General features: G+C 43.6%; 18 protein-coding genes and 3 long non-coding RNA genes across 21 annotated transcripts; 17 read left to right on the forward strand and 4 right to left on the reverse strand.

Annotated features, from left to right (window-relative positions):
• The first annotated feature begins 503 nt into the window (after positions 1 to 503).
• Positions 504 to 1,653, forward strand: LOC129581263 (uncharacterized). Its single transcript, XM_055472242.1, has 2 exons — positions 504 to 856; positions 1,188 to 1,653. Exons 1-2 carry the CDS (start codon positions 663 to 665, stop codon positions 1,477 to 1,479), a joined length of 486 nt encoding a protein of 161 aa, XP_055328217.1. The 5' UTR covers positions 504 to 662; the 3' UTR covers positions 1,480 to 1,653.
• A 3,733-nt stretch (positions 1,654 to 5,386) lies between these two features.
• Positions 5,387 to 7,187, forward strand: LOC129580892 (uncharacterized). The gene is made up of 3 exons (XM_055471649.1): positions 5,387 to 5,508; positions 5,592 to 5,813; positions 6,333 to 7,187. Exons 2-3 carry the CDS (start codon positions 5,620 to 5,622, stop codon positions 6,742 to 6,744), a joined length of 606 nt encoding a protein of 201 aa, XP_055327624.1. The 5' UTR covers positions 5,387 to 5,508; positions 5,592 to 5,619; the 3' UTR covers positions 6,745 to 7,187.
• A 2,802-nt stretch (positions 7,188 to 9,989) lies between these two features.
• Positions 9,990 to 13,002, reverse strand: LOC129581256 (uncharacterized). The gene is made up of 5 exons (XM_055472229.1): positions 12,873 to 13,002; positions 12,518 to 12,645; positions 12,293 to 12,442; positions 11,249 to 11,522; positions 9,990 to 10,517 (listed from the first exon to the last, which is right to left on the reverse strand). The coding sequence occupies exons 2-5, from the start codon at positions 12,629 to 12,631 to the stop codon at positions 10,132 to 10,134; spliced, it is 924 nt and encodes a 307-aa protein (XP_055328204.1). The 5' UTR covers positions 12,632 to 12,645; positions 12,873 to 13,002; the 3' UTR covers positions 9,990 to 10,131.
• Positions 13,003 to 13,381: 379 nt separating this feature from the next.
• LOC129581123 (uncharacterized) lies at positions 13,382 to 15,255 on the forward strand. Its single transcript, XM_055472022.1, has 5 exons — positions 13,382 to 13,423; positions 13,510 to 13,656; positions 13,797 to 13,961; positions 14,109 to 14,379; positions 14,590 to 15,255. The coding sequence occupies exons 2-5, from the start codon at positions 13,555 to 13,557 to the stop codon at positions 14,970 to 14,972; spliced, it is 921 nt and encodes a 306-aa protein (XP_055327997.1). The 5' UTR covers positions 13,382 to 13,423; positions 13,510 to 13,554; the 3' UTR covers positions 14,973 to 15,255.
• Positions 15,256 to 15,633: 378 nt separating this feature from the next.
• LOC129600744 (uncharacterized) lies at positions 15,634 to 18,643 on the forward strand. The gene is made up of 3 exons (XM_055499347.1): positions 15,634 to 15,755; positions 15,840 to 16,066; positions 17,946 to 18,643. The coding sequence occupies exons 2-3, from the start codon at positions 15,867 to 15,869 to the stop codon at positions 18,403 to 18,405; spliced, it is 660 nt and encodes a 219-aa protein (XP_055355322.1). The 5' UTR covers positions 15,634 to 15,755; positions 15,840 to 15,866; the 3' UTR covers positions 18,406 to 18,643.
• On the forward strand, positions 16,541 to 17,938 carry LOC129600817 (uncharacterized). The gene is made up of 3 exons (XR_008692145.1): positions 16,541 to 17,120; positions 17,193 to 17,263; positions 17,356 to 17,938. It is a non-coding gene; the product is annotated as an uncharacterized LOC129600817 (long non-coding RNA).
• A 1,840-nt stretch (positions 18,644 to 20,483) lies between the features above and the next one.
• LOC129580881 (uncharacterized) lies at positions 20,484 to 22,099 on the forward strand. The gene is made up of 3 exons (XR_008689389.1): positions 20,484 to 20,599; positions 20,673 to 20,896; positions 21,399 to 22,099. It is a non-coding gene; the product is annotated as an uncharacterized LOC129580881 (long non-coding RNA).
• A 1,773-nt stretch (positions 22,100 to 23,872) lies between these two features.
• Positions 23,873 to 25,557, forward strand: LOC129601327 (uncharacterized). Its single transcript, XM_055500155.1, has 3 exons — positions 23,873 to 24,053; positions 24,137 to 24,348; positions 24,945 to 25,557. Exons 2-3 carry the CDS (start codon positions 24,161 to 24,163, stop codon positions 25,423 to 25,425), a joined length of 669 nt encoding a protein of 222 aa, XP_055356130.1. The 5' UTR covers positions 23,873 to 24,053; positions 24,137 to 24,160; the 3' UTR covers positions 25,426 to 25,557.
• Positions 25,558 to 27,360: 1,803 nt separating this feature from the next.
• LOC129581099 (uncharacterized) lies at positions 27,361 to 28,572 on the forward strand. The gene is made up of 3 exons (XM_055471992.1): positions 27,361 to 27,456; positions 27,561 to 27,771; positions 28,045 to 28,572. Exons 2-3 carry the CDS (start codon positions 27,587 to 27,589, stop codon positions 28,502 to 28,504), a joined length of 645 nt encoding a protein of 214 aa, XP_055327967.1. The 5' UTR covers positions 27,361 to 27,456; positions 27,561 to 27,586; the 3' UTR covers positions 28,505 to 28,572.
• Positions 28,573 to 30,331: 1,759 nt separating this feature from the next.
• On the forward strand, positions 30,332 to 32,183 carry LOC129581154 (uncharacterized). Its single transcript, XM_055472066.1, has 3 exons — positions 30,332 to 30,371; positions 30,481 to 30,688; positions 31,488 to 32,183. The coding sequence occupies exons 2-3, from the start codon at positions 30,492 to 30,494 to the stop codon at positions 31,984 to 31,986; spliced, it is 696 nt and encodes a 231-aa protein (XP_055328041.1). The 5' UTR covers positions 30,332 to 30,371; positions 30,481 to 30,491; the 3' UTR covers positions 31,987 to 32,183.
• Positions 32,184 to 32,700: 517 nt separating this feature from the next.
• LOC129602686 (uncharacterized) lies at positions 32,701 to 35,437 on the forward strand. The gene is made up of 4 exons (XM_055501793.1): positions 32,701 to 33,064; positions 33,206 to 33,267; positions 33,366 to 33,577; positions 34,627 to 35,437. Exons 3-4 carry the CDS (start codon positions 33,390 to 33,392, stop codon positions 35,084 to 35,086), a joined length of 648 nt encoding a protein of 215 aa, XP_055357768.1. The 5' UTR covers positions 32,701 to 33,064; positions 33,206 to 33,267; positions 33,366 to 33,389; the 3' UTR covers positions 35,087 to 35,437.
• Positions 35,438 to 36,901: 1,464 nt separating this feature from the next.
• LOC129581109 (uncharacterized) lies at positions 36,902 to 38,721 on the forward strand. The gene is made up of 3 exons (XM_055472003.1): positions 36,902 to 37,024; positions 37,125 to 37,334; positions 37,889 to 38,721. The coding sequence occupies exons 2-3, from the start codon at positions 37,198 to 37,200 to the stop codon at positions 38,340 to 38,342; spliced, it is 591 nt and encodes a 196-aa protein (XP_055327978.1). The 5' UTR covers positions 36,902 to 37,024; positions 37,125 to 37,197; the 3' UTR covers positions 38,343 to 38,721.
• Positions 38,722 to 40,941: 2,220 nt separating this feature from the next.
• Positions 40,942 to 42,621, reverse strand: LOC129602677 (uncharacterized). The gene is made up of 2 exons (XM_055501781.1): positions 42,511 to 42,621; positions 40,942 to 42,127 (listed from the first exon to the last, which is right to left on the reverse strand). Exon 2 carries the CDS (start codon positions 42,116 to 42,118, stop codon positions 41,210 to 41,212), a length of 909 nt encoding a protein of 302 aa, XP_055357756.1. The 5' UTR covers positions 42,119 to 42,127; positions 42,511 to 42,621; the 3' UTR covers positions 40,942 to 41,209.
• Positions 42,622 to 48,255: 5,634 nt separating this feature from the next.
• Positions 48,256 to 57,316, forward strand: LOC129581053 (uncharacterized). Its single transcript, XM_055471913.1, has 2 exons — positions 48,256 to 48,576; positions 56,566 to 57,316. The coding sequence occupies exons 1-2, from the start codon at positions 48,392 to 48,394 to the stop codon at positions 57,005 to 57,007; spliced, it is 627 nt and encodes a 208-aa protein (XP_055327888.1). The 5' UTR covers positions 48,256 to 48,391; the 3' UTR covers positions 57,008 to 57,316.
• A 733-nt stretch (positions 57,317 to 58,049) lies between these two features.
• On the forward strand, positions 58,050 to 59,810 carry LOC129581132 (uncharacterized). Its single transcript, XM_055472033.1, has 3 exons — positions 58,050 to 58,175; positions 58,264 to 58,464; positions 58,963 to 59,810. The coding sequence occupies exons 2-3, from the start codon at positions 58,277 to 58,279 to the stop codon at positions 59,390 to 59,392; spliced, it is 618 nt and encodes a 205-aa protein (XP_055328008.1). The 5' UTR covers positions 58,050 to 58,175; positions 58,264 to 58,276; the 3' UTR covers positions 59,393 to 59,810.
• A 449-nt stretch (positions 59,811 to 60,259) lies between these two features.
• On the forward strand, positions 60,260 to 68,170 carry LOC129594241 (uncharacterized). Its single transcript, XM_055490900.1, has 5 exons — positions 60,260 to 60,772; positions 65,796 to 65,897; positions 66,188 to 66,325; positions 67,071 to 67,180; positions 67,732 to 68,170. The coding sequence occupies exons 1-5, from the start codon at positions 60,517 to 60,519 to the stop codon at positions 67,990 to 67,992; spliced, it is 867 nt and encodes a 288-aa protein (XP_055346875.1). The 5' UTR covers positions 60,260 to 60,516; the 3' UTR covers positions 67,993 to 68,170.
• Positions 68,171 to 76,549: 8,379 nt separating this feature from the next.
• On the reverse strand, positions 76,550 to 80,435 carry LOC129581148 (uncharacterized). Its single transcript, XR_008689451.1, has 3 exons — positions 80,229 to 80,435; positions 77,253 to 77,457; positions 76,550 to 77,069 (listed from the first exon to the last, which is right to left on the reverse strand). It is a non-coding gene; the product is annotated as an uncharacterized LOC129581148 (long non-coding RNA).
• An 11,219-nt stretch (positions 80,436 to 91,654) lies between these two features.
• On the forward strand, positions 91,655 to 96,125 carry LOC129581418 (uncharacterized). The gene is made up of 4 exons (XM_055472478.1): positions 91,655 to 91,788; positions 92,646 to 93,069; positions 93,622 to 93,944; positions 95,749 to 96,125. The coding sequence occupies exons 1-4, from the start codon at positions 91,680 to 91,682 to the stop codon at positions 96,123 to 96,125; spliced, it is 1,233 nt and encodes a 410-aa protein (XP_055328453.1). The 5' UTR covers positions 91,655 to 91,679.
• Positions 96,126 to 100,388: 4,263 nt separating this feature from the next.
• Positions 100,389 to 104,091, forward strand: LOC129581427 (olfactory receptor 10Q1-like). The gene is made up of 4 exons (XM_055472489.1): positions 100,389 to 100,550; positions 101,097 to 101,684; positions 102,393 to 102,488; positions 103,957 to 104,091. The coding sequence occupies exons 1-4, from the start codon at positions 100,389 to 100,391 to the stop codon at positions 104,089 to 104,091; spliced, it is 981 nt and encodes a 326-aa protein (XP_055328464.1).
• A 726-nt stretch (positions 104,092 to 104,817) lies between these two features.
• On the reverse strand, positions 104,818 to 109,349 carry LOC129581018 (uncharacterized). Its single transcript, XM_055471839.1, has 3 exons — positions 109,025 to 109,349; positions 107,124 to 107,553; positions 104,818 to 105,281 (listed from the first exon to the last, which is right to left on the reverse strand). The coding sequence occupies exons 1-3, from the start codon at positions 109,140 to 109,142 to the stop codon at positions 104,888 to 104,890; spliced, it is 942 nt and encodes a 313-aa protein (XP_055327814.1). The 5' UTR covers positions 109,143 to 109,349; the 3' UTR covers positions 104,818 to 104,887.
• A 6,888-nt stretch (positions 109,350 to 116,237) lies between these two features.
• On the forward strand, positions 116,238 to 116,697 carry LOC129581646 (acidic leucine-rich nuclear phosphoprotein 32 family member B-like). Its single transcript, XM_055472850.1, has 2 exons — positions 116,238 to 116,268; positions 116,332 to 116,697. The coding sequence occupies exons 1-2, from the start codon at positions 116,256 to 116,258 to the stop codon at positions 116,649 to 116,651; spliced, it is 333 nt and encodes a 110-aa protein (XP_055328825.1). The 5' UTR covers positions 116,238 to 116,255; the 3' UTR covers positions 116,652 to 116,697.
• Positions 116,698 to 138,227: the final 21,530 nt, after the last annotated feature.

Genomic DNA, 138,227 nt, shown 5'->3' on the forward strand with positions numbered 1-138,227 from the left:
AAAAGTTTAAAGAAATTCTAATGCATCGATATGTCTGATATAAAATCAAGCTTTCAGTTAGTCAATAACTCAATGATGTCGAAGTCCCCTTTCTGTCATTACTAAAAACCTGAGTTCAGTTACCAACCGAAATCGTAATATTATTGGAAGATAATCCAAACTGACACTATTACAAAGGCGAAGTCAAGTCATCATAACTTTCATTTTTCCTCAAAACCGGTGAAAACTCTGATAAAAAGCAGAATTATTTTAGAGGGAGGAATATTCTCACTAAGCATCATGCCTTTAAAAAGTGATTTTTCTACTGTACATTGCCTCAATCACGACTGCCGAGACCGTAATAACCTGTCGTATCGATTTGTTAGAGTATAAAATAATGCTTATGGTTAGGATGTGTACGTACACAATTATATCATGCGGTGTGCTGTAACTATGTAGGTAATAGCATGCTTTAGTTAGTCAAGGCGGCGAGCTGAGAGTGGTAGTTGTGTAATATTAAAATCCTGGGTCGGAACTACTCCAGAACCCTCGTTGATTTATATGTTGAAGTGATGCACGATTAATCAGTGTGCGTTTGCGGTATTAGTTTCCAACATCTCCAGATTTGAATTCTGATCAAACGAACCCTGTTTTTTACTGGTATTTCGAGGCCGTGTAGAGTTATGGAGCAAATTGTCCCTGGTGGGAAGGTTTTCTTCCCGTTTGCGTTAGGAATGCTGCTGGTAAATGGACTGTGCACAGCCACCGCACCTGCATCCAGGGTGTCGTTGGTTCCTCCGTTGGGTGGCCCGTTAGATCCGTCCGCGTCCGCGGCTGAACAGATTCAAATGTTGGCTGACTGCGTTGTAACCATCAGGTACTAGAACACTGATAAACGACCAGCTTCTCTGCTTGTAAAGTAGAAATGTTTTGGCTTAACTCTATGCAAAAAGGATTCAATAATAATTCTTGCCAAATACGAGTACTGCAAAAATTTAAAAAAGCATTCTGGCACTTGCAAATTAATTTCAAGTTTCAACGCCGCATGGAGAAATGGTGCGTGCAGTAATTGTTTCCAGATAATCCGGAAGTAAGTTATTCTTTATTAATACAACATACTATTTAGGGGCGTCCCCATGTCAGGCAAATTATTGATCTAAAATGCATATTTTGCACATCCTACTGCAATTGTTGTGGGTATTGATTAGCGACAACTACCGCCGGCTGACTGATGCGAACCATCGGGATACTACGGCTTCGGTACGCAGCACCGCTCCTATCCTGAACGCTTCATCCACGCCGTCTGCCGCCTGTCCCGCTATCCACCCCCCACCGACGAAACCTCGACCCGCTCAACACCAGTCGAATCCAGTCCGGCGCAACGAACTCACGTGGCACCACGTCCTGCAAAGCCTCGAACGGTCATTTGAACGTCAGCCGGTTTGCACTACCATCTTTGTCCTTTTCGCCATCTACACATTGTATCTGGCCAGGATGTGAGCATCATCTTAATCGTCAACGACGTCTGTGGGCGCGTTATGCTAAACAGAGCCGCTTTTTATTGGACCTTGTCTGTGTTATGTGTGTCGTTGAGTCTTTTTAGCCTCTCTTGGGATATTCGCTGGATTGGTGTACTAACGCTTGCAGACTTTTATCTGGCTTTCTTGCCGCTTAACCGGCTTAATATCTATTCGTGAGATTACAGCCCTGTACGGCTTCTCTTGATGTAAAAAAATAACTGTAATCGGTATGGGAAGAATAAGTTCTCTGCTACTTCTGTGGTCCGATATGCGTGGACACACTCGATTTTTGAGTATCTGGTTCGTGTATTCGTACCGGCATACATTGTTCATAAGGGCAGTTAGGCCAATATAGAGTAAATCGCTTCATTCGCTTAAGCCTGACCTTAAAATGGGCGTTGGGTACCTGAGAACTCCATTACAGCCAGGCGAAGAAAAAACAGTTACTACGAAATTAAATTTAAGAAGATTGGATAACAACGTCTTTTCAAAATCTCAGTTCAGGTCGCCATATCTCAGCAACCGAATGCTGAGCTCTCCAGCCAACGTAAAGCAATCAATTCAACTTTGCATTGGCACTGCACGGTAGATAAAGTGTTGAGGAGTGCGTGCAACCGGAAGTGAAATTGACACCCTGTACCTGTGTACCCGGCCGCTTGCCTTCAAAATAGGGCCGAAGTATTGATTGGCTTATTTGGTGGTTGCTGTGACTGGATGTTACAGTAGCTAGAGAGTGCGAAGCACACATCTATCATATAAATGTAAGGCGTATCCACAACAACGACTTGAGTTATCGAAAGACACGAGATTCAATGCCTATGATGGTATGAATTACATGCTGCTGCGGAACAATTGTAAATTCCGTTGATTGCTGTATAATTTCTGTAATTGTACAGTTGACGACGCTGAGTCTCTGCAGTAACTCGATATACTGTCTCCTGATTAGTACCATCACGTTACCAGCTGCATTAGTTACCAGCGGCTGAATATTTTGGCCGTATTGAGTATGGACTTACAGATACTTGTCGTACACCGAAAGAAGGTTCTTCCGCTGGCGTTGGGAGTACTGCTGGCCATGGTATACCCAAAATTTGCCAAGTCATCACGCAAAGAACAGCCAGCTTCATTGTGCAGCGTGCTGGACACGTCCGCTTCCGCCGCTGAGCAGATTCATCTTTTGGCTGACTGTCTTCGTACCATCAGGTAATGGCGTTGATTCGGTATTTATGGTAAAACATCGCTCTCATATTCATCTATCGCACACAGCGACAGATGGTTACAGTGTATGCTGCAAGCTTAAATTATTTATTTATTATTTTTTTTGTAATCTTAAGGTCCACCGCAGCTGTTTGTTTTAAAAAAATATCATTTTGACCAGAATTCTCCAAATGTTTCGTTGCTGTTGGCACAAAATGATATTTAGGTTGTTTCCACATTCGATTCGTAGAAATATTGCTCACTCCAAGGAATTAGGCATGCCGCATGTAGGTAGAAAGTGTTATTACAAAATAGCATGTTTCTGAACTTAGTAAAAATTGCGGTGGCGAAAGTAAATAGCAACGTTTTCTCCCGCCTCTGCGCATGGATGAGCATGAAAACCGAAAAAACGGGAAGGTAATAAACACGGAGTAAATGGCGCGCAGGTAAAGCGCGCAAACGGTAGTGCACACAGCGAATGGTAGCGCAGAAGTTTGTGAACGGAGTGGTCACCATAATTTTTTTGTGGATTATCGTAACTACATATTTTGGGTTCCAGCGCGAACGCCCGGCATACGGAGGACATCGGCCAGCGCGACACAGCATCTCCGCCTTCCTCGCAGACCACCTCCGTCAGTCCCACGTCGACCCGCGGTAAGCGCGAAATCCCCTGGCTGTGGCGCCACTATCCCGACATCATCCGAGCGGCCTATCGCCACCCGAACTATCTCACCGCGATATGCATCATCATCAACCTGCTGATAAGAAAGGCTATTCTCCTGCCGCTGCACTTCTGCCTCGACGCTGAGAGCCAGCGCAGTACACGCGGGAGCTGCCTGTTTCTTCTAGGTTCTATAATAGGTCATGTGTGTGGTCAATGGGTCAACGATCGCATTTTTGAGGCGCTGGGAGCCTAAACTGCTGGCAAATTCGTTGACCTTTATTTAGCTTTCCGACACTTGGCTTTCCTGTGACGTTGTTAACTTGTGGGTCGACGACAAATCAAACTGCTTTTTCGGTGATTTTTTAATGTCTCTTGATGGTTTTTTTAGTGCTTCTTAGGTAATTTGGTTTCTATATTTAGCAGACCAATGTTTAGACGCTGCCGATTATTGATCGTTCTATAAGCTCGCGGGCCCTTTTCGTTCGTCAGCAATATAAATACTATCACCACTTGGACAAATCGCTCGTACGTTCCAAATGACCAACACAGAACAGAGAAAAGGCCGGTATAGTCCGGATTTATCACCGAGCGTCTGGCGGAGCATCCGGACATCTTTCTATGCAATAAACTGATTAAGCTAGCAATTTTTAATGTTTTAAGCAGTTCATGCAATATTCTGTTATAGAAAGTTAGAAATTGTACTGGTAGTGTACGAGGAGGGAACAAGCATCTTCGGTAGCGCGCTCGATTAGTCAAGATACTTTGAACACTCGTGTGGCTGGAAATCTGGCTTAATAGTCAACCGCGGAAGGCTGGCAATCCACGTTTAACTTGCAACTGTCAATCAGGGCACCCATCCACGGTTGACGGCGAGGTGCACGCAGATGGGCAACATTCCACGGTTGGCTGTTAAGTTAATCATGCTGTTGGCACACTTGACGCAAAGTGTTCAAAGAGTCTTGACTTTCGAATGCGCTACCGAAGATGCTTGGTCCCTCCTCGTACTGGTATTTATCATACACCGTTTAAAATTCATTTAAGTAAATTGGTGACGTAGCGCTAACAGTTAGCGTTGGCCGCTGCCGCTAGAGCGTAATTCCTGAATGGGCAGCTGCAGTTGTTCCGGCAAAATGAAATTTGATATTTGTATGGTTTTGCGTCATTTGCTTCCTAGTAACTTCCAGTGCTAATAAGCCGCTCGATACATCGTCTGATAAGCACTAAACGTAACATTTTTACAGCCATATGTTACACAGAGCAGGTTCATTTGTGACAACTTCAGCGTTCAAAACGAACACTTATGTAGAACTGCATCACTTGTTAGAATTCAAGATACTTAAATCGGATGAACTGACGTTGTCTGTTACCGGGTAGGATAGAGGAACACGGAAATTTGGCCAACGGTGTAAGCATTTTCCGGCGTGCAGTGGAATGCACATTCTTAGTACTTGTACTTGTTTTAACATGTGGTTGTAAAAATCGTTTCTTGTGCGGGCCAGTTCGAAGAAAATCGTGTGGTGGAAAGACTGGAAGGCGATGTGGCATTCCAAAAATTTTTCGAGTGCCGTAAATTAAAACTCATGGCTGCATTGAAGGCGGATCGGGAAAAGTACGATCTTTTATCGAGTGCAGCCAAAACACGCGCACAAACCAGCCAAAAATAACCGAACTTTCATCGGCACACTTCGAATGCCGACTAGTAAAAACGCCGAATACTAAAGCGTACGCATAAATTTACCAACTAAACTACATCGGAGGTTGGAGTATGGCTCATAGAAGAGGCCAACCAGACAAGTACATACACCGCGTTTGTTTCGTTTTTCGCATGGCTCGTTCGTTATAAACTTAGACCTGTTTGATTTAGTGATTTAAGGACTGCGAGAGCAACAAGTACTGAAAGGTGTACTCGATCGTGGCGTAACACCGGAAGTAGGCGTGCCGCTTCTCCGCCTCCTTAATAACTTGTGTTATGTGACTTATGTTAGCCGCAGATGCCATCGTGCTTATAATATTTCGGCAGCGGTTAAGCATATTTAATCCGACTATCTCGGGTGTTTGAATATTTTGACATTCACTTACGTCGCTGGAAGAATTGCAGCATATGCGATAATCATCCCCGAAGTTGCTGCGCGATTTCTTGTTGCTACGGTTCGTATTACAGATACTTTTGCGTTACTCGTTGACTAGTTTCATCATTTTACGCTTTTCGTTACTTACCGATTTCCAAATAGGTCGGTTGTGTCACGTGTGGAATACATTATGGAGGAGCTACTGGGCGTTCATGGGAAGACGGTCCTTCAGCTGACGTTGGGAATCCTACTAGTCATCGGAGTCGCTGCAACGGCCCCGACACCAACTGACGAACAACTGGCGCTGTTATGCACCCCATGGAATCGCTCCGCACCCACTTCCGAGCAGATTCAGGCGTTGGCGGACTGCGTTATGGGCATCGGGTGAGCGGTATGATAATTAGTTTTTGCAAATCGTGTCAGAAAACAGCTCACTCAGTCGATCTTTTGTCTCATACAAACCGGAATACACTACAGCCTTCATAAGTTGCTAATTGCTTTAGGAATCATTTATTAGCCATAAGCCAACCATACGAAGGAAATAAAAGGAAGGTCACGCCACTTATAACCATTACTTTTATAAGGTTAAATTACTAGTAGGTATCTATATAAAAAACCAGTTATACTTTGTTGAATTCCTTTATTTGGGAGTTATATGGAGGAGTTATTGGAATATTCTCCTTCGTTTATTTTTTACACGTTATGTATTATTGTTTCACATAATTATGTATTCTGTCATTTTAAAGTATTTTACTGCAGTAATATGCATTAGATATTTGGCTCCGTATTTCTTCAATTGTTCCGTATTGTCAGTTTAAATATTTAATTTATACTTTATTTATTTTTTCATAATTTGTGTATAAAGTATAACTCGCGGAATTTTGTACTACCTTGACTTTGCAGTATGAACTTCCGCCCACTCGCTGATGCAGCCCAGTCCACCATCTCGATGCCCACCGGGAACGGTAGCAAAATCACCACACTCCAGCCTCCCACGAACACTACCACCGTCTGCCCCCCACCGCGCGGAACTCGCCGACCGACACCGCAGCCCGATGCAGGGCACGTACCGTTGTTTCAGCGCCTCATTAAAGGCCTCGTCAATGCGACCAACTATCATCCCTTTTTCACCTTCGCCATTATCTTCACCATCCTTGGCCTGTTTATGCTGTGTATTGCGCCTTTGTCGATGTGTTTCATCAAGATCCTGGTCAAGCGCAGTGTACGTGACCGCATCCTGATGGTTGGTGGCCTGATAGTAGGTATTCTGGTTGGCGCTTTTGCCCTCGACAGCCTGCTGCAGTCACTGTACTGACCATCCAGTTGCCCCGATTTAACTACAACCTTTTCAACCACAGCAATTTCTACGCTTTTAAGGATAGAAATACCGTGGATTAATTAAGTTTTGTGTGGCAATATTTATTATCGCTAGAAATATTCACGCCATATATGATGATTTAAACCATCGGCTTAATTGACTGCCTTAGCCTTTATTTTCGATAAAATTATTCAGTTTTTAAGAAATGTTAATTAATCATGCTGCTTTGAATATGCTTTGGTAAAGTGCGGCAAAATGCTGTCATTTTTCTGGGTGGTATGCACATGTTCATTATAGCACCTAAAACTTCTCGCCAAAGTTGGAACTTGCAACCGTGCTGTGCTGAGAATGTGAGCTGATGCATGGCGCATAATGATTTATTTTCGTGCATGGGAAAATCTTGTAATGGCGAACTTGTGCAACACCGTACAGCATAGTTACTCAGAATTACGAAAATAGCGCTGATCAGTTCTGTGCGGTTCGTAATTTCGAGACGTTTGCGTCTAATCATTAACTAATGCGCACCGTGAAACTAAGTTATGCATTCCCAATGAAACTGAGTTAGAAAAGAATGCAGTATAACCCTGATTTGCATAGATAAGCCAGGCACAATCAAAGGCGGTAAAATGCGTTCAAGTGGTGATGTCAACAAGAATAGCAGCAGCAAACCTCTCCAAAACTAACCGAATGGCACTATCATGACGTTGACGGCTTTTCCGCTTTTCAAAAATTTTCCGTTTTATTTGAGCGTATTGTTAACTTGTTGCGTTTGTGAGTGTCGCACTCGTAAATATGTACTCACATACAGAATCAGAAGTCGCTGCTTCAAATAGTAGAATAAGGCCTTCTCACTGTTCTTGAAATTCCCTGCCGACGGAAGTATTTTCGGAGCAGTAATTGAACGCGTTAACTTTCACTAAACAAAATGATAAATTATTACACACTCAAGTGGTAACCACACCGTGGCTTGTCTAGAACAAGCTCTAATTATTTGATGGTGTCGAACATCTTACCAGTCAACTAACACAAAATAAAATAACCGACCTTTTTTTATTTTATTTTTTTTAAATCGCCAGCACTTTTGATAAGTATTACATACGAGTACATACTGAGTACTAAAACAAAATTTTAAATAATCTCACTAACAAAGAAGACGGCGTTCTCCAGTTGCATCCCTTAACCGTGCCTCAGTTCGCGTTCCTTCCACGCTGCGCCAGCAGAACTAAACGTGTCAAAAATTAAGAGAACAACAAGTGTTAACTTTAAAAATAAGCGTATTTCCGGCGCTTCTCGTCCCGCGCCTTCCTGGCTGCTCCTCCGGAATTGGTGCTGCTGTTGATGACGTAAAACAACGCGAACGCATGTTACGTGTTGAAACAGTGGGGCGTGGCGCGCCGTAGTATGAAGACTGGCGTAACACGGGAATTTGTACAATTCGCTGTATTTTATCGTGCTCATCATCTGGAACGGCCGATATGTCCGGCCGCAAAATTTGTACTTGTACTCAGGGCAGGTGGAAATCGATTGCTACACGTGCCGTCACCCACACCGCTTACCACGGAAGCAGTACATGCGCAGGGAAGGTACTTTAATCAACAATTACATAGCATACTCGATATGCAGGAAGAGAATTGCCAACACGACTAAATACAGGTTATGGATAAGGTGTTCGAATATATGCCCTTGCAATATCGATCTACAAATAGTTCCATGAAAGACATGAAAGTGGGCCCATTACGATAGCATCTTTCTAGGGTATTATAATTTCGCCTGTGAACTTCCACTATATAATATTTCCGAAGCATAGTTGCATTAGATTTCTCACTTGTCTGTAATACCAACCTTAGGTTCGCATCCAGTGCTTTTCAGAATGAAGACGTTGTTGTACTTCTACTGGGCAATTTTGCCAGCAGTATTTGCGGTGGGTTTACTGCAGGATGGCAGCCAAAAGATCGACACAGCGACCGAGGAAGAACAGCAATGTATGCTTGACCACTTTCATGACGTTTCGAGCGAAGAGGACAAGAAAATCACCTTGCATAAATATCTCCCATTTTTAAGGTATTTTCAAGTTGTATATGCAGCGTACTGCTTATGTAACTCTGAACGACAAAGTATTAAACGTTTTGTTTATGTCAAAGTGCAATACTGCAGGAACGGGGTATGCATGAACATGGACGGTTTTTACAAGACCGCATACAGAATAAATTTGTTTGTAGAATAATATTAAGCGATACTCAAACTGTCTTAAAACGATAGATTCATTGTCGGTCCATGTGTGTTGCCATTGCAATATCTTCTTATAACATAACTTACTCCGTCATTTTTGGCGGTTTAGTTAATGCTACACGTTAATAGGGACACGTCTGAGGCAGAAGCGAAGAGTTCCAATGAACTGAAAAAGTGTGTTAATGATGTGTACATTGTGGAGCAAAGCAAGACACAGGGATCTTCTCGCTCCACACCGGATGCTGCTGCCTCTAAGTATAGCCAAATCTGGAAAGGAAAACGTGGGTTCTGGGACAGAGTGTGGATGGACCTGCGGAAACTGTGCAACAGCGAACCTGTTCTTGGACTGCCAAATGCTCTAGCGGCAGTTGTTTTTATTTTCGGGTCAACGATGGTAGTGTTTGCACTTCTTATGGTTTACTATGATCCTCAGCCAAAGCATATTCTTCTCATGATAATTGTCATGAGTTTCATCGGCGCCATCCCGATGTATCGCATAATGGTACCCATACTGCATACTGCATGCTAAACGGACTGTTATAGACGAGCTTAAAGTTTCTCAAATTTAGATGTAAGGTTTCATTTTACTTGCGTGGGAGAAATGAAGTTGTAAAAAACAATTAGCTTATGCTGCGCACTTGGAGCATTTACCTGGGATGTCTTGCCTGTGTGAATGTACAGTCGACATCTTCTCATTATTATCATTTGCCGAAACGATTTAGATAAACTAATCACAAGCACAAGACGACAATCATTTTCTTATCCTCAGACTGGATAACTGGAAGAGTTGAATAAACCGTGCATTTTTATCCCTGCGGCATGTACATGCTGTACTTCCAGTTGTAGTATTCGTGTGCTATTCATTGTACAAATCTTTGCCCTGTACATTGTAGTGATTGTACTATTCTTGGTATACTGTAGTATGTATTTACAAAGCATGTACATTTTAATCGTGTAAAGGCGGCTGTTTTTAAAAATGAAGTAAATTTTGAAAAACGTCTGGACCGATCAAAAGTCGCTCAGTATATTCCGAAGCAACTGTCTAGCCATTCACAAAGCGTGGCAAACGTTGTGCAACGCCCTCTCAGCGCGGGTGAACTATCTTGAAACCAGAATCATTTAAACGGCGAATCTTGATTGACGTTTCTCCAATTTTCACCACAACACTGCTCTGTAGCCCATCTCGTACAGCTTCACCATTTCTTTCTCCTCTTTACACCGGCCGCACTGCTCCTCGATACCAACGGAGACACGGTCTGTGGCATTCATGCAGTCATTCATCTTGTTCATCACTCTGCCCAGGACAAACTTGGGCCAAGCCCGCAGCCGGTCCCAGGCCTCGCGATGCGGCCCCGTCCAGGAACCGATTTTTGCTCCCGGCTCGTCGATCCACGTCAATCGAAACGGCACGCTGGCTTCTCTACGCGTTACACAGGCGACCTTTTGCAGGCAGTCCACCTTATCGATAACCAACATGAGCGGCGGCATGCAGCACGGATGGACGATTATGCTGACTTTCCCGTCGTTACAGTACGGTCGACCTGTCAAGAAAGACGGGGAAAATTATAATTTTGGCCGTCGATTTTCAGCAAAACTCCCTTAGACGTAATCGCTTTGCCTAGAGGTACGTTTCCTGACTGGAAAAATCGTTTTTAAGTTCTGCGGTATAACAGTAATTTCCGTCTTTTACTTGGACAACTGGCTTGTGCGCCAGTTGAGTTCCGCTTCAACCTTTTCAAGCGCAAGAAAAAAAGTGCAAATAAAGCAGTCGTTCCGCTGATACACGACTGAGTAAATAAAAACACCGGTTAGGGGGCAACAGCTGGAAGACGTTCCACGTCGCCAAAACTGTTATAGAAAAGCAAAGCGCTTAGTGGGACAGTTTTTGAGGTATCTACTTTCCTAGCTGTGCAACGCACGCTTTTTCGAACGTCCAGTGAAATAAATTATCGACCGGAGCATTGCGAAGGTCCTCTATATTCAAGACAAATGCTTTCGTTGATTTCTGTCCTTTACGGAAGGTCGTTACGGAAATGTTTCTGGCGGGTATCTTGCTTTGCTTAAATGTTAACTATGATTGCTAAGAAATTGTTAAGTGCTACTGGTAGAACGTTAAAACTTTTCTGTCACTCGAAAGGGAAAAAGCTGCTACGGCTCCGGTCTATTAAATGACGCCAACGTGCATTTTTTCTAGTACTTCAAGGGATACCTGTTGCAAAAAATATAGTTTTTAAAACTTGAACTCTTTTTTCTGAACGAGAAAAAGAAGTACCTGTCATGGGGGGAGCGGGAAGCCGGCTATAGGCGGGGTCGGTAATCATCCCGTAAATCTGTTCAGACTCATCGACGCTCTCCATCAGGTCCAACATGGTCGTTTCATCGTACAGTGGCTTGCAATTATCCCACACACGTCCCAATGAGAACAGATTGTAATGGCACATACCCAGCTTGTACATGCTCCCGCAGCAAAAACAATCGTTGTCCGGTGCGCACATCGGTCCCGACGACATTGTGGAAGTGAAACATGTCGGTGAGAGCCCGCCGCACTGAATAACATTAAGAATACATGTAAGTAAGCCGGGCTTTTACTGAATTTAATCCGCATTATGGTTCCATCAATACCCATTCGTAATTTGAGGGAAACGGCCAGTTCGTGTACCTGTACCTTCCACGGGATTCCTTCGTTTTCGAGCTCTTAGAGCTTAGAGCTTTTATTTCTGTGTTAGCTCTTTATTTGAAAACCGAGACACACATGTGTCAATTTTTATTTGTATTTTTTTATAGAATGTGAAGTGAAACATAGTACCAAAGGCGGGTACATACACGAGAACGCTCGATTTTAAATCAAAGTTTAATCAAATTTCTAAATTCATTTTAAAAATTTTAAAATGCCAGAATGAAGGTTCCGTGGCAAAGCGATCATTATTCTGTATATTTATGTGTGCGTTTAGCAAAACTGGAAAACTAGCGCTTCGCAGCGATACTGACGTGGCAAACAAAGATTGAAAATTGTAAATTTTCAAAAATACCTAAAGCTATCATAAACTACTTGTTCTGCGAACGAAATCAAAGTAAAAATCATATGGCAACATTAGGCAATAAAAAAAGAAAAAATGTTTGGTAGTAAGGGAAGGCGCAAGGACCCAAGCATGTAAACGCACGGGGTACCAGTGTCGAAGCACACCCGTTATGTTCGTGCAATTATGTTTAACTAACCAGATTCCTTTTGAAAGGTCATCCCGACAAAAACCGCAGCATGTTGGAAATTCTGTAGCATACCTTTCATCCAAGCCAGAGACACATAAGTTGGACTCACCGTGTAATGAATTTGGGACCGAACCAGTTCGCCGGATTGTGAGGGTTCCCGGCCGACTTCGGTCATAGTTGGCCAAGTACACATATCGAACATTACTTTCCCGGTGACTTTCATAAGCATTGCGTCCGGTTGGGTGGGGGAACCGACGCACTGTACAAAAGCAAAAGCGGATGTCATTAGAGGCAAGCAGGCTGCATAGGTTGCGGTCTATGGATTACTACTGACTTCAAAGGCGTAGTGGAGGCGCTCATCAGGGCCAGTAGCAGCTGCAGAGTTATGTAACAGCAAGGAGTGTAAAGCGATAACGGAGGCTACAATACCAGTGGGAGAGCCTGACATTCTCCGATTACAGCCTTTATTAACAAAGATTGTCAGGAATAAAATTATCGTACGATGATGTTGTGGGCATGAAAGCGGCTTCGTATTTAGTTTAAATACTGTGTGAGGTTCAAGCTGGTTTGTCAGGTTGCCGACTAAAAACCGAGTGAGGAACAAACACCAGCATCGCCGACCGTCAGTCTACTGATTATTCAAAGAAACAGTAAAAGAGAGTCATTATTATGAAATGGAATTTTGGTACCTGTTTGAAGTGGCTGACTGCAGCTTTGCCCGTATTCGGCTCATAAGTTCCAGCTTTCGGACCTGGTTTTGCAAAGCGTGGCATTTGATACGTGTGCATATTTCAAGTGGCATCTTGTTATCAACCAGTTTTCATGGAAAGAAACTAGAACTTTAAGTCCATAGTTCAAGTAAACAAACTTTCGAATGGATTCGTTAAGCAGGAAAAAGAGGTGGAAAGCACAGAGATCCCACTGATGGAGATTGTAGGTGTACAGTTTCGACAGCCGCTGGCTCGCTTATTGTGAGCCTGGTACCTTGCAAAGTGGTAAATAATATGGCACTTGAAATGTGCACACGTTTCACATTAAACCCTTTCGCAAAACCAGGCCCAAAAGCTGGAAAATCTTGAGCGAATTCGGGCAAATATGCAGCCGTCCACTCGAAACGGGTACCCACTTGAAACGATACTGCGAGTTCCACGTTGAGCCTGTTTTTTCTTGTCTGGCCGAATAACAGCTAGACGGGCTGCGATGCTTTGCTGACGTGGTATTCAGGCTGACAACCATACTGGTAAATGTCTCGTACATATTTAAGCGAAATAGAAAGTAGAGCTGTGTTAACATTCACCACGTCTTAATGCAATAATTCCATTGCAGAGAGAACCTTTTTTGCGTTATTTAACAATTACCACTACCGCTACAATGTCCACATCTGCAACTATTTCATTAGCCATCGTTATCGCTTTAAATGGCATCGTATTACATAACCGGGCAGCTGATGGGCAGTTCAACTATGTCTTCGAAGTAAGTGGTTACCAAAGGGATAAAGTTTATTTTTGTACCTGGCTGAAAGGTGTACGTAGCTTGGGAATGTATATGCGAGGACACTGTACTGTAACTCATGAAATACGTATCTTATTTTATTTCTATCCTCTTTTCTACAGTGCGTGGACACTTCCACCACAGCTGACGAGATGTTTAAGAAGGTCACCCGCCAACTTGCCGAGATGTCTTTCGACAAATGCAGTCTGTGGAAGACCCCTGAAATCGGCGCCGCTCTCTCTCAGTCTGGCGGTGCAACCGAACGCAAGTACCACGTTTATTACACGGTAAATTCATTCTATGTACCGCGATTAGGACTTTCATATATACCCTACTTCGTTTTGGTCAGGGCAACCTTTAAAAATTTCACGTTGTTCTAACTTGTTAGTAAGAGAGGCATCAAACGGTTTTCGTTTCTATTTTTTTTTACTTAGTGCCGCGAAGGCGCGAATTGCTATTTGCCTTTTGACGGTCCGCGCTGTTCACCGGAGAATCAGTGCCTATGCTGTAGGATGTGGTACAGCCTAACTAGGTGCCAGTACGAAATAATGTCGCTGAACCGCTTTTGGAATGCTTGCACACCTTTTTACGACGAAGAGAGCAAGACGTTGCTGGAGACGATTGAGAGCGTAGATGATAGCAACCGGGATTCTCTTTACGGTTTGATTCGCGATCCAGATTCTATCGCCCGTTCCGTCGCGACAGGTACCGTGATCGCAATGTTTATTAATTTTATAAAATCAATTAGAGCACATTACTCGATATTAGTGGGAGTATTTTAAATTTTAGCAAGAGTGCATTGCGATAATATTAGTGAGAGTACGCTACTACATATGTGAGTACCAGTACAGATATTCCAAAATAATTATATGATGTTACTGCTTCCGGACTTCACTGTGGGCACCTTTTTGACAGATCGACCATACTGTAACGACGGTAAACTGAGTATGGTCATCCATCCCTGCTGCGAACCGCCACTCATGCTCGTTGTCGATAAGGTAGACTGCTTGCAAAAGGTGCTCTGCGGAACCCGTCTAGAATCTGGCATCCCTTTCAAGTTTTTCGATAGCGATAGCAGAGGGGCCACTATCGGTTCCTGGACGGGGCCGCTTAACGACGCCTGGGACCGGCTGCCCGCATGGCCGAAGATTGTCTTCAGCAGAGTGATGCACAAGCTGGTTGCCTGTATGAATGCAACAGACCGTGTCTCCGTTGCTGACACTGATCAGTGCAATCTATGCAAAGCACCGAAGGAAGTAGTGAGACTGTACGAGATGGGCAACACAGTGGTGTTGTAGAAGCGCGGACGATGTTTCAACTGGGTTTACAGTCAAACTGATCCTATCTACGACGATTCGGCATCCCTCGTAAGACGCTGCCTTTCTTTCTAATCATCAAACCACTTTTAACCGCAGTACAGTTTTGCCCGCTTTTTCGGTGACCCGGATAAAATATGCCGCGCCGCAGAAAAGTTAATAAACAAAATAAAATTTTTATGCGCGGTAATTGGGAGTGTTGTATGTAATATCTACCTGATTCAAGGTGCAGAGATCACGCTATACATTGTACCGTAAAGGATGGCCAGGCACAAAATGCATAAATAAGCCGTTGCATAAATGAAATCATGTATAAAATAACCACAACATTTCTTTACATAGCGCATAAATACTATACATAGTTGCATGATTGCCTAAATCAGTTAACTGTGAAGTCAAACGACGTGACAAATTAGGGAAATATTATTGTGACAGCTGGCAGCACTTCGGCTGCTAAAAATCCTGGCAAGAAAAAAAACATCGGGAAGATTAGCGTAATGCTGCTACTGCGGCATGCATATGTGTACGGTACCGGCTGTCAAGATTAATAGCCGTCGTATTGATCGGTTGATGTGCGGTACAAAGTAAAAAGTGATGAGCGTACTACATCATAAAGGTGCTTAATACACAGCAGCAGCGACCAGAGTTTTATTGAAGGCGAAGAGCTTCGCTGCATGTGATGATATCATTCATAAGCTGCGTGAGAACTACTCTAGATCTCTCGCTGACTATCCGTGGGGTTGCTGCCTGATTCCTTTCTGTACGGTTGGTAAAATGTTTCAGCAATATCATTCTGATTTACCGCGGTGCTGATTTTGTAATTATACAATACGTTGCGTTACTTAACAGGAATTTCTTCGTTCAGTGGAATATATTATGGATTCGCTGTTTTTCGCTCGAGGAAAGGTTCTTTTCCCGTTGACATTGGGAATCCTGTTGGTCATCGGATTCGCCACAACAGCCTCCATACCATCTAAGCAAGACCTAGCACTGCTGTCATTAGTGTGTCGCTTGGATACATCTATGCCGGTCGCTGAGCAAAAGGAGGCACTTGAGGACTGCGTCACCACCACAAGGTCATTTCATTATACTCCACTGGAAATTTTTCCTTATCTTGTGGTTCACAGCCAGCTTTTCTGAACGGCATTTGCTCCTTTTCTGATAAAAATTCATTTAAAGAGCTACGTAAAATCCTGGTACCTTCGTCAGCGTTCCAAAAAAAGCCTGATAGTCTCCCGCATGTCAATTTTTTTCATAATTTCCCTCACACTGGAATTACGTACATGTTCATGAAGCAATCAGCTAGGTTATAGTTTTGCTACAGTAAAACATTCGCACAGGCAGAATCGATTTCTTCGAGATGCTAGTTTGCGAACAATCTACATACAAGCGCTTGCCGTCTTCCTTCTGCTAAGGAATCGAAGGCTGCAACGTGCTACATAGTCTTGCGTTAGGTTAATCGTAGTTCAGTCGCCTAAGTTTCAAACTCTGAGTCTATGTGGACCGCTTATACAAAATTTTTTTAAAAAAATGTTAAAAAAGGTTACCGACTGCCGAAATAGAGAAAGAGCTGCTGCATCAGGTATTCAGTATTCAGATACAACGTGAGAGTGCAGGTTTTGTTCTTGAAAGATTTATTGTTATGCCTTGGAAAGACGATGTATTGTTTAACAGTTATAGGCTGGCTAAGCAGGATAATGATAACGCTCTACTTTAAAGCTAAACTATAGTATTGCGCTTTATTGGTAAACCCTCCCGGAAATAAAATCTTCCGTTAAAACGAAGAAGTTCCGCTAGTCAGTCCCAAGAACATCGTTATGCACAGCTCGTTAGGGTCGCACTAGGGGAATAATTCGTACAGCGCCTGCTCGTACAAGTTCGGGCCACTGCACTCACACACACTAAGTGACGTGTAGCGCAGCGCTGAGCTCACACGCAGTCTAACACGTAAAGACACGTCGAAGTTCCAACGTCTGCACCAGTACAGCTGATGTTCCGAGTAGGAGCGATAAAACTTACTACAGTAATCTCTCTGCAAACACTGCACAAGTGAAGGACCTTGTGGGATTCAACGCTTGGGATTCAACGTAGGAGCTCCTTTTATTCGTGATGATTTCATTATTATGAAAGGTAAATTTCAAGCTTTACGTACACTGTAGTAAGAACTGTGCGATAGCGTCTTCTAAATGTCTGCATGGACAGGTAACTGGGACTACAAGAACTCAACATGAAGGAGCTCCTTGTAGCTGATTTCTTCAAACAGCGCCTCAAAGGTAAGTTTACTGCATTTATCGCTGTAATTTTGACTTCTTTGTTTTAGAGTCAACCACACTGTGGATTGTTCAAGTGTCGATGCTGGTTTTAGGTGCTATTCCGTCAGCGGAGCTCCGCACAGGCTTTTTCGATCTGCATTACGGATTAAAAAATGAAAAAAACAGTGCACATAAACCACCAACACGAACTGGACAATTAAGTTAAAAAAGAAAACTGGGTCGCAACAAAAACTCCAACAAAATTTAATTGTTTTTATTAATAAACAATTTTGCAAGAAATGTTTGGCATTTGGTGCTTTTAAAATGCCGTGCCATTTGGCTATTAATTTCCCCATTGGATAGTATTGAGCCAATTAGCGTCTTTGTTATGATCACGCCTAGTGGTTTTGCGCAAATACGGTTGGGTGAAACCTGGCCACTCACAGAGCGGATAGATGCTCGACGGGCCAATGCGAGAGCGGACATACTAACGTGCTCCGTTGATATGTGGAGTCATATCAACGCAACACGCTACGATCTCACTTTTTCCGGGAGGGAAACGAATCAGAATACCAATCAACACTAGTGTTTTCGTGTTTTCATAACTCTGAGCTGTACACATCGTGTGGCTTCTTTCATGGCTTGTCGCTAACATTCCTTTACTCTTCAAGCATGCCTCAATATTTTAATTTTGCCTTCTCAGCACCAACTTCCGGCGTTTGGTTGACGGGATCCTAGCCGGAAAACTGATTCTATCCAACAGTACCATGGCGAACGCGAGCGCTTCATCGGTGCCGCTGTCCCCGCCCACCACCACCACAGTTCCCACACCGGAAACGCCGACACCCGGGGTGATTCAAGGTGACAACGATGTAACGCCGCCATCTGCAGCGGCTCCCCGCCCACAGAAAATCTCCTGGCTACGGTACATCGTCCAGAACCTGAGTCAGGTGGCCGAACGTCATCCGTTTTTCGCCATCATTACCGGCTTGGCAACCATGGCGGCGAGTTTGTCCTGTTTTATGTTTCTGGTCACGCCCCGCTTTCTCGATGCCCTCGAGAAGCGTACGCTGCGCGGCCGGGTCATGTTGATTTTGGGGCTGCTGTTCGCCATTGCGTTCGGCGCGTGGATCGTCGACAGCCTGTGGCAGGCGCTATACTGATGAACGCCAGGACGCGCATATATTTGGTTGGAAGAATATTTAGTTGGAATATTTAGTAGGAAGTAAATAACTACTATAAATAATTTACGACTTCGGAATAGTCTGTTTGTTTGCGGTAGTTGTATAGTCTGATGTTGTCTGCTCTATACGAACAGAAATTTTGCTTGTGATCAAAGCATTGCAAACAAATTTTCACGGCATTCTCAGTTTGGCATAAAGTGAGATTCAAGGTTTTAAACTGTGCATGTATACAGCTGACCATGTTTCATTAAATTTACCATCATTTCACTGAGTCTTAATAACATGTTGACAAATTATACGACGCTTGTCAAGCACTGGGCGAAGTATTTAAAAATTAAATTAAATTAAATAACTAAATTAAATTAAATTAACCGAATTTGATCGTAAGCTCGCAAACCTGCACCACGACAGTGCCGTTGTATGGATTCAAAATTAAAATCTTTGCCGTGTTCACTCGGGAAAAAATTCTTTTCAAAATGTCTGTACAGGCAACATACATACAAGAGCAGTTCCCCTGAACAAAGGCATCAAAAGCGCGAAACTTACAAAAATCACGGGGCGAGAAAGCGGATATGTGCATGTGGAAAGCTTTGGAGTGCAACGAGTGCATACTCGGTACATTAGAAACAAACCTGAGAAATACCTAATCATCACTTTAAATGAGACAAAACTGTGCATTTGTAAGAATGGAGGTGGCACTACCAATCCCACATTGCTGTTCTTTTAACATTCGTTCAGGGTGCAGATCCAACTGCTGGTTGAAGCAATCTATCTGGATCTACAGGAGGCATGCACCACAGACGGCACCATGAACACTTCTACGCCGTCGGACGCTAAACGACCCGTCCCAGTCCTTTCTGCACCACCGATTAAGAACCAATCTGACGTCATTGAAAGCTCGGTGCTACGACAGATTATGTACAGCGTCGGATGATGGGCCACCCGTCATCCAGTTTGTGCCGTCACCACCGCTGTTTTTGTCGACAGTTTTGTGCGTTGGGTTTTTAAACTGCTGCTGGCCTTTCTGGATGGACTGCACCGGCGCGACACTCATGGATGTATCACGCTATTCTGCGGCGTTTTTTCATGCGTGGTGGCTTGGTCGCTGTTCGCTGATGATCTTGTTCGGGGTCTCCGGTGATGCTCGCTATACCAATGCCTACGTCACTTTGGCCACGTGTTTTTCTTTGGTGAATTAATCCCTTGATCACCCAAATGTATATTTTACTTGTATGGTAGGATGTATTATTAGGATAATTATGCTTAAACCAGTATTTAAATGGTAATGACACTGCGGCATGAAGACAGTGCATTTAATAGTTTTGCTTTTCTAAATTAAAACATTTCTTGCAACAACAAAATCGAATAGTTTTCTTACTGATGTTATGTGCGCACTGCGCAGTCAGTTTATTTTAATGCACCTACTCTGAAACAAGTAAATGCTGCAGTGATTAGCGGTAAAATACAGGTAGTGGTGCTTATTTGTCGGTGGCGCACATACATAGCATCTTAACTGCGCACTGTATAGTTTACCGTACAACGGGATGCCCATTCTGAATTGCACGTTTGCTACGCGGAAACACGGGAAAAGTTATTCCATTCCGTAGCGGTAAGAGCTGCCCGCCATGGGTGGAACATGATTCCTGAATGGGCCAAGAAAGCGGAAGAAGGTACTTCCGACAGTAGTCAGTTTGGAATTTGATGTTTGTATGCCGGCGCAATCGGGTCTTAAACGCAACTGAACTAACCGTCTCACTTTCTCACAAGTAACATGAATACTGTTATTGTGGTCGTATTTTCTGGTCTTAAGACCATTTAAAGCGGTATCTCAATATGGAGTATGGACAATAATATTGGATGTAGATACAGACATTATTGATGCTGTGATAATATTGAACCGTGTTGCAAGCATTACGGTGCCGGCTGCCGAGATTATTAGCCGTCATATTGATCGGTTGAGGTACAAGTGCTGAGCTGGAGGGTGCTCGTTACATTACGTAGGCATTACAATATTCTCGTACAACAGTAGCGGGCTTGGTTGTATTAAAGGCGACGAGATCCACTACATCTGCATGTGATGATATCATTCACAAGTTGCATCGGACTCGGGACTACTCTAGAACCCTCGTTGGTTTTCCTTAGAGCTGCTGCATGATTTCATGTTTTACCATTGGTAACGCCTCCTGACTCAATGCTGTCCTAGCTATCCATTTTTTACCTGATCAAAACTCTGCATTTTTTAACAGGAATTTCCTCGAAGAATGGAATACCTGTGTATTATGCAGGAGCTACTTGGCGCTCGTGGGAAGGTTCTCTTCTCGTTGGCAGTGGGAATTCTGCTGTCTGCTGGATTTGCCGCAATGGCACCATTACCGTCCAATGAAGAGCTAACATTATTGTGCCACTTGGATTCATCCATGCCCGTTGCTGATCAAAGAGAGGCACTGGCGGACTGTCTTATGGGCATCGGGTAATTATGCTATTTTTCCAATAAAACTTTCCGTTTCCTTGATGCTCAAACAATTCTGTGGAAAAACATGTATCTGTATTCTTGCGCTTTTGATCAAACTGCTTGTACCAATAAGCCAACTACAAAATATAGGTATCTTTAAAAGGCTGACCAAAAGCTTATTCTCGTAAATGTGGCATAATATACATTTTCACATTTCCTTCACTTCAACAATACGGTTTTCTAAACCATTGATCTAGGTTTAGCACCAGGACGTAAATATTAAACCAATTTTGTTTCGGGTAACGGAATATTTTCGGATATTACTCAAGACAGCGATCGCTAGAACAATTCACCGAATTCGAGAAAATTCGTCACCCGTAAAGATAAGGAACATTGTTAATGTCTGCATTCATCGCTTCAGTCCGAACTGAAAATTTCTTATCTGATTTTTTATTGTCTGGCTATCGATGAGAATACCATTTACCAAATTCTAATTACTTCAATTTTTTTAATATGTCAGCACCAGCTTCCGGTGACTTGCGGATGCGATCCACGCCGACACTCCAACGCCGTCCAACAGTACAATGATCAGCACGAATACTTCTTCGACGCCGCTAAGCCTACTCACCGTCACAACAGTTCCCACCATGGCCACTCCGTCGCCCCAGCTGATTCATCCAGACCGTGAAACCAGTCCGCCACCCTCGCCAAAGATCTCCTGGCTGCGTTCCATCGTCCAGTACATGAGGCAAGTAGCCGACCGTCATCCGTTCTTCGCGACCATTACCGGCTTTGCCCTCGCCTCGGCAACCATGTTTTGTTTAACGGTGCTGATTTTGCCGCGCGTTTTCGAGGCCCTGGAAAAACGCGGCCCATGTGGCCGGGTTGTGCTGGTTCTGTGGCTGCTGCTCGCCATTGCGTTGGGTGCGTGGATGGTTGATAGTCTCTGGCAGGCGCTGTACTGATGGGTGACGAGAATATTTGGTTGGAATTCAATATTTACTGGAAATTATGCCATTGGCTTACAATTAGTGTATTCAGTTAAAGTGTGTCTGCGCCAAAATACCGTATCCGAACAAAACTTTTGCCGCTTGTAATCTGTAAAGTATTGCAAAGTACGGCATTCTCAGTTTGAAACAATGTGCGTTTAATGCTTTTCTGCAGTGCATGTGTGCAATAGATATCTTTTCATTAAGTTTACCGTTATTTACTGGATGGTTTAAAATAACCCATGTTAATAAATTATGCAAATCTTGCCAAGCAGTGGACGGAATACCTAATGGCGTACTTAGGAAAAGCATCAAATGCTGCCATTCTTTCTACTCGTTAACAATTCACATTGAAACCGTGTCCATGTCTAGAATATACTGTAACTTTTCCCTCTTTGAAAATGGCGCAACCTCCCTGAAACCAGCTATCGTAAAAGTTGGTGATTGCAAATTGCAACCTGTCCTTCAAGGCGTATTCCCCGTCGTAAAATATATTGTAGCGCTGCTTGGCTAGAAAAGGGACCATTCATACATCTGTATATAACGTATCCATTGTACATGGAATTCACGTTTTACTCAGCTTTAATAAGCAACTCGGCGGTACCGTGCTGGATCGTGATTCCTTGCAGGGAAACGTCAGCCCACCTAGCCTTGTATTCCTCGCCTAAATAATCCAGGCAACAGCGTGCAGCGTTGATTTTGTGGAATCCGCAGTATATTGGTGCCTCCCATTTAAGCGCTACACTCCCGATATACCTGGATGGCTGCTGTTTGCTTTACACACCACATTTAACAGCAGCGGAACATTGATCCGATGGTCTACCTGAAAATTTCTGGAGAGAAATCTTTACTGTAATACAAAAGCATCGATTTGCGATTGCATTCAACTGCGAAAACCTTTATTACGAAAGCATCGAAATGCGATAACCCATTGCGTGGCTAGTTTCTGCGCCATGTTTTCACACGGCCCGGAATTATTAAGAAATATTCTCATTAAGCGGTTGCTCTACGTAGACGGACAATTTGCAAAGAAAAGCAATCGCTGTTTTCAGCAAGGCGAGCGCGATATGAAATTTCCTAACAGGGAAGATGACGAAAGTAGCCACCGCAACAAATAATCTCCGCTAATAATCCAAAAAATTCAAAAAAGTTTAAATGCATTCCGGTGTGCCAAAGTCTCGTTATTAACCGATCTTCTCCAAATTTTGCTTGGAAACGCACCTATGCATGAAGTTCGTTTTTACACCGAACCACGATGCTAGCATTATTTTTAAATTTTTAAATCAGTTTTAAAATTGTTGAAATTCATTTTAATATGTGAAAAAAAGGTGGTAACTTAGGTCCGGTGTAAAAACGACCTTCACCTTCACGATCTCCATACGATAAAAACGATCTTCATACTTAGGTGGTTGTATGTGCAAAAAGATCGATCCATAGACCATAATGAGACTTTTGGTACATCTGAATGCATTCATAGTTTTCTGCATCTTCTAACGGCCATAACTCCCGAACCGGATTTTGCGCGCACGAACGGTTTTCACGCTTATGTGTACAAATCATCTGTCTAGAATGTCGTGAAATAAAGCAAAGAACTATTTGGGATTGCGCGAAAGTGAAAGTTTTCGTGCACGCATACGAATTCGGTACCATGTACCGGGCCACTTCATTTATTCTGTAGTTTGTGCCAAAAGGACCCTTTACTGGTCGTTTCTGAACAAAAAACCTTCTGAAAGCGGATTAACATATATAGCGTTCTGTTTACTTTGCACGCTACCGCTTTCGTTTGCCCGTGCAACTGGTTAAACATAGTATTTCCGTCAGGTGACGGTTTGCCCGAATTTATCTTGATTGCTGACTAAAGATTCCGGGAAGCGGAAGATTCTGGCGAAAATCACATGAATCGAGAGCGTGATCATGATACTAGTGCGTGTACACCACGCCGGCTGCATGAACCCTTTATCCAGTCGTATTGATTGATGGTGTACTGAGACGGAGCATGCGCAAACCAATGTACAGCATTACGCTTATTACATGCTGCGGCAGCATCTTGGCTTGTTAAAGGCGACGAGCTCCGCTGGCAGCATATCGATGATATCACTCACAAGCTGCGTCGGAAATAGCACTACTCTAGGACACTCGTTGATTATCCTTGTGGTTTCTTTGCAGGATTGTGCGCTGCACGCTTGGTAACCTATGACTTATGGAATCCTTATTAACCACTACGTTACGTTCATTTTACAACCTGTATAAAACGCTGCATTATTTATAGGAATATTTTTACCGTGTGGAAAATATGGAGCGATTTGTAGCTCATGGGAAGACTGCTTTCCCACTGGCACTGGGAATCCTGATGTTCGCAGGATTCGTCGCAGCGGCACCTACGCCATCCAAAGAGCAACTAGCGCTGTTCTGCAATTTAGAATCATCCGCGCCCGCCGCGGAGCAAATGCAGGCGCTGTGGGATTGCATTGCGGCTATCGGGTGGGTGTATATCTTTCTGGAACATGTTCGTCGCGATAACACACTTCCATGTTTTTAACAATTGCAACTCTAACGCTTGAGATGAAATTACTGTATCCTTGTCCTACGCCATACTACGCAGCAGTTAATGGTTCGTGCATCAGTGCATTTTTTTCCAGACCGCACTGTTTTTACTGATATTTCTGCGCGAGCATAAATTGTTTCTTTTTGTTGCCGTTTTCAATAAAATAATGTCAGTACCCGTTTTCAATAAAATAATGTCATGTACTGAGGATCTTGAAAATCAGTTATTCAAGTCCTCAGACATCGAAGTTTCCTAACAAGACAAAATTCTCAGAAATAGTCGATTTCAATAAAATTCTTTGGTGTTTTAGCAGACTAACTCAGCAGAACAGCAGTAAAGTTTTTAAGCAAGAGACACAACGAGTAGATTCCAGAAATTATGGTGCAGTTTGTGAACACGAAAAACGTCTATGCCGTCTGGATTCAAATATGTGATTATTTCGTGTTACTTTGCTACAATCAGTCTGCTGTTCAGACTGCATATGATGCATTATCATCCGTTCATTAGTTGATGTCTTTATTTAACTCCGCAGTACAAATTTCCACCGGCTGGCAGACGCGATCGGCCACACCGCATCGACAGAAAACAGCACAACGGACAGTACGCTCTCCCTATCCTCGCCAACGGCCCCATCCACCATCACAACCGAACCCACCGTTCGTTCCACACCACCATCAACACCAGCGCAACGTCCCGCACCGGTTCACCGTCCACACGACGTCACGCCGTCCCCGGCGCCGACTCAGCGTCAACGCGAAAAGTCCTATCTGCGACGCTTCGTTGAGGGCGTGGGACGCATGGCGGAACAGCATCCGTTCTTCACCATGGTCACGGCCGTTATCGTCCTCGTGGCGACCACGTTGGGTGGTATGGTCGCTCTGCTGATTCCTCTCTTCAACGCCATGGAAAAGCGCAGTCTACGTGGACGTATTGTGCTGATTCTGATGGCAATTCTGGGCGTTCTGTTCGTAGCCTGGGCCCTGGACAACATTTTTCAGGCGCTGTACTACTGATGTTCGTGTCGTAACCTTGTACCAAATACCTTTTGGAATCTATCCCTTGTGTTGTGACTTTCGATAGCCGCTTAACTAGTTCTGTTTCAACGTTTAGTCGACAGAAAATTTTTAGAAAGAGTTATGAAACAGCTTCAGCTTAACAGTTTGCGTCTGGTGCTGTATCTCCGATTTCTGCGTGCAATAGACCAGTGTCGCTTCTATCACCTCTTATTAATTGTGTAGGAAAGTTAACTAATCTGTACTGCAAAAGTGATATGTCGAACGTTGCTCGTTTTCAGCGATTTGAAACCGACGAACGTATAACTACAGTGTTCGTACACCGTTCGCTAAAATTCACGGTTATTATCGACTAGATTTGCGACCGTGTTGTAAGAAGCCACATAAGCTTGGATATCACTTTAAACCTAAGATCAAAAGACGGGTAGAAAGAAAGGATAAACCATTTCCGAACACTAAGTCAAAAACCAAAAAGAAGTTTACTTTCCGCTATATAACCGCATCCCCATATATTCTATACGGAAGCCAGTACAATGCAAAACTGATACGCCATGTACAATACAGATACATGTAGTGTATGTGATTACAGCCAAGCAACGCTGCTGCCTTTTACGATTCGGGATATCCGATTAAGGATACGTTGCAAATTGCAACACCCGTTCATGGCGGTACAAGACTATGCTGAAGAATTTTTTGAGCTATCATATTTATGATGTGCAGTGATTTTTTTCGGGCATCTACAGATACCATAGTACTGTAATATTTTGGGTGGCAGTTATAAAACTACTGATACTTTTACTCCCCTGCATTTTTACATGCTCGAGAAAAACCAAAAGAGAAGAGATCTGTATCGCTTTAGTACAAGCGTCAGAAGGAACGAAGGATCTCAACCTTTTTCAAATTAACATCACCAAAATTGAACTTCACTCGTAACACGTTTAGCGTTTCTTCTTAAAAGTAAGAGCTGTGCATTTGTCAGATTCGCACATACGTAGCAGCTTAGCTGCGCACCGTACAGTGTACAATAGGATACCAACTCTGAATCGCACGGTCGCTACCCGGAAACGCCGGAAAGTTCATTCCATTCCGTAGCGGTAAGAGCTGCCCGCTATCAGCAGAACATGTTCTCTGAATGGGCCAAGAAGAAAAGGTAGAAGGTGGTTCCGACAGTATGGAATTGGATGTCTGTATGCCGGCGCAATCGGGTCTTATACCGAAATAAACCAGCCGATTCAGCCGAAACGAGCCAGCGTCACCTAAACAGTTTAGACTAATCTGTTCCTATGTAGTTTTGCTTTGGTCTTATAGTGCAAGCCTAAAGAGGTCACTTCCCTAGTGTTATTGAGGTCTTATATGTTTGCAGAAGATTCGTTTAAAGCGGTAGGTCAATGTAAACTACGATACTGGATGCAGATACAGACGTTAACGCTGTATCATGTATGTAACAGGAGTGGAAGTTGGAGAACTAATTACACCAATTTGGCACCGAAAGCGAATTATTCGTATTTAGACAATTTATTACAAAAAATCCTTTGGTCAGTAATTTTGAAAGTCATTATGTATTAGTTGTCAGCGCTGGCCACACTGCCGCTGCAGTTTCCCACAATGGTAGCTTTTATTTTTCGGGGCAGGTAGTTGACCGATAAAGGAAGTTGAAATACCGTGACAATTAGCAACATCGCGCATCCGGAAAGCCTTGGATGGAAAAAATCATGGACAGTACAGACCCGATACATCCACTGTGGCATGCATTACGGTGCCGGCTGCCAGGGCAATAGCCTCCGTATGGATCGGTGGAGGTACTTGACAATGAGCTGGAGTGTGCTCTTCACATTACGTAGAGTAGCTGCTATAATAAACAGCAGCCTTGGTTTTGTTCAAGCTGACGAGCTCCGCTGCTGTGTGATGATATCATTCGTCGATACTACTCTAGAACCTTCGTTGATTATCTGCGGACTTGCTGCACGATTTCTTGCTGTACGGTTGGTAATTCATTTCAGTCCAGTTACTCTGATTTGACATATTTCATCGGTAATAGTAACACAAACCGACCCAAAAAGAAACACTAGGCAACTAGCTGATTTTACTGTGTGTTAATTTTAAAAACCTTTACACAACGCTGCGTTATTTAACAGGAGGTTACTGGCACAGTGATTCCATTATGGAGGAGCTATTTGTTGGTGGCAGGAAGGTTCTCGTCCCGTTGGCATGGGGAATCCTGTTGGTCAGCGGATTCACCGCAACCGCATCAAATAATGCAGAACTAGCACTGCTGTGCAGTGTGGATTCATCCGTGCCAATCGCCCAGCAATTGCAGGAGATGGCGGATTGCATTACGGCCATCGGGTAATTTCGTTATTTCTTCTTTGGTTTTGTGATACGCCCCTTGCTCTTTGAATTGCATATGATCTTGCGCTTTTAATAAAATCGCATGCTACCAGCAATAAGAAAATGCTGGTTTTTATAAAAGCGTTTGGAAGAATTTATTTTCGTGGACGATGGTACTGGTTGTAACTGAGGACCGACAGCTTCATATCTGCTGTATTATTACCCGTTGAAAACATTACCCTGACAGTCAAAAAATGCCTTAACTTTTTGATTCTTTGTTAACCTAATCAGCACCAACTTCCGGCGGCTGGCGGACGCAATCCACGTCGAACAACGGATGTCGTCCAGCAACGCAGCGGGTAGCGCCAACGCTTCTTCGCCGCCGCCGACCCCGCAAACCACTACCACCGTTTCCACACCGGCCACTCCACCACCCAGGCTGATTCACCAGGAATGCGACACCACACCGCCATCCGCACCGCCTCCCCGTCTACAGCAGATCTCATGGTTGCGATGGATCGTCGAGAACCTGTGCCGGGTAGCCGAACGTCATCTGTTTTTCTCCATGGTGACGGGCTGTGTCATCCTTGTGACAATCATGGTGTGCTTTGCTGCGCTGGTCATGCCTCGCTTGTTTGACGCAATAGAGCGGCGTAGCCCGCGTGGTCGGGTTCTGTTTAGTTTGGGGCTGATCTCCGCCATTGTTTTGGTTGCGTGGACCGTTGATAGTCTGTGGCAGGCGCTGTACTGATGGGCGGTTAGAATAGTAGGTTTGAATTAAGATTTGCTGTCAATTACGACATCGACTATTGTGGTCAGTTAGTTTATCGGAGTTAAAATGTGCGAAAAGAATAATTACTGCTGGTTGTAATCCGTATTGTAAATTAGCATTGTCGACTTGCTGCTGTGTGCGCTTACGTTTAACTTCAATGCATGTGCCATATGTAGAGTAGACATCTTTTCCCTCTGATGATTATTGTTTTTTTTAAAAATATATTTAATTCGGCAAAATAGTGAGGAATCTATGAGCTACCTGTAACGCACTGCTGGTCAGAATATTAGCGGACTGACGCAGGGCATCAAAATACTACCACTCCTTCTAATTTGCTATCACGGAAGTGAGAAATCGCTTTCTTGTACAGCGAAACAGGTTAGGCTGAGTTTCCGTGCCTGGCACAAGCTTGTCGAGAACCCGAGCTGGCCGGAAACAAACTGCATTCAACTGCTACTGTGCGGCATTAGCACAATAGATTCCTTATGAGTAAATGCACCGATCGATTCGACTTCTGACTTGTCGAATAATGTACCGATAATAATATTACACTTTGATTTGTTATAAAGGAGACGCCTTTAAAGCGCCATCAGCGGTGTCACCGATGCTGGGCGCTAACACAGACGCCGATACTGTAACTAACGAGGCGTGGGAATTAACTTGTTCAGACTGACTGTGACATAGGTCACAGGAAGAGAATTTTCCAGAGTAGCCAACTTAATATTAGAAGGTGCCTCGGTCACTACATTTGAAAGTCATTAATTTGTCAGTAGCATACTATTATAGGTTCAAGCAGTAGCGGACCATATTTCCGGCCCGATCAATTGACAATCATAGATATTACAATATTGTCAGAAAGGGAAGGTTATGGCTATTAAAGATGGGCAGTATAAATTCTATACAGTCGTTAAGGTACGTTTACGCTGCCGGCTGCTACGATTACTCGCCGCCGTATTGACCTGTGATATACTACGGATTACAAGCCTATCCGGTAATTTCTGTCGTAAAGGTACAGATAGTACGTATTTAGCGCGACGTTTGCGCTATAGCGATTGCCACTACACTACGTTTGGCGTAACACGCAAATTTGTGTATTTCGCTGTATCGAACCGGCAGAAATTACCGGACAAGCTTGTACATTGCGTTGCTGCTTCGGATTACATTGCGTTGATATATTGCGGATTACATTGCGTTGTTGCGGATTACCGTGACAGACCAAGTGGTCGCTGGACATTTCGTCGTGGGACATTTCGCCACATGTTTTTCGTAGTAGCGGCTAATTTGTTTTGGGACAAATTAGCCGCTACGACGGCTAATTTGTCCCAAAACAAAGTTTGTGGCAACGAACAGTCGTATGGCTATTTGCCAGAAAAACGAGATGTCCGTAAAACGAAATGTCCGTAAAACCAAATGTCCCGCGACGACTTGTCGCGTAGCCCGGATTACATTGCGTTGATCACGATTATCCCTTTCTTTTGCTCCCTACTTATCCCAATTATTCTCTCCTGAGCTTATCCATTATGAGCTTATCCTAGCAACTTCCTTCCCGTCCATCTTATGTTCCCATTGTCACCATGCCCCTAACTCAGAATGACCTCGCTGAAGTTCAAAAACTGATCACTGCCGCAGTTTCCATATCAGTTGATGCACAAGTACCGCAGATCAGTTGATGTACAAGTACTGCATTCAAATGGGCGTATTACATTACGTATGGAACGTATGCGCCTTGGTTTTATTAGCGGCGACGAGCCGCGCTGCATGTGATGTGATATCATTCGCAAGCCGAACTGGAACTACTCTAGTACCTTCGCTGATTATCCGCAGACTGGCTGCGTAATTTCTTGCCGTACGTGAGAGAACTGTAATTTAGCCATGTTATCTGATTCTGTGCTGATTTCATAATGTAAATACTTTTACAAGACACTGCGCTGTTTAACAGAAATTCATTTTTCCAGCGGAGTACGTAATGAAGGAGTTATTTCATGCTCGTTGGAAGGCTTTCTTACCGTTGGTAATGTGGATGATGCTGGTCGCCGGAGTCGCCGGAGTCGCCGCAACCCCTCCACCATCTTACGAAAAGCTAGCACTACTTTGCAGACTGAATTTGTCCGTGCCCGTCGCTGAGCAAATGCTGGCGCTGGCGGATGGCATTACGGCCGCCAGGTAACCTTATTATTAACTTTTTCCATCCGGAAATTACCGTTTCTCACTTTTAGCTTGATGCAAAGCCATATTTTCTGGAAGCTTTATACAAACTATAAAGCCAGCTCTCTGAATTGCATAAATTACCGCGTTCGTAATTTAAGCTGGCATCCCACATACTACAAACCATGCAACAATTTTCAAAAACGTTTCGAGAAAGATCTGTTCTTGTAAATGTTCGATACTGAATTATCTCATAATTTTCTCATTAAATTTTAGCGAATACGTTTTTATAAGCAAATGAGCTTTATAGGTACTTAGGTGTAACAGTTTCGTAAGTCGTAATAATACCACGTTTTCGGATATTGAATGACGTCACTGTAAGCTCAAGAATTGCGAAACATAAACGGCAGTGCGAGTATTGTCATAGAAATAATAATTGAACCCTTTTGGCTGATAATTTAGCTGATATTGTTAAACTTCATCGAGGCTCAGTCGGCTACGTTTCGCTATTGCCGTACCGTCCGCTTACGCCAGAACTGAGAATTTTTAAAACAAATGTAGTGAAAGATTAGCGACTGCTGATAATTGATAATGAACGATAATAATGAACGATAATGAACGAGTTTTGCATTCGCAAAACTCGTTCAGGATTGCTTTTGCGTCTGCGAACCAGTAATGAGTTGCTACGTGGTAGTCTCAGTTTTATTCCTGGAGCGTTGAACGGCATGATTCAGAACGAATAAATGTTAATTTTTGTGCTTACGGAACATTTAAGCATGTACCAAAACTTCATTTCTTATCAATTCTATCTTATCAGCGCCAACATCCGACGGCTGGCGGACACGATCAACGCCGTCATACAGACGCCGTTCAACAGTGCAATGGGTATCACGAACGCTTCATCTACGCCACTGACCCCGCCCTCCACCACCCCTGCAGTTCAAACACCGGTAACCCCGCCACCCGAACTTTTTCTCGGCGATCGCGATGCCACTCCGCCCGCCGCGCCGCATCTGCGTTCCCGGAAAACCTCCTGGCTCCGGTGTATCGTCGAGAACCTCGAACGGGTGGTCAAACGTCATCCGTTTTTCGCCGTGGTGACGGGCTGTGCCATCCTTTTGACGATCACGACGTGTTTTGGTGTACTGATGCTACCTCACCTTTTCGACGCTCTGGAGGAGCGTTGTCTGCGTGGCCGGGTTCTGCTAATCTTCGAGCTGATATTCGCCATTGCGTTGGGCGCGTGGACCGTTGATAATTTGTCGAAGTGGTTATGCGCAGGAGTTTTGTACTGCGGCGCTGTACTGATTGGTTGATTAATGATTTGATTGATTTTAGCATCAGCGTAGTGTGTTCAGCCCAATGTTAGAATGAGTAGAAATATACGAAAGAGATTTTGGTGATTGTAATTTGTACAGCAAATTTGCAGAGGCGTTGTCGATTTACCCATTGTGCGTTCAGGTTTACCTTCACATATTTACACTGTACCTGTGACTTGAGAGTACAGTAGACATCTTCCCTTCTGTTAACCATCTTTAACTGTAAGCTTAAATAAATCTGGATGCAAAATTATACGACGCTTCGTCGCTTGCTAAACGTTGGACGGAGTACTTACTAGCGCATTTACGAAACACTTCAAATACGTACTTTCGTTCTTTCTAACTTGTTAAACAGAAACGCTGAGAGGCAGACAAAATGAAATTCGCAGTGAAACACTTCCTGCCTTGTATATACTGTCATGCGTTCGACCTGTCAGTGAAAAAACGGCTGATTCACCGTAAACATAGCGGATAAAACGACCTGCGGGCAAATTTGGCTTTCATCAACAGACAAAACGGTGATTATTTCAGGCCCCCGGGAAGTTCGGGTACCGGGAAATCGTGGGAAGCAGACATAGCTGCTACAAAATAGCACCGTAGGTAGATATGCAGCGCCGAAGGACATCTTCTAACCATACGACGTTCTCACGTGAGATGGCACAAAAGCGCTAAAATCAGCTACCGTAGAAGAAGGTATGTGCAAATTGCAACGTATTGTTAATCGCATAGGTCGAACACTGTAACGTTGCTTGGCTAGAAACGGGAAAGTACCGTACATCTATCTGTCTTATCGCACTGTCGCTTCGGTTTGCTTGGACAACTGGCTATGCAGAACATTTCAATCAGGTGACGGTTTCGCGAGATTCACCGTGGCAGCTGACTGAAATTTTCGGAAGCGGAAGATTCTGGGTGGAAACCGCATGCAGCAGGAACGTGATCATGATACGAGAGCCTGTACTGTCTGTACACAGTGCCGGCTGCAGAGGCGTTAACTTTTCAGCCCGTCGTATGGATTGGGTGATGCGTACATACTGAGCCGCAGTATATTTATACAGAAGGAGTCTACTATCTATGTGTATGTACAACCTTATGTATACAAATATCACATACTCGTAGTATACCGTAGTAGCGACTTTGCCGTAGTAGCGACTTGGTTAGTAGAAGGCGACGAGCTGAGATGCCTGCAAATTATTGATGTAATTCGCATCCTGCATAGGAAATGGCGCTACTCTAGAACCCTTCTTGGATATCCGTGGAGTTTTTGCACAAATTCTTGAGGTACGGTTAGTAACTATTATTGGCACTAGTATTCTGACTAAACGCTGCGTTAATGATTTATTTTAAAAAACCCGAACAAAACGCTGTGTATCTTACAGGTACTGGTTAATCGTGCGGAATTTATGGAGCCACTGGTCGTTCAGGGGAAGCATGTCTTCCTATTGGCACTGGGAATGCTGCTGTTCCCAGAATTTGTTGCAGCGACCCCAACATCGTCAAGTGAGCCATTCGCGCTGTTCTGCAATTTGGAGCCGTTCGCGCCCGCCGCTCAGCAAATGCAGGCGCTGGCAGATTGCATTACGGCCATCGGGTGAGATCATTTTATTTCTCTTCTGGGAACGCCTTGGCAGCCAGTTTTTTATTAAATGCACAACCATAACGCTTTTCGAAAATTACTGCCAACCAACGGTAACGCTGCAGTTGGCGTTTTAAAGGTGAGTTATTTTTGCATTAACACAATCAGTTTCTTTATTCGGGCATTTTGGTACTTTTTACGTATGTAACGTACTCGTACTTTCTTTTGGACAATGTGCACTTTCTTTTGGGCAATTTTTTAAGTAGTATTCGTACAATATTCTGGTATCGCAATTTTTCACCAAATGGCTGGTTTTTTTTAAATGATCAGTTTTATTATGAACACGTTGCTCGCGAGTCAGAGTTGAATTCCAATTCCATAGAATAACTGGATTGCGGCGGCTCTCAAATCGCTACAAATCAGGGATAGTTTGCATTGCAGAGGCAATAAAAATGGCAAGCGGTCTGAGTCAGACCCCGTCTGGCCTGCAGACCGTCCTCTGCAACGCTCTGCAGCCCGGTCCAAATCGCCTTTTTGAACATGTAGGTCCTGGTCGTCTGCTGCGCTCCCTGCTCCCTATCAAAAGACACAGGAGAGGGCAAAGTCGCTCGGACTGGTCAAACGCATATGGTCTGAGTGTAGAGCGTAAGTGTATGACTACTGAATGTGAGTGGAAGAGCAGTCCACAACTCCACATGTACCCCGTTTCCCTATTGTTATTGTATGCGATGGCGCACGTTTTGTTTTGCAAAGTCTATTTCAAGCAGCAGACCAACGACGTCTTTCTGTGCCAAACGGCAGCGGCATTTGGAATGCAAACGTTGGCTGCTCTGCAGCGATTCAGAGCCGCCGCAATCCAGTTAATATCACTAAAGCCTTATAACAGACAAAGCGAGTAAGTGCCTGAAATTCTAAATAGCGTAGAAAATCTAAAAAGCTGTACGGCATTACTACTTATTTTTGCCACCAGGTATTTTACGTGTTTAAATGTCATAAGCATAGTCTCTTGAATAAACTGGAATACCAAAAAATGCTGTTACCTAAGTTTTAACTTAACGCGACAGCACGAATTTCCGGCGGCTGGCTGACGCGATGAACGGCAACAACTCATCAAAGCTTGTAAGCAGCCCGGAAGTTGCGCTTCCTCCATCCTCTCCGCCGGCCAATCTCACCACCACTACAGTTCGTCCCTCACCGACTACAGAGCCGCCCGCACCGATTCACCGTCAACGCGGCGCTACTCCGCCTTTCGCCGCCGCGTCAGTCCACCATCAACGCGAAATGTCCTGGCCACGGCGCTTCATGATGGGCCAAGGGCAGATGGCCGAACAGCATCTGCTCTTCACCATCGTCCTGGGCACCCTCGTCCTTCTGGGTGTTATTTTCTGTCTGATAGTACCCTTTCTCGAAGCCCTGGAAAAGCGTAGTGTGCCTGGACGCATCATGATGTTGACAGCGGCGATTCTGGGCCTTCTGTCCGGTGCTTGGGCCCTGGATAATATTATTACAGCGCTTTACGAATGACGTTCGACTAAGGGGCTTGTTGCCAGTAATCCACCATGTATGCTTTTATTGTGACGTTAGACCTGTCACAGTGTGCTTCCTGTGTTTAACTTCACATGATCTGTGCAAACGCTATCCTTCGCTTCTAACAAGTAACAACTATCGTCATTTTTTTGGGAAACCTTAGCTGAACTGTGCACCTGGACGATTTTGTGCCCAAATACTCACCTGAATTGAGTATATACTGTATATTGGCATATATATTGTAACTGAAACCATCTGTATAGTAGCTACTTAAAGTTTAAGTTTCAGTGAGCTGAAATTATTGAATGTCTTGAACTGGGTGTCTTCCACGTACTAATAAACCGTATATTCTGCTGCTAAATCTGGACTCAGACAACATATCCGAAATATGGTTAATATCGACGTTAATTAGCTTCCAAAACATCCATATAAGCACGTCTCAGGGACGGGTGAACCATATACCTGCGAATTCGGAAAAATTGCGGCTTGCGCGATTTACATGCGGTGCGCTACGCCACCAAGGATTAAGGAACCTGTGGTGTGAGGAGGGAAGTGTAGCCGGTTTATGTGGCAATGTGTATTATCGCTGGCAGCATCCACTATGACACAGTACTGAGGCGGCGTGGCCACTGCAGTAGAATCCACGTCATGCGGTTTAATGCCCAGTCTAAATACTACTCGTTCACAATGTTCACCCGTCTCTGAGCTAGGCTTGCATGATTCCCGAGCGATAATGTGATTATTGCAATAATCACATTATCAAGGCACCCAATTGGGTGCCTTGAGTGCACAGCATCTTCCGTGACGGAAGAGTGTTATTTACTCAATACTCTTCAAGACGAAAGTAAACTGGTTTCAATCAGAACAATGGTTGAGTTTTCTAGACGACGGCTCCCACGACTGACCGGAAGTCCATAAAATCTCTCCCATTCTTTATCAAATTAACCGTTCGCCATGAAAATCATAGGATTGTTTTTGGAAACTGTCTTTATCAAGCTTTGTTAGACGGCATCGGCATTGCCTTTTTTTCATTTTCCATCTTTATGAACTAGTCACTATGCACCAAATTGTAAATCCTAACTTTTTTAAGCTTTTACAATTTTTTCCCTCGGCCTACAACAAACTTTCACGCAGTGTTGTGCTTTTTCCTGTGGCCGTCAAAATCTACTAAATTCAGAATTTCAATGAATTTTTGTCGCTGGCCGCAGACAGTTGTCTTCAGCCTGTGTCACATGGGTGCGAAATCTTTATGGAAAGTTCAGCTCTTCCAAATAATAGAGCCATAATGAAAAAAACTGTATCAACAGATTTCGGATAACTTCAGTCAGGACGTCGCAAATACTTTTCTGCTAAAAGTATCACAGCCTGGGTGGTGCAGCCTCTGTATTTGCATATACTGTGTACTCACTCGGCATTTCTGTCCTTCATATTTGCACTGCTGGATTTCGTTTAACTGTCAGTTATCGCACTGCCGTTTCGGTTTACTCGGACAACTGGCTGTGCAGAAGATTTTCGACAGGTGACGGTTTTCTGAGATCCACCTTGACTGCTGACGAAAGTTTTCGGAAGCGGAGGATTCCGGCTGGAAACTGCACCCAGCAGGAACGTGATCATGATACGGCTGCGTGTACACAGTGCCGGCTAAATACGCATTAGATTTTTTAACCCGTAACATTGATTGAGTGATGCATATAACGCACCGATCAGCAGCACACGTGTACAAACAGAATTTCATATACAGTATATGTAAATATAGCGTACAACCTTATGTATATAAATAGGATACCGCAGTAGCGGTTTGGTTAGTTGAAGGCGACGAGCGGAGATGCCGGCAAATAGATGATCGATATCATTCACAGGCTGCATCGGAAGTGGAACTACTCTAGTATTCTTCTTGGATATCCGTGGTGTTTTTGCACGATTTCTTGCTGCATGGTTAGTAACATAAAAGCACTAGTATCCTGACTAAACACTCATTTACCTGGCGTCATGTACTCATTCAACGACACTGTATAAAACGCTGCTTTGTTTACAGATTCTGCTCAATCGTGTGGATTTATGGAGCCACTGGTCGTTCAGGGGAAGATGTTTTCCTGGTGGCACTGGAAATGCTGCTATTCGCAGGATGCGTCGCAGCAACCCCAACACCGTCGAAAGAGCCACTCGCGTTGGTCTGCAATTTAGATCCGTTCGCGCCCGCCGCTGAGCAAATGCAGGCGCTGGCGGATTGCATTACGGCCATCGGGTGAGATCATTTTTTTCCTGATGGCATTTTCATCTAGTGGAAGCCAGTTTTTTTTAACTGAACAAACCATAATGCTTTTTTGAAAAATTGCTGCCAATCAACGGTAACATTGCAGTTAACGTGTTAGACTTTTCAATTACTTTTGCGTTAACACAAACAGGTCCTTTTTTCGGGCATATTTGCACTTTTTTACATATGTACTACAGCACATGTATGCGATTTGTGTTTTTAACTGTATAATTTTTTGAAGTGGTTATCCAAGTATTATGGTATCGCAATTTGTTATTAAACAAAGTTTTCGAAATTGGCCAATTTTAATAATTATGAGATTAAAAACATTGCTCGCCATTTCAAAGTCAAATTCCACAGAACAGCAATAAAATGTTATAACAGACAAAGCGAATAAGTGCCAGAAATTTTGAATGGTTTAGAAAGTCTGAAAAGTTTGGCATGATCACTTACTAATTGTGCCACGACATATTTTAAGTGTTTTACTGCTATCACAATAATTATCCAATTACGCTGTTAACTAAGTTTTTGACTTAACGCGACAGCACAAATTTCCGGCGGCTGGCTGACACGATGAACTACAACTCATCAACGCCGTTCAGCAAACTTGAGAGTACGCTCCCTCCATCCTCGCCGCCGGTCCCGTCCGTCACCCACACCACCGTTCGTCCCTCACCCGCACCGATCCACCGTCAACGCGGCGCCACTTCGTCTTCTGCCACCACGCCGGTCCACCATCAACGCGAAATCTCCTGGTTACGGCGCTTCGTGATTGGCGTGGGGGAAATGGCCGAACAGCATCCGCTCTTCACCATCGCCGGGGGCACCGTCGTCGGGCTGGCGTTTATTTTCGGTGTTGTAAGTCTGATACAGCCTTTTCTCGACGCCCTGGAAAAGCGTAGTGTGCGTGGACGCATCCTGATGGTGGCGATGCTGATTCTAGGCGTTCTGGTCACTGCCTGGGCCCTGGATACTATCATTACAGTGCTGTGCGAATGACACTCGCCACATGGGTTGTTTACCAAATATCCACCATGGATTTATGCTTGTATCTGTATTGTGAATTTGTGAGTATAGGCCTTCCAAATTGTGCTTCCAGTGTTTAACTCCACACTGTCTCCACACTGTCTTTGCATGTTTTTGTCAGCTATGGTTATTTTTTTTAACGGTAAAGCTTAGCTGAAGGTTGCGCTTAGATAATTTGTGCCTAAAGGCTTTCCTGAATTATTATATACAGAGTTTATATTATAACGGAAGCCATCTGTTTAGTTTGTACTTAAACGTTAAGTTTCACCAATCTTAAATTTTCATGCGGTAATATAATGTTACTTGGGATCGCATATGAGTATACCTGATCCCAGTGACACGTTTAGTGAGTGTCTCCACGTACCAATAAACTGCATTGTTATGCTGCTAAATCTGGACTCAAACAACATATCCGGAATATGGTTAATATCGACTATAATTAGCATCCAAATGATACATATAAATGCTGATAGATGAAATACTGTATATGGTAGAGGTCAACAAAAAATACGGATACATCAGTGTAACCACAAAACGCGCACAACCAAGTTGTCCGTACGCGAACAGCCGAATTCCGGGGTGGCCGTCGGTCTGCTGATGTTAAAAGGAGTGCATGCACGAAACTTTTCGCCATCGCGCACTCCTAAACACATTTTTATTTCGGTTTATGACATTCTGTAGCCAGAATATTGTACACACAGGCGTGAAAACCGTTTGTGCGCGCAACATCCAGTTCGGGAGTTACGGCTGCAATAAAATTCCAAAAAGTTTCATTAATGCGTTCTGGTGTACCAAAAGTCTCATTATGGACCGATCTCCCTCAAAATTTGCGCGTAAATGCACATGGACATGAAGATCGTTTTTACACCGATCCAGATGTCCATGACTTTTTTCAAATTTTAAACTGAATTTTGAGACTTTTGGAATTCATTTTAATTTGAAAAATATGCTAGTACATTGGATCGGTTTCTAGACGTTCTTCGTGGTTATGTGCAATCACATGCAAAATTTGAGCGAGATCGGTCCATTACCAGGCTTTTGGTACAGATACAACTGAATGAATTTAAACTTTTTGAATTTTCTAACAGCCATAATTGCCGAACCGGAAGTAGCGCCTATAAACTGTTTTCGCAAGAGTGTATATGAATCTTCTGGCTACAGAATGTCATAAACCAAAACAAATATATTGGGGAGTCCGCACTCCGCGAAAATTGAAGTTTTCGTGCATGTACACGAATTTGGTACCATGTACCAGCCCGCTTCCCTTAAACTAATGTTGACCCCGTGCATCTTGCTCATTTCCCACCGAAAGTATCCACCGCTATCTCAAACGAATGGGAAAAAAATGGCAAGAAGTTTGATAGCAGACAAGTTGTTCTTTAGGAGATCTAAGAGAAAATCGAGGCATTTAAAAATTTCTCTTAGACATAAAATTGAATTCATATCCACAGCCTGATTTCGGTTTTCACACAGAAATCGTACGCTCTGCCTACGAGAAACCGTAACCGCTCAAATGCCCTGATTTTTTCAAGATCTCATAAAAAGCGACTGGCAATTCTTGCCGATTTTTTCATTTATTTGAGATATCAGCGGATAGCTTCCATTAGCAAATGTGCGTTGAAATTCATCCGCGGTTTCTTTTTATTGGTCATTTGCTCTTGACCAATCATTTCTATTTATCATTCGGTCGCGGATCGACCGTAACCATATTTTTGAACTCAACTGTACTATTGGGTGCCGCTAGTACAGCCTGTACACCGTGATGGTAGTCCGTATAATAAATGGTATGCAATCGCCTGAAGAAGTTTCGTAGGAGCAGATATTGTGGTAAATTTGTCATCATGGGAGGAGAAATCATCAGTGTGATGGTGTTGGGATTGTTGCTGACCGAGACATGTTGCACAACACTGGGGGCAACCCATTGTCGCCGGTTCAACCATCTGATGTGAAACCAAGGCGATGTCCACTGGAAACCGGGAAACGGTCGAAAAATGCACCGATGGGGGAATCGTACCCCGGCTACGTCGTTAGATCCGCGTAGGCAGTACCACTGCACCACGGGGCAAAGTGTTGAAAATCCTTGAAAGACTTTGTCGCTGTACGTGAGCCGTTTCTCTCTTTGCAGACGCTTTCTAGGAACCTAACTGTAGTGTTAGGCCAGGGACTGCACGAGACCCCTAATGACCTCAGGACTTTTTAAAGCAAATTATGTCTTCAGTACACCACCAGGATGCAGTGTCAGCGATGTAGCCATGCAGCCAGCCGACGGCTTTCCATCTTTCGATTATGGTGTGGCTTTAAATATTTTTATTCTGCTTGTACGAGTATTAAAAAATGCTGGCGCAATGCAATTTTGTATGAGTATCACTCACCTTCAGCTGCAAGTGCTCGCAGCGCTCGGCTACTTGAGCAGCGACAGCGGCGGAAGTGGGCAGCTGCGCTCATCTTAACTTCCGTAACATTTACTTTTTCTTTACAAAGGCATTTATTTCTTCTTCTTTTACTTACTACTTGACCTTTTAGTTTTATTAGTACTACAACTACTTTTACTCTTTATTTGCCAAACGGGGAATACATCGATGTTACTTTAAAGGAAGATTTATACCACTTCGAGCTGGGTTAGGGGTATTTTTCTCATTAAAATTGTCGCGGAATACAGACTTCTAAAGAACAATAAAAATGCGCGCTTTTTAGCTTGCGTAGTTCCCGTGTTAGTTCGTCGGAGGCTAATCCAGTTGGCGCTGGACCGTCAAGAATGAGAAAAATTTGTAGGAACAACATCAATACAGTGCCAGCTAAACATAAAAGTAGAATGCTTGGCACGGTAATCCATGATTTTTCTACTGCAGGCTGTGAAATCCTTTGCTTTGTTTCTGGGCTTGCGTTCTCGTTAACGGATAGACTTCCCCGAGAAGGAGCCGACTGTTCCTGACCAAACGCCACTGACGACTCATCGTCATCTGACAGTGAGTCTGACTCATCCCCATAGCCGATTTGCTTGATTCCTTCCTAGTGCCTTGTTGTTGCAACGCCATGGTGCTCGTACTTGATGCAACCGGTTTACGCCGAGTACGCGGTAGGGCGCTTCGTTCCTGAATGAGGCGGTCAAAATTCTCTTTGCCAAACTTTACGGCATCGCCATGGGCCATACTATTACTGACACACCGGCATTTTTCGGAAAACCAGGTATGGTAATCCCCGCCGTCAGGCTGCAGTCCACTGTATTGCGGTAGTTGTACCGCTTCCCGCAGAACTCGGGCGGACATAGCAACCAAACCGCTGCGCGCTGCTCGTGCCTGTAATTCTTTATCCTCGGTTATCAGCCAAACTACTCCGGTGTCGGTGTTGTGGAGTAGATACAGGGCGTAGACCAGTATGGCGCCATCGCATGGCGAACGGTATGGGCCGTGCTTTGGAGGATAGAAAACGTTCCGCAAGTAATCGGCTGAGGACTTGCTCTGCAAACGTACACAGCGACGTTGCTGTTTAAATTGCTCAAGGTATTCGTAAGCTTTTTTGGCTTGCTTCCATGTCTTCTTCGAATTCTTCTTTGGTTTCTCTTTATTTTTATCGCATTGCAGCCTTTCGAGTTCTTCGTCGACTTTATGGGGAATCATCAGCAGCACAGAGGTTGGCAGCGTGTATAGTTTGCCCTCCGCAATATCCTGGAATATAGCCAAGCCAGCGGGCTGCAGTAGTGCGCATGTATCGAAAACCAGTTTCAGATCGCTTTTCTCTGTTTTCTCCATAGTGTAGCACTAGCAATGATTGAAATTTGAATTATCTGTATAACTCTGGAAATTTAAAGTGTAATAAGTGCATGAAGCAGGGAAATCAACTAATTGTGCGGAAAACGCAATATGTCGTGATGTACTTCCATACATTAGCGAGCGCAAAGATAACATCGCTTGAATCCCACAACAACAAGGAAACAACCGTAATGAGGAAGGACACAACACATAGGCGTATGGGGGCGTTACGTGAGAGCTCCCGACAAGGAACGCAGCAAAGATAGGCTGGATAGAAGAAATTCGCAGACTAACTCTGAGACAGATAATCCGAGAGTTTAAATAGGGATTAGATTAGCGGATGCTTGGCTATACGGCTGCAGCGTTCTTACAGTCTATAGAAGAATACTCACAATGGGCGAGGCTAATTCATCGCTATAAATCGAAGTTCTCCGTTTGTGCAGTCACTCTTATAATAGTCTTATTAGTTATTACACTTTACTGCTGTGTTCTCAGCCTAAAAAGAACCCTTCATGCAGTGTACTGTAATAAGCGCACTAAGAACGGAACCGTTACAGAAGTTGCGCTGATGTAATCTCTTTCCTGAAGGCATTTTTCTACGTTCGAAAAGAAACCGCATACTTGATGAAAAGCGTGTTACGACTATGTGTTCTGAGATAAATCATGTGTACAATACACTGACTATACGCAACCACTCAGTGTATCTGTACCGTATGAGTAGGCGACGAAGTCAGTTAATGAGCTCCTCACCGAACAGGTTTCCTTTCATCGTGTACAAACAGGCTTGAGCTTTTATTATTAGGCGCTACACGATGGTTGTGGAATTTCTGAAAATCTACTCTAGGTAGTTGTAGTTAATGTTTTGAGCACGGGCATCGAAAGCGCTGTCATATGCACTCAAAAAAAATGAGTTCCTCCACCTTACATTAATACCTTATAATTCCTTCATTATTTCCTAGACCTACACCTCACACCGACTAACAGCGCATTTGTGACATAGATTTCGTGAACCCAGTCCATTCGCCGGATCATGTGGCTGAAATCAGAATTTTTTGAATAATTATCCGAAGTGGCTATTTTACCCCAGTGTTTGTGGCAAAATAGCTTTTGGCTATTTTGCCCCAGTATGTGGGGCAAAATAGCCTTTTGCTATTTTGCCCCACACTGCGTTCAAATAGCCTTCAGCTATTTTGCCCCAGTATGGGGGGCCAAATAGCCTTCTGCTATTATGCCACAGTACGCGTTGCATAGCGTTTTTATATTGTGCCGCTGTATGGGCGCTAAAATGTCTCGTAGCTAGTTTGCCGCAGGATGGGTTACGTTCGTTTAGCACGTTGTCGCTTATTTGAGTGCTTTGTTGGGGAGTGGGAGGCAGTGGGAGAAATGGGACATTATCATTCGGGCAGCAACAACTAAAATATGGGTGATTCGGCACCATGGCGATGTTTGGACTTAACAAAGACTGTCCAACTAAGCAATTCCCGAACTCTTTACAATTTAAGGCTAAACTGTGGCGTGCTCCCATACCCAGCCTTTCTTTTCTTTGGGTGGGGAATAGAGCCTATTGGGTTACCTGAGTTGACCGATGAGTCTGGTAACAATACCCAGTCCGGTGGATGCATCCGGACAATTCGCGTCCCGCCGTCAGTTTTGGCCGTAGCCCGTAGGGACCGGTTATTGCCGGGTTGATTGGGTTACCCTACCGGGTTTTTCCGGTTGTTGGTGCAGGGAATTCATCCTGAACGCGATATTTGGGTTCGTGGTCGATCCTTCCAGGTAGGCCCGGTAAAGTACAATTTTTCGAGATTCCGTCCGGGCAAAACCGAAAATTCTTTCTTCAGTCAGCTACTTGGGTAACGGAATCGGGTTCGTGAAGGATAAGTCCCACTCTCGAGTTGCTTCACCGGGTTAGTCCCAAGCTGTAGTAGCAAAACGTGGATAAGCGAATGTTTTCCCCAAAATTGCACCGCGATTTTCTCGAATTTCACCGGTGCAAAATCGCACCGTTAACAACCCTAGTGCTGATTGAATCCAAAGCAGTGAATACATGTATTTTTATAAGTGAATAATGCATTTGATAAATATGCAGTGTATTTACCGGAAACGGCGACAAAATACAGTAGTTTAAAGCTATTCGAACGCAGGGTGTGGCCAGATTAACTAGAGGCTATTCTGAAGACTATACTGGGGCAAAATAGCTGAAGACTATTTGAGCACAGTGTGGGGCAAAATAGCAGAAGGCTATTTTGCCCCCCATACTGGGGCAAAATAGCTAAAGGCTATTTGAACTCAGTGTGGGGCAAAATAGCAAAAGGCTATTTTGCCACACTGCAGAATACTGGGGTAAAATAGCCATAGCCATAATTATCTGCAATTTGTCGTATATGGTTTTCTTGTTCCTGATTATTATATCGCTGAAATTGTGATATAAGGATATTCCAACAAGACCAACTTAAGAAACGGTTCCTGTATTTCATAGACTCATAGTCAGCCCTGCTTAAGTCGTTACCCGGGTTCTGCCCTTGATGCCTGATAAGGGAGGCTAAACCGCAACGCTGGTGGCTACATGCAAAGTGCAGTAATAACCAACAAATCGTGTACGTTTGATCGATATCTGGTCTCAAAAGTTTACGCATATTTTAAAATATCAGTCACTGTTCCGTTTTAATGCGGCAAAATCCATGTACCGGGATTAGTACGCTGATAAAATTTTAGTACGGAAACTCGGCAATCCAGTGTGGATCGTAATTCGGCCGCACGGGAACCTCCGTATATTTCGCCTTGTGTGCTTCGCAGAAATAAGTCTTGTAGTTAGCTTCTGGAGTTGTTTTTGGTGGAATCCGTAACATAACGGGACACTGTACTTCTCCGTCGATGCTCGGCACTCTTCCGATACACTGAACGGTCGTCGCGGCGGTATAGGCTTCCCACCATGTTGAACACCATCGGAACACTGCTCCTATAGTCTTCCGGAAAATCCCTGAACGGAAACGCTTATCATAGACAAAAAACCTTTTGTTCTAGTGAGAAAATTAACGGTTACCAGCTACTCGGTTCCAAAGTCTTAGCGCAAGTACTCTGTATATGAAACGTCTAACGATATTTTCGCTTGTCGTACAGACTGTATATGGCTCGTTAGTTTTGGAACACCATGTGGATCGCAGCGTTATTCACAGTACGTTTTAGTAAGGAGCCATATACAGTCTGTAGACTGTATATGGCGAAAATATCTAACGATATTTTCGCTTGTCGTACAGACTGTATATGGCTCGTTAGTTTTGGAACACCGTGGATCGCAGCGTTATTCTCAGTACGTTTAGTAGGAGCCATATACAGTCTGTAGACTGTATATGGCGAAAATATCTAACGATATTTTCGCTTGTCGTACAGACTGTATATGGCTCGTTAGTTTTGGAACACCGTGGATCGCAGCGTTATTCTCAGTACGTTTTAGTAAGGAGCCATATACAGTCTGTAGACTGTATATGGCGAAAATATCTAACGATATTTTCGCTTGTCGTACAGACTGTATATGGCTCGTTAGTTTTGGAACACCGTGGATCGCAGCGTTATTCTCAGTACGTTTTAGTAGGAGCCATATACAGTCTGTAGACTGTATATGGCGAAAATATCTAACGATATTTTCGCTTGTCGTACAGACTGTATATGGCTCGTTAGTTTTGGAACACCGTGGATCGCAGCGTTATTCTCAGTACGTTTTAGTAAGGAGCCATATACAGTCTGTAGACTGTATATGGCGAAAATATCTAACGATATTTTCGCTTGTCGTACAGACTGTATATGGCTCCTTAGTTTTGGAACACCGTGTGGATCGCAGCGTTATTCTCAGTACGTTTTAGTAAGGAGCCATATACAGTCTGTAGACTGTATATGGCGAAAATATCTAACGATATTTTCGTTTGTCGTACAGACTGTATATGGCTCCTTAGTTTTGGAACACCGTGGATCGCAGCGTTATTCTCAGTACGTTTTAGATTCTGTATAGCAACAATTTCGTATTTTTACTACAGTGTACGGAAACGGAGCAATTAATATTGTCATTCATTGAGCTGAGAATCTTCGTGTATAGTAACGTATCATAGTCTCGTTCTTTAAAGCATCTTGCGGGATGGATGCCCTTTGTCTGCTGACAATCGATTTTTTCCAAGGTCCGTAAACCTACTTGGACTTTCGTTCAAATGCCCTTGGGATGTGCATAGCTTTATTTGGTTTAAATCTGTTTCTTAGTAGCATTTCGCAGCAGACTGTGTGTAAAAAGGTTATCGGTCCCGTTTACAATGCCTAGACAATGCAAACGGGATCGAATAACAGACCTGTTCCATCGTATTACTTGCAAAGGTTAATATGATTCAATTCAAACCATCGTATTACTTAATGTGTTAATGTAAACCAATGTCATCCATCGTAGTACGTGCAGCATATGTACAAGCTTGTCCCGTAATTTCTGACGCATCAATACAGCGAAATATACAAATTCATGACGTAGTGTAGTGGCAGTTGCAATATCGCAAACTTCGCGCTAAATGTGTGCTGTCTGTACCTCCACGCACGAAATTACCGGAAAGACATGTACAATTCGTTGGAGCACGCACGGACGCACGGACGCACGGATGGTCATTTTATCATTGAAACTAAATTAACAGAAATTAAACACCGGCTTTTAGCTAGCTGGTGTGTTAGAACATTACGTACATGGGCGGATTTTCCAGTTGTTTAATCTGTTGCTGTAACTTATAAAGGTCGAAAGAACGTTGAAATGTAAAAAAAAAATACGTACAGCAACAGATTTCTCCGATCGAGCGTACGATGAAGCATACAACAGCATACGGAGAAGAAAAAGTTGATCCGCGGGCATGTTTATTACTGCTGCGGAAGCGAGTATCCGGTGATTCCATTGCGACGAACCAGCTGAGTAACCTCCGCCAATCCATTCCTACTAACGCGATAATATCCCAGTAGATATTCTAAAGAGCCCAGTGAAGATATGCAGCAAAGTGCCGTTGTGGCGCAATGAACGAGCATGTGGTAAGCACATCTTAAAGGTCGGTGCAATGAACGCAACACGGGCTGTTTTCCCAATGGAATGCTGTCTATAAATGTACGTACCACTGATCTGTACGCTGCTGCATGTGACGCACCTGAATAGCGCTAACATAATCGCGGGAAAACTGATCGTTGGAGCCAGGTTCGCTCACGTGCGGAGGCGATATTAACGATCATTACGGAAAAAGGAAAAAAAAACTTTGGTTTCCGGCAGCAGGGTTCCGGTATCTTATTCAGAACCGGACGTGGGTGGCAAACATCCGGCGTTCCAGGCGATGCAAAATCGGCAGGTACACAATCTCATTATCCTGCGGGTGGATACCCGTCCAGGAGAAGGGCCAGGATGAAGAAACAATATACGTAAAAACAGGCTAGAAAGTTAAATGGTATTTGCGGAGCATGTTTTCGTGTCCTTGGCTCTAATCTGGATCCTCGGCAGCCTACCGTTGCCTTTAGGAACAAAGATTATTTCTGCGCAGTTCAACTGCCCGTTCTGCTGCTCGTAAACACCTTCCTGGCATTTTGGATCTGAGTCATCGTTCAGCATTCCTTGAATGGCAACAAACAGGAAAATAGTCTACGTCCGCCGAGATTAGCTACAATTATTCAACTGTTCTTATTTCATCTAATATGGAAACAATTGCGGTTTCCCTCTATGTTTGTAATAATCTTTTAGTAAACGTTACGGTTTTGATGCCTGTACGTCTGCTTTTTATTTGACCGGCCGCGCCTTAATTGAAGGCAATAATTATTGCGTTGGCACGCGTTACTGAATGTACTACTTTCAAACCGCATGAGTAGAGAATTAATTACACCGCTAATATTTTGTATATACTCTTAGTATCTTATATCCAGAGTATGGCTAACATGGACGTTAATGCATCCAAATCATGCCGAAATATGATATTATTATTGCATGACTCTACCTTCCGGCATTTCCATGACGGTAGTCGGTATACTTGGCACTCGCTAGAAGGCTTTTCACACTAACAAACCGGTAGATTTAAAATCAATAAGCACTGAACCTGTACAACTACGGCAAAAGGCGGCGAGCTATGCGGTTGTAACCCAGTGTCTCACTAACTGCTACGCAGTCCTCGTGGATTTAATCTAAAATGTCTCTGTGAAGGCGCAGTAGCTTACGCATTCTTTCGGTCTACTTTTCGTGAAGAAGTTTCTCAGGAACACTACAGTTGCAAATTTGTAATTATGGGTGGAGAAATCCTCAGTATGTTGATGTTCGGAATAGTGCTGACTGGGATATCTTGCACAACACAGGGATCGAGCGCCATGCCCCCAGTTCAACCATCTACTGCCTTGTGCAGCCAGCCGGATCCGTTGACCTCCACCGCCGAACAGGTTCAAGTGGTTGCCGAGTGCGTCATAGCCATGAGGTAAAAACTAAAACTGACAAAAGTTGTTTAGTCCGTTTTCCATGCTGCTTGTAGCTGTTCCGACCAGCGTATCATGAGAACAGCAAAATTGCACATTTGTCCCAGGGTGGCTTTGCTGTTCCTAATCTAAATTTTAGTTTGGGATCTTTGTCGTGTATATATAGGACGATTTACTAGTAAATGTCTGTTAAGCTGAGACAGTGATCTCGTGCTTTTCCCGCTTCTGGTAGGGATTTACATAACGGCTCTGGTGATCTTTCGGTTGTTTTTTATATGCAGTACATACTATACTAGCAATGCAAACTCTGTACTATAGGGGGCAAAACTAAGCGTGTTCCACGGTTCCCCTGCATTGCTGCCGTCACCCGCCTGGAGCGTGACGTTACGGCAGTACATATGGTTAAATCTGGCGCGGTACATAAGCACCATGTTTAGCCACAACGTAAAACTCCAGCCGGGTGACGGGTTAGTGAATACCCAAACTACCACCAGTAGCACAAAGCCGCTACGTGAGTGAATACGGTAATTAAACGGGCTGCGGGCCGGCTTTCAGATATTTAGAAATTTAGATAAATAATAGAACAGATGCTTTAGATTGTGAGATATTGAGATACTCAGATTTCTAGATATTTTTATAATTTCGAAACTCTGGAGACTCAAAAAATTAGAGGTAACGGCCCAGTGCAGCGGGGCCGAGCCGAAATATTTAGAAATATTTCAAATTTTTGGAAATGTAAAAGCTTTTGAGCCGACTTTGGAAAAATTTATGGTTGAGGTATTCGAACGGATTTAAAAACATCTTAAAGTTCCAAGAATTTAAAGAAATAAAATTATAAGTTTGATGTAATAAATGTACTAAATAAATTATAAGTACTAAAATTATAAGTCAGTAAGTTAAGTAAGTAAGTAATAAAGGCTCCATATGAGATCAGTAACCCCTTAATGTCCAAGCGTACGCATTTTTGCGCAGCCTACAACACTGCTACTGTAGAACATCAGAAAACGGGTGTACTGCTCTGATTAGCGATGCAATGCACTTGATGTTGTGCCCTTGGCGAACACTGCGAACGCTGCGATTATAGGAAAACGACCTGCCACATATAGTAGTGCAAAAATTATGTCTATCCTTTGCACTGTAGGACACAATTTGTAGGACATAATATTGTAGACGCTCTTGGCAAACCGCAGCAATGTTGGCTTCGTAGTACGTGAGAACTTGAGCGTTTTGGCCGTACAAAAAATTTTTATTACTAATTGTTATTACTAACATTAATATAAGTACTTATCAGTTATTCATTGATACGACCACCGCGCTGTTGTGCATCTGCTACAGACTACTTTAGTACGCAGTTTACATATTTGTTATAATGGGATTTAGTTTACGCTATCATACTGTTTGTATAATCGTTATTTAATTTTATATCTTGTTTATTTTCCGAATTATGCGGTGATACATACTTAGGCTATTTAAAGTATTACTGCTCATTGCTTTAATCCCTACTCAGCATGATTATTTAAAAATCAGTACCAAGCAATTCAATAATTACAAATATATTCGTATTACTTTGTATTAACTGTAGCAGTGGCAGTACTAGTACCAAGTACATACGCTAATGTCACATAAACTGCTGTCCTAACCAGTAATCCAATATTCGCACGTATTCGCCAGATTCGCCAAGTTCAAATAAAGGTTACAACTTACAATGTATCCAGGATACGATAACATTATTACACATTTGGTACTCGTACGTAAATACGTCTAACCAATTTACTAACAGATCAATTTATTGATTAACCACGTCAAATACAGGTTTCGAAAGAAAATCCGCACAAATTTTTATAACTGGATCAGCAGTAAAAGGCAGTGCTGAATTAGCAATAAACAGCAGTTAGCAGCCACCTTGGCGAACTGTGCGAATGCTGCGAATATGGGGAAATCAAACGCGGCATATCTCCACTGACTTTAAGTGCCACCATGGCGAACTGTGCGAATGCTGCGAATATGGGGAAATCAAAACCAGCATGCATTCAGTGAACTCAACAGCCTCCTTGATGAACTGTGCGAATGCTGCGAATATGGGAAAATCAAACGCGGCATATCTACACTGACCTCAAGTGCCACCGTGGCGAACTGTGCGAATGCTGCGAATATGGGAAAACCAAAACCGGCATACATTGAGTGACTTCAACAGCCTCCTTGGCGAATATGCGAATGCTGCGAATATGCGAACATTAAACGCGGCATATCTACACTGACCTCAAGTGCCACCTTGGCGAACTGTGCGAATGCTGCGAATATGGGAAAATCAAAACCGGCGTACATTGAGTGACTTCAACAGCCTCCTTGGCGAACTATGCGAATGCTGCGAATATGGGAAAAATCAAACCCAGTATATCTCCACTGACTTTTAGTGCCACCATGGCGAACTGTGCGAATGCTGCGAATATGGGGAAATCAAAACCAGCATGCATTCAGTGAACTCAACAGCCTCCTTGACGAACTGTGCGAATGCTGCGAATATGGGAAAATCAAACGCGGCATGTCTACACTGACCTCAAGTGCCACCTTGGCGAACTGTGCGAATGCTGCGAGTATGGGAAAATCAAACGCGGCATATCTACACTGACCTCAAGTGCCTCCTTGGCGAACTATGCGAATGCTGCGAATATGGGAAAATCAAACGCGGCATATCTACACTGACCTCAAGTGCCTCCTTGGCGAACTGTGCGAATGCTGCGAGTATGGGAAAATCAAACGCGGCATATCTACACTGACCTCAAGTGCCTCCTTGGCGAACTATGCGAATGCTGCGAATATGGGAAAATCAAACGCGGCATATCTACACTGACCTCAAGTGCCTCCTTGGCGAACTGTGCGAATGCTGCGAATATGGGAAAATCAAACCCGGTATATCTCCACTGACTTTAAGTGCCACCATGGCGAACTGTGCGAATGCTGCGAATATGGGGAAATCAAAACCGGCATACATTCAGTGATCTCCGCAGCCTCTTTGGCGAACTGTGCGAATGCTGCGAATATGGGAAAATCAAACGCGGCATATCTCCACTGACTTTAAGTGCCACCATGGCGAACTGTGCGAATGCTGCGAATATGGGGAAATCAAAACCAGCATGCATTCAGTGAACTCAACAGCCTCCTTGATGAACTGTGCGAATGCTGCGAATATGGGAAAATCAAACGCGGCATATCTACACTGACCTCAAGTGCCACCTTGGCGAACTGTGCGAATGCTGCGAATATGATAAAATCAAAACCGGCATACATTGAGTGACTTCAACAGCCTCCTTGACGAACTGTGCGAATGCTATTCTGGTGGCTGCAGGCATCATTGCATTATATCGACGACGCCGAATAATTTAAGCGCTAAGAAATGCTCAAGTAAGGCCGCCCACATAAGGCACCAATTACGATCCAGTGTTGAAACATTAAGAATAATTAATACCCTTTATTATGTACTGCGGTAAAATAAAGGGTGACACTATAGGCACCCTAAAAACCCCCGTTTACTATAGGCACCCCTTTTCCGCACCCCGTTAATTAAAGGCACCCTTATCTTATTAATTGATTCTTTCGTGCACCCTGTCTTTTATAGGCACCCCTATGAAACTTTAGCATATTATACTGTAATTGTAGTGTTAGAACCTAGAGTAGGGTAGATACGGTAATGTTGAAAACTACTGCTTGTACGCTGTTGTTGTGCAAGATCGCCACGGGAAAGGTCGACCAGTTGCACTTTGTTTTATGCCATACGAAAGAAACCACTATATCGACGCGTTTTTCACCGCTTTTAAAAACTGCCACAAAGACTGGGGGTAAGGGAAAACTTTGGTGTCCGAAAAGAACCCAAGGAGGCCACCTGGTGTTCGAAAAGAACCGACAGAAAACCGGCATCCAAAATTACAATTGCGAAACGAAACATCAAACTTACCGCCGACGATGCCATCCTCATTAGATCTAAGATAGCAGATTAGCCTCACCGCCCGATCATCGGATGGAAAGCCTGATTCTGTCTGTATGCGAGTATCTGTATGAGACTGACGCACGTACCGTACATGAAATCATTTTCGAGTTCTGTATCCCAAATATGCTATTAAAGGGTGCCTATAAAATACACTGACAGGGCGTTTCTATTTAATAAACAGAAAAGGGTGTCTATAAATTACGGGGTGCGAGAAGGGGTGCCTATAATAAACGAAGGTGTAAGGGGGTGCCTATAGTGATTTCCTGAAATAAAACTTAACGTACGCAATTATTATACGTACGTACGAAGTACTAGACTCGTGCATCACCAACAACATAGCCTAGATATCGTCAAATACTCTTTGCAGGTATTACAAGTACATAATCGTAAGCGTGATAAATACGACCGTTTTCTGGAAGTACATGCCATATGCGTTAACATATGGCACGTATCCGTACACGAGTATCGGGCTTTCCATCCAACCCTTCCGAAGAGGATATCGGACTTTCCATCCAACCCTTCCGAAGAGGATACCCGTTGCAAGAGTGAAGAATCTTCACCGACCCTGCCCAATCAAAGGACCTGATTTCGATCGCTTTCCTATAATTCACGAAGAGGATGTAATAACAGGTTATGCCTTATAATACCTAACAATGTGTTAGGAAAATGTGAAAATCAGATCTGGCGTGCCGTTGCGTTTGCTACTAAGATTTACCTTTGAAGCGATCTTGGCGAACGCTGCGAATGCTGCGAATATGGGAAAATTAGACCCAGCACGCAGTTCGGTATGTTAACTAAGATTATTCTTCAAAGAATAATCAAAGAATGCTCTTGGCGAACGCTGCGAATGCTGCGAATATGGAAAATTAGACGCAGCACGCAGTTCGGTATGTTTACTAAGACTGACCTTTGAAGCGCCCTTGGCGAACGCTGCGAATATGGGAAATTCAGACCAGGTATGCCGTTGTGTATGTTTACAAAGGCTGACCTTTGAAGCGCCCTTGGCGAGCGCTGTGAATGTTGCGAATATGGGAAATCAGTTCCGGCATGCCCTTTGGTATGCTTACTAATACTACCTTTCAAAGCACCCTTGGCGAGCGCCGCAAATGCTGGGAATATTTAAAAATCAAATCTGGCATATCTACATTTCACAGTAACCTCAAAAGCCACCTTGGATAACTGTGCGTATGCTGCGAATATGGAAAAGCCATACCTGGCATACCTGAAGAGACTTCAACAGCAGCCTTGACGGACTGTGCAAATACTGCAGAGTCTTGATTAATTTAAGGTCTGACTGCCAAACTCACCTCAACAGTTCAACTCATCTAAAAAAACTCACCGCGTGCAGCTGGCAAGCGCCAAAACTGCCGTCAGCCATTGACATTGTTAATGGCTGAGTATAAACCGAAAGACTCATTTACACTACTACCTTTTTCCAGATAAACGCGGATTAGCTCTCAAGAGATGCACTGCTGGCGCTGCTACTGCAACTTGTGTTACAAATTGCGTACGTAAATTGCGTACGCTACTTATATGAGGTTACTGATCTCATTCTTTACCGTAATAAACTATAATAAGCAAGTAATGTAATAAATTATAAGTTTTGATGTACTAAATTATAAGTTGTACCTTTAACGTAAAACTGCGTTAAACGTGCAGCAGCAATTCTCCACATTTAAAAATATGGGTTGCTAGATACAAAATATATACTCCCACAACCATGTATCTAGAACCTTCTAGGAGCTAACAACATTAATTTGGTACTACAACGTACGTATTACTAAATTTAAGTACTACAACTTTCAAAAATTCATGATACGCCGGCGATTAAGTGATAAGTACTGTGGGTACTAGATACCGTACTACTACTTACTGCAACCTAGCAAAGTACTACTACACTGCTACATTTAAGTACTACTACCTTTAAGCACTAAAAACATTTAAGTACTACAGCTTTTAAAAATTTTTTTAGACCTTCTTCAAAACTTGAGAGTTTTTTAGAGATAAAAGTAGGAACGTTTGTGCGATGCTCTACTTTATAAAATTATCAACTTATTGAAAAAATCAATCCTGATTTAGGAGATAATTTTCAAAAAATAAAGACGTAAGGATATGTAATGTATTAATCTCCTTAATTTTTCTTTTTGTTTTTCTTTTTCATATTTTCAGTGTAACTTTATATTGATGATCTAGCCAACTCAAAACTTTATTTTTTTGGTACGACAGATAGTATTTAAACGGTGATAAAATAGATGGCGTGGGATCACTTACACGATGCCCATAAAATACCATTAAGCCGATATTTCGGCGCAGAATTAATGAAACTTGTGGGAAACCATAAACAGTTGCTCAAAAGTGACCTCGCAGACTGCATCTTTAGCTACTAATTGCAAGATTTGGTAGTGTATTATAATATATTTAGTAGTGTATTAATATTATATTTATTTGGTGATAAAATGGATGGCGTGGGATTAGCTACACCATGCCCTTAAAACACCATTCAGCTGACATTTTAGCGCAGAATTAATGGAAACTTGTGGGAAACAATTGATAGTTGCTGAAAGTAACCTCGCACACTGCATCTTTAGCTACTCACTGCAAGATTTTCAGCCATTCAGCCAGCTGTTCACTATTTAAAAAAATAAATTAAATACAGATTTATTAGATTTAGAGGTAGAGATTAGTGAATACTGAATACCTGCGCTGCCATAGATATCAGTATACAAAGTAACGTAGGTTAGTGAATGCCCAGGCTACCACCAGTACCACAGAGCCGCTACGTTAGTGAATACAGGAAGATAACGGGCCGGGGGCCGGCTCTTAGATATTTAGGAATAATTAGATACTCGTATAAATTAGACACTTCAGACCGTGAGATATTGAGGTACTCAGATTTCTAGATATTTTCAAAATTTAGAAACTCTGGAGGCTAAAAATATCTAGAGGTAACGGCCACGCTGCGCGGGGCCGAGTCGAAATATTTAGAAATTCTTGAAATGTAAAAGCTTTAAAGCGGGCTTTGGAAGAATTTATAGTTATTTGGAGGTAATCGAACGGATTTAAGAACGTCTTAAAGGTTTCAAGAATTAAAAAAAATAAAATTGTGTTTGATGTAATTGGCAGTTTTAAATAACTATTGTTTAAGTTGCTAAGTTGCGAACTCTCTAGAAGCTAACAGCATTTAAGCACTACAACCTGTAAGTACTAACAACCCTTAAGTATTACAACTTTTAAAAAAATTTTTAGACCTTCTCCAAAACTTAAGATTTTTTTAAAGATAAAGGTAGGAACGTTTATGCGATGCTCTATTTTATAAAATTAACAACTTATTGAAAAAATGAATGTTGATTTAGGAGTTAATTTCCAAAACTAACAACCTTTAAGTACTACCATCCCTTAAGTACTGCAACTTTTTAAAATTTTTTAGACCTTCTCCAAAATTTAAGATTTTTTAAAGATAAAGGTAGGAACGTTTGTGCGATGCCTTATTTTATAAAGTTATCAACTTATTGAAAAAATCAATCTTGATTTAAGAGATAATTTCCAAAAAATAAGGACGTAAGGATATATGAATCTATTGATATGCTGTACACACATCGTGCAGTATACGTACCACTATCCAAGCTTCTCCCGTAATTTTTACCGTAAAGGTACAGATGAAAAAAATTGAGAGCGAAAATTGCGCTATAAACGGTTTCCATTACACTATCTGTACGCCTGCACAATGACCTCTTCAGATTTAAAATAATTTGGTTAACGGAAGTTAATATTTTATCATTTTAATCGCTAGTTTATAATTTAGTATGAGCCATGCCAAATGCATGTATTCTTGTAGAGCACATAAAACAATGATGGGCTGCTTCTTACCTTAGAAATACGTATTATATCCAAAGTAATTTCCAGCATAAATATAGCGAACCAGTGCAGTTGTTCAGACGAATGCGAACGCGTTCTCTGCGAACAATCGCAAGTAATAATAAATTTTTACCACAACCTTCTGCTTCAGCGCCCATCTGCAACAACTGGCCCACGGGATTCCCAGTCACACCCGCAAGACATCATGGCGCCCTATCGAAGCACTACGATCGGCATACAGTATCAGCGCTCCTGCGGTTGATAACTCTGCTCTTCAGCCGGTCAACACTAGGCCAGTTGCCCCCGTCGTTCCCTCGGGGTACGTCCAGTATAACGGGCCTCCCCCATCTTCATGGGTACAACGCCAGCTGGACCAGTGGAAATGCTTCATGTGCTGCCATCCGTTTGCAGTCGGTTTGGCACTGAGCATTGCAGCCTCCCTCATACTGGACATGGTGCGACGAATTTTTGCCGGATCTGCGAATCGGAGTGTCCAGACCAGGCAGACCCTGTGGAGAACTGTCCTGCGAATAACACTGCTGGATGTGCCGCTGACCGCTCTTCTCTACTGTCTGCTTACCTGGTATTTTTAGTCTTTGGTAACTCTCCCATCGAAAACGGTTGTGTTATGTGGGGCCGCAACGAAAACCCGCCACACAAACTGGGTTTTCTTTCGCGACCAGTGAGTACGCATTGATCTGCATTAAAAACTATATAAAAACTACTGTGTAAATTTGTACACTTTTACGGTCCGTATAGTTCAAATGCTGAAAAAGTTCATTCAGGTGCGAAGCACATTGAAGTGTGGTAGAAATTATTATGGTTATGTATTTCTAAGTTTAGTAGTAGTATTCTCATGTTTTGCCCTTGTGGCTTTTTTGTTTATGTTTACACCCACGTATTTTGGGCTAATATTATTATTGTTAACGTCGATTGCCATCAACGAAGCCTGTCGTAGGGCTTCCTGCGACAGCAGTGAAATGACGTTTGATTAAAAAAATGCTTAAAAGTGTATCTGCTGTCTTCTGGCCAGAGGTTGTTGTTCAAAATGCCGCCTGACATAAGGGCGACAACTCAGCTGAATATTTCTTATCAAAAATTATACAGCGAAAGCTTTTCTCATACGAATAATACAAATAATAATACAGGGTGCAGATCTTCGTCGCTTTTGATTATTTAAGAAACATGGGTTACATGGCACAAGTATGATTTGTAATATCGCGTCCTACGTGTTCCTACGTGACAAAGCTTTCTTCCTCACTAAATGATTCGCGTCTGCATTGACGCTGTGTTTTCGTACAGTCGGTGGACAAACGATCGATACTTATAATGATCACTGAATTACGTGACCTTTACCGCATTGCATAGGCTAAAATACCTTGCGTAGAGAACGGCTGCCGCTTCGCCTTAGGCTGATTAGGGGAAGCGATTCAAAGAGCACGTCTTAAACGGCGATGCCGGAGATAGACATTAACATTGTGATTCGTTCCTTAACGAACCCTTATTGATCGATTACCACGACTTCCTGTTGTGTGCGTTAAAAATGCCATCCAGTTCGTACTCGTCCCGTGCTCACATTTACTGCGTGTGGCGGACAGCAAAACCGAACCGGAAAAGTGGAAAACACCAGCTAGTACTGCCGATCACAGTTGCTGCATGAGCCTGCATCAGCAGCAGACACCACAGAAAATTTACATTTGTTTGCTGTTAGTTTAACGGCTGTTTCGCTGTCTGGACCGAAGGCTGATTTGTATACCCAAGGTAAGAATAGCGATAATTACACGCGCGATTTCGATAGCAAAAAAGGAGAGGCATAAGCAACTACGATTAAACGTTAAATTTCTTCCAGAGACCATAGCATAATGGGTAATCGGTGCGTGGAAAGTTGTCTCCTGCTGTGGGCGGCACTAACAGGGATAGCGGCATGCCGTAGTGACAACGTAACCGTTACAAATCACACTACTGTTCCTGCAGCGTGCCCACCGCTGAATTGCTCACTGCCCGCCGCGGAGCACATCTTGGCGCTTATCGACGAGATGAAGAAGCTCAAGTAAGCAAAAGAAGTAATCTTTCCATGTTCTTACTACAAATTTCAACCAAAATGGTAACCTTTTTTTTTCTTTTTTTTTGCAATTAACAACTGACCCTACTTCGTAACAGACTGTAACATTTAACATATGTTCTATCATCTCCGTTAACCAGCTTCGTCCGTTATTATTTCAATCAGCAGTTAACGCCAGTTTGCTGAACGTTGTCATTTTTAGCATTGTAAACGCTTTATCTGTTTAGTCACCTCTCGAAAACATTAAGAAGCACTATTAAACCCTCTCATGATAACATCTTACGGGCGTCAGCAGCTGAATTTTAAACATTTTTTTCCAAACAATTATTTACTGTATTTTTGGTTACTTAATCCAGACGCAATCTTTTTCCGTGGGTTATAACGCATAATTATGCGAAATTATATTGTTTTGTAGAAGTATGTAACAAAAGTGCTTGCAAGATTTTTCCCGAATACGAAACCATCAATCGTTTTATATTTCTGCAGTTGGTTTTTAAAGCAAGCACTGGATATTGACTCGAATGACTCCACCAAAGAATTTACTAACGAAACACCTCAAACGTCCGGTCTTCGCTCGTTCCCCTTTTCCAAGTCCACCATCGTTACGCCCGCCGCCGTTGCTCATGCTCACGAGCCGCACGACAGCGGCGTGACTCGTCCACGCTCGGGAATCGTCACGCGGGCGGTTCTCCATGGCCTGGATAACTTTGTCTACAACCACACCATCCTCTTTATCGTCCTGCTGGTCATCGGAATGGTGCTGCTGCTATTAGTGCTCTTCTTTACTCTGGCCGCCCTCATCGACGCCATGCTGGAACGGGATCTGCGGGGACGCCTGCAGCTGGCCGGTCGGATTATCATCGTGTTCCTGGCGGGCGGCGTGGTGGCTGACGTCTTTCTTCACCGTTGTTCATGAAGCAGTTGATGTGGCGCTTTCAGTGCGCGTTATTAAATTACGCGTTATTAATTAGGTGTTCATACAATAAAAAATTTAAATTGTAATGTAGCAACACTTATGTCATAAATTTGTAGCAACGTAATAAAAAAATAATAGTTACGCAAGGCTTAAAATTTGACTGATTAAAGGTTAAACCTGTGTTTCAAGGTTTTTGGCTCACTGAAAGTTCACGCAAATGTACGGTGAAAAAAACTTTGCTTGCGCATATTTGACCCACCCTATTAAGTCAGCACGCTTCTGTCTTCTCTGTTATAGTCTGTGTTCGTGATACCCTCAGAAGCGATTTTTCACTGAATTTTCGAGCCGCGAACCGGCTGGCCAATTTGCACTGTTTTACATCTATGTTGTATACACGTATTTGTGTAATAAAATTGTTTGCTTAAAACGTTTCCTGGTTTTTAAATACTTTTTCCGGAAGTAATTTGTACAGAAGTAAGTAAAAAGGAAGATAACTGCCGGCTGTCGCTTTTGTCACGAGTTGTCAAAATTCTGCGCAGTCCATTCGCGCACTGTAGCTGTATAATTACTTTCCGGCTACATATTTCCTGAGCCCAGCTGAAGTGGCAGGCACTTATAAAACAATCATGGAAGAAATCATTAATTTTCCTGAATGTATTAATCGGTTGAACGTTAACGCGCCGCAGTCATGAATCCATCTGACCAGCAATCAGTGCAGTGCACACTTACAGCAAAACCGGTATTTTGCTAGCTCTTCGCGGATTGTATCGATTAACTCAGCGTGCGCCGTGTACGTACGACGGCGCTGCACCTGCTCCGTAAATACCTGCTGCTTTCTTCGTACAGCATTCATACACACACAATCCATCTCTGCACACTTTCCGCAAGGTGCCGTCGCGGCGAAAAGAAAACACTCGTTGAGCCAGTCACACCAGTGTTGTCACTCTTTCAGTTTCCTTCTTTTATCACGCGCTAAATGCCACATCATGATGTGATATCCATTGTCGTGTAATCCTCTTAACAGCATCCAACAGAAAAGGATTTAAATCTTCTTTGGAGGGGTTTGCTTCTCACGGTGTAGCACTGCTGGGAATATTTGTTGTACAGCGTCCAGCGGATTAGGAATGGGCGCGGCGCCCTGTTTACTGTCGCTGGGCACTATATGCGGCTGTATCGCTGTGGCCTGCGTGGCCATCGCGTTCAGTACGGACAATTGGCTGGAGTACTCGGTGAACCGGGTGGCGATTCTGACCACGATGAGCCAGACGTCCGATGATCCACAGTACGCGGAGGTCCCGTTGAATCTTAACCGGACACTGATTTATTTCCCGCGGACCATCGGGTTGTGGCGGATATGTTTCCCTATGGAGATACCATACGGTAAGAATCACAATCTCTTCGCGAAAAATGAAAACGCTTAGTTGTAACGAATACGGAGCAGAACACGCTCGTCTTCTGTTTTAACTCCGATGCTGGCTATTTACGCGCACTGTTTGTGTGTTCTTGTTGCACCGTAATTGTTAATTTTGTTCTTAATTTTTTAACTCGAAAAATTGTCCATAACTTTATTTCATGTGGCATATTGTATAACAGTGTTTCTAGAACATCTTGTGTAGCTCCAGAATAAATATTGCGTTTAAATTTTATGTCAATTTCAATTTGCCGTATCTCACCAGAAGAATGGCGTGTTTTTAGGCCAATTAAGGCGATTAAGTGATTGGGTATAGAGCGATATTAAACACTAAAAAAAAGTGCTAAACGTTGCGAGAAATGTATCCAGTGGTGTGTATGCGGGAATGTTGGCGCCCCGCGGCGCGACACTTTTTCCCCAGCCGGTTTTGGCGCGGGCTGGTTTTTGACTAATTTTGTTTTGCTGTGTCAGCGTGTCTCGAAAACGTGGATTGCCTTGCATGGAAGTGGTCCTTCTTAATATGTCGATGCGCCAGTTTTCTTTAGTTAGGCAAAACACTTCCAGATTCACTAAGCAAATAATCCATCAAAAAATAGAAATGTTTTTGCATTTGTGGGCCTTAAATCTACCCAAAGTTGTGTCTGATAAAAGTAAACAATATCCAGTCAAAAAATATTACTATTTTTTACCAAAATTTCAAGCATTTTCAGAGCGTATTTTCAGAATGGGCTAAATAAATTCACAAAAACTGGATAAAATCAGCACATATGAAATTTTATTGATTTTTTTGTATTATGCGCTCGTATTTGTCAGAAGATTTTAAGGACAAATTTCAGATTTAGTGTGATCTGTTTTCAATAGCGACCTTCTTCGATTTCCGGGAAATAGGTGGAAAACATTAATAAACATCATAGAAACTGCGCATTTAATGCCGTTGCACCGGTAACTGGCTGGTTGATCGTTGTATAACGCTAACCCGAATGATTTCCTCTCAATAATCTGAGAAATCCATCACGGCGGACATGTCGCTTGAGAGATCGATGCAGAAGCGTGGAAAATGCATACAGCAACATATGTCCATTACATCGATAACGAGGCAGGTAGATTTGCTTAGAGCCGCTCGATTTGCGCGGCTCGCTAAGTAGGTTAGCTAATAACATATCGATACACGGTAGACGCGATGTTACAGTGCAGCGCGTTTTATTGTGCCGCTTGTCTCACGTGTCCGATCCGCTCGGTGTTCCGGCGGAACAATATTTTCTGTTCTAGATTGGGGGCACTGCCAATGTGAAGAATAATATAAAACTGCGGCGCAAGAAGCAGTGGAGCATAGCGAGTGGACAAGTTCACAGTGGCCGCGGTGAATATCGACGGTGCAGTTATAATTATGGCCGAGTGCAACCGGTGTAACAGGCTGTTCGTGTAAATGCTACGTAGCACAACAAGTGCAGCTTCGCGCTCCCGTGTGGTGTTATTTTCATGGCCAATAAAAATATCAGAACGCCGCTAATTTCTGTCCACTAGAAATCACCGAGGAATTGTCAGAAATATTCGATGCCGAATTTTTAGGAATAATTTTTTTAAAAGGGTTTGTTTTATTCACTTTAATTCGTCGATTATGAGTGGGAAATTAGTGAGTGATAAAAGCTCAAGCTGCTGTTGATTTCTGTCTGCTCAAAATTGCTAACTTTTAGCCAGATTATTTTCAGCTGTGCCTTTTTAATTTTTCCAGATAAAATTTCTACCAAATTGTTACTGTAATTAAATTTTTTTCATTGAATTTCATAAGTAGAATTAACAAGTACGGGAATATTTCAATTTTTTCTTACCTGATAGCGACACCTTTCTAAGAAATTGAGTTTGCGTTTTGGGTATAATAAATTCAGTTTAAAAGTTTGGAAAATTCTTGAAGTGTTCTTTAATTTGTTTTCAATTTTCATCTGCAATATTTGTAAAATTTTGTAGGGGTAATTTTCTGGTGTTAGTTTGCTATGACAAGTGTGTCTAGCAAAGCAAAAATGAGTAACTTTTCGAAAAATTCTGGTAACAAAGAATTTTATGATTAATTGGCACTCACCATAGTCGGCCGATGAATAATTTCGCAGAACATTTTCAATTTGTGTGTTGTGTTTGTCATCGATATTAGCGATCCGGTGGGTTATTGAAAATTTCCGCCGCATAATGCGCGGCAATTGACTCACGTGTTAACATCCGTGTTCCTTTCGCTCTTTTTCCCGGCGGGCATGCAGCAAGTTTTAAGCGGTGTTAATTTTCTTTTGACAGTTAATTTTTCACTACCGAACGTCGGATCAGAATCTTAAACAGCATTATAACCGATTGCGACGTGCCGTTCGGTGCGAACGCCATTTTTATCGCTCCGACCGGTGTGTTTTGTAGCCTTGAACGGTTTCCGTGCTGTAACGACCTCATCGATCAAGGAAGCAGATTTTTCCATCGATAACCTGAACAAATAATAAAACTATCAGATAAAAAATTAAAATAATTAATAAACCGTTCTAAAATAATTAAAAAAAATTAGAAATCTTGAAAAAATAAAAGAATTAAAAAATTTTAAAGCACGTTTACGGTATTTAAATCATAGAAAAATCTCTCTAATTATACAAACAAAACTTTGGGAATTAAAAAAATTAGCATCACCAATTTTTATATAATTTTTGGTTATCGTTTATTTTGTTTAATTTATTGTTTGAATATTTAAACAATTATTCTTTAGCTTAACAAAATAATATCACATTTCGCTTTACAACATTTCCTTAAAAAATTTCATTATTTGCGCTATATATTTTTATTTTGTGTGTTTACATAAATATTTCGCATTTTGATTTTATTTAAGAAATTTTTGTATTTTATTTCTTGAGTTTTTATTTGTTTTTGTTTGTTTATGCGTGCAGTTTATTGAAGAAGGATATCTTGACAAACAAGGTTGGCGTTGAAGGAGAAAATCATCGGCATCATGACCACAGCCGCGGTGTGGTAATCCGATCTGGGTTTACGTGTGTAATTGTTGTGCGGCGGGGGATATTCGACATTTGTTTGCGCTGACTGCTCCACGCATGGTTTTGCGTTACGCGGCTGTCGAGTGCGCTGGTTGCGTGTTTAGATGAAAAGAGAAAATCAACTGACCATTAGCATAATCACTGCGTAAAGATGCTGGCACTGCGGTGGACACCCGCAAAGCGTCTTTTGTGCTCATACTCGACTTTCCGGCCAATATACTTTCGCTGCGGCCTAATTAATGCCCATTAATATTTATTGCTCATTTTCTCATGCTTGTCAAACCAGTGAAAAAATAGGAAAATAACAAAAATTCGGGTTTTTTATCTTTTCAGCCGTTTAATTACAAAGCTGTTACATTACCATTTTCTGGGTAATTTCTTCAGAAAACTTTACACAGTAGAAAAAATTGCCGCTAAAGTTAAAAAAAATATGGAAAACCAATTTATAAAAATTAAAAAATAAGTCATGTATAATTTATAATTTCTCGAAAATAAAAATTAATAAAATTTAGAATTTTCTGCGACAGAATTTAAAATAAAATGAATTATAAGGTCAAAAACAGCAATTTCATTCTTTTTATCATTTATCGAAGAACACAAATTGTACTTAAATCAATTTCTACTAAAATATTAACCAAAAATAAGTGTTAATGTTTGTTTTTATTTCTTTGAGTATTAAAAATTATGTCATGCTAAAAATTTTATAACAATTCTTCATGGCGCATGCAGAGTATCCGATTATCGGCGTTATTTACGCCGTTGCGCAACCAGCACACAAATCCGCTAGAAGTTCCACCGTTATGGAATATTACGGCGCGGAATGTTTGTGCAAGTTATTAGTGTGTGTGCAACAATTTTGCCTCATGTTTCCTCTATACAGCACGGCCGATATCGCTGTTTGCACAAGTAGTTCACAACTCGTGCGGTTTACAGTTCAAACAGCGATTATGAGCCGGGGAGAAAAAACATCAGCGAAAAATGCCGTGCAGCCCCGGCATGCGGAGAGTTCGGTGGCAGAGGTGAATATAATCGGCAAGACAAATTTACTCAACAGGTTTACACGCGGGTGTAATATGCCGTTGCCGATCATCATCTTACCGCGTTGCGTTGCTGACCAGGGGATACATATGTAGAATATCGTACGCTGAGTGCTTGACCAGAGAAAAAATGCCGATTAAATGCACCCCGGCAACAATAACACGTTTCCCACCAGACAAACACACCCGCTGCAATAATAAATTATCGAGCTGTTTTTTGCTGACATCCCCAACGTTGCAGCAAAATATGTCTCACAAAATTTTAATAAGAATATTTTTTGATTTTTTTTTGAAAATTATTTTCCTATTTTTATTTTTAATGTAACGTTACTACTGTTTTGTAAATACAGTAGCTTGATTACAGATACAGTATAAATGAGCAAAGTTCATTTTGAAAGAAATTTGCGCAAAAAAAGCAATAAAATTTCACAACAGGAATGCGAAATTTTTAATCCAAACTTCCATAATTCGCAGCATAAATATTGCATTTTTCTAAGTATTTTGGGGCCTAATTTAGGCACAGTTTTTCAAAATTAAGCTTTTTTTTGCCCGGTTCTTTTTGGCAGCTAACCGATTCAAAAGGCATTTAAATGTAGTAATTAATTCGCATGAAAAAACTGCGTAGCCTAAAATTGTTTAGCAATAAAAGCAAAATTTTTTACGAGAAGTTTAAATATGCAGTTAAAACATCTAAGCAAAATACAGTAGCATTTAATTTATATATACTCTTATAACTTTTAATCGATCAGCTGTATATGACTGCAAAAGCTTATAGGTTATTGTGGCTTTATTAACGCAAAAGAGAAATTTGAATTAACTTTTTTTTGGGCAATTTGTTAGCTTCTACAGTAGAAATTATAGAGACTACATTGTTTACAGTATTTCGTGAATGTTTATTCTTTATCAGGAAATTAATTTTATTATTTTGTTTTACACAGGCGTTGATGTATATCGATCTCCAACGGACACCAGTTGCGTGAACGTCGACTACCCGAAAGATCTGGATAGCGGGATGGACGCGTGGAATCGTGCTCGCGTCCGTAAGTAATTCACGTGACCTTTATTTGGCTAAAAGCCGCGCTCACCAGGAACTACACGGCTTTTTATACATTTCTAATTACCGGCTAAACACGCTCCTCTGACGCGCTCCCTTATTCAGCACAATTATACTTAGCGGCCGACAAATGCCGAATCAATAAACAGGCATATATTCTACCTGGCCCACCACTTCCGGTGGAGAGTGGGAAAGCGTGCTAGAGGATAATACACAGCTGGTGTTTATCTCGAAACGGGAGTGTATGTATTGATTCATGACGATTGCTTTGTGTAGATTTGATGCGGACGATTCTGGCGCTGTTCATTGCTGGATTCGCCATGGAACTGCTGAGCTTCTTTGTGGGAGTGTTCGGCTGCTGGCGGAGGAGTCCCGGCTTGTTGGTCACGACCGGAACTTTCATGATATTAGCCTGTACGTTTACGGTTAAAAGCGCTGTAAGATACACTCCAAAAATTTTTAGAAAAACAATTATGCAAAGTGTACCTTGAATTACATATTATAATAACAAATTCACAATTATGGCTGAGAAAAATTTCATAAAATAAATTTAAGACCTTACCGAAAATGTTTCTTGTATGGAAATACTTAAATTTATATTTATTCATAAAAATTATATTAATAATATAATAATTTATATTACATTTATTAAATTATTTTCAGTTTCTTGTATACTAAAATAATTCAATAAATTATTTGCTATTATGAAAACATTTTGACAAAAAAGGAGAAATCTTTTTAATAATTCATGGTCAATGAAATCAGTTTGTTCATCACAAGCTGTGAAACAAAAAATCTATGGATTTTTAAATTAAGCGAGGTGCCGCTCATATTATACAGTTTGCGACGGATTAATTTCTTTCCTTTCCATAAATTATTTAAATATATTTAAATAACTTATGGAAAGGAAAGAAATTAATCCGTCGCAAACTGTATAATATGAGCGGCACCTCGCTTAATTCAGGCGCGGAAGTGATAAAGTGTTATGTTTATCCTGATTTGCTTGGCACTAAGTTAAACATTAACGGGAACATTCAAATTACACCCAGCAATAATTTCACACGAATAATTATGTTGCCATTTATAACTAGCATAACGTCGTATATAATAATCGATAACGTAACGCACATATGTAGACTACATTGCGTTGTGCTTTCAGGGTTATTAGACGCGGGTGCCCTGGCGATTTGGCACGGTGTGGATTACATGGAGACCAAGCGCATGCAGTTTCCCACCAATGTATACTACACATACCGCACCTGGCCTCCGGTGCGTATTATTAATTTATTAATGACGGTCTCATTAGTACAATCGATGCTAATCATGTTACTTTATATAATCCGTTATTTTATTACGTGCTTTTATTCATGCTGTTCTCTCACCTTTCCTTTATAAAAACCGTTGTATAACTGTTGCTTAACGTTACAATATCAGGCGCATGACCATTAAAAGCCGCTTGAATTTTGTCAAATTTTATTGTTATTATAAACATTATATAACCAAGGCGTCAGCTTTATTATTCTTTTATTAAGTTTATGAATGTAAATGATGACCCCACAAATAAAAATAGACAAAAAAATGAAAAGGAGAAAACAAATTTTAAAACAACTGGAAAGAGGTGTTTTACAAATTTTAATTGTAATAAATCAAAGAAATTTTTAAGGATTAGTTTACAAATAAAGAATTCTGTGCTCCGGGAAAAACGATTTCTCAAAGCTTTTTTCAAACCGAAGGTCATCTGCTCTACGTATTTTTAAACATTATAGTTTTGATAATGATTTTTGATAAGAAAATAACAACATTTTTTCTATTTTTGGCAGATACTACAGCAGTACACCACGCGGAACTACAGCTGGTCGTTTATGCTGGCGTGGATCGGCTGCGGGATGGCACTGGTGTCGGCCATGTTCCTGTTGGGCGGCGCAGCCAGTCTGCGAGCTGAGCGCCGTCGCGAGAAGGAACGCAATGCTCAATACATGCTGCCGGTGTACGGGAATTACGGAGAGAAGAATGCGCCCTACTACGCACACGCCTATCCGGGACCGCACTATTACTACAGCTCTAACAGCTATCGTTATTAATTGCGATATACTTATTATGTTCTCCCAATTTTTTTGATGTACAGTTTACCTTGCCAATGTTTCCATAAACGCATTACGTTGCTAAAAATCCTAGAGTAGAATACCGTATGTTACCCAATGAATACTATCCGGGCATGCAACGTATCGTGCCAATTCAAAAAAACCTGACGATTTTCGACATCGTTATCAGAAATTAGAATTCAACTTGAAAACACTGCTACTCATACGGTAATTAAGTAACTCAGTCCTAGCTAAAATCTAATGTTCATTTTACAAAATACACTTAATGATAGCGATTTTTACTTATTGCTAATTTTGCAAAAACTTGTTAATTTTACAAGATATTAATACAAATAAGGTTTATTCTCGGGTTGAACATTATTCCCGAGTGAAACCTGGAAAAGTAGAACCCAGAGGTCACAATAACGCGTCACAGTGTGGCAATAATGCTGCCAGGAGAAAATTAATCCTTGGCCTTGTTGACAATTGCAGGTGCGATGGGATCAAAGAGCCAGAGTATAACCATTAACCATAACAATAGCTAATGCAATCTACTTAACTGTGCATGTGGTAATAACAACCCTAGATTTCTCCAGAAATGTGCGTCTGCGGTGGGAGGTCATTTAATCCGACAGAATTTTTTGCGCTGTTTTCGACGCAAAGCTGGCGGGCACAAATAGGGCAGTTCTATTGAGTGACTGCCTTATCACCGCTTTACACAATGCCGGTCAGAGGTATTCGTGCCTGCTGTGTTCTCTCTCCATTCTCCATTACGCTGCGTAAGCCGATATTGCCACAACAGGTAGGCATGAAATTAGCCTCAATGTCTTTCATCCATTGAATGTCCCGGGCCGGGAGAATCGAAAAAATCGTAACTAAAGACGGGATAAGGTCACGACCAGCCAACAGCAGCGCGGAGGATCGTATATTTAATTGATCTGTTCCGGCGCCACGCAAATCCGTCCAGTGCATTACGTTTATTCTTGGCTGTTGTCGGCAACTCTAGTAAAGTCATTTGGACTGCCATTCGGACTTTTAAAGTGGTGACCTTTACCAGCCAGCCCCTTCGATTATATTGTATCTGTTTCTTGGGAAGTTCGTTATCATGACGCTATCAGAAATTTTCGGTTGGATGGGTGATGCTTTTGTCAGTATTGCAAGTGCAGCTACGGGTGCGACACGGGAGCAGGTGAAGGCTGTTATCCCGCCAATATCCGTGATATGTATAATCGTGGCCCTTGTCGTCACAGTTTTAATATGTAAGTTTCCTCAAAGGTAATTTTTTCGAATAATTATACTTTATTTCTGGGTAGTTATTTAGCTGCTGTTATAGTCTCGAAAATTAACCGGCAATGTTTACCTATTTTGCCGTTATGTTTTAAAGTTAGCCTTGTAGCAGACTAACACTCAAATGTTTTCATAGTAAATCTCTACTGTAGAGCCTATTGCTCTTTATTAAGCTGGATTGCACGACATGTTTACTGCGCGTAATATTCGCCGGTTTCCTTGAAACAGCTATCAAGTTTGCCACCAGTTGAAGCGCACTTTGAATAAGTTTTTTAAACTTAAAAATTTAGATCATTTTAGTTAGTAATGTACACTATAGGCACTTATTTAAGGCACATTGTTGCGGCACCTCACGACTTTACGAAATAGAAAACTTGTATACTCGCCGTGGGCACATTTTCGCATTGTAAGCACGTATGCTATTTATTTACTATTAGTACGTCATATTATTCGTCTTCTGCGTCACAGCAGATGAACTAGTGTTCTGTTATCTGCCTGGCTAGTGCCCGTAATTTTAAGAGTATGGTATTTGTTTTGATATACTTAATTATCAGTGATCACTATCAGTGAGATTATTATATTATTGTTGCTTTATTCACAATATGTTACGTTATTCACAATTCGGGTTATACAGATACGGTATGTGTAGTTATTGTATTAGTATGAAAAAGTTTTCTTTATAATTACAACATTTTTTGATTAGCCTAAGTAAGCGCATGTGAGTGAATGGGTAGCGCCTAAGTGAGAAATCACATCTGTGTAATTTATGCAGCAAAACGGTTTGCAGCATCTCTAGTATTTTATGCAACGTTGCACTGTTAACAGGCGCAAATTGGAGTGCCATCAAGCCGGTTCTATTAAGCTGCATTCGGAGCTGCAAGGCAAAATACCCGTCTAAAGTCCAATGTCGTGGATTCGTGCCCGGCAGCAATGGGGAGGTCCAGTGTCCTGTAATGATACCATACATACCGCGTGCCCAGGTGTCAACGAAAATCCATAAGGGGACATCGGAAACCGGTGACTACAGGGCCGCCCGCACAGATTTCTGTGAGTCATGCCAGCGCTCCCGCGCAAATATTCTGCCAGTTTAGTCTTCTAGCTGTATTGCTGAATTCACTTTGTTAGCATTAAAATTTCTATGGTTTTGCAATTATTAAGTCCCTTTTAGGTGATTGTTTTGCATTTTAATTCGCATTAATCTATAGCGAAATTACTACGTAGTAATGACAGTTTCACTTGCTGCATGCGCATTTGTCGATCCTGTTTAAATTGTACGATACCGCCTGCGTGCGACATTAAGACGTTTTACGGCAGTGCAATATTCTGCGGGAATTTGTACCGCGCGTTTTCCTTATTTTAAAATAAAATTTGTTGTTGTTCAGTCTATCGAGCTGCGTTTGTAAAGAATCCGCAGTAAATTTAACAAACTGAAGGATTGCAGTCCGTGAATAAAGAGGCGAATGAAAATGGCGTACGTTTACGTTTTGGTGAGCAACTGTATTGTCGGCTAAGGGGCCGGTAACCGTGTAATTTGTTGTTCACAAAGCTGCATTACCGAATTGGTACTGCCAGCAAAATGTAACGCCGGTTTCTTTAACAATTTGGTGCAAGGTCGGTGTTTTTGCAGCCCAAACGTAGTGAAATTTTGGACGTTGACAAAGTGGATGGTCTTTGACCAGAAAGACAGGACTTGATTGCACTAATCTGTTACAATAAAAGCGGCAAGAAAAGCCCATGTGTTTCGCTAAGCAGTCGCTAAGCATCATTCAGCACGGCGTGCTCTTGTATGGTCTTTAATGGCAGTGGTTAAGAATGATGCCGTCGAGAACGAAGAAATTTTTTCCACCAATTTTTTTTTCACTATTATACTGCAGTAGTAGTGCCTCGTAGTTTACAGCGGTCATAGCGATAGAGAATGATGCTGCAAACAGTATGCTCCTTATGCATTATCCCGCGCGCGCTATCGGGTTTCTGGCGAACCGATTTTCTACGGAGGCCAATTTAATTCAGGTAAACGAGAGCAAGAAGAACAGATATTTTCAGTTTACCTGAATTGCCAAGACGGTAGTTGCTGAAGCATCAGTCGCGCGCCCGTTAAATTTCTAGGAAAACGTATTTGCACTTCTAGCAGCTTCAAACTGGAACACTTTCGCTGATGACTGTATTTTGCCGGTGTATAAGTATGCGAATGCACCGCCTAAATTTAGCAGGTAGTCAGCTACCGTCCTGGCGCATGAGACCATTCATGCTGCTTCTATCCACATAAGGTGTGGCAGCGGGATTTGCGTCTAGACGGGTTCTTTGAGCTGCCTTATTTTCGCTGCATCGATCGAGCAGTAGATCCTTTATCCTTTGCTATGCTTCCGCCAGCCCGTGTATCGGCCTCTGACCTTTACAAAGCGGCTTCGTGCTTACGAATATTGGACAAAGTAACCATTATTATTGATTCAGAAGACCTGGGTTATTAATATTGCACTCGGGGGAAGGGACTCTTGTAGCGGTCGCGGGCATGTATTTCGTGGGGATACTGTATATTCCAAAGAAAAATTTTGGTATGGGCTAATTAATTTCAGACAAATGAATACTAAAGTCGAGCACCTTGCAATTAAAATGAGGTTCCACAAAGAGACCTAAAAAATTTTCTGCAGTAAGAATGAGGCCTGCATCCGGTGCCGAGTGCACTTTCATTTTACGACTAGCGGAATGCGAAACGGACATCTTATTTTCCCGCTTTCTGAACTGCAGCCCATTGGCGTCTATTTCGAGGAGTTGTAAGGACATTCTAGAACTTCCCTAAAAGGTACTCTTATTATTGGGGGAGCACCTGATTCGGACGAACATTTAGTAAACGGAGCGGAATAAAATTTGGGTAACGCATTATCAAATACACAATTACGGAATCAAATAATTTATTCATTTTCAGGTGACCCTAGAGAGGAGGTTATTGCAATTAAAGAGCACAAATGCTGAACTGCTTGCGGGATGATTTAAAGTTGATTATTATCAGCATACTTCAAACATGACCAAGGGAGGTAACGATAAAGGAGTAGCAAAGCCGAGCTAAAATTGTATTGTCGTCTTAAGTTGGCACTGTTTTTTACAGCGAGCCAGCTGTACCGTGTAAAACGCTATTCAGCGTTCACTGGATAGCATGAATCATGCTAAAGCCAGGGACGGTGGCGGTTGAATTCGATAGCCGCCAAAATAACTGCTGAGCATATTTCTTTTTCGAATTTGACAGTTTGGAGAATTTATTGTTTATGACTTAGAAGGAGGCAAACAAATTTTATTTGTTAGTCCAAAATAGTTTAATCTACAACCACTACAACAGAAATTTCTGAAACCTCGAAAAGCTGGAAATCGAATGCCCCTTCACTGTGTTCAGACCGTTGTAAAACCGTGAACAGTATGAACTGCGCAACTTTAATATATGTAGCTTAAATTGAGCTTAATGTAGAAAATAGTGCCAACTTGAGTCGACGATACAATACTAATGCGGTTACGGTATCATTGTTGTTGGTATGCTAATCTGCTCTCTACAACATCAGCACAAGATTAAACAGCTCAACGATAAAACAACATTAACAGAACAAAAACAACATAACATTAAGATAACAACTCTGCACAAAATTACTATACAACATTAACATATGCAGACTGCACGATCCATTCGCTGAAAAGGTCGTCGACCTTGAACCAGCACTGATAACGGCCTTGGTCCCTCCTTTGCACTGGGTCGAGACGCAGGGTCGAGCGGCATAAGCAGGCTCCTTCACTGCTGAAAATCTCGACCCCCGGCCTCATGCGAACATCGCGTTTGAACGCCGGCACTCCGGAGGCGTAGATAAGGTCTTGTTCGTCTCGCCACATGAACCGCATCCCAATACCACGATCACCTGCCGGCATGGCATCGAATTTCACTTGGCAGTGAAGCTCTGCGGTCGCGCCCAACTTGGCCGTGGCATTTGTCATGGGCTGCTGGAAAACTTGTTGGGGCAACAGACGGGGACTGATCAAGTATCTGCGAAGTAGTCTGGATGAGAATTTGTACAAACACGCCTGTATGATGAGCAGAGTTCACAGACAATGTAAACTTTCGCGCGAAGCAGGAAGACGCTCTTGCTTTGAAAATTGTGATTTTTACGAATTTCTTGTAAAATCTTTCTTGGAGCATATTTAATTGATAAATAAGTAATGGACTCATGCTCAACGATACAAAAGACATTCCAAAAAATTTTTTCCATAATTTGTATCTCAAAAATACTACTGCAAAAATAATTTTCCTTCGAAGACGCATTCAGCTTTTGTTAGCCATATTATAAGAAACGCCTTTCATTACTAAGAAACCGAAACGAAACATGGCTCCAGCCCACTCCAATAAAAAAAAACCTACGGAGAAAACCATGGACGGTCTTTCGCACTTTTTCTCGTGATAATTTTGCAATTTTTATTAATCACCTCGCCAACTTTTTGAGAAGCATTAGAATGTTAGAAATTCTTTCCTCTTACAAAATTTTTTTTCAAAAGAATAACGTCCTTAAACCGCTTTTCAGGAAAAATCGAAGCTGTCAGGGAAAAGGAGAAAAAACAAAGATTTTTGGCATACTTACGGCAAAAAAATGACAAACCGTCAAAGGACAAATACGTCAAAGAATTTATCGTTGTGGGTAAAAAGTAAACTTCTTTGATAACTTAGACGCGCATGAGTGGCCATAACATGCGCTTTCTTTTAATGCGAAGGATGACGTATTCGCAAAAGCGAGAAGGCTGAAAACAAAAAATTTAAGTGTCCTACGAAAAAAAAAGTTTATCTTAATCTCTGAGCTCTCAAAGCGTTCCGCTAACACCGTAATAACACTAACACTTGTTGCAGTTGATATTTGAAAGCAATCATCGAAATAATTGCAAAGGCGAGACTGGCACAAAAAGACTTGAAAAACTGCAAAAGCACCTCAACGATTTCGGTCTCTCGTTTTCCCTTTTCTCCACTCAAGCTTTAAGTTTTTCTGATAGCTTACATAATGGTTTATGCAAGAAAAATATAGCATTTCTGTACTGTTCCAAATGACCGAGAGGTAAATCAGGGAAAGCTATTTTTGGAATGTGTTTTGTACATGTATATACTATGGAATTCGATGAACTCCTGGCGCATAGATTACAGATTCATTCATTTAAGTATGTTTGTGAAGCAGCTACTTTTGCGCCGACAGAGAATCTTACATTCGGTCTTACAGCAAATATCGCTAGAAGTTCAACAAGAAAAGAGTAATTTCTCCGATTTTTTGCACAAATTTTTGCTCTTTTTCTATCCGGTTCCAGCCACCAATGGCAGGGAAATGTGCGAAACGAAGCTCGCTTACAGTAGCCTTCAAAAATAACTTCAAATAAAATTTTGGTGAACTGGTCCCGTATCATGCAAATGACAAGAAAAATATACACAAAATTAATCACAGAAGGCTCTGGCGCTACGTACCGATTGGTTACCCTAGCTTTCCCGTTGACCGTGTGTAGACATTCGTACGACCCGGAAAGATAATGCGAGAAGTTGAAGAAACCGAGATAGTACGGTGGCAGGGCGGGGTCCTTCAGCAAAGAGATTTTTGACCTCCAGATAGCGGGCGGGACAATCTTGCAACTACAGTGATGTACTAGTTTCGGCTGCTCATGTATTCTTCTATCGTTAACCGATAGCTGTCGGCCATTGTATCGGATTAGAGGGTGTTGTGCCAGGGTTTCGTCACCACAGGGGAGTGTCACGTTTCCGCCTTCCGGTTCTCGGATGACAACAAACCCAGCCGTCTGATTTGGCAACGGGAACGGCTGGTCAGAGGTCGGAATCTCCAGACGCACCACGCCGTCTTGGCTGCTTTTCAGAGCTTCGTCCATCAACTGCAGCGCTGTAGGTCAACGATAGATGGTTGAAGCAGAAATTGGGGAGACACATTGACGTATTTGACATATATAGTAAACACCAGCCCCACACCAACGACAACACTTCACACTGAAAGCAATTTGAAAAAAATTATTTTTGAACTTTCCACACTTTTTTCCAAGTGTCAGTAGTGCAATAACTTAGTGAAATGCTAAGGCTTGTCCCGAATTCAAAGCGAATCTCGTTGTGGTACGGTTGCAAAACCGCACGAGGTGGCTGTATGCAGTGGCCACGCCTAGAGATACGGTACGCGAAGCCACCTCGCGAGGTGGAGTTGCTGTATCGCAACGAGATTCGCTTTCAATTCGGGACGAGGCCTAAGACAACTACTGTAGTGCTAGTGTTGTGGCTCTAAAAACGAATCATCCACGATAAAACATTGTACGATGAGCGCTTGAGCGGCGATTTGGCAGTTCCCATTACAGTAATTCAGGGAAACACTTCGCAAAATTCTCAGCTATAGTTTTTCGCTTTACGCAGCAGCTATATTTCTTCGCTTTACGAAGGACATCAAGATGTAAGAAACCAGTTCTCTACCTTATGTTTTCCAGCTGATAGTTCCAAATTTGTCAGAAAAACGTATTTCAAGGATGTTAAACGAAAAGCAATTTGAAAGTGTCACTACTGTCAGCACGAGCGAAACACTGCAGAAGCGGTAGCAGCAAGAGGAGACAAAACCCAGTACCAGGGTCTTCTCTAGACTGCATAGAGTTAAGAAAGGCCTTAAGCGCTCTCATTTCGCCTGTTTCGGCACATACCGTAATGATCGAATTTGTACCTACCGGCATAATAAACCCGTCTCCGTATTAAACCCCATCCCATGATCGGTTCGAAAAATAAGGCTTCCCCCCGAAACTACCCCCACGGGGCATTAACAAATGTCAAGTGCCACAAAATGACAGGTGTGCCGCACATTCCTTCATACAGTTTTCATTATTCAATGGGAATCCGGTAAAAGGACATAAAAATAATGTGATATTGATTGTTCTGTTGGAGATAATGTTTTTGCTCGCAAGGTTGTACGATCGAACGACCCTTAATCACAACTGTTAAAGTGATAACTGGATGTACGTGGACGGATGTACATAAACTTTTCAGGAACACAGGAATCCTTAAACAGAAGCTCTGCCACAGCATACAGTCCAACTTCCCGTCATGAATGCGAGGGTCCACTAAGACACGAGCATCCTTTGTTGATGTTACTTTTACGCTATACTCCGTGGTGGACCATGAACGTAGGAGAAACGTGGAAGATGCTTTCTCTTCTTGTCTCTCACTCTCAGCCATCAGCAATATAGGAAGCCAGACTCAAGAACACTTACTAAGACCAATCCAACTAACAATTACTAAAACCTATCCAACTGCTTACATTGGTGAGAACACCAGCCGCATTGACTAAAAGCGCTGACATCACATACACCGCTAAAAATAAGAGAACAACAAACCATATACGAAAGATATAACTAAATAATAGCATCCGTAGCGACGTAGGGAAGGCGTACACAGGAATCACAGGTAAATAGGCAAACAGATGTACCTACGGATATGTGGTATTCCTCCTTTCCACATGTCGCCCCACAAACGATGCTTTACTCTCGCAAACGTTAGCAAACCCATCCAGTCCATCTCGTGCGGTTGTGTGACGCTCCATTTGAATCCATCCCTGCGAAATCCCCACGTGTCCGACCAGTACAAAACGGACTGTACGCCTAATCTGAGTAAACTTGACTGAGCTGGATCCTGGACGCAAGCCGACATTAGTCCACGGAGACTGGGATGGCGGGAGAACCAGAATCCAAGAGGCGTCCAACGAAAAAAGGAAAGAGGAAGAGAGCGAAGAGGACAGACAAAAGAACAACTAGCAAAAAAGAAGAAATTTCTAGTGCGCACTACAATATAGCAAAGAGCTGTGGTACAACCGCACAGCACGCCAGTTAGACAGCAAACCCCGGTATCTCCGTTTAGAAAAATTAGCAGCTGCTATAGCATACATTTCAATGATTTTTACTAGAGCGAGTTAATTGCTACTTGTCATTATCACCAGATTGAATTTGACTGCTCAGGAGAAGGCGTGTGGTGAGTACGAACAACGGACAGCGCGGTGCTGCTGATGCTGCTTTTCACTCAAAGCTGCGGATCTGTACATTCGGGTTCCTCGAGCAACTCTTCAAACGGAATCTGCAAACCTCGCTGCACTGCACACTGTCCGCGATTTGTATGAACTTCCTCAGGGGACACTTCGCTATCTAATTTTAAAACAAAGGTTGGTTAGTGTTTACAGCAAGGTTTTAAAGCGCGTTACGCCAACATGCTGGAATACAGTTTTTAAATACTGCAGTAAATAAATTTAAAAATAATTTAAATTTAAAAATAATTTAAATAGTGCGATAAATACTCAACCCGTTATGCAGTTGGCAGCGAGTTCAACGGATTGCAATCTGAACAAGTGCCAACCGCCTATGGAGCGGTAGTCAAAATCTCTTAATCTTCGCTAATGGTGGAGAGCGTCGTCTGTGTCACGGCTACCCAATGGTAACTGGCATTGCATATAACACACCATAACACGTTAGATAATCAGTACCACAAAGATGTTTGAAGGCTATTCTGAAACCGCGGCGGAGAGGTAATATTACCTTAGGTTTTGTACTTCACTGCCATACCCTTTAATACGTTTTTCTTCACAGACGTGACCAGGACTGGTTAACAGATTCAACAGCGGTTTACTTGCAGACTGCAGTATCCTGTTAGAACCATGGTGTATCTGCGAATCATCAGCAGAGTCGATTAACAACATTTTCGCCAGATTACACGCGACATCAGCTGTGGGGATCCTCAGTGCTGTCCCAGTTTTGTCTCGCATCGACCTTTATCTCGCATCTTGCTGATCATTTTTCTGGTCGGGGTTTGTCAGTCGTAGCTTCTTAAGCGGTGTATATCACCGGCAGAAAGGTAACCACTTAACTAGTTACTAACTGATGATGTTTCTGCAAAACTGCACAAACTTATCTGTGGGATCGGTCGCGGCCCTCACTCATCTCACAATCGCACTAATATATGCTATTTTCTTCGGTACATTGTTTCAAATAGGTTTGTCAATTTTAAAATGTCGAAAAACACTCTATTCGACAGGTACGATGGCGCAAATGTATGGTGGCCGAATTGATAGGGCGCGCCAACGACTTAACAACTGTCCGCTAAATGAAACACGGTTAAATATGTGTAAAATTTATGTTTTTTCGATTTCGAACAAATCCGTTAGCTGCTGTCGTCAACAGCATCGACGGGAAGAGGATTTGTTGGCCAGTCGATATGGACACATCGTAACCTTCCAATTTTCAACAATAAGTAGCCGAAATTAAAAACATTCAGAGCCAAAAGAGACCGAAGAAATAAGAAAAAGCGTTAAAAAACTCAAGAGACCAGAAAAATCCTAAGATACAAAAGTAAACTACGGCAGAAACGACCGGATACGAAATTGCACTTCGACAGAAACGACCGGATGCGAAATGACCGTACAGTACGGTAAGGCAGGCACGACCGGATACGAAATCGCACCGCGGCAGGAACGTCCTGAGGCGAAATTACACTACGGCAGGAAAGACCGAACATGGAATTACGGTACACTTCGGCAGAATCGACCGGATACGAAATTACCGTAAACTATGGCAGGAACGGACGAATAGGAAATAGCATTGCGGCAAGAACGACCGGATACGAAATTATTGTGCGTCAGGAACAACGGGATACATAATTAGACCACGGCAGTAACGAACGGATACGGAAATGCACTTCGGCAGAAACGACCGGAGGCGAAATTACACTATAGCCGGATTGCAGGAACGACTGTAAAGGAAATTACATTTAGCCAGGAAAGATCGGATACGAAATTACACTGCGGCAGGAACGAACAGATACGAAATTGCATTGCTGCAGGAACGACCGGATACAAAATTAAATTCCCGTAGAAACGGCCTGAAACGAATTTACATTCCGTTCCGATTTTTGGCGAGCAAAAACGCGAGAAAAGACTGAGTTGGCAATATTTACGGCGGTCCTTTCGGCTGCTTCCGGTCGCTTCATACGGTTTAAGAGTTAAAACGACCGGGGGACCTCTCAGACGATTTGTCGTTTTGAACTGTTACAAATGGCTCAGCAATACCGTATACATCCAAAGTAATAGCAAATAGTTTTGCAAGAAAGTAGTCAAAGAAGAAGAGCTAACAGTTCTGTATATGTGACGACCAAGAAGTAATCTGCGAGGGCGCATGACGTGAATAATTCGCTAGACCGCGTCGTGCAGTAATGTCATGTGTAATCAGTAAAACCGCTTTTTTGGGTATGTTTTAAAATTATTATGCCAGTTATCGGTAACTTGTACTGGTTTCTCTTGCGTCTGATGCGAACATTCCGTTCCTAGAGCATTGCGCTATGATGAGAAGTTAAATCATTTAACCAATGCTCGACGGTCGTTAAAATATGTGTTGTTTTTACGTTGATTTTTTAAAGTAGGAACTAGACAGGCGCTGGAAAAATTCACGGAGTTACGCAGCATTTAATCACCAGAGCGTCATATTACGTCCATATGGTTTTCCCTTTTTGTCTGGACATTGTCTAAACACTGGGAGAACCTCTGGCAACGCAACAGGTGAATTCGTTGGCAGTCTTCCTGCAACGACTGTGTTATAAGGAATACAACGACTACCAACGACTATTTTTGAGGAACAGTTAATCCATGGCGATGAAAAACTCTTGTTCTGATGCTCAAGTAATGGCTAATATTTTCAAGTCCACGCCAGTACTGAGTAAAGCCGAGAGTTACCCGAAAAGAAACGGAGACCTGAATTGTGGCTAACGTTAAAAAAAACGAGAACGGGTACAAATACCCAGTCTTGCAGTTTCCGGTCGTGTGGGCTTCTTTGATATTCATTTGACTATCTGGTCACTAACACATACACTTAATGTTGTATCTTACGCCATGCGCTGAAAAGTAAAAGAGAGCATAGAATAAAAACAGTACCATTTAGTCCGGAAGAAGGTTGGACAGGACAGGAATCGACAGGATAGTGAAGCAGGAGAACGGTGCCAGTCAGGCATACCAACAGTGATGCACAACTGAAATCCATTGTGCTCTAATAATCCTAATAGCTGGGAAAGTAGAAAGTAGAAAAGAAGAAAGAAACTGAAAGTCAGAAAGTGGAAACTGAAAGTAGAAAGTAGAAATAAGAAAGTGAATACTGCTAGGAAAGAGATATGATAAAACTATCGCTGAAGAAAAACGTAATTAAAAAGTGATTAGCTGACTGCCCGTTTATTACCAGCTCCAGGGCGGCTGCAATAGCCATCGTATACTCTCGCCCCGAGTCCCGTGGCTCAGTTCAGTGCCTGCTCTTCACACAAACGCTGGCTTGGCAAACAGTACCACACTCCTGGGAAAAGTCCCTTCCCTAACTTTTCAGACGAGAAAAACGGGTATTACCACAAAGCAGGTAACAGCTGATGCCCCTGATAGGAATATTAAGGGGGACGCCCGGAACGGGGTTCTGATTTAATGTGGAGGTGGAGACCCGTCAGTGGAGAGTTGACGACAGTATCGTAGCTTGTTCAGCCCTACGGGAGTGTATTGGGCTCCTGCAACCGGCAGCAAATTGGACGGGTGGTTATCAGATATCCAATGAAACCTGATCCACGTTTTTGCCGAAGGTCGGCAGATCGGTAAACTAGTTTTACCTTACGTACGAAAAAAAATTACCATTGCTACGTGTCTTGAAACAGTCGCTCGACACAGTGCAAGAGCCAACAACCAGAAGAATTGCAACTTGCAAGGCTCATTATGATTTGGTAATTTGTTAAGAAAAAACAGCGAAATTATCGTAGGTTAGATCACATAGTTATGTAAGTAGTTGCAGTCACTGATAACTTGTTGTTATTGAGACCTTGTAGTTTTTTATCTGCCTTCTGGCACCTTGCTTTGATGGTATTATTTATCGTGTTAAAGATAGAAGTCTAACCGTCTAGTAGAAGTGAGGACGGTTGAACCGTTCGGCGGACGCTTTTGCCTGTAAGCTACCAAAAACGAAAATCTAGAATTCCTGATATACGCTACGGCAAAACCATCCGTTACCGAAAATTTATTTCGGGTGGTTCATGAGATCAAAGAGAGCACAAAAATCTGGGTGAGCAAAATTTATGGCGGATGGTTTCTCTGACCGTCGGACGGTGTATTCGTCTGGACGGTTTGGCCAGCAGTAGAAGGCCAAGTACTTATTTACTGTACTTACTTGAGTGCAGTTTTTTTTTCCGTACTTGCTCACTTTTGCAACTTATGACCCACAACCTGTAGCATTTCTGCATCAGTGTAAATTTTTTGAGTGGTGCCGGTGTTAATGTCTTTTAGTGGCGCCGTTCTTCTGCTGCATTTTTGCCGGTCACATCCGTGAAAACCGAGCCCGGCGAATATGTGATGGCAGGCTGGCGGCAGTGTTAGTAAAGGCATCCACATAATATTATGTGACCGAGACGGCCAGCTGACTATCCGTTGCTAATTAGCAATGTGACTGACGCGCTCCTCATCTACCTCAAGGGTTCAGTTCAAATTTGTAAAAACGAAAGATTCAATGGGATGATAAAAAAGAGTCGGATGACATGCAGGCAATGTGATAAACAATAATATGCATAACTGCATCCACCTTTTTGCCGGAACAGTGACGGCATGCATTAATTCTCACAATGGGCCTGAATGCACTCAATGATGCCAATGTTAGATCAATCGACACCGACGGGTCGATTGGGCAGAAAGGTGGATGCAGTCCGGGAAAAAAGGGGACGGCTCATCCACCAATCTGCCGAAGGTCGGCAGATTAGTGGCTTTGATTTCATTGAACATCCACCATCCACCCATCCACCTTTCTGCCGGCTTCACCTATTTTTCATGTAATCCCGCACGTTTATTGTTGATTTGAACATTATTCTTGTTTATTTCTGAGAAAGAATCAACCACAAAGGTCACCGTAACGCGTCACATGGTGGCAATAATGCTGCAGGGAGAAAATTAACCCTTGTTGACGAGCGCAATTGCGATAGGATCACAGAGCACCACCAAAACAATATCTAATACAATCAAAACCGTTGCAATAACAACCCCAGATTTCTCCAGAAATATGTGTCAACGGTGGGAGGACATTTAATCCGGCAGCAATGTCTTGCGCTGTTTTCCGCAAAGCTGCCTCTTCGGTCAGAGCCTCAGAGGTAATCGCGCCGATCCCTCTTCATTCTCCATTCCTTTGCGCAATCGGATATAGCCAAAACAGATAGGCTTGATATCAGCCTCAATGTCCATAATCCATGGATTGTCCACAGGGACACGAACAAAATTGTAACCAAATACGAAGTACGTCAAAACCAGCCAACAACAGCGCGGCGGATGGTATTACATTAGGTATTACTAACGTCTGCGCAGCTCATTAGGGACAAATTACAATATAATCACCCAGTGCGTTAAAAACAGCAGGAAGCCTAACAGTGCAAAGTTAGCAAAGCAAGGGCCGCGCGTCATCGAAGTAGTTGGCTAATGTGGTTTATCAGCCAAATGTGCGCTGGTCTAAGTGCATGTTTACAGCTTTATCCTATCGCTTAATTGGACTACACCGGAGCCAATATGCTAGTTTTTTCGTTTTCCGTAAGAGGAGACAATTCATATCTCCGCTTTCACCGGCGGCCGCACCGGAGATGGCCGGCAAAGCCCATAGCCATGCGGATTCGTCTGAATTTACAGGATTTATGTTAGAACGTATGAGAAACATAGCGCCCTAAAAAGTGTTCCTTGTTGCGCCTTGCGATCACCGTCATACTGCTGATTTATCATACGAGTAGTGACAGCCGGCTACAATTCCCACCTTTGCAAATAAACACTTATCTGTTGTGCGCATTTTTGTTTATAATGGGCAATGGTGGCAATGTTGGTGGACCTCGCCGGTGGTGGTGGATAATGCTGCCCATTACTCCAGCACATTAGTCTTGGAATTGCGCGCTCCCCACTCTTTTGAATATAATTGTGCGACGTAAAAAAATACTAAAAAACTAATAAAAAACCACAACAAAAGCAATCAGAAAGCTAAGAAACCTTAGACCCTGATCGAAAAGCTAGATGTATGTCAACAAATACCATCCGTAGGAAGCCGGGCAGCGAAAGTTTAGATTCGCGAATTATCGGTCAGCATTCTTTCGGCCACGGTCAGCAGGTTGTTTAAATCAGCAGATTTTCGGGCACCAAAACGGAAGTCAGCAAACTGACGTGCCACCCGGCAAATTATATTTTAGTTCGTGACTTTGCCAATAGTCTTGTTTATTTTTGATTGAACGTAGAAAAATTATGGGTCATAAGACGAAGGTCACATTAACGCGTCACAGTGTGGCAGTAATGCTGCAGGGAGAAAAATAATCCTATGCCTTGTTGACAAGCGCAGGTGGGGTGGAATCACATAGTCATAACTCATAACCAAAGCTAATGCAGTTGCTTAACTGTTGTAATATCAACCCTAGATTTCTCCGGAAATGTGCGTCCACGGTGGGAGGACATTCAATCCGGCAGCGATTTTTTCGCTGTCTGCCGCACAGCTGGTGGGCACAAAATAGGGCAGCTCTAGTGAATGAAAGGGCCGTATTACCGCTCTACACAACGCCGGTCAGATACCCTGCTGCTGTGTTCTCTCCATTCTCCATTCCTTTGCGCAATCGGATGTAGCCACAGCAGGTAGGCGTGAAATCAGCCTCAATGTCCATAATCCATTGAATGTCCCTGGAAATCGAGAATATCGTATCCATAGACAGCTCAGGTCAAGACCAGCCAACAGCAGCGCGGCGGATCGTATTTTTGATTTTTACCAGATCACTGTTAGCATCATGCTAATCCGTCCAGTGCAATATATTTATTCCTGGCAATTGCCGGCAACTCGAGCAGGGTGGTTCAGTAGCCATTTGCATTGTCGTAGCGGTGAATTTTTACTAGTCTGCCTCTTTGATTAGATTTGGCAGGAAACAATCAATCTCTTTAGAATTATCATGACTTTGACGAAGATTTATCGGATTATCGAATTCAGTAAAAATTTCCGTCAGTGTCATGATAATTCCAAACCTTCGAATTTGTTGGAAGACGCAATGGTCATTATTGAAAGTGCAGCTAAAGATGCCATACCGGAGCAGCTGATGGCTGCCATAACGAAGGTACCTGTTATACACCTCTATACGAAGGTACCTCTATACGAAGGTACCTCTATACGAGGTGCTCTTGTGGTTAAAATTCTCATTCGTAAGTTTCGTCAAAAGTATTTCGAATAATTATGTTTTATGTTTCATTTTTGGGTAGTTTGGTAACTGAATTTATGCATCCCAACTTAACCAACAAAGTTCACCTTTTTGTAGCCATTAAGTTTTGAAGTAAGCGTTAAGGCAGTCACACAATTTCGTAGTCATTGGTAGTGCCTATGCTTAAATTCTGGTTCCATAACATGTTTACTGCGCGTAATATTCGCCGGTTTCCTTGAGAGAGCATTCCAGTTTGACACTAGGCAAAGGGCTTGCGGAGGCTACCTTGCGAACACTTAGTACACGGGTAAAAGACGTTGCGTAACATTAGCAATTTTCCTGACCTTTTCAGAACAGAATCTTTGTATGTTCCCCGATGGCATGTTTTTGCATTAAATACCTGGTCATGAATAACGTCCGAACGTAAACTTGTTTGTTATTCATCTACTACTGCGAAGTCTTGATATTAATATTCCGCGTCACACCGGATGAACTTTTCTGTCATCTGATACTGATGCCCAGAGTTTTAAGAGTATGGTATTTGTTTATAGATACTGATTTACCAGTGATCCCTATCATTGAAATTATTTTATTTTTGTTGCTCTATTCACAGTATGTACATAAACCAGCTTCGCTCAGTTAAACTCAAATGAGTCAATTAATGAGAACTGGTTCCAAATACAAATAGGAGTGCACTAGCCACGCATAGCGTAAAATTATTATCTCTACAAAAATATTGCTGTAAGATTATTACAATATTTTTGGTTTGGTGCAATAAAAGTTTAGACTCCCATAAAGACTTGTGAGCGGAAGGTAGGACGTAATACATTTGCCTAAGGTATAGTATGAATACATAACATTTCCTTACAGTTATACGAGTACAAATATCTTTTGATAAGCTTAATTAAGCAAGTGTGAGCGAATGGACAGCGCATCTGCGTGACTCATGTAGTAAAATGCTTAGCAGCATCGCTAGCTTTGCTATGCGACATTGTACTGTTAACAGGCTGCAACTGGAGCGTTATCAAGGCTATTATAAAAGCTGGATTGGGAGGTGCAAGAAGAAAAACCCGTCTAAGATCCAGTATCGTGGCTTTGTGCCCGGCAGCCACGGGGCAGTCCGGTGTCGTGAGATGATACCGCTTATGTCGCGCGGTACAAATGGTATCATTTTGCCGCACCGGACTGCCCCGCGCGCGATGCAAGACGTCCACGGCAAACCGTCAGGAAACCCTTGAAACCGGTGACTATAGGACTCAATTCACAGATTTCTGTGATTTTTGCACACCGCTCACTTGCACTAACCCCCAAAGTGGCGCGCTACATAAATAGCTGCTGATCGCTCAGTGTGTTTTTTAGTGTGTTTCTTCCGTAGTCTGTAGTAAACAAAACAAAATTGAAATCTTAGAATTTTAAATTTCTGAAGTTAGTAAACTCGGAAGAGCGGTTCTTTTACCTTACACGGTTGCATCCAGTCCAGTTCCTGTTCTTCCTTTTATGGAAGTTTTTTTATGATTCATGCTTCTAAAGTCATGAGGGAAGATTTTACTGTTGAAGCGATTTGTTACTGCTGCTTTCCTTAGCCTGAAAAACTTGACACCAGGTGCCATCTTGCAAGTTCAAGTAAAAGCAGAAAACTATCGAAACCTTTATTGAGAGCTTAAAGTTACGAGTATTAAAGCATAAAAATAACGCCTGATTTGTTAATTCGGTCATCGCCAAAATATAACGTAACTTCGCATGTTTATTGTTGAGTTTATCATTATTCTTGTTTACTCTTGAGTAGAACGTAGAAACAGTAGACCACAAAGGTCACAATAACGCGTCACAGCGTGGCATTGACGCTGCAGGGAGAAAATTAATCCTTTGCCTTGTTGACAAGCGCAGATGCGATAGGGTCACAGAAATATAACACCACCAAAACAATAGCCAACGCAGTATACACCGTTGCAACAACAACCCCAGATTTCTCCAGAAATCTGCGTCAACGGTGGGAGGACCGTTGATCCGGCAACAGAAATCTGCGTCAACGGTGGGAGGACAGTTCATCCGGGAGCAATGTTTTACGTTGTTTTCCGCGAAGCTAGATTTTTAGTCATAGGTATCCGCGCCTGCTGTGTACTCTGTCCATTCTCTATTCCGCTGCGCAGTCGGATATAACCATAACAGGTAGGCCTGATACCAGGCTCCATTATCCGTGGGTTATCCCCGGGAAATCGAACCAAATACGCAGTAACGTCATGACCAGCCAACAGCAGCGCGGCGGCTTGCATATATTTTTTAGATCTTCGTTGGCACCATGCGGATCCGTCCACTCCACAAAGTTTGTAAAACCACTGTGCTCGAGTTGCCGACAACAGTCCAGGGCCTGGGCTGTTGCCGGCAACTCCAGCAAAGTGATTTTATATCCATTTGCATAATCATAGCGCTGACCTTTCACTAGCTAACCTCTCCGATTATGTTTGGCTGGATCTATTCGGAATTACGATGACTTTCTCGAAGTTTTTCAACTGAATACAGGACGATTTTGTCAATATAGCAGCGGCAGCCACGCCGGAACAGGTGAAGGATGTCATATTCCTTGGATCGGTCATCGTCGTAATTAGCCTAAGACTTATTAGTCTGCTTATGACGATGAGCGATACTTATAAAGTGCTAGCGTGGTAATTATTCTCATACGTAAGTATCGACAAATCAGTTTTGGAATAATTATAGTCAGTTTTTGATACTTATTTAATTGAATTTACGGTTTCCAGTACAGATATTAACTACAATGCCATTTTTTGTTGCCGTTACGTTTTGACGTTAGTGTTGTAGCCGTCACACATTTTTGTTGTAATTTTCTAGTGTCTATGGCCATTATTAACTTTTCGTTGCACAACATGTTTACTACGCGTAATAATTGCCAGTTTTCTCAAGTTTGCCACTAATCAAAGGACATGCGACGGTTGCTTTGCGAACACGGAATCATGCCCAAACGATAGTGCATAACACTAACGATTTTGAAAGTTTTCTCAACCTTTAAATTTAAATCATCTTAAATCTTAATTAATGTCTACACAAGCACTACTGGAGGCATGTTGCTGCGGCACTTGACCTTTACGAAATAGAAAACTTGTATGCTCGCCGGTGGCAGTTTTTGCAGTGTGATATTGTACGCGTGAGTAACGTGATCATGAATACATATAGTCCAAACTGTAAAAATGTATGTTATGTTGTTAGAAGAAATGTCACGGCTGTCTTGTTCACCTTATTTTTCAACTCAAGAAAAGACAGAGGTTTCGTTTGCTTTTTTAACATTTAAATTTTAGCTATCAATTAGTGTAACGGCGCTTGCAATCGTTGTTAACTTGGTGGCTATTGCGCATTAAATTTTGGTTCGTTACGTGTTTTCTACTATTATTAAGTCTTAATACTGATCTTCCGCGTCACAGCGGATGAAATTGCTGCGATCTGGCTGGCTGATGCCCGTTATTTTATAAGTATAATATTTGTTATTATAATGATATACTTATTTATCAGTGATCTTTATCAATGAAATTATTCTATTCTTGCTGCTTTATTCGCAATATTTACAGAGTACACAAACCAGCTTCTCTAAGTAATTACATTCACTTAATGAGAAACTGGTTCCAACTAACATGAAAAAGGACTGCAAAACCCACGCAGAGCATAATACTGTAATATACTATTATTATCCAAATGCAATATTGCAGTAATATTATTATAAGATTTTTTTGTTTGCGTAATTATTGATTAGATGCCCGTTAGTGGTTGTTATTGAATGGTAGGACAGCGCTTGGGTACGTAAGTAATGCTCATGGCTATTGTTTTAGTATGAATGATATCATTTTCATTATAATCAGCAGTATTACCTTACAATATGGCGCTGCTGTTAACAGGCTGTGATTGGAGATTCATCAGGCCAGTTATGCAAAGCTGTCTGCGGAGCTGCAAAAGCACTACTGCGTTCAGAACCCTCGTCCTATGTCGGGGCTTTGTACCGTTTGTACAAAGCCCCGACATTGGACGAGGGTTTGTACCGTTTGTACAAAGAACGGAGAAGGCAACAAGGAACCAGACGGGCAAATCTGCGCCCGGTGACTATAGGACCGAACTCACAGACTTCTGTGAATCTTGCAAGCTCACAAGGTCAAAATTTCTGCATGTTTAAGATTCTAAGTTTTCAACCGTATTGCTGAATTCCCGTGTTATCATTTTATGATTCTGCAATTATTCATTCCCTTTTAAGCATACACTGATTTATCGAGAGCCGGCAGATTTTGAGACAGAAGTACATAAAGTATTACTAACGTCTGCGCATTAGAAACAACATACGGTAATTAGAAACAACATAATTATAATAACCACCCAGTGCGTTTAAATAGCAGCAAGGCCTAACAAGCGCATGGCTTTTTCAGTGGCTTCAATTACCGCCCAATCTCCCTAGTGTGATTCACTGTATATTCGTACATACCGTATATTCGTCGTATTTCTATGCAGCGCCGGAAAAATAAGGAATCAACCTAGCAGGTATGTCGGTCTTTCCGATTCGCTGTTTCCGGTGAACAATTAATGGGCTTTGCTTTGACAATTTTGTTTGGTCTCATAATATTGAATAGGCTCGATGCGGATATCCACGGTGGCTATGGTAATCTGACCGCCGATGGTTGCGCCTCGCCACCGCACGCTACTTTGCCCAGTTTTATTCCGTACTTGTCAGGCATTCTTTTCTTTTCTTACGTCCATGCTGTACCGCCAACTATGCGACGCTTGCAAATTCTGTACAGAAAATTACTTAAGAAAACAAAGTATTTAAATTCAAACGGGTTTAAAAATTAGGCACCAGTAAAGATCCGTACCAATGGTGCATTCAATTGCACCATTGGTGCATGCATGTGCACTTTTGGTGCAAGCACCTTTGTTTTGTGCACTTGATTAAGCACTAATAAATTAAACATTTACGTCGTCGTTTTGTAAGTACCATTTTCAAGTGTCAATTGCTTTATTTATTGACGTACCGTGTAATACACTGTTGATTGATCACTGCCGTCGCCCCGTCCGTCGTCCGTCCGTCCGCCCGTCCGTATGTCATGCAAACATGTACTATCTAATTAGGACATGATAATATCATGTCCTAATTAGATAGTATTTTATTTTTTTACTCGCATCAAACACATATTATGCGCTTGATGCGCAGGTCGATTCACCTGGCTACAGATTCAAATGCTGAACAAATCCTCGTATAATTTTTTTTGTGTTGAGCGCTGTGTGGTTTTTTAATCAATGAGTGCTTATCACTAACGCCCATGGAAAGGCGAAGATCAAAAATTGGTGTCGGAGGAGACGGCCTGCGCCATTTTGGCTGCTGCCAAAACCTGGTTATAATTTTGCCACCAGCGGCTCACTTCAGTTTCTGCCACTACCGGCAGAAAAAAGCGCCAAGCAAATTTAGGGGGTGACCTTAGTCGCACTTTTATGACCATAGTCGCCAAAAGGGGGTGCGATTAGGTGACCATAGTCGCACACCACTAAGATGGGGCCTTGTTTTTTCGATATTTAGCGTAGCAGCTTCAAAATTATTTCTTCCTTGCTGCATGCGCGGAAAATAAATTTGGGTGCCCTCGCTTCCGGTTGATCTCAAGGCTTTCATAATCAGTGCCGCTGACAGAACTGGTACAGAGAGTTTCACTCCTGTACTCCAAAGCCACTGAAGTACCGCTCTACCAGAACGCCGAACGATCCGACCAAAGCGCTGAGGCATTATAAACTATTAAATTACTTTAAAAAACAATATTTTCAAAATCGCAGCAATACTTTAAAGTACAACAGTACCTTCAAAGTACTGCTGTACCAAGGTGACCTTCCCGAATAACGCCGAACAAGCCGAAACAGACGATCAATAGCCGTGCGCGGCGCGGTTGCATTAGTACTTACAGTTTTGCAACTGTGTTAACTAAAGGGGAGCCCCGATATGCGCCTGTCCTCTAAAGGGAGCCCACTCAGCCCAGATGGCTGCCACCCATTTCGCCTACTGGACATTTCGCCTAAAGGACATTTCGCCTAACAGTTTGATTCGAATCATAAATAACACACCTAAGAAAACCTAAGGAAACCCCGAAAACCTAGGAAACCTAAGAAAACGTAAGAAAACCGAAGAACTTAAGTAAGAAACTTAAGAAACCTAGAATGCCTAAGAAAACCTAAGAAAACTAAAGAAATCCCAAGAAACCTAAGAAAACCTAAGAAAACATGGAAATATTAGAAAAAATATTAAGCCATAAGAAAACGCTTAGGTATTAGCGTTATTAATATGATTCGAATCGAATTTATAGGCGAAATGTCCCATAAGCGAAATGTCCCATAGGCGAAATGGGATGATACCGCCCAGATAAGGCATTTGTTTAAGTATATTACGGAGTGGGTGGCAAATCGATAACTTTGTAAGCTGTATTCCGTGCAGGCCGGTTTAAAGGGCGAGAGGCCGCTACCAAAAACGTTCGTCTTGACGCACCACTCAGGTGAGATATTGATTTTGAAAAGATTCGGGGTGCACTTTGCCAGTCGGTGTTCACGGGGAACGGGTAGCCCAATGGCTCAATCAATGTTGCCAATACCCAATCACAGTACCTACACGTAATCCGTCACTGCACTTTAGCTTCTACGAATGTCCACCTGTTATCTATCGATGACTACCGTGTCTGCAGTCTGCTCGAAGAAAAGCCCAGTTTTTACTGTGATGCGAAACTTGCCACAGGCGTTGTGAGCCGTCACTCGAGCAATGGCGAATCGCTGTTTTTGTGGAAGTTAAATTCGTGTGCAGAAACAGGAGAGGTGAGAGTCTTCTCGCTGAACATGGGATTAATAATTACACCAGCAGTTAAGGGAAGTGAGGGCTGAAGACCATGCCCGTTTAAACTGGCCACGGTCGTTTGAAGTTACTTAACTGGTATGGCGGTAGATGCAGCCGCCCACGGATCCCAGCAGCTGCAGTCGTTTCGCATTCGTAGTGCGTTGGTCGTGCAGCAACAGATGGTGAGAACATTTTCTGCTGCCTCTTTCTCACCAGTTTGGTGAGGCTAGTCACTACTCACTGAAGTATTTATTGGCTTCTGTTGCAATTGCTCACCATTGCCAATTATTTAAGGGAAAAAGGATCCTTACCATAATGCGTTGTATTTTTGCATCAGTTTTTGTCACTTTAAATGGCGCCCTACATTTCCTACAGTATCCTGCGGATGCCTGCCCCGTCCGCCCATACTCCTCTGATATAAACGGTACAACTTTCTTTAAATTTAGTTGTTTTCCTAACTGGCGGTTAACGTAAAATACACAAAAATAGTAGCGGTAGGCAGCACCATAGGGGTGACTTTTGACTGATCAATTCACGAGAGCTAATCTGCACGTATCAGCAGGGAGCAATTCGAGGGAAACCGAGAAACGGCTGAAAAATGCACCGATGGGGGAATCGAACCCCGACTACGTCTTTAGATCCGCGTAGGCAGTACCACTGCAAAACGGCGCAATAAATTGAAATCCTTTGAAAGATTTGTCGCTGTACGTGAGCCACTTCTCTCCTTACGCACGGGTTCGACAGTTTTCCAGCTTTCCTTTTTCCTGCATCTCCCTCTTTCTCTGTAGTGAGTCAGCAGTCTGTTGTCATCCTGTTGCTGTAAAAGCATGTTACTTTTTGTAACTGGAACATTCGCCGCGTAGTTCTACTTCCGCATGTTCTTCCATGGTTCTTACTGCCCATCTTTCGCCGCATTCTCCAATTCGCATCGAACTTTGAAACCCGCATTGAAGTTACCTGTTGCTGTTACTAAAACAGCACGGTCGGGAAATGGTCTAGAATGGTGTGTTTCTTGATATTTCTGACTCAGAATTTTTTTTGAATCGAATGCACCGGGCGATAGTTTGAGACTTTGAGCGTCACAAGAGTAAGTTCTGCAGTTATCAGTTTATTGAATGCGTAATGCTTCACTTGCTGTTCCGTGAGTTATGCTGACACGCCGCAGCTGGGCGTCGCATTTTGGCTCCGCCTCACCCATTCATGAAATAACTATATATGCCAGAAGCAACTACCTAAACAGAGTAAACGAGAAGTCCATCATTCTTGTTTTTTTTGCTCTAGTACTGCGGCTGTTGGATGAAGCGCTGAACAGCAGCCAGGACGGGGTGGTACGTCTGCAGATTTCAAACGCAGACCAGCCGTCCGGTCAACCCAGTCCGCCGGCTGGGTTTGTCGTTGTGCGGGAACCGGAAGGCCGAAACGTGACACTTCCGTGTGGCGACAACATCATCGCGCAGCGTCCGCTGATCCGCTACAATGGCCGACAGCTGCCAGCTAACGGTGGTCCATTAGACCCTACGCCGTTGCATCTCTGCAGTTGTAAGATCAATCCGTCCGACAATTTCTGGATCTCCGGCATCACGTTGTGGAGCCAGGTTCCCTTCGTGGCCCCGTACTCTCTTCGCCTCTATAACTTCACGCATCGCTTGTCCGGGACATACGAATGTCTGCACATATTCAAAGGGGAACCGGCAGTATACAATCGGTAGGTTACAGCTGCATTTGAGTCTCTCGGCAGTTGCTAATACTACTTCAGCAAGAAGATAAAACTTGACTGAAAGAGACAGCAGTGAAACAATAATTTTTTCTGTTTTTTTTTTGTGCCGCAAAAACTTTCTGCCGGCCGTACGTTTGATCCGGTCGTCTTTCTGCCGGCGGCATCCTTTACACAATAGATTGTGTAAAGGATGCTATTAATGCGAGATAGTTCGAGCCAGTAAATCTTCTGTAAATGACTCACTTCTGGTTTGTCCAATCGTACTGACGACATTTTGATGTCAATCTTTACGTTTTGCGACTCCAGTAGTGAATTGAATTAAATCTGGCATGTCTAAGTGCATCTGTTCTGGATAGTTAACAGATATCATATACTGTAGTAAAGTATATCTTGCTTGGCATGTCTTGTGCATATGTCCTGGAAGTACAGCTCTAATATTTGTTGCTTGGCATGTCTTGTGCATCTGTTCTGGATAGTACAGATATAATATAAGTTCGAATAATTACGGAAACCGGCCCCAGTTATACAGCTCTGTTACAGGTATCTTATCAGTCCGCGCCTGATACCCAAAAAAGTCTTCCAGCCGCCCATGGCAAATGCCACGTCCACTGTAGGTAAGAAGGCGGAGTTCCGATGCGCAGTGAAATTCGACGCCATGCCATCGTCTCCCGTGGGTTTTGGAGACCGGTTTCTGTGGACAGACAACCAGGATCTCATCTACGCCCCGGGAGTGGCAGCGTTCCAGCGCGATGTACGCATAAGACCAAGAATTACGGTTAAATGGCCAAAGATGGTTGCTTGTGCCACTCGACGTTGTACATCGAGCGAGTGCAGAGAGGGGACGAAGGGCGCTATCAGTGCTGGTTCAAGATCGATGACATCTTTAACGAATGGATTGCGCAGTCTGCATATCTCAGGGTCCTATAACGAGTGTCATCCGCTGTGGCTCAACCGCCGTAAAATTTATCTACCTCGTAATCTAATTAATTCTAATTTGTAAAGTTAATTTACCTCTTGCTGTAAATTGCAATGTGCCAATACTGTAATGGGTGCACGTATTTTAGTGTCTTTTCGTATTTTAGTGTTTAGTGTGTTATTTTATGGAAAATTAGGCAGTTTATAAACTGTGACGTTTCAGTTAAAACAAAAAGTGGAAACTGTCAAGAAGGATTGACTTTGTGTCATCGCTCTGTAAATACTTACGCAGACATGACTTCGAACTTCAAATCTGCTCTGGTTTTGATTTTACCGCACATCTGTTAAGCGCGTTGCGTTTTCAGAAGAAAAGACGATTTTATTTTCAAACTGGATGGAATATTTTTGACAAATTTATTTTCGAAGTTTAATTTTCGTAATCGTAGCGTCAGCGCTATCTTAATAAAGAAGAACCTGTTCACTAACCGGCTTCTCGACATAATAATTTGGTTAGTGTTTTAGCGTATTGTATTAGTGCACAAGTACGACGGAAAAATTAATACTACATTGAGAGAAATTTCGGCAGCGAAAAACAGCGAAAAGTGTGGCTGCGAAATCTGTTGCGCGTATGAAGAGCTGTGTAGCCTTCAGTTATCTCTTGCCCGTGGGCGGTTGCAATTACCGCTCTAGCCATTAATTGCAAATGGTCGTTGAAGAAATTCAACCAGCGTTTTCCTACTGAAAACCCGAAAGGCTAACACAACAAATCCAGTTCGGCGAGGAGTTTCCGTTCAGTTGCCGTTCTAGAGCAGAAGCCGAAGTTCGGCAAAGCCGAGAAGCTGTAGATGATGAGGTTCCTGTTAGGCGGTCGGGTGTCAAGACAGTTAGAAAAGGGCGGTGGGCGAGACGTAACGTTTCCAGGTCCGATCCAACTTTTACCACAAGAACGCCGCTGAAGCGGTCAAATAAGGTAAATGCGAACATGGATCGAAAATTCAGAGCTTTCACGAAATGGAAATAAACAAAATTACCAGATGCAGGATAAACATAAAATACAAATTGACTTTTCGATTTTAATTGCTTTTTACCCGAATATTGCGATAGCCGATACAATTTTCTACAGATGCAAGGTAACTAGCCTTGACAATAACCTTGTGTCCTTGTTCACAAGTTTCCTTTCAACTTGCCACTGCCTCCACGGTACGAGTATGGAAACGGTTTGGGCTCGTTTGGTTTCAAGCGAACGACGCTTTTTCTGCTTAACATGAAGGGCAACGTTTGAGGGATTCGGTGATTTCATTTGGAAAGCGCAGTGAATTTTCAAACGAGGTGCTCTGGGGTTAAAATATTCGGAGCGATAGGTAGTGGCAGCCACCCATGGGCACGCGGTAACTAAATAACACGTCTTTTCTGCTTCATCCCACTCGCAGCAGGGTTTTTCTCAGCACCCACTTTTCTGCGATTTCTGTTCTCTTCGCTAAACGCTGTACAATTCCAGCAATTACTCGCGTCTGCCTTACTTGATCATTATTGCAGTCCACCAAGGAAGAGGGAACGTAATGCATAGAAGCACGGTATCGGTGCTGATATGTCTGACTAGCGCCTTCTTTTGCTGCCGTACCAGGCCGATGCCTGCCCGTCCACTGCTGCCAGCACAGACTCGCCTGGTTTAATTGGTACATACGTTTGTTTTGGCGAGGCTCGATGCTCATGGTCTTTTCGTGTCGTTATCATCTTGTCATTTGTATGCAGCGCTGCAGCTGTTGGATGAAGCGCTGAAAAGCAACCGAGACGGGGTGGTGCGTCCAGAGATCCTTAGTCAGCCGAGCAGTGTAAAACTTCAGTCGGCTGGGCTTATCGTCATACGAGAGCCGGAAGGAAAGGACGTGATACTCCCGTGCGGAGACAATACCACTGCACAACCTTCGCTGATCCGCTACAATGGCCGACAGGTATCGGCTGGAAGTAATCAAGTGGAAAGGCCGCCGGTATTCCACTGTAGCTGTAAGATCCTCCCGCCTGACTATGTCTGGAAGTCAGAGACGGCGCTGCTAAAACACCGCGCCTCACCCACATACTTTATTCGTCTGATTAACTTCTCGTACCAACTGTCCGGGACGTATGAATAACTGCATATGGTCAACGGGAACTTAGCGGTGACCAATCGTTGTGTAGCGCCGGCATAACTTTGTCCTAGTGTAGTTCTGCGAAATATAGGGAAAGAAATTGTATCCGCCCGAGAGATTTTTCCGGCCGATGCCTTTCCCCTGCCGGGTATTTACACGAGTCGCCCTCCCACCGGCGGCGCACACGTTGGGATTTAAAGTTTTAGCACGGTATTTCAAAGGGGAACCGTGAAACCCCCACCTTTGCCAGGGGCACCCAAAAAACCACAATAAACTATCCATACCGGAATAAAACGATATCAGAGCTTTGAGCTTGTCGCTTCTTTAACTTTTTGTTGCCAGTAAGTTATTTAAAAGTTTATCTTGTCTAGAACAAGAGCGTTTGTCAGGAAAAATGCTTGAAATAAAAACAAACGGCCAAAAATACTTTTGCATTGGAAAAAGGTCTGTACATATATCGGGCTTGAGATTTTCCGTACTCGTATATCAAACTCTGTGTGGAAATCTATCGGCGGAAGCGACGAGCACGGTCTTCTGTATGCCCCGGGGGTGCCGGAATGCCAGCACAATGTGCGTAGCAGGCCGGGAGTAGACATCCACACCGCCAGTTGTGAGGATGGAGGCTGCTTGTGCCACTCGACCCTGTACCTCGATCGCGTTCAAGCGAGCGACCAGGGACGCTACGAGTTCTGGTTCATGGTCGATAACATTTTTGACGAATGGGCTGTTCAGTCGGCATATCCGCTTGTTGTGGAGAAGGTCAGCAATCAATGTAACATAGCCGCATTATAGCTCGGCTGAATTACCTTGCCTCCAAGAATAATATTTTAGTGTGTCATAACGTACTTTTTGTAACATCGTGTTATGTTTTGCAAGCTTACTAACTGATTATAGCGATTCACGAAAACGGTTCAGTATTCACTTAAGTTTACTCTTCTTAAATCCTGCAGGTTTCTTCTGATGAACTGCTGGATAATAAGTAATCTAACAACTGGGCAGATGTGATCTCCAGACAGCACTTAAAGCACCGATTTATCAAAACCCACATACCCATACTGTCCGCTATAGGTACCGCTGAATTAATTTTGTCAGAATTGTTAAAAATTCACAGTTAGTTAAATTCAGTGCGATCAATCAGTGTAATCCTTCGGTTTGTCCGTGCACGACATAAATCTTATATTTCGGTCAATTACGTGATAAAGTACAATATAGTGCAACAATAGCAACTGGCTCCACCTTTTTACGCTGGCATGCTCATATCTGTATCCGCAGGAAATAGCTATAAAGTTCTAATCAGAGTTAGTTTGCATAATTTTGTTGCAGCCGTCGCTGGCTACCTTACTCACTACTGCAGCGTATCAGGGCTCATCTTACTCATATTGAACCTTATTACCGCTTGAATGCAAGTGATCGTGGCTGTTATCAAAGTTTAGCCTTACCATGTGGCCTTGCAGCAGAATTTCTGCCTCAGCGAAAGAGTAAGCGCTTCCATTTCATATACTTTCGTAAAAGAAACTTCAACAGCTCTTCTCCTGAAATTTGCCTCGTAAATGTGGCTTGATCACTGCATTCTATGTCGGCATCTGCTGGCAGTTTTGATGAATCGGAGAAACTGTTTACTTGTTCCTAAATGCATTAATTTTTTATAGTAATTTACTCAGCTGTGCTGCCTGTGCACTGAAGACTGACAGATTCTCTACCTATAAAACGTCTAACCACACAGCGGACGGAGATCGCAGAGATAAAAGATCACCATGCGTTCAAGTTGTTGCGTAAGAACCGTATAGAACCGCAATGCGGACGCACGGATTCAAAGGTCGCCCATGAAGGGATAACCACTTTCCCGTAAACTGATGCAGACCCTGCAGAGTGTCTCCACAGGTAGCGCATTCCGTCATCCATGGGCTTATGTAATGTTCTGGAAATGTTGTCAGAGCCATTTATGACGTGCATGCATTCCCTTTTGCGCCCGAAATGCCTCACTTGCGCGCTGCGTTGCTGCACCCTTAGTATTCAGTACTTATGCACTAGCTTTTTTGCTTTTTGGCTTTGTGTATGCGCAATGCTTTTGTATTCATACCACTCGCACCACCCTTCTGCGCTTTTCTGCCATACATTAAAAGAAGATTATTGATGCAATCACTGTCGCGCGCAATAATTATTTTAATTCTCATTCATCGATTTCTGTGCTTCTCAGCTGCTCAGAAATTTCAGTGATCCACCCACGCAATGTCTAAGATAGTATTCTTCAGAGGCCAAGGTCAAAAAGAGAGAGGGAAAATAATAGGAGAGTTGTTTGGATGGTCAAAAAGAAGTAGAAAATTTCTACTAACAAACAAGGGAATTCAACGGTCCAAAAATTTGAAAAATTCAGAGCGAGCAAATAGTAAGCAACACAAATTTTTCAGAAGCTATTTTCGGGAGCTACTTCAAGCATTCCGGATAATAATGTCAGTATTGTACTCGTATTTCGCAAGAAATTTCTTGGTATTACACTGTAATTACTACTAATTAGTAATTATTGTAATTATTACTCTGAATTATGTTAATTTCTTGGTATTACTCTTGGTATTACTCAGGCTTTCGCGTGTAAAGAGTACACGATATTGTTGACAGTGAATTCAGTTTCGTGCCATCTTTGCCATTTAAAATTAATAGATATCGATTATCATATTTGAATTATAAATTTAAAAACGGAAGTATTAAATAACTTATTAAATTTGATGTAATGTCCGCACAGTCGTTGCTCAAGACTGACGATTTAATATTGGCTTTTATTAATCATACTCACGTTTACAGGAACATTTTCCTGAACTAAGGTTTAAAATAGTGACAGTTACAAAAATGGCGAAAAAATAACTGACCTTGCAATTCTTGTTGTCACCTGCTTCGACTTTTTTCAACATTGGAGCAGTTTGATTGGTTGGACTAGACATTTCGAACGACGGGTAAACTACGTATTCAAATTTTCCGATGGTGCGAAAGGATATTACATAAATATTTTATATAATTATTTTTAAAATGAACTATTTTACATAATTTACCACTGCCGTTTTACAGTTATAAATGCATCACAAGTCCTGATTCTCACAGGCTTTCGCATGATAAACTGCTAATCGCAATTGCTATAACGCGCCCTTGTGCGTCTTGCTCAGTTTGCTTTCAGCATGGCATCAGTAGGAGTACCTTTTGTATCCAGATTGACGTGCCAAAATGGTGACTATGTAAAATAGTTAATTTGGAAATTTGTGTATTGACAGGAAATTTGGATACAAGGGTGATCCGGTGTTCAAAATCTAATGATCCGTCCTTAAGAAAAGCACACTCATGACATTTAAAATTTTTTAACATTACCGTGTATGCCGCGAAAACTCGCTTTTGACCAAGAAAACTCCTTTTCTCCTTTTCGCCCGAAAGCGTTCCTACCCTTCTTAGCCAAAGAAATTTCCCTCCCTCTTTCTGATCGACCGCTCAAATCCCTTCCTTTAATTTTCCCTTCCTTCCTTAATTTTATCTCCACTCCTTTAATTATCCCTCCCTCTTTTTGACCCGGGCCACAGTGGACCAGTGAGCACAACAGGATTAAATATATTATTACTGCTGAAGGGTCTCGATCGAGTCATCGACAATAGTTTACTAGACATTTAAGAAACGATCCTTACCATCGGTCTTAAGAGGCCGCCCGCTGTTAAATAAAGAGCATATGTATGGTCCCGACCCTACTCTAGGGCTTCTTGTATTACTTCGTATGGTTCCTAGTACAGGAAAGCCCCTAGAGTGCGGCGTGGGCATGGAGAACGGTGAATGCCAGCAACGTGAAAATCCGGTAAACATCACTAATCTGTGGATGTCGATTTTTCTGCTGACCTCCTCAGGCAGGAGGAGGATATGCGTCCGTGACTAACGCACGTCATTATGCGATATTTATACGCCTTCCACGCGGATAGCGGCATTTAATCTGCGACGTATAAAACGGTAGAGTTTGGTGCTGTGATGATGCACTGCGGCCATTACCAGCGTTACACCAGTCAAAATCGATGAACGTTTCGCTTAGCTTGTCACAGAGTTTTGACCACAATGTTAGTACATTATGACGACTACCAGCGTTGGTTTCTCGGTAATCAATCGACTAATTATTCATCCTACCTTGAACCAATCCGGAACACAACCCAAAGAAACAGCACTAGCTTCCAGCCGCGGTTAATGGTGTGGTATGGGGTGTCCATGTCGTTTTGCGCACTGGGAGGAGCGTCCTGTCTCCTACTAATGGGTGCCGTGTGGGAGCACTGGCAAATGTCCAAGCGTTCATCTGGACGGGATCGGAGCGGCACGCGACTGCTAATCGTCCATGCCACCGCGGTGGAAATGATTATGTGCTGCGTCAACCATCCGATTAGTTTCACGCAGATCCTTTACGCGCAGTATCCAGTAAGGCATTCATTATGCGTTGTGTATTGCTGACTCTTCTATGCTTACACGAGAAATTCGTGTACAATCTTTAGCTCTATTTTAATATTAAGGGATTCTTAAGTTACAATTTGCTTATAAAACTATGTCCTAATCAAAGGTTTTTTTTAAATTAAGAAATTGTGCCGCGGGTACATGGTACGAAATCCATGTATAGAACCAGGAGCATTGCCTTCGCTGAGTGTCAAAAACTTGTGGGTTGCTTTTTAAGAGTCTGTGGCAAAATGATTTTCTCCAGAAGAGAAGGGAATTGTTTCCACCTACAACATCCGGTTAACGAGTTGTGGGAAAAATTGATTTCCAAAATGTACAGCAAACTTTCTTTGCTTACAGCTTTTTCAATCTTGAAAACCGGTTTTAAGATGTTTAAGGCAATCCTAAAACTGCAATTTGATGTAATAACGATTACTAACGTTTACTACGTATAGACAATTCTCGAGTTATAAATCATTAAATTTACCGTGAATGACTCTAGCTCAAAGCTCTAATGGATGTTTTTCTGCAAAGGTCACTCCGACAGTCTGCTTCTTCATTCAATTCCCTTTTGCAATATTCCGGACCGTCGGCTACTACTCCTCGGCTATCCTGGCCATAAACCGTTTTGTCGCACTCTGCTTTCCCATTCAATTCCGCGACTATTGGACGAAGCAAAGCGTCAACATACTGTTCATCCTGGTTACGTGGCTCATCTGTGGCGCGTTTTATGTTCCGCACATGATCGGGCGGGAACTGAGATTCGAAATGATCCCACCGACCAATGTTTGCGCCATTAAAGCCCGTTCCGCGGAAGCCCGGACGATCCACCAGACGCTGGTGTCACATCTGCCGCTAACGTTGATATGGAGCATTTATGCTACGATGTTTGCATTCGTTGCTGTGCAAAAGCTATCGCGCCGCAGTCACCAGAACCCAGCGTCGTTCCGGCGCTCCTTGCAACTGGCGCTCGTCCTACTGATGTCGGCACTGTGGCACTGTGTCTGCTTTTCTCCGCAGCCTTTGTTGACGCTTTTCGAAGACCGGGGTCTAGCGCGTCCCACCGCTGAAACGTTGCTGTGGTTACGATTCGTCTTTCTACTGGGATATGGTGGCAACCCGGTAAGCATGCCAATGCATTTTTACAAATCCTTTGCATTGTAAATAAGTATTACGAGCACTGTGTGCTCTAGGACACTGCATCGCAATCTACTCATCAGTGTACAAGCCTGTCCGGTAATTTCTGTCGTAAAGGTACAGCTAGCGCGAAATTTGCGCGTAAATCCATAGCCACGTCACTGCGCTTATCAGATTGCCTAAATGCGCTCCGCAGTTAGATTGTCCATTACTACAGCGACCGTTTTTTAGCCACCTTCCGCCAGGCAGTTACTGTTATTCTCATTAAATTATCTGGCATGCACCAAGCCACCAGCCAGCCAGATGCACGTTACGTATTAAACAGTGTGGCGTGGCGCGCCGTAGCATGGAGTTTGGCGTAACACGCAAATCTGTGTATTTCGCTGTATTGAACCGGCAGAAATTACCGGATAAGCTTGTACTGTGTACAGTAGCTATTTGTAAAATTTAACATTACTGTGCGCTATTCACTGCATCGCACTTGCTGTGGCCACTGATTTTGAAACGGGCTTGTACAAAAACAGACGTAGCGGCATGCAGTATCTCGGTTAAAACTGGAATCCCGTGAAAGATTATCTCTAGTGCGGCACTTCGATTTGTCCGGCCGCCTCGCTCTTCTAAGCGTAAATGTTATTAAACAATCGTACTATCGTAACAAACCTCTGATTATCGGTAACAAATCGGTTGTTGCAGGTCATCTTTTTCACTATGAACCGAGATTATCGCTCCATGCTCAGACGATGGTTGAGCTCTATCCGGCACGCAAAGTATCACGGTTGGGGGAAAAAAGTGAACCCCAACAGCAACTCGTCCATTGCGACCCGTACAAGCCGGAACCTTAACGCTACAGAGACTGCTTTTTGAGTCCACAATACTCTCACCTAATAATTTTTGGCTGATTATTACGTGGGCTTGGTTCTGGTTTTTATTCAGACGTTTATGGTGATTTAAAAGCTTTCCGTTGTGTGATTGCTGATGAGCGGACGAACATGCCGGGCGCTGAATTGAGAACAGATACAAATATTCGTGGAGAATCACGCATTGTTTTGCAATTGCTGAGTCTGCTGACCATTGAACTGTTCATGCAAAAGCAATGTCCATAATAATTAATTGAAAATTAATATGCTTCTTTTGTCCCATGACGAGCGGATAGTTGAGATGTTTCAGGTTTGATTTAACGATTGGCATTTCCAACAGTACGGCGACTACTCCTGAGTCAATAAATAAATTTCCAGGTGCTTGAGAATAATCAGCTTGTACGCGCGAAATGACGGCACATGCGCGTAATGTTGTACATAATTGGATGTGCAAAACTACTAAACCATTCCCCGATGATGGTGGCACAGCCTGTTTACAGCTTTAGCGCAAAAGAAAGCAGAACGATTTAAGGTGGATCGAAACTTCTTTGCTGCATGTTGCAAATTTGCTATTTGCGGGAAGTTTGGATTATCTGCGAACGGCATCGTCAATATTGGATTAGATCAGAACAGAGAAAATACACACCAGTGTGGTGATGATGGTAACTGTAGAGTACAGTTAGCCGTCTACAACGGTCCTGAAACGGGGTAGCAAACATTTCAAAACAATATTCAAAACATCGCTTAGAAAGCCTCCTTGGTTCGAACCCGTATTTGAAATGGCAATCAACCACCTACAGTTACCAGTTGAACCGGCTTTTTTCGTTTTATCCTGTCAAGAGTAAACAAATGTAACTAAAATACTTAAAAAATCAGAGTATAAAACTTAAAATTATAAAACTTTTCGAACTTTTCGAAAAGTCTAAACGTTTGCTCTCGTTTGGGTTTGAACCCCATATTGTTATAGCATAATAGCACCCAGTCTCACAGGTTATTTAAAAATGTTTTACGGATGTAAGCGAATTTATGGTGCGTCGTCTCTGATATGGTGTATCCTCGTATAATTTCCTAAAAATCCGCGCAACTTCATACACACAGATTTACAGTGCTTAATCCACTAACCATTCAAAGGTATCCAAAATATTTACAAACTGCGTACGAGAACCAATGTTTTTTAACAAAAGCACTTCCTGTAATATGCTACTCCAAGAATTATTTATGCATGTGCCATTTTAGTGCTATGCATAACTCACTGTCGTTTTTTATTATTTCGTTTGCCATTACATTTTTAGGATCGGTTAATGCACGTTTGTGTATATAGCTTTCTGACTGCATATGCAATTTTTTTGTACGCAAGCATTTGTTCATGGTAAATCATGTAGTGGTATTTCTTTATGCAGAGCAACAACCGAATGGTGAAATTGACCGATTTCGGTCTAACCGCCAAACTACAGGGCACCATCACGGCCGCCGACGAGGTCAACGGTGCTGCGGGCACCACGGTGTATACGGGACACGAGTTTTTTATGGCGTAAGCGACCGCTGTAGATGGGCCAGCGATGTGTGGAGTGTGGGCTGTGTGTTGCTGCAAATGCTGCACGGACACGCACTGCGTTTCTAACGCCAGGAAAGCCGCGGCATAATGATGCTGATGGAAAGGCCACTGGAGATTGAAGCAGCACTCGGCAAAGGAGAGAAGCCATGGTATTTTCTCCCATGGTCGAAATAGATCCTCAGAAACTTGATGAAAGGCTGCCAGGATACGAAGGAATTTGTGCGCACCAGTAAGGATTTTTCAGACGTTTGCTTCCGGCTAACTGCCTCGAACCGTCCCACAGCGACGGCTTTACTACAGCATGCGCTCTGAAAGGTTACAGCGAGTACACTCGTAACTCATAATTTAGTGAATTTTCTCACTTATGGTGGCTGGACAATTCCCGCCTGGCGCCAGCTTCGGGCAAGGGCCACCGTGAACTAGAAAACGGCAGCGGAAACGCTGGGAGTCTTATGAGAAGGTGTTAAGGAAGTGGTCAGCTTCTTTGGACATATGCTTTGGGAAAAGCCCGGCGAGAGCAGATCCACGGCATTTCTTAAACAGCAGATTAGATTGAATATTATGAAGGAAAATGCCGCAGCAGTTTTAGGCACTTTGCCAGGAAGGAACAAGTTTGTTAAGAGATTCTGGTTGTTGTTATCAATCTTAATACATCAGTGTTGTTGACGTACCGTGAATGTATGAAGCTTCATATTCATAATTGTTTTATCCATGAAAACGGCATTAGACAAAGAGGAAGATAATGCCCATAACAGCTGAGCCACTACTGCTTTCTCTCATTCAACGATAAGAAGATATGCAGACTGTACAACCCATTCGCTAAAAATGTCATCGATCTTGAACCAGCACTCAAAGCGCCCTGCGTCTTGACTCTGAACTGACTCGACGTACAGCGTGGAATGGCACAAACAGTTCTCTGGCACGTTGCTGGTAACATTGATTTCCGATCTCCTGCGCACATCGTGCTGGAATGCCGGCACTCCCGGGGCGTAGAGGAGGTCATGCTCGTTTCTCCACATAAACCGCGCTTCAAAAACCAGGCGTTCGGATGGCATGGTGTTGAAGCTGACTGCACATCGAAATTCGGCTTTTTCGCCCACCTTGACCGTGGTATTCGTCATGGGCGGGTGGAAGACCTGGTTGGGCATCAGACGCGTACTGATCAGGTACCTGTAACATTTGCAGAAACAGAATCAGTATATATATAACATTGTATATATTATTCGACCCACGATGGCAAATCCACCAGGAAACTCAATTCCCAAACACTCAAGTACATCCCAAATTCGCAAACCAAAACACTGAGAATTAAATAGCGCTGATACGTTTAAACTACTGAAATTTTATCAGTCCAGCAGGCAATGATTCGAATTTTTAATTTTTTCGGCAGATTACAGTCAGCAGGGATGAATGTGTACAGTACTGCACCCACTATCTGCATACCGCAAGGATCAAGTTAGCAGACGATTGATCTGCAGCATTTTATTTCATTTTATCTCCCTGCGGCTCTGTGGAATAAGCCGGTCAATAACTGGCGCGACAATTGACAACAGGAATAAAATTGGCAACATTTTATAGGACTAGCCATTTCTTCGGTGACCGATACCGAAATACCATAATATAATGATACCGCTAAGGCGCTGACCGGTGTGTTATATTAACATTCCGCCGACGAACTGATTGATCATTCGTTCTCGGCCATACACCAAAATATTTCGTTGTATCGCCGCCAAGAATTTGTACGAACGCTAATTCTACGTCAGTACTCTGTCGATTAACGACTGTCTGAAGACGTTTGTGTAATGCCGCTTTCATAGTTGATGTTCGGAGCTGTCTTGAACAAAAATTGCGAAAAGCCAGTTCAAACTATGAACGATTTGTTCGTGAACAGAAAACTGTTCGCAAGATAAAACTATGAAAGCTTCCCGATCAGTTACAAAAAGACAAGAAAAGACATGTAAAAAGACGGTTCGGATTGGGCGGTCCCCCCGCGACAAAAAGGAGGCTTTTAGCCAATAGCTTTCATCTGACCGCTATAACGCACCCGCGGATGCGATGTACTGTACACGGAACACAAAATATACAGTTATGTTAAACTTAAACAGCGCAAAGTGAATCATTTTCTAACCACGCTCGCTGTACCATCTAAGTTTTGTTTTGATTGAAAACTTTGCTGAAAAAATTGAACTGATTGATTCCTCCACATTAATTTTATAATATCGAACAGAAGGACGTTGATTCGTCCAGCGACGGGGAGGAAAGGGAAATCGAGTTTACTCAAAATCTGGAGGAAGATGCGAAAAGCCATGCCGCATGAACGTTTTTTATCCAACATATCCCTGTTTCCCAGAAAAATAACCCCAGAACACCTAAACGCCGTAAGGTTGCTGAAATTGTAACCGACACTTGCATGGAGCAGTGTGGATCCGAATTCCACAGTTCAGTCACCATTCTGTGGAATTCGCCATAACGACGGCGACTGAGATTAACCGGTCGAACGTACCATTCCCGCTGGTTCAACTATTTAAGTTTGTTAGCACCAGTCGAGCTAAAGCAAGAAATGCAAGGGAAGCCGGCAGCTTTTTCTTCCCGATATCCTTTTTTGGCAGCCATTTGTAACAGTGTTTGGAAACTCAACATTTTAATTAGAATGAAAACTGGAAATTGGCAGTTATATCCTCTCTGTTGTACGACAACCAAGAACGGTTGTGCATACGTAGGAGGAGCGAGATTTGCCGAACCATTTCTGAGTATGAACGATTACGTTCATGAGCGAAAAAGACAAAAAATTCTGCTCGGTTCGCCCAACTGTCTCGAACACTCTCATTTCAAAATTGTCTTTTGATGTTCGGTCTTTTGATTTTTGTTCTGTCTTTTGCGCGAACATCAACTATGGCAGCGGCTTAAGGCAGCAGCAACCAGAATGTCCAAATATTTGACGTCGGAACATCTCTTTCAACCTCGTAGATTTACTATGCTTAAAAAAACACAAAAAGCGCCGACGCTACATACCGATTGGTTACCACTAGTTCCCTGTTGACCATGTGCAGACATTCGTACGTGCCGGATAAATGGTTGCCGAAGTTGTACAGCTGAAGGAAGTAGGTTGGCATGGACGGATCGTCGGTCAGTAAGGCGAGACCGCTGTCGAGGGCACTGTTGGGAGAGGCAACATTGCAGCGGCACAGATACACCCGCTGCAGCACCTCTTCTAATCGGCCACTTTCAGGTCGCACAGGCCGGCCATTGTAGCGGATTAGCGGCAGCTGCAACATGCTATCGTCGCCACACGGAAGTGTCACGTTTGCTCCTTCCGGCTCCCGCACAGCAGTATACAACGCCAGCTGAATAGGCTGATGGAACGGCTGCCCAGAGACTGCAATCTCCAGATGCACCACCCCGTTTTGGCTGCGTTGCAGCGCTTCATCCAGCAGCCGCAGCACTGTAGATAAAAAAGAATTACGACAGAGAATATGGTCACACGTCGATGCCTGACGCTATACAGTTGAAAACAAAAAGTTCTCATATTGAAAACTTCTCGGTTTGCCATATACTAAGAAACTGCATCGAACAGTGCATAGGTAGACCGAGCGCAGCTCTTATGGTTAGGATTAATATTTATTGTGCTCAATTGGTTTTCTGCGAAGTACATACGCCAAGTTGGCGGTGCCCATTTAAAATATCCCCTTGAACCCCCCGTCAACAAATTTGACTTTATTTAACTTTAATGTGATTACTGAATCTATCCAACACCATTTGCAACTGAGATTTCCAAGATTCGAACTAGTTATGAATTACGGGAATTTTAAAACTAGAGTAGATCACTTCAAAAATGCGCTGAAGTCAAGCTATCGCGGTTTCGTCACTCCCACTGCCCACATAAATTGGTTTTAAATTCCCGTTTATGCGGTAGTTCAAGGATGCTAAATTTGCTGACTTGGCCGTCCACTGGCCCTTCAGGGTGCAATTCACACCATTAACTTGAAGCCTCTCCTGGGGCAGGGCACCGGTATAACGGTAGGCGTGGCCAAACTGTAGGACGACCTCCTTCCCGAGGGCACCATGCAGCCATGAAAAGCCCTCCTTGAGCGTGCACCACAAAATACGATTCGTAAGGATTTGTACGTTTACTTTTCCACTACCATCCTGAGCAAAAGCGCACGACCCTCCGTTAGAACACTTTGCAGTAGGCACCATCCCTTTTTTCAACAAGCGCTAAAAAACGATTTTTCTCCCCTAGGCGGTTTGCAGGTTTGGTCTAGCCGTAGACTTTAAGCTTTTGTTCATGAAACACTCTTTTAGAGGTCCTCAAACTGAGCTCAATTCCAAACGCCTAAAGTCGTTTCTGCATTTCTGGCTGAATTAAATTGTTTTTGTACTGCCTTGACTTGCTCCATCGGTGCCTTCGCTTCGGAAGCTGTTTCTCGCGGCACCACAACAGAAAATCCCTTCCGTTGTTTTTGCTCAATAAATGCGCAAAAGAAAACTACACTACAAGCTTTAAAAACATTGGCAAAACATGCGCTGCACGATTCGGCAGAAAATTAAAATGACACACCACCAACTTGGCGTGAACGGGAGTTTTGCAGGTTAACGATTTGCCACAGGGAATTGCCTACTGGTAACCGAAATTTACATAAAGGCAGTACCTGAGACAAAACCTGCGGTCGCACCGAAATTACAATAAAAATTACAATAGAAATTCGCAAAGAAGCGAGAGATGTTTTTGATAGCTAAGACAGCAGAACAGCAGAGCTGAGAACGCAGCGCAAAAAGGGATCTGAACTGCAGATGCAGTCCGAAAAATCTCTAACAGTCCTGCAGATGTACGGATATTTGCCACTCTTACGTAATCTTATTTTCGTACTTTTCGTGAAGCGCAAAAACTAAAACTGAGCTAAAAACACTCATACCATTTAAACCAGGCGAGTAAGTGCTGGCGGCACTGACATGGCAGGCATCGACAGGATACTGCAACAGATGAAGGGCCCCAATCAGGCATATTAACACTAATGCAGAAACGATGCGCATTGTGTTTCCTGTTCTTTTTCGGTTGGAATAGTGATCAAGTACGACAGAATTTGGTTAGAACTGCACTGATTAAGATTGAAAAACAAACTCTGAAATTATTGCTGCAGAATGTTGCACGTGTGTCGTGTGGGGAGCAAAACGGACATCTTCTGTTACCGCGTGTCCGTGGGCGGTTGCAACCACCACCCAACCTTATAGGCGGTTAGCCCCAAACGGCAGGAAAACCGAGCACGTGAGTGGGATTAGTGCGCCTTCCCTGTTCCCATGTATCCCTCAAACACTAACATTCCCACCAGGAAAATTCCAGTCACTGCTCCTCTGGCAAATCGAAGTGCTGTAACTGTAGGCAGGACCGGTAGCTGCCTGCCGCCTGATAGGGGCTTGACGCTAATGAGACAGGAGCCGTGGTGGTAGGCAATGCGACAGATTCTAGGCGCCCAGCTACCAGTTGAAGAGTTACAGAATCCGCATAACAGCCCGGCCAATCCAAGTTGAGACGGTCGCGTACAATAAAACTGAAAATATTTCGGTCTGTTCTACACGACAAAATGAGAGGATGATATAAAAATTTATTGAAAAACTGAATGTGGAATTTAAAAATAATTCAAAGTTTAAACTGCAGTATTTTTGGCGTTGGGGGCTAAAAAGTTGCGGCGATAGTTGCAGCCACCCACTGACACGCGGTAACTGAAAACGTCTCTTTTGCCCCTCTCACACGCAACAGGACTTCACTGCAGGCAGAATTTTTAAGTTTTTTTGCTAAAGTACCTCTAAGCCTCTCACTGTAATACCCACTTCTCTATCGCAGCTGTTTACTATTGCAGTAATTGACAAGGAATAGGAAACATGATACGTAGCATTCCTATACTAGTAGTAATGCTGGTATGCCTGACTGGCGCCGTTAATTTGCTGCGGTATTCCGTTGACGCCTGTCCGACCACTGCCGCCAGGACATTTTCGCCTGGTTTAAATGGTACGGGTGTTTTTTACACTGACTTTCACTTTTAAACGACACCGATTGGTGGTGCTTTCGTATCGCGCGAGACTCTCGCATGCGACCTCTGTTTATGAAAAAGGAATCACGAGCTTCGTTCAAAAGCACTTGCGCTTTCAGGGATAAGATGTGTTGAAAAGAGAAAATTGTCCTTTGTGATTGTGCAGTGTTGATTTCTTAGGTTTTCTTAGGTTTTCTTAGGTTTTCTTAGGTTTTCTTAGGTTTTCTTAGGTTTTCTTAGGTTTTCTTAGGTTTTCTTAGGTTTTTAAACATATACTATTATCAAGTATCAACAGCTCGACGCATTTTGTGCTTTAATCGTTTTTGGTTTGTCTACAGCGCGGCAACTGATGGAAGATTCTCTGAAAAGCAGCCAAGACGGTGTGGTATGTCTGGAGATTACTGCCCAGCAGTCCGTGGTGCCAAGTCAGCCGGCTGGCTTATCGTTGTGCGAGAAGCGGAGGGCAGAGACGCGACAGTCCCGTGTGGCGACAACATCACGGAACAGCTCCCGCTGATCCGCTTCAATCGGGAATTACTAACGCCTCGAGGTGCTAAATCAGAAAAGTTGCCGACGAAGCTGCATGTCTGCAGCTGCAAGCTCCCTCCGAACGAAACTAACGTAACGTCAACCGTCACGATGCTGGGATAGCGCACCGACTTACCCCCGTTTTTTATGAGTGTTCTTAACCTCTCGCATCATCTATCCGGGAACTACGAATGTCTGCAGATGGTCAACGGGGAACCAGTGGTAACCAGTCGGTAAGTGGCGGCTCCGTCGTTTTGCACTCGTTCGAGTTTAGCCATATAAAAAGGACGGTAAAACTTGACAATCCTTGGTCTCCCATTGTGCTTTCCGGCATAGTGTTTTCTCACACGAGTTTATCACCGACAGATTACGGGGTTGCTGTTAAAAAACTCGAATTTCGCGCTTAAGGTTAGAATTTATTGGCGCAGGAGTGTGCTGGAAATTTTGCTCAGTATCAAACAGTCGGAACAATTTCTGTCATACCTGCATCATAGTACTGTAAAGGATGGTTTAAATCTGTTGTAATTACTTACATGGGACATAAAATGAATGTATTTCGTCCCGTTACGAGGGAAACCGAGGTAAACTGTACAGGCGACTGGTTGCGGGCAATGGGCGAAGGAGGTTTAGTTTCAAAATTTCTGCTAAAATTCGAGGTAGTAAATTTGGAAAAGCTTTAATTTCTGTTGCTTACCTCAGCGCACTTGTTTCATTCCTCTTTGGTTCCGCGAGTTCGGTAAAAGTGACGAATAAAAAGGACTTTGGCTTGTGGTGCATTAACTTAGGCAACCGTATCTATAAGCGATATACGCGACAGTCCTTGTGCTTATCCAAGTGCTTCACAGGTATCTGATCAGTCCGCGTCTGCTACCCTACCAAGTCTTCCAACCGTCCATGCTGAATTTCACGGCTAAGGTAGGGGCGACGGCGGAATTTCAGTGTGCAGTAAAATTTGACACCATACCCGCAGTCGCAGATAACCAGGGTTTTGGAGTGCGGTTTATGTGGAGGGTTGATCAAGACCTCATTTATGCTCCTGGAGTGCCGGCATTTCAACCTGATGTGCGCATGCGGTTTGATGTAAATGTCACCAACAGCGCGAAAGACAATTGCTGGTGCCACTCGACGCTGTACCTCGAGCGAGTGCAAATACGGGATGCTGGGCGCTATGAATGCTGGTTTAAGACTGACGACATCTTTGACGAATGGATTGTGCAGTTTGCTTATCTTCACGTCGTTTAACGGGAATAAACCGTACTGGCTCCGCCATAATAAATCTAATCTACATTTTTGGTTAATATTTTATGGTTATGTTGACCTCTTCGAGTTTAGATAAATCTTGTACGTAATTGGTGCAAGGCGGGTACGAAATGTACGAGTATCAATAAACGCATACATGATCTGGAAGTCGCTTATTGCTGGTACTGCATAACCGAATCGTAATAGGAATAAATAGTAAGCACCGTAATTATCACTGGGCGGCAAATAGTTGGAATACCATGGAGTAAGTGCCCTTATTTTTCAAACAATAAAATTCAGAAGGAACCATAATTTGTTGAAACAACAGCCCACTCTGCTTTGTTGCAGCTGAGCGCAGCAGCTACCTGGTATATGGCTAGCTCGCAAATGGTAGCAATTTGGAATTACAAAACCTGCATGGGAAGATCCTGTTATCTGTAAGCCAATGTTTGCGAGCATATTTTGCGCTACCGTATTTTTATGTCCGTTTATCGATTGTAAGTGAGGAAATTGTTATCGGTTAAAAATGTTCACTTATACAGAGTATGTCTAAAAATCGTAAAACGCAAATTACGGTCTAATCACAGGTTTATTGAACTGGACATTTAATTATGGCTCCGGGTGCCGTAATTTCGGGGGGGGGGTGCCATTATTTTTCCAGCACGAATGTGGTGGTGCGCTTGTAAAGGGTGTGCCCCAAATTCGATAATTACGGTAACTTCTAGTTTATTACCATATTACATTCTTGCATCCCGGTTTTCAGTTGCCGGGTGCTTATATACCGTGTATTTGCTGTCTGCCAACGTTGTCTTCCAGTGGGATTGATGGCTTATTTTCTGGTAAGACAGCGTTTTAAAATTTTAAGCAAATGCAGTTATTAAGATAAGATTGTATGGTATTGGCAATGACGGCCATTGCGGAACATACGGTATTAACAGCCTTAAGCCTAGCCTGCCTAGGGTAGGTATAGCAGGATAATTTCATATTAATTTGTAATACCTCTTAAGGGATTTGGCTCGGTACATAGCGCTAAAATCGTGTACATTGACGGGAATATTCGCTTTCGCGCACTTTCAAACACTTTTTTGGGTTGCTTTTTGACATTGTGTAGCCAAATGATTGGTGTACATAGGCGTCAAATCCGTTTTCGCGCGCAACATCCGGGTGCGGAGTTATGAGGGTAACAAAATTCCAAAAAGTTTAAATGCATTCAGGTGTACCAAAAGTCTCATTATGGACCAATCCCTTTCGAACTTCGCACGTAAATGCACATAACCATGAAGATCGTTTTGACACGGATCCACTGTTCTAACATGTTATTCAAATTTTAAAATGAATTTCAAAAATTTTAAAATTTATTTTAAAATTTGAAAAAAATCGTAGAAGTCTGGATCCATGTCAAAACGATCTTCATGGTTATGTGCATTTACGCGCAAAATTTGAAAGGGATCGGTCCATAATGAGACTTTTGGTACACCTGAATGCATTTAAACTTTTTGGAATTTTGATACCCTCATAACTTCGCAACCGGATGTTGCGCGCGCAAACGGTTTTCTCACCTAGGTATACAATCCTTCTGGCTACAAAATACCATAAAGCAATGCAAAAAAGTGTTTGTGAGCGCGCACCAGCGAAACTTCCCCTGGATGTTCACGAACTTGTTGCTATGTACCGGGCCAAATCCCTTAATTTTTGTAAGCGCTGTTGCCACCACCTCGCACCACGTTTTGGCTACTTCGACCACCTTTAACCACTTTTAGACTGTCCCTGCTAACATAATAAAATGAATTTTGACCAAAGCTACTATTCTTCCAAGAATTTGACTACATGTATTGCTACAACTTTTGTAGTTTGTATATTTTTGACTGCTAAGTAATTCTCGCAATTCAACAGCAAGATTACCAAATAAGGAATTAACAGATGCAAATCCGGCCGTTAGTGGCGCCTATTTGAACAAAATTTTTGGCGGTAAGTCATTAGTGGCGAGTACGGACACCATCGACCGGAAATTCGAAGCCGTCGTGTTACGTTTTTGGCCGGAAGCTGGCCGGTCCCAGGTCTGGCAACCATGGTAATGAGGGTAGGCAGTCACATATCCACTTATCCATATGCCATTATTTTCGTCGTGCTAATGATGAACTTAACATTTACCGATCGCCCTTGGTCAATTATGAGAATTTTACTCTAAGGCCTAAAATTTGCCATGTGCGTCAATAATGACAATCGGTTCAATTAAATAACTGCATCACGAAAAACGCGTCACGAAAAACTACCCTTCGCTCGGTTATACAGCGTGCGCTTTGGAGGGGCCAGTAAAGCAGTAAAGTGCCTTTCTTACGCAGTTCCTAGTCCAGCGACAACGATAAACGCTGGAAGGCCATAAAAAGCTGAATAGTCATCTTGCCTCGATACTTCGGCAATCGCGTGCATAGAAGGACTTACGTAATACTATATCATACACGTACGGATCTCACAAAAGTTATCGGTTTAGTTCACGCCTTAGCGAAACATCCCGGGATTCCGGTTTTCAACAAATACGATTCACAATAAAAGCCTACCAAAGTCGTTAGTATTAATAAAATTGGTTTTCTTTGACCTGGTAGTTAAAACTGCTCCCGCACTGCAGCTAATTATGGCGAGACACTTCCTCAAGAAAGCCCTGCAGTAAGCCGTTTGTACCATACAGAAGCCTTTCTTTCTCGGCTCAAAGTAATTAAACGGCCCAAGACGAGAAAATCTCTTCTGCTGTCTTTCCGAGTACACTCGATGTTTTGCGGCAATAAATACTGATCATCCAAAAGTCATATGGGATGCACTGTAAGGATTGCTGACACAAAAAGGCAGCTATTTTCTTGGTCCATTAGTATGTACAACAATCAACAGACACATGCACGATGCAGCAAGTTCTGATGCGGCATGGTTAAAGGCGAACTAATTACCTACCAGAAACCACCAGGGTGCAAGCAATACTTAATTTTTATTGCCAGGAGTCAGTGCGGCTCGGTTTGTTTGAACGCGGCATACGCCGGTATGACTCCTGATTTTATCGGGCACTTAATAGGGGTCGATCCATTGATTTTTTAAGGTTGTTGTTGACATTGCTGAAGTGCACAAAACGCACTCCAGAGTGCCAGGAATGGTATTTGCCGACAACTATAGCAAGGTTTCTGTACGACCACAATCCATAGGAAAGCCGTCGTTTTTAAATGATCGCAAAGACCATCGCTTTGACTACAGCAGCAGGAGGGTCGGGTCCCTCATAGAGTTTGCCCAATACAGGTGGGGCAGCCGCAATACAAGTGGCGGCTGTCTCTACCAGAACCCCCCACCGTATGTTGGCACTAAAATGCGAAGCGGCAGTTACGTTAATTGTGTACTGTGTATTGCTATAGGTAGGGCAGTCACTAATAGAGATTGTGTGTCGCAGTACTCACCACCTGCGATAGCGCGGTTACCAATAATCGAACTGCCTGTCAATCATTCTGTCCGGCAAATTGCAAGGCAAACTTTTCCCATGCAATACTACGGGATTTCTATTGTGTTCACGCTCAGACAATTTTGCATGGCAAATTTGCAGCTATAAAGCGTACTGCACACTGCAGTCCGGTAATTGCCTGCACTTGTAATACCTGTAATTTGTTTGCATTTTATTTCGATACTTTACTGTAGTATCCTTTTCACTACTCTGGTTTTTCCTATACGTTACAATGTTTCATAGCGGTGTGTATTCCCAGTACGACATTTGGTTATTTGGAGAACAAACCGGACGATGCCAAGACCATCATCCTGGACGAGTTCCCCATTACCAGCTTTACGGGTCTGCCGCTGCAGCGTTTTACAACCTGCGCTGTTTGTCGGCTAACGCGTGCGGATTGACCTCCGTTGTCGGATTGCCACTGATGCCGAACCTGACGTTCCTCCAGCTGAATGACAACCGTCTCGGGTTCGCGGAGAACAACCCCCAGCTGGCGGCCCTGGCCCGGACCACGCCTAATCTGAAGCGCCTGACGTTGGCCAATAACGGCATCATCACTGTCCAACAGCTGGAACCACTGAAGAACCTGCCAGCCCTGCGGACCGTGGACCTCTACTCAATACCGTCACCAGAGCCCATCATCGGCAACTGGTTTTGGCGGTACCGCAGGTCGTGCGTTGGGATGGTGACGGCGGGGACTTTGAGAGTGACAGCGACGAAGAAATGAAAGGTTGGTCAATGCAGTTTTATAATGATAGGCCCATGTAACACCCACGGTAACACCCACGGTTAGTTAAATTATGTAATTTTTCAGAGCGCTTCATGTTTATAGAACCGGCAACGGACAGCGAAGAAGACAATGACGACGACGAATCCATGGCCGAATCAGGTAACCAACTTTCAGGAAGTTTTCGAGTTACGCCTTCAAAAGCCTAATTTTGTGTCTTCGTAGATCACACTTGGATTTTGCCTGGTGCCGAAACTCCAGACTGGATGCACAGCAGCGATGAAGAAATGCCGGACTCGGGCTCGGAGGCTGAAGACGAAGCAGACGGCAGTGGAGGCGACGACGTAATTCCGGACTCGTGCTCGGAGGCTGAAGACGAAGCAGACAGCAGTGGAGGCGACGACGTAATTCCGGACTCGTGCTCGGAGGCGGAGGACGAAGTGGATGAAGAGGACGGCAGTGACCACGAAGGCGGCGGCCAGGACGACGGCGACAAGAAGGACAGCGACAATGGCAAGGACGACGACGTTGTTTTGGTTGAGTAAATTGTTTTTCTTATTTCGGAATGCGCTGATTATATTTTGCGCAATGCTACACCCGCGGGTACACCCACGGTTCAGTTTTCTTGTTGTAATGGCTATTCTATTTACTGTTTCAGTCATGATTGTACTAACTGGGTTTCTTCTTGATAACTAAACTAATTTTGTGCTTTTCTGTTATTTGTACTGGTACTTTAATTGTTGTACGTACGTATAAACCTGAAAAAAAAGAAAATGCGTTGAAAAGTTCGGTTGCATTTTGTGCCGAGGAAATATTACACTGGAGTTAAATTTTAGTTGTCTCGATTTCACCAAAGTGATTTATGGTGGTACAAAACTGACCACAATCAAATTTCGATCGTCGAATTTCGACTTATTTGCGATACGGTGCTCTTTCGTAAATGGATTACGAATTAACGGAGGAAGATCTTGTTGATGCGGCTGCTCTCGCGGCACTTGAAGATTGGGTAGATCAGCACGAAGCCTTATCGCAGCAAGACCTCCAAGATGCTGCCGAGTTGGCAGAATTGGAGGACTGGGTTCATGAAGATCCCAAGCTGGGGTGGCGTCCCTGAAGATTTTAATGTTGTCGATCATGTTACGGTGGAACGGAATGGGTACCGGTTTTCGAAGACGTACAATATGCATTTCAAACGCTTTGACGTGCATGTATTTGATTTGGATGCTGTGAAATTTTGTGACGCACCGGCAGTAATAGTGGGTATCTTGGACCACGTTTTGGATGCTGTGCTAGCGGGTGTGGCCGCTCATCAGTACGTCCGAGTGTCTGTGGAATCATCGTATTTGTCGTTCCCTATTTGGACTCCACCAACTTTACGATCACAGCTGACAGTGCGCCGCTGGATGGCAGAAATCTCAAAAGTGCTGAATTCCCACCAAGAATTTGCCATTGATGATTCATTTGGGGTTTCTGTAGAACATACGGAGATTCCTTCCGGTCGGTGTGCCCGCGACGTACCCAAGTTATTGTACGACAGACTGAAGAGGATGACGTCAGTGATTTTGGTGAACAACGTGGACGATATCTGTATGGCCCGTGCCCTCGTTATCGGAAAAGCGTTTGCCGATGGCCGAAAAGATTACGCCCGACATATAGCGAAAGGAAAACAAGAAATTCTGCGTTTGTCCCGGGAATTGATTGAAGAAGCCGGCCTTCCAATCCGTGAGTACACCCTTGCAGACATTTCGGCTTTTGAAAAAGTATTGCCAGGTTACCAGATAGTGGTAGTGAGTACGATGCAAGCCAGCAGCATTGTGTACAGCGGGAACCTGGAGGACAAACATATCTGCCTTTTATTACATAACCGGCACTTTGATGTCTTGACTTCCATGCCGGCATTTTTCAGTCGCTGTTACTGGTGTTTTAACTGCAATAAAGGATACAACAACCGTAGAAGTCACAGATGTAGCGGTCAGTGTAATCAGTGTCTGCGAGCGGATTGTCCCATGGATATTGTCAACATTATGCTTTGCGCTGATTGCAATCGCAAGTTTCATGGCCAATCTTGCTTCGACCATCACAAGCTGGGCCCGGGAAATGATGTGCTGTTTCGCAGTCGAAGGAGTATCTGCAGTACCGTCAAAATGTGTACTCAATGTGGTTGTGTGTACTCCTTAATGAAGAGAAAGTTGGGATCCGCACACCGTTGTGGAGAAATGTTTTGCAAAACGTGCCAGGAGCATGTCATCGGAGATCACCGCTGTTTTATGAAGCCGCAGAAACTTACTCCTTTCCAGAAGATGCAGTATTTGGATGCCCAATTTTTGTTTTTCGACTTTGAAACTTACGTTGCTGAGGATGGGCGGCTGTATCCAAACCTCGCGGTAAGCATAGTTCCTAGTTTGCAATCATAATTTTATACGACACCCGCGGTAACACCCACGGCATTATGCCGTACACTAGTTGTGTAACAAGAAGTTCTGCGACACACCCACGGTAACACCCACGGTATGTTATACAGGTTGTTCAGAATGATGAAGGCGAAGAGTGGATATTTCCGAATGACGGCGAACCGCTTTGCGACATTACAGATCCTCTTTGTCGATTCCTCTTTAGTGAAGACCATCGCGATCACATTATAATCGCCCACAATTTCAAGGTAAAATTGTACAGTCTTTTTCTTATGGTCCTTTATTTTGCCGTTTTATAGGCCTTTGACGGTTATTTTATACTGAACTGGCTTCTCAGCAACGGTATTACTCCTAAAGTTATTTTAAACGGCGGTAAGATCATGCAGCTGGATGTTCTCCAACTCAACATTCGATTCCGCGACAGCATCAATTACAATCCTCAAAGTTTGTCCAAATGGCCGGCTACCTTTGGTATCAAGGACACGTCAAAGCACCTTTCCGCACCGATTTAATCGACCGGAAAACTGGGACCAGGTTACCGAATTCCCTACCAAGGAGCAGTACGGGTCCAAGTTTATGAACAAGAAAGACCGTGAAACGTTTGAGCAATGGTACAATATGGAGGTCGCCACCAAGAACAACACGTTCGACTTTCGTAAAGAATTTGTGGATTATTGTCGGAACGATGTCACCGTACTCCGCAAGTGCTGTCTCCAATTTCGAAATTTGTTTTGGGCATCAGTAACGGCATTTGCCCATTCTCGTCCTCGATGACTATCGCTGGATTGTGTGGTTTGTATTGGAGGTCCAACATTTTGAAGGCGAACCAGATTGGACTGATTCCACCGCAAGGATACAACGTGAACCGCAACCAGTCGGTTAAAGCGCTAAAGTGGATGCAGTGGATGGAACTGGAAGAGAACTGCACAATTCAGACGCGAGCAAGTGGGAACGAGTTTAAAGTTGGACCTTATTTTGTGGATGGGTACTCTGCAGCAACAGGCAAGGTTTTGAGTTCCACGGCTGCTGGTACCACGGATGTCCTGAATGCACAACGCCGGATACCGTCCACCCGTTCAGAAACTTACCAATGAGCAAAATTTACGAAGAAACCCTGCAACGCGACACGTACATCCGGGACATGGGACACGAACTGTTTGTCATCTGGGAGCACGAGTTCGACGACCAGGTAAAGCAGGTACCAGATTTCGCGGATTTTGTTGACGAAATCACCGTCACCCAACCGATAAACCCTCGTGATGCATTCTTCGGCGGACGAACAAATGCCACAAAGTTGTATCACAGCGTTAGCAATGAAGAGAAGATCCGGTATTTTGATGTCTGCAGCGAGTATCCGTTTGTCAACAAGAACAAGAAATATCCGATCGGACACCCCATCATTATCGTTAAAGACTTTGGGAAATCGCGCACTACTTTGGCATCGTGCACTGCAAAATCTTACCGCCTCCGGATCTTTACCTGCCGATTCTGCCATACCGCTCCAACGGTAAGCTGGTATTTCCTCTGTGCCACACATGCGCTGCGAAACAACTTAACGCCCCTTGTGCACATTCCGACGAAGAAAGAACGCTTACTGGAACATGGTGTAAGTATGTACCGTTGAAATTCTGAACACCCACGACAACACCCACGGTAACCTTTACAGGCACGCCAGAGCTGCACGCTGCAATCGAGCGCGGTTATGTCATCACAAAGATGTTGGAAGTGTGGCACTTTGAGCAGTCGGAAGAAAGGTTGTTTGCGGACTACATTGATCGGTTCCTCAAGATAAAACGGAAGCAAGTGGCTGGCCAGCGGATATGACAACCGACGACCAGAAAGATCAATTTCTACGAGATTTTAAAGATCATGAAGGCATTCAGTTGGACCGCGAAAGATTGAGAACAACCCTGGCATGAGGGCGCTTGCCAAGTTGTGTTTGAATAGGTAATATCTGCTGTTGCGCGTTTTGTAAACTGAGGCTAACTGGATTTGTACTTGCAGCTTCTGGGGTCGCCTGGGTATGCAGGACAACAAGCCGAACACCAAGTACCTAACTTGCCCGCAGGAGTTTTACAAAATGCTTCTTTCTGGTGAATTCCACATCCACTCGTGGGATATGTTCAGCGAGGATGTTCTGCAAGTTGCGTACACCAGGGAAAAGTTATTTATTGACCAGAACCCTCATACGAACGTTGTCTTGGCTGCGTAAGTAGTTGCTTCTTGAAGGATCAGTGTTTTTGCTGATAGTGCTTTTTTGATAGGTTTACAACATGCTGGGCCCGGCTCCATTTATACGGCTACATGGAACAAGTCCAAGATACACTGCTTTACTTCGATACCGGTAATTAACTGTTTCAAAACTTGTACCTAGTATGGTGGACTAAGAACCTTACTTTACAGATTCCATCATTTTGTGGAGAAGCCGGGAGTATTTGTTCCTCCAACCGGCAAGTTTTGGGGACCTAACGGACGAATTGCAGCCCGATCAGTATATCACTCAGTTTGTCAGTCTCGGTCCCAAGACGTATTCCTACAAGACTAATGATGGGAAAAGTGTCGCCAAAGTCAAAGGTTTTACGCTGAACGGACACACCAGCGAGAGCATCACGTTCGAGTCAATGGTTGATGTTTTGCATAAGAAAACTGATTTTCTTGTAGCTGAATATCCTGAATCGATTCAGCGTGTCAAAAAATCAATGGTGTTGCGCCAAGTTGATTTGTCTAAACGTTTAAGTCTAACATACGATAAAAGACGAATTGTTGGTAATTGTTACAATACTCTACCGTATGGTTACGTGTTGCAGTGATACCTTATAACATTAAAGCATACGGCAAACAGACGCGTGCTCTTCAGTTTATTGGCAGACTTAATACTAAATCAATCATGGCCCATGTCATATCGGCTTCTGTTTTAGCTCCCAAAAATTACAGCGACCACTAGCAAACAAAACCGCAGTACATTCTGGTAACTTTATGCGCAAACCAAGAAATCTGTCGGCACAGTATGGAACATTTAAAAGTTTACTGACACTGTCTAAATCAAACCGCTGGCCGAAATCATGAGTGCCTACAATGTTCACGATTCGATATTCAGTCGCATAACATTCGTAGCCAATATTACGTAGTAGTCGTATGAAATACTCCAAAGAGAACGCGCTTCTTCCAAGTTTTTCCCTCCATTGACCGTCACTTTACCGTTAACGTACAGCTGACAGTGGCCCTTCGGCAGCGTGATCCGCCGCAGTAGCAAACCGGAAAAGGAGCGTGGTGTATATTGTGCCAAGGGCAACCGTTTTTCAATCTCGCTGAGGTTTAGGTGACAGTTCAACTTTGCTGTGGCGACAACATTGGTAGTCCGCACCATTCTTATACAACCATAATCCGAAAACAACCGCCTTGCGTTGCGTTGTCTGATCTGATGCAGTTAATTTACGAAATGGCGGGCAATGGTATTCTTCCAGTTGATCACTTCTGGCAGAAACTGTTCTAGCAGGCGGCACTTTTCAAGCCCTTTCGCATAAAATGTGACGTCAGCTGGTCGCCCGACTTTAGTAAAAATATCTTCAAAGGCCAGTGCTGTTTGATTGTGGCGATAATCCCGTAGGTATGCCAAACCAGACCGTGGGAGTGACGAGCTTGCCTTTCCAAATCACCCGCGCATTTGGCAGCAGTGCGTGGTAATGTAAATGTGTACTGGCCGACCTCGGCTTTTTCCAAACAGAAAAGACAACTGCTTGAGGTATTTTGTTTGTCAATTACAAACCAATCAGCGTCTACAACACACCTTACAGCCATTTTACTATTTTGGCTGAACCAACTGAACCGTACTCTATAGCGCCGCCTCCTTTTGTACTGAAACGGTTCAAAATAATATTTTTGCAAGGGAAAGCTTGGCCCAAGTACACAAAACGTACGTCTTTGCTCGTACGCCTCAAGTTTACCTTCAACTTGCAAGGCAAAAGTGCTACTGTTTTGTCTTGCATTATGCTTTTCAAATTTTGTATATGAAGGCAGATGTCAGGCAACGCATAAAACCCTCGATCAGTTCCAGATATCAGACAATTTTAGTTTGCAACAGTTTTTTTGTTTGACCTTTACTTTATTCGAACGCTGTAGTACTTCTTACTCCATTTGCCATGGAATTTATCCTGATTTCATTTCCTCGCAGCGCCGCGTCGCCTAAGCCTTCCACCAGCAACATTGCCCGCGAGATTCCAGCCACGCCTCTCAAAACCCGCACCTTTGCCAAGCGACGCGCACCGGAGATGGACGATATCAAGCTGAACCTTGCCAAGAAGTTCAAGGAGCAAGATGACACCAAGCATCCGCGGCATGCCTTTTCTCATGAAGGATCCAACGTGTACAAGATTGGGTTCGAGAAGTACGTCTACGCCCGCTTCCAAGATGGGGTTTCTGCCATCGTCATCGGGGAGTGGAAAAAGCAAAGCGACGACACCTACCGCCGCACCTTGGAGAAGTCCATCACCGTAAAGAAGCCTGGTTTCTTGCGCCTGTGTGCCTTGATGATGAGTGGTAAAGCGGACCTGGACAAGAATTCTCAGAACTGTGGCACCGACGGTAAGCTGACGCCTCTGTATGCGCTGGAGAGTGGACTGTATTTTGGCTGGGGACGTTACAACCGTGTCAACACGGCCACCGTAAGACGTTACACCTTCGGTCAGAACGGAGACCTGATTCCCACGAAAGCTGGCGTGACCTTTGGACTGAAGACGTACGACGGTCTCAAAGAACTGGTTATGGATATGACGCTGCTGAAAGAACTCCTGGGAGTGGATGAAGCCAACAATGTTCAAAGACCTTGAAATCCGCTCTGGCTTATGACAAGCTCAAAGAGGTGAGCATTCCGTTTATTTGTGTAATTTTATGCTGATCTCTGTTTCTGAAAGACTTGTGCGGTAATCAGTTTGTTTTGATTATAGGAAGTGGCTGAAGAGTTCACTGAACTCATCCACCAAATGCGCGGTCGCAATGGAAAAGTCAGCTGTGGGAGTGCCAGCGATGACGAGTGGGCAGCGGCTGAAAAGGCTATTGTGGAGTCGCGCTATGTGAGGCTGTTCTGTTGGAAGCTGACCAAGTGGATCTTGGGCAAGTTGTTGGACTGGACGTTAAGGGTATTTGGAACTTAATGCTCTGGAGTTTCGTGCTATGTTCGCTAAGCTTATTTAAGTAGCGTCAATAACGAGCTGTATTTGTTTTGGATTATTCCGTGTTTCATTTACGAACTGCACATTACAGGCAGCAGTAGAATGGTTTTTTCATTTTAATTCCGATATTCGTTTACATATCTGACGGATGAATGCACCGTCAATTATCTTTGTATTGATGTCAAAATAAGAATTCACATACTGGCAGACCATCTTGTCGTTGCTTGCTCGATTCTCAGTAAACAAGTGCACAATATTAGTATAAGTTTCGCCATTAACACGACGAAGTATAAAAAGAAGCAGTATTGGCCACAGACTGTAGTGTATTCTGATTGCAGTTGTTCGGCTTGCTCTACGATCCGATTAGATGAACATAAATCAGCAAAATTCTTAGTATATGAACCCAGTTTCCTCCCAAACGAATCAAACACTTCCAAAACTCCATCTTTTTCTTGGTAAACAGCAATCCAGTGCGATCCATCTTGGTCCGCTGGGTCAATGTTAATCACTGCCGCTCCAGGATATGGCAGTAGCGCAGGGGCACTTTATCGCTGGCAAACACTCCGCGTAGTGCAGCATTTGTAGCCGGGTTTGATTGGAGAGCGCTGAGGATTTGGTCGGTGTTCATGTCGAAAAGTCCGCAATCAGTTGCCGATGCTGATTGATCTCAATGATGCTGTCGTAGACTAACATAGCCACCATCATTACGGTCTTTTCCAGCGGTTTGTCAAAATTAACCGAAACGCTTAAATTGCCCTGCTTCACCAAAGTCAGCGGTCCTCTTCCAGTATGTCCAGGCGTTAAATCGAACCCGAACAGCGTGTATCCGCCGTTGTAAGCGGTTCGATTAATATGGAGCTGTTGTGCGCATGAGTGCGATATCCCAATGTGTCCAGCAACCCATCATAACATTCCAATGACAGCGAACGTCCAAAATCGGCAGTATAGGGTTTTGTTGGATAGCTTTGACCGTCCACCTCCACGCTGATCTGATTGATATTAAAATGTTGAAAGTTGAAAGGATTACTCTTGAAACTGCCGTGGAAATCATCGCTTTCCAAAACCCAATGAAAATAACTTTGGGAATCTGTCCGATTTGCAAGTTGCTTACTACAGTGCTTTGAGTTTTCTGGGGAATATCAGAAACACGCATCACTACGCGTTCAATGTGGTATTTCACGGTCTTCTTCAGCATTTCTGACGCTACAGCTGTCATGAAATCTGGTGCTGGAATGTATCGACGGACAGATAGTCGTGCGTTCCGGATAAACGGTTTGAACTGCTTTGTTGCGTCAGCATCCCACACTCGCAAACAGAATTCAGGTCGGCTCATCACCAGTCGGATGTTGATTGGTACGCCGGTACAGAGCGGTTTACTTTGATCGAACAGATCAGCGAACAATTTGCCTGATAGTTGTACGTAGTTGCTTCCGCTGAACAAGGCTTTGCGGCTTTTTTTCACCGTTGTTTTCTTTTCGTCGTTCATTTTAGTTGAGGTGTCGGCGTAATATCCTGCTGATGTCAACTGTGATCTCTGGGCATCCACGCCATAGGATAGCAATGATTCCAGGTATGCTCGATAAGGATAAAACGTTGCCGCATCCGAGATGAGACGATTCGCCACGGTGACATGGCACGAAGAGAACAATGAATGCAGAAAGTTGTTAACTGGAGCCACTCCGTCGGTGTTGGTAATTAGATCCCAATCGGCTGCTCCTTCTTAACCTTTATACCGACCTCGAGTTCCAGCATCATATCACCCAGGCTGAGCAGACCAGCGGTACTGGGAGGAATGTAGAAGTTTATGTCACCAGCCGAACCGTTGTCTGTCAGGATCGTTGTTGGATTAAGTTTCTCATGCTCGGTACGCCATCGATCAGTCAAGGTCGCCGGTAAAGCAAACAGCTGGTTGTCCAACTGCATCGCTGGTTCGGAATTTTCCATCATCAGCAGAGCCATGTTCAAAAGTAGTCAGGAATGTTGGCTGGTGGAATACGTTTAATGCGATGGCGACTACGAACTGTGCGACGTTTCTTACGAATACCACTTCCTTCTTGAGGTGCTAAACGCTTAGTAATAGCTTCTTTGGCTTGAGCCGTGACGTCTTTAATGGCCCCGCTAGCCGCTTCTTGCAGGTGCGGCGCTGCCGCTTCAAAGCCGCTTTAGCATGGGGTGCTGCTCGACGAATAATTGGTTTGGCAAATGCGGAAATCTTTGCAAACAAATTCTTTAGAATCTGCGGGAACCCGGAACCATTCTGCAGCGTGCCGCGGTAACGAATGAGCGCACTTCCTCCGGTTTGGCTGACAAACACTTCTTCGTAGCGTCGCGGATCAGGAACGTACTGAACGAAAGGCATTTTCAGTACAGGCGTTGTGGTCGAAAGTGTAGTTTCACCAGAGACTTTCCCGTTTGGAACTTGGCTTCGGCTCCGAGGTCGTTGGCAATAATCAGATTTATGGTTTCAAAATGTTGACGAAGAACAGGAACATAATGAGGAATGTCAAAACGTGCTTCCACGGTCTGATTAACTTCGCCTCTAATAGGTACGGCACGCAAAAACTGCGCCGCTGTGTCACCGATCAAACTGTAGTCGGCCACGTCGCTGTACACAAATAGACTCTGATTGCCTAGCAATGTGTTTACAGGCCGGTCGGAAATGAACGTAGTTACTTTTGGTGCTGGCGCCTTGTCCCAGAATGCTAAGTATTTTGCTCTTGCCTGACCTTGTGCGGTATCAGTTGTTTCAACAGGAACATTAGGTTCAAACTGGCTTTGATCGAAACCCAGAATCTTTTGCAACGTTGAAGATTCGGGCGGAAAGCATACGGATACTCGGTCATTCCCAATACTCAGCTTGACTTTATGGTTGGTTGGCGTAAAAAACTGCACTTCAAACATTTTATTGTTTGGCAGTGCACTCTTGTCGTCAATCACTTTTCCATCCAACAGATAGGTCTTAATGACGGGAGCCAGAGAGTTTATGGTTTGAAGAAGCAACTCAGCGTTCTTGTAATTACCCGGAGGTACAACAATGCTTTTCTGGGCACTGACATATCTTGGAGTTTGGATAAACTCCCCGTCTTTTCTCAAATAAAATTCTCGCACAACATCCACTTGGATTTTCTGCTCAACTGGCAGAGTGTAAAAAGAGTTCAGGTACTGTAACTCCACCAATGCCATCTCCCATTTGCCTTTCAATGTAATAGGATGCTTTAGCTTGGTAGTCCAATTGGACGGGGTGTTGGCGGGATCGGTAGCCACATCGCTGGGTAGAGTTAGGTAGAACGGCGCACCTTCATACATTTTTCATCGATCCACTGATCGTGTTCGGGTCCGTAACCTAACCAACGGACTAACACCTTCTTTCCGCGACGCTTTACAATAAAGTCCACAGTGTGCTCTTTGTCAGGCACGTTGCGCACGAGAGATAATTCTGGTTCGTAAAATTTTCCGTCAATGGTATTGTCCTGATAGTCTTTCAAAACGTAGACCGGTACAGGATGAGGAATGACTTGTTGAATGAAGAAGATCTCCTCCTTAAATCGGTAGGTGTATCCTTTTCCACTTTTCCTTTTCGAATCGAAATTCGCACGGCATCGTTCACCTTGTACCGAGGTCTTTTCACTGTTAGCGCTGGATATAACTTGTTATAGACAAGCAGAGAATCTCTTGCTTGACGTCGATGGGTCGCATTCCATGAGCGCTGTGTGGTGAGTGATTATATGAGTGCACCATATCAGATAACTTGTCAATGTAGCGGGTGCTGACGCGGTAGCGAAACAATCGGAACATGCGGGATTTAATTGTACGTATTACTCTTTCCGCCATGGCACACTTTACGTCTTCGTTCTGGGAGGTAAAGAACTGTACGTCGTGGTCTTTCAGAAATGCGCGAACAGTTGTGTTCAGCATTTCCGTGCCCTTGTCGTACTGCAGCTTTTCAGGAAATCCTAGTTGTTCGAAGGCTTTCTGAAGGGCATCACGTGTTTCTTTTCCGGTTTTGGCCTTCAAGGCTTGGATGCTCAGCATTTTGGAAAAGCAATCAATGACAAAGAGCAAGTATTTTATCCCATCGTTCTCTTTGGAATATTTCGACAAGTCTGCCAAATCAGCTTGGTACTGCTGCCGCAGATTGGTAACTATCACTGGATTTCGTGGAAACCGTTTCCGACTTTCTTTGGTGACAGTGTATGCATCGATCTCTTCCAGTATCTCCTGGGCTCTCCGTTTGTTGGTCCTGGTTTTAGTGTTCTTCGGAATCGCTCGACGCCTCCAAAACTTCCGGGATGACGAGGGTCGAGGTATTTTCTCATTAGACGATCCATCGTTGCAGCAATTAGAAACACAGTTAATTTTGAAGAAGCGGCACAACCTAATAACCGACGGCAAAAATCCAGACATTATGATAAAGTAATCCAGTTAATTTTGCGTTTCATCCCGTTCCCTGTTTGCTTTCTGCCAGACCGCAACCGTTCAACTGGAATAGGTATTTCCTCAGATTTTTCTTTGGGACGACTAGGGCGCGGCTTCTTTGGTGGCGATGGTGGTACTGGAGGCACGTATTTGGGCGGCTCTACGGGGTTTTCATCCGGCATAGCTTTTGGTTTTAAAGCAAGAAAACGTTCCAGAATACTGGAAAGCTGGCTCGCTTTCTCGTATTCACTTATATCCTTTCGCTGCAAAGTTTGCGCAATTAAATTGTCCAACGAAACAACGGCTTTTGCTTCGGGAGGCTCCCTGTTGACTTGGATCTTTTCGTGAAGTTTTTTGGATCTTTTCGTGAAGTTTTTCTTCCATGACGCGGCGAGGAACAATAAAGTATTCATCCATTACCAATCAACGATGTCAAGACGCCAGCAATAACAGGTAAAATTGCACCCAAGAATCCTCCTTGCTGAAGAATGCGCTTCTTAGCTTTCATGGGATACCGTCGCAATGCAAGCAGCTTTAATGCTTTGCGATGACGTTTGCACTTGTCCAATTCAGTCGGCGATAGGCTGACGGTGTTTTTGATTATGTTCACAGCGATTTCTTCTATGGCCTTTAGTTGCGGTTTGTTGGCAAATCCCATCAAGACGCGGCGTTGTTTTGGTTTGAGGCCTTTCAAAGTAATCACAAAGGGGCGAGGGCTTTGACTCGTTCCGACATGGTTGGGGATATCGTTGCAATTAGCTTTAACATAAATTCGCGCCGATTGTTCGGGAAGTGCGTGTGATCTCACCCTTAAATAGTCCGGGCACGTTGATCTCATATCAATAATGAGCGGTTCAAAAGGCACAGAAGTGACTTTGCGGTACGCGTCTGGCAGCTGACTGAGTCCGGTTTGCCGAGCAAGTAGGTTGATCTGATTAACGTCACGCACGCTCTTAAACAAAACAAGGTACTGAGAGTTCAACGTAATATCCTCATTGACTTTCCCTGTTTGTACAGGTTTTGAAGCAATAACACAACGGAAACCTTCTTATGATGGATGCCGCGCGTAAATAAATTTGAGCAGCGCACGTCTTTGCATATGTCGCTAGCCAAGTCATCGATTATTAAAAGTGTTTGTTGATTAGTGTCGAAAAAATTAGGAGACTCAGAACTGTTTCAATGCCCTTAATGAATTCAACAGACGCTTGTAGATCATCAAAACATTTTGCCATTCACCATAGCAGTAAACTATTCGATGCGGAGGTGGACTAATCAACAGCTCTCGGTCTTTAATTAAAGATAACACGAACTGCGTTTTGCCCGACATGGTTGGCCCACATACACACATACCAAACGGCGCTTGGAAGCGCGGAAGTTCTTTTAACACACAATACATGGTGGTGGAAAACTTATGTCAAAAGCTACAAACCCGCTTTAATACAAACAGCACAAGCTTTTACACTCAGGCTTTAGAGTACGGTGAACTTCTTCGGGATCGTCGCCTTTTTTCCAGCTGCTTACTATCAGTCCGCAGTAAACACACCCAGCCGTGTCCCCTCCGTTCCATTGAAATCCTGCTGCAGCCAGTCGCACTGGGTGGACAATATGGGATTTCCACTCTGTTGGATATGAAGACAAGCGCTCTTCCGGTGTCTTCATAACTTTAGGGGTCGTAAAGCGTCGTCGTCGCAACAGAAACATATATTACCATTGCTGGGTCCTTCCCGGTCCCACAGATCCCGAACGCGGTAGCTTGATGCGTAAGCGCTTTCCTGGAGCTGGCGGATCTGGTCGATAGCATCCAAACCGATTCGACTCACAATGACTGGACACCGAGGGCGGTAGCGAGCATGGTGCACATCTACGTTTTCGTACGGCAGTAAATCCCTCAATCCAAGTCCGCACTGATAGCAGTGCATAAGGTTCGACCACGTATAGGAGAATCCAGATGCAGCCATCTCTTCTTTCGTTTGAGTGGTGAACTGCCATTGCTTGACATGGTTGAAGCTGTTAAGGCGGGCTAGATAATGCGCCATCCGTTTGTTGTACGGAGCCATTTAATCTACGAAACACACGAAAACATCAATTTTGTTAGAGCTTATGTCTTATGGGCAGGCGATACGTGTACTGTTAAAAAAAAAAACAACGAATTTACCTCAGTAATCCTGCCAGTACTTATTTACGTCTCGAAATTTCTGCGCAAAAGCCGGTCGCAGTGCTTGCAAGTAGCGACAGTCAGGGTTATACGTAGCGTGAGCCGCCCAAAAGTCGGTATCACTATCACAGTGTGTCAGTTGATGACCACAACAAAACACTCAGCGAGAAAGTAACCTTCCGAAGGAACAAAATGTATCCACATTCGGCTAAACGACGTGGAGTTCGAATACGTAAAGTAAACTTTTCAGCAGGGAACGTTTGTACGCGACTTTCCACGGAACTATAAGCAGATGTGCCAAATGATTCCATTGCAAAAAGTATCAAGAAACAATACTGCAAATTTTAGCGCTGAGCACTCAGGCTTTAAGTCAGCTTTCAGTTGCATTTTGCTTTTTTCTGTTTTTGCAATCATTTAAGGCCACGCCTGTAATCACGACAGTTACAGATTTTTGCAAATGCAGTGAAAGTCGAAATGTCTAATCTCCAAGCCATGCTACCCGACCTTAACCGTCGCGAGCGGCGATGGGAAAAGGTCACGGTGGCAGTTTTGTTATTTTCTGTTATTCGCACTATTTACGTTCTTTGTTCTACTAGACGCGTTTGGAAAGGTCCTGCAAACCGATCACTGGAACAGTACTGTTCGGAATCTCACGTCGTGACGAGCTAAGCAAAAGGTTAGTTGACAAAGCGCTTTGTATGTAAGGTTGAGTGGTGGCTACTGATCGACTCGCTGTTCTTTTAGAAAAATATGCCCGTGGATCAACCGCCAACAGCACAGTCTCATACCATGAGAATAAATGTATAACCTTCTTACGAAGACGTTTCCAATTTGCCTGTTCTAGTAGCCGAGATATACTGCACGCATAGAATGTTCATTGTTACCGTGGGTGTCCCCGTGGGTGTACAGAAATAAAAAAGGAAAACTTGCAATTGCGCCGAATTACGATTGAACAACTAAAACTTAAGTTCATCAAAAAACTGATTCGTCACTTTCTGTTTCAAATCAGACAGCTGTCGCAAGTCATACAATGCTAACAAATCCAAATGATCATACAAGCACGAGTAGAAACATCCCGTCGGCAGCTCTTGTAAAAGACGTTTCTCCACGTTTCGCTTCAGGTCTCTGCCCATGAAGTCCGGCTTAAAACGCTGAATTTCGTCGTTGATGTTGTCGAGATAGATGCTCCAAAATGCGTTTGGCAGCTCTTCAAAACACATACATTTGACTGACCGGAATTTGCTGTTTCATTCCATGTACTTTTTACCTGCATATCCACGGTCTTTTCGCGGCACAAATTTATTCAGCAGCTGTAGTTGCTGTACCTCGTCGGCATCCCGGAAATCTCTGAAGACTCGGTATCGCGCACTTCGATACAATATCTTCCTTCCTAAAGCCTCGAATCTGAAGTGCGCTTCACCGCGACCCATGCTGACAAACGTTCCCCGTAGACGAGGGCCAAAATCGTGCAGAGGGCATTCAATCATGGCGTGGCGTCGCTTCACTTTGATGTTGGCTGGTCGCTTCCAGTCCAAATGGCTTTTATACGAAAGCATATACTGGAGGAATGCTACGAATTCAGCTTTTCCTGTAGTAAGTACTCCCATGGGAGACATTAACTGAACGGTGTAGACCTCGCCGCGGTTGTCCCTCGTGAGTGCAAGCGATGCGTTTCCAAAGTTCATCCGTTCTACGGGTTCGCTTTCTGCACATAACAATCCAAAAATTAATACAGTCATTCTGGATTAACGCTTTACTTAAAACAAGAACTAAAATATACACCCGTGGGTGTGAACGTGGGTGTTGGTTATTACGACTGCAAATACAACTTACGAAGTTTTCGTACTTCTGATAGAGTTATGCAATTTTTAGCGACGAAACTAATCAAATTCTGACAACCTGAGCAGTGTAATACAGTATATCCACACAAAAACATTAAGTACCTCGCAGAAACTGATCCCTTGGTGACGGTTCTGCTGATTGCGGTAACGGCGACGATAAAATTTTCCATAGGTCCACCCATTCGTTCACCGTTTGCCCCTGAATAACTTCGTTGCCACTGTCCGGAGGCGATTCCAAACCGCTGAATCCACTTTGCAAGACTTCTACGGTAATCGGCTGTAAGGGAGAACCAACACCGCCGTTGAAAATGTTCCCAGCTCCGCCCGTGAGAACTCCATCCACAAAAGTTGGCTGACCGATAAGCGTAGCAATAGGGGGCAAGCTGGTTGGTCCGGCAGAATCAACGTCAGTCCAAGCACTAACCTCAGCTACAAAATTGGCGTGGTTCTCTGGAAAGCTGCTCTGCGTACCCGGTTCCACCGTTTGCATACCGCATTGCTCAAAAGAAACACGGGCGTCGACCTCCGTAACCAATGGGTCTCCGGTCTCCATCTGCTCTGTAGGGTCACCATTCGGCATGCCCATCTCAGCTAGAACCACAGCCATATCAGCGATCCATTGCGCGTCGGCGTCCACTGGCCCGCTATTTGTAGATAATGCGGGCGGATTATCAAGATTAAAATCGGCATCATAGTCATCAAAATCTAACCAGCTGAAGTCCATTATAAACCATAGGAAAACAATTATTGGCCAGAAATGTGGAAGAAGAGAACTTTGACTCAGTGAGAATGGAGACTGTAGAAGAACTGGCTAAAATTGCAAGGCAAAACCAGCTGGACTTGGCTTTCCCACGATTCGCTATACTGAGAACGAAGAATCGGAAGCCCCGCCTCCCATTCTTCTCTTCGAGTTCAATTACGTCACCAGCGTACCGTGTGCAAGATTCGAATTTAAATTGCCGGTGAATGGCAGTTCGAGTCCGCTGCAGTTCTACGCTGCATCTGAATCTGATAATGCCACGGGTAGCCGTCGAATCTCGAAAATTTTAGGATTCTTATAACTTACCTGCTGTTTTTAATCCAAGTTGTAATTACTGCGGTAAATTTTAATACAGTGTTACTGTAGTTTGATATAACGCAGCTTATTTAGCGTTTACGTACAAGCAAAATACCAACAACTGCAAACTCAAGAATCGTATTAGCAAATACAAAAAAAAAACGTAATAACACAGTAAAATCAATAATACCATAATAACAGTAATCATCTTTACCAGTAAAACCAAGTGCAGTAACAGCGTGTATTCTGAACACCTACGGTTCCTTGGAAAGTATACAAAAAATATACGCAACGAACTACAAAAAACAAACAAAACATTAGGCTGCCCCGCCAGTTCCATCCTCATCCTCCGACAGCAATGGGTTTCGGGAACCGCTTCCCCACCAGCCATCAGAGCGTCCCAACCTGCCCCGGTCTCCACCAGGTTTTCGTCCTCCTCCGTCCAGCTGTCCAGCGCGGCGTGCCCCGCAGCCGCTGCCGGCTGTTGCGGCACTTCTTCTGCGTCGCCACCGGCCAGGACCTCAAGTGCAGGCTGCTGCCCTTCGGCCTGCGCGTGTTGCTGGACCACATGAGCGTCTAGTTCGTGCTCTGGGTACAGGTAAGTAGTGCGCCCAACCCACGCCGGAGGCCAGTTTTCCTCGCCCGATTCTCCCGTCTCGTCCCCGTTCTCGTTCAGCATCACCCATTGCACCTTGCGGGTGGGGAAGCGCCGCAGCAGGTATTCGTGACGGGAGACTGGATCATCCGACGTGGCCCAAGCCCAGCACGACCGCTGACCTCCGTGTCCTGGAATCCCGCCCACGTGACGCGCGACGGTCTCCTTACGACCAGTACTGCCGGCAAGAAAGCCGCAAAATGGACAACGGAACCTTTGCCGCCGCGCAGCTGGATGTCTTCACGCAGCTTCTCCAGGCGTTCACGAGCCTGCAATTAAACATAAAATAAACTGACGTTTGTGTTGCCGTGGGTGTACCGTGGGTGTTGCCGTGGGTGTATGAAAGTGACCTACCTCTACATATCCACTTTGCCCGTCACGGGCATCCACGAAATCTTCCAGCTCTCCTTCTTCTTCGGAAAGCTCGGCGTCAGACGGTACATCAATATGGCGAAATTCGAGTACGGTCGACTTCCAGTGGGCGACCGGATGGGTCTTCCTGCCGACCTTCAACTTCGTGATGCGGTTGCACAGATGCATCCCGTCCGGAGCGGCAGCTGAGCGCTGTTTCTTCTGCGCAGGCCCAAGCTGTTGCTTGCGGACAGAACCGTTCGGCCCACTGCTGGTGCTGGGCTCTTGGTCGAAACGTGCCGGGCTCAAGGTTCGCTTAGCGGGTTGCCTGGTCAACGGACCGGATGTCCGCGGAGCTCGGGTCGGCTGGGCCCGGGTCGGCGGAGGCCTGGACGGTGGAGGCCGGGTAGTTGGGGTCAGGGTCGGCAGGCCGGTGAACGGAGGGCCGGTGGCCGGAAGACCGGCTGCCGGAGTACCGGTGGCCGGAGCGCCGGTGGCCGGAAGACTGGTGGCCGGAGAATTGGTGGCCGGAGGGCCGGTGGCCGGAAAACCGGTGGCCGGAAAACCGGTGGCCGGAAAACCGGTGGCCGGAGGACCGGTGGCCGGAAGACTGGTGGCCGGAGAATTGGTGGCCGGAAGACTGGTGGCCGGAGAATTGGTGGCCGGAGGGCCGGTGGCCGGAAAACCGGTGGCCGGAGGACCGGTGGCCGGAAGACTGGTGGCCGGAGAATTGGTGGCCGGAGGGCCGGTGGCCGGAAAACCGGTGGCCGGAAAACCGGTGGCCGGAAAACCGGTGGCCGGAGGACCGGTGGCCGGAAGACTGGTGGCCGGAGAATTGGTGGCCGGAAGACTGGTGGCCGGAGAATTGGTGGCCGGAGGGCCGGTGGCCGGAAAACCGGTGGCCGGAAAACCGGTGGCCGGAGGACCGGTGGCCGGAAGACTGGTGGCCGGAGAATTGGTAGCCGGCGGAGCCAAGGTCCACAGGCCGGTGGAAGTCGACTTGGACTTTCTACCAGCGGACGCCTTTGCCGATGCTGGCTTCTTTGCAGCGGCTTTCTTGGAAGCGGCCTCCGCTTTTTTGGCAGCGGAAGCAGCCTTTTGCTTCGAGTCTTGCTTAGCTCCGGCCGCCTTCTTCTTCGCGTTGCCCTGAACACGGGAGCTTTTGTTTACCGCCGCCCTTCTTGGCAGCTGGCGTCGCGGATGGCTCAGCAGTATTCGGCACAGAGGATGCCGGTGCCGCTTTCCCAGTCGAGGGCACCTTTGCAGCTGTGGCGGCTTTCTTCTTCGTCGCTGGGTTTGTAGCCTTCTTACGGGAAGAAGAGCGTGTGGGAGCAGCCTTCGGACGAGCGGCACCGCGCTTCTTTTTCTTCGCCGGAGCCGTATTGCCCTGAGAACTTTAAAATTAAAAAGATCTTGTTAATTACAATAATAATAACTGTTTAACATCAATAACAATAATATATATATATAAAAATATGTTAGTAACTATAACTATAAAAATATAATATTTAAGTACTGCAGTACGCACGCATCAGTTTTGCCGGCGGAGTCTGCATTCGGAAGGGCGCGTGAGCGGCGCGCATCAATACGGAGGCGAGGGGGGCTGCTATCTGCGGACTCATCCGCTCCAGTTCCGTCGCCTTTCTGGCTCCCGGATCCTTGGTCCGTGTCTGCCACAGCACCGCGGGCTGTATTCGGTCGAGTTGGAGACAGTGCTGCGCTGCCATCAGCAACAGAAACGGTGCCCTGGGGCAGTTGCCCCTGAGGCTGCCCTTGCTGGGGCGCGCTCATTTGCGGCCGCTCGGCGTTGTTTTCTGAAATTTTTAAAGAAACAAAAGTTTCCGACGGCCGATATGCACAATTCAACACGTTGTGCACCGTGCAGCTGACTGCGTTTTGGGTGACAATAATGAATTTATTACGCAAAGGGCAGACCGCTGCATGGTACACAACGTGTTGAATTACGCAAAACATAAATCGGCCGTGTAACAGTATACCCAACACGTACCGCTTTCCATTTCTCAGCGGGCGTTGCTGGTGTGTTGCAGCGAAATTCCCTTCAAAGAGGAAGAGGAGAGCGTCGGTGGGGGGAGGAGAAATGGGACGGAGAACTCCGAGGCCTCCGTGAAAAATTGGGGAAGGTCGCTATCGCCGGTACGGCTAAAAACGACAAATCAGTCACGTGCGGCCTAAAAAAGGTTACCGAAACGGTGGCGGGAATGAAAGGGTCGTCGCACTATAATTAGACGACAACCAGACGTCGTCACTGATTTCTGGCGATGGCAGAAAGGAAGATTGTCGGGATAATAAAAAAAAATCCAGAATGATTTTTTTAAAACTTAAATTCAACAGGTGCACAAATATACATATGCAGCACCACTTAATTAGGTAGCTACAGTTAACGTAACTGCCTCCTCGGCTAATACTTGGGGAGGTTGTGGTAGAGACAGCCGCCACTTGTATTGCGGCTGCCCCACCTGTATTGGGCAAACTCTATGAGGGACCCGACCCTCCTGCTGCTGACTACCTTGTACTTATTTTGCCAAGCCCTTCAAGCACTTCGGTAATTATCATGCGCTATTCTTACTGTGATCTAGAGTCAGCTTTAAAAGAATCAACAGTAGCGCCACCGTTTATTTCGTGATGTTTATAAAGGGATATACTATACTGGAAGTAAAATGAAGTTTATGGTAGTTTTGGCGGTTATACAAATAGTGAAATAGTTATGTCTTATGAGACCAGCTTTCGACAGAAAATTGTTTTTTCGATCATTCTTCGGGACCTTTCTATTATCCCATGACTTGGTACCTATCGTCAGTTGAGCCAGTTTTGGCGACTTTCATTGCTTGTCATTGATTTACACGAAATTATTACCTGCAAATGGCTGCAATTAGCAAGCGTTAATAATTTCAGCTAAATCGATGACAAATGCTGCCGGAATGCGGGACGCCGAAAACGAAACACTGGGATTTCTGCTGAACTGTCGGAAAAAGTGTTGGTTAAAGAGCTAAGGTTGTTTTATTGTTGCAAGTTCGCTTTATCACGCCTATCGCCGTCTTATTGCCTTTTCTGCCGCTAGACTTTTGCGTTTCGAAAGAAGTAAGTCGTGTTCGTGGTGAATATATAACATCCGTATATGCTTATAGTGTGCGATGCCGAAAACACAGCGAGCACGCATATTTCCTCTTCCCTCAGTCCGGATGCAGGGTGGTTGACTTCGCTTACAAGTTACAGATACTACAGCCGCGCTGCACCCAAGGCGACAACGGTATTTAATCGATTTTGTAGGCTTTGCATTAGCGCTGATCAGGTTGGGTTGATATTGTATATTTTGGGACCGCTGGAAAGATATTGTTTTCAATGGGTTGGAAGTTTCAGCAGCACTGAAAGTGCAAAGCCGGTATTTCACAGAAAATTGTTCTTCCTACAGTATAATCGCTCATCATGTGTCATGACTAATCTATTAATCATCTGTACATGTAGCATCAAGAGTTTCCGCAAGCGTCGCCCGTTGTGTTTTTTTAGGCAATATACTTTATTTGTCACGGGTTTGGACGATCTCATGCACAATTTCAACAACAACAAGCGGTATTGGGCACTATCTAAATCCATGACGATTGCCGCCGAAAATGCTTGACGTTGGAATACTACCTACATACATCAGAGAACTTGTCGGTGAAAATTTCCATTGCCGGCTGCTGTATAAACCTATTCTCGCCTGATCTCACCGAGTCTTCGGATTATCAGGCCTAATATCTTCTCTTCCCTCTCAGATAGATTCTACCGTTTGCTTCACAACAAAACATTTACTCGAATATTGCGAAATACCGTTTGGATGTGTCTCGCAGAATAATGAATGAAAATTTTTTCTGTGACAACATCCAAATCGGCAATTCGCAGATTGGACTGGATCTCGGATAGCAATTGGAAAACAAACTGGATTTGAGCTGGATAAAGCCACTACCCTTTTGCAAAACTGTAATGTGTCCACATGGGTTTACGAGACAGAAAATTCACCCGCAGAATGTTGTGTCGTTAAACTCGCGGGACACCGAACATGGCCATAT

This window comes from Paramacrobiotus metropolitanus, unplaced genomic scaffold, assembly GCF_019649055.1.
Source record: "Paramacrobiotus metropolitanus isolate TYO unplaced genomic scaffold, Prichtersi_v1.0 Parri_scaffold0000001, whole genome shotgun sequence".
NCBI classification, from domain to species: domain Eukaryota; kingdom Metazoa; phylum Tardigrada; class Eutardigrada; order Parachela; family Macrobiotidae; genus Paramacrobiotus; species Paramacrobiotus metropolitanus.

What these genes read in the sequence shown, in the direction of transcription:
- LOC129581132 (XM_055472033.1), top strand. Translation starts at nt 58,277, where the DNA reads ATGGGTAATCGGTGCGTGGAAAGTTGTCTCCTGCTGTGGGCGGCACTA. An exon ending in GACGAGATGAAGAAGCTCAA is followed by an intron (nt 58,465 to 58,962) that starts GTAAGCAAAAGA and finishes ATATTTCTGCAG; the next exon opens with TTGGTTTTTAAAGCAAGCAC.
- LOC129580892 (XM_055471649.1), top strand. Translation starts at nt 5,620, where the DNA reads ATGGAGGAGCTACTGGGCGTTCATGGGAAGACGGTCCTTCAGCTGACG. An exon ending in GACTGCGTTATGGGCATCGG is followed by an intron (nt 5,814 to 6,332) that starts GTGAGCGGTATG and finishes TTGACTTTGCAG; the next exon opens with TATGAACTTCCGCCCACTCG.
- LOC129581018 (XM_055471839.1), bottom strand. Translation starts at nt 109,142, where the DNA reads ATGCGCATCGTTTCTGCATTAGTGTTAATATGCCTGATTGGGGCCCTT. An exon ending in TTACTCGCCTGGTTTAAATG is followed by an intron (nt 107,554 to 109,024) that starts GTATGAGTGTTT and finishes TTTTATCTACAG; the next exon opens with TGCTGCGGCTGCTGGATGAA. An exon ending in GAACTAGTGGTAACCAATCG is followed by an intron (nt 105,282 to 107,123) that starts GTATGTAGCGTC and finishes CAAATGTTACAG; the next exon opens with GTACCTGATCAGTACGCGTC.
- LOC129594241 (XM_055490900.1), top strand. Translation starts at nt 60,517, where the DNA reads ATGGGCGCGGCGCCCTGTTTACTGTCGCTGGGCACTATATGCGGCTGT. An exon ending in CCCTATGGAGATACCATACG is followed by an intron (nt 60,773 to 65,795) that starts GTAAGAATCACA and finishes TGTTTTACACAG; the next exon opens with GCGTTGATGTATATCGATCT. An exon ending in GTGGAATCGTGCTCGCGTCC is followed by an intron (nt 65,898 to 66,187) that starts GTAAGTAATTCA and finishes TGCTTTGTGTAG; the next exon opens with ATTTGATGCGGACGATTCTG.
- LOC129601327 (XM_055500155.1), top strand. Translation starts at nt 24,161, where the DNA reads ATGGAGCGATTTGTAGCTCATGGGAAGACTGCTTTCCCACTGGCACTG. An exon ending in GATTGCATTGCGGCTATCGG is followed by an intron (nt 24,349 to 24,944) that starts GTGGGTGTATAT and finishes TTAACTCCGCAG; the next exon opens with TACAAATTTCCACCGGCTGG.
- LOC129602686 (XM_055501793.1), top strand. Translation starts at nt 33,390, where the DNA reads ATGGAGCCACTGGTCGTTCAGGGGAAGCATGTCTTCCTATTGGCACTG. An exon ending in GATTGCATTACGGCCATCGG is followed by an intron (nt 33,578 to 34,626) that starts GTGAGATCATTT and finishes TTAACGCGACAG; the next exon opens with CACGAATTTCCGGCGGCTGG.
- LOC129602677 (XM_055501781.1), bottom strand. Translation starts at nt 42,118, where the DNA reads ATGGAGAAAACAGAGAAAAGCGATCTGAAACTGGTTTTCGATACATGC.
- LOC129581123 (XM_055472022.1), top strand. Translation starts at nt 13,555, where the DNA reads ATGTCCACATCTGCAACTATTTCATTAGCCATCGTTATCGCTTTAAAT. An exon ending in AGTACCACGTTTATTACACG is followed by an intron (nt 13,962 to 14,108) that starts GTAAATTCATTC and finishes TTTTTTACTTAG; the next exon opens with TGCCGCGAAGGCGCGAATTG. An exon ending in CGCCCGTTCCGTCGCGACAG is followed by an intron (nt 14,380 to 14,589) that starts GTACCGTGATCG and finishes CCTTTTTGACAG; the next exon opens with ATCGACCATACTGTAACGAC.
- LOC129581427 (XM_055472489.1), top strand. Translation starts at nt 100,389, where the DNA reads ATGGGTGCCGTGTGGGAGCACTGGCAAATGTCCAAGCGTTCATCTGGA. An exon ending in TGGGATATGGTGGCAACCCG is followed by an intron (nt 101,685 to 102,392) that starts GTAAGCATGCCA and finishes CGGTTGTTGCAG; the next exon opens with GTCATCTTTTTCACTATGAA. An exon ending in ATCACGGTTGGGGGAAAAAA is followed by an intron (nt 102,489 to 103,956) that starts GTGAACCCCAAC and finishes TTCTTTATGCAG; the next exon opens with AGCAACAACCGAATGGTGAA.
- LOC129581263 (XM_055472242.1), top strand. Translation starts at nt 663, where the DNA reads ATGGAGCAAATTGTCCCTGGTGGGAAGGTTTTCTTCCCGTTTGCGTTA. An exon ending in GACTGCGTTGTAACCATCAG is followed by an intron (nt 857 to 1,187) that starts GTACTAGAACAC and finishes GGTATTGATTAG; the next exon opens with CGACAACTACCGCCGGCTGA.
- LOC129581099 (XM_055471992.1), top strand. Translation starts at nt 27,587, where the DNA reads ATGGAGGAGCTATTTGTTGGTGGCAGGAAGGTTCTCGTCCCGTTGGCA. An exon ending in GATTGCATTACGGCCATCGG is followed by an intron (nt 27,772 to 28,044) that starts GTAATTTCGTTA and finishes TAACCTAATCAG; the next exon opens with CACCAACTTCCGGCGGCTGG.
- LOC129581154 (XM_055472066.1), top strand. Translation starts at nt 30,492, where the DNA reads ATGAAGGAGTTATTTCATGCTCGTTGGAAGGCTTTCTTACCGTTGGTA. An exon ending in GATGGCATTACGGCCGCCAG is followed by an intron (nt 30,689 to 31,487) that starts GTAACCTTATTA and finishes CTATCTTATCAG; the next exon opens with CGCCAACATCCGACGGCTGG.
- LOC129581109 (XM_055472003.1), top strand. Translation starts at nt 37,198, where the DNA reads ATGCTGCTATTCGCAGGATGCGTCGCAGCAACCCCAACACCGTCGAAA. An exon ending in GATTGCATTACGGCCATCGG is followed by an intron (nt 37,335 to 37,888) that starts GTGAGATCATTT and finishes TTAACGCGACAG; the next exon opens with CACAAATTTCCGGCGGCTGG.
- LOC129581256 (XM_055472229.1), bottom strand. Translation starts at nt 12,631, where the DNA reads ATGTCAGGCTCTCCCACTGGTATTGTAGCCTCCGTTATCGCTTTACAC. An exon ending in GCCTCCACTACGCCTTTGAA is followed by an intron (nt 12,443 to 12,517) that starts GTCAGTAGTAAT and finishes GCTTTTGTACAG; the next exon opens with TGCGTCGGTTCCCCCACCCA. An exon ending in TCCCGCTCCCCCCATGACAG is followed by an intron (nt 10,518 to 11,248) that starts GTACTTCTTTTT and finishes CTTTCTTGACAG; the next exon opens with GTCGACCGTACTGTAACGAC.
- LOC129600744 (XM_055499347.1), top strand. Translation starts at nt 15,867, where the DNA reads ATGGATTCGCTGTTTTTCGCTCGAGGAAAGGTTCTTTTCCCGTTGACA. An exon ending in GACTGCGTCACCACCACAAG is followed by an intron (nt 16,067 to 17,945) that starts GTCATTTCATTA and finishes TTGCCTTCTCAG; the next exon opens with CACCAACTTCCGGCGTTTGG.
- LOC129581053 (XM_055471913.1), top strand. Translation starts at nt 48,392, where the DNA reads ATGGGTGGAGAAATCCTCAGTATGTTGATGTTCGGAATAGTGCTGACT. An exon ending in GAGTGCGTCATAGCCATGAG is followed by an intron (nt 48,577 to 56,565) that starts GTAAAAACTAAA and finishes CTTCTGCTTCAG; the next exon opens with CGCCCATCTGCAACAACTGG.
- LOC129581418 (XM_055472478.1), top strand. Translation starts at nt 91,680, where the DNA reads ATGCGTTGTATTTTTGCATCAGTTTTTGTCACTTTAAATGGCGCCCTA. An exon ending in ATACTCCTCTGATATAAACG is followed by an intron (nt 91,789 to 92,645) that starts GTACAACTTTCT and finishes TTTTTGCTCTAG; the next exon opens with TACTGCGGCTGTTGGATGAA. An exon ending in GAACCGGCAGTATACAATCG is followed by an intron (nt 93,070 to 93,621) that starts GTAGGTTACAGC and finishes GCTCTGTTACAG; the next exon opens with GTATCTTATCAGTCCGCGCC.